This window comes from Rhinopithecus roxellana, chromosome 7 (genome assembly GCF_007565055.1).
Source record: "Rhinopithecus roxellana isolate Shanxi Qingling chromosome 7, ASM756505v1, whole genome shotgun sequence".
Taxonomy (NCBI): domain Eukaryota; kingdom Metazoa; phylum Chordata; class Mammalia; order Primates; family Cercopithecidae; genus Rhinopithecus; species Rhinopithecus roxellana.
In genome coordinates, this window is record NC_044555.1 from 51,273,514 (window position 1) to 51,417,692 (window position 144,179).

Consider the following 144,179-nt stretch of genomic DNA (forward strand, 5'->3'; position numbering starts at 1 on the left):
GCCTCCCAAAGTGCTGGGAATACAGGCATGAGTCACCACACCGGGCTTATTTATTTTTGACAGAGAGTTGTAGTGTTACCAGATGGGGGTGTCCTGTCCGGATTCTTGGCATTTTGAACAAATAATTGGAGAAAACGCACAAAGCAAGGAAAGAATGTAACAGCGAAAGCAGAGATTTATTGAAAATGAAAGCACACACCACAGGGTGGGAGTTGATGGAGCAAGCGGCTCAAAGGCCCGGTTACAGAATTTTCTGGGGTTTAAATACCCTTTAGATGTTTCCATTGGTTACTTGGTATATGCTCTATGTAAATGAAGAGGTAAAAGTGAAGTTACAAACTTATTTACTTGGTGTACACTCTACGCAAATGAAGAGGATGAAGTAAAATTACAAAGTCATTTACTTGGTGTGTGACCTATGCAAATGAAGAGGCTATTTCCTGTCATAGCTGAAGTATATCCCTTTGATTTAGTTCTAGGAAGTCCTTAGGTTCCCTGCTTCCAGGCCCTGTTCTCCTGCCTCAGTACGAGACCAGAATATGCCACAATAAAATATGCCTCTTTGACATAGGATTAATTTGAGTTTATTACTTTTAGAAACCACAGACCTAGAAGTTCTGAAAACATAATAGTTATCCTTTTGTAAAGGAAATTTAAAGGAAATTTCCATTTATAAGGATCTCTCTCTCTCTCTTTGCTCCAGGAAGAGAAGGATGACTAAATCACTAGACATTCATCAATGGAGAAGTCAATGACTTAAATATGCATAACAAGTCTTATTCTTCTTTACTGTACTTTTCCTGGGTATCTCACCGTAACTGGCCTTGCCTGCACCCTGATTTCTTTGTTTTAGTATTTGATAATATTTAAGCCAGAATTCAAAGCCACCTCTTTGAAATTTACTCATCTCTCTTGGTATCTTTTATGTATACATCAGGTATACATGTTAATAAACCTCCATTTGCTTTTCTCTTATTAATCAGTCTTTTACAGGGGTCCATCCCAATTAAGAACTATGAAGTTTAGAGAGAACATTGTTTTTCCTCCCCTACAGAGTTGTTGTATAGAAATACATATGAAAATATGTATAGATAAAAAGATATGGCATCATCTGTCACAGTCAAGAGGAACCTAAGGAGACATGATGACTAAATGTAATGTGGTATGCTGAATAACATCTTGGAACATAAAAAGGACATCATGTTAAAACTAAGGAAATCTGAATAAAGTGTGAAATTCAGTTAATAATGTCAGAGGCATTCGAACCAGAGTGACTCCATTTTTAATAGGTGCTGGTAAAATAAGGCTATGACTTACTGGGCCACACTCCCAGGAGGTTAGGCATGCATAGTCACAGGATGAGATAGGAAGTCGTTATGACATGTACACCATAACGACCTGTACAAGATACAGGTCATAACGACCCTGCTGATAAAACAGAATGCGGGGGCCAGGTACAGTGGTTCAAGCCTGTAATCCCAGTACTTCAGGAGGCCAAGTTGGGCTGATTGCTTGAGTTCAGTAGTTCGAGACCAGCCTGGGGAATGTAGCGAAACCCCATCTCTACTAAAAATGCAAAAATTAACAGGGCATGGTGGCATGAGCCACTTGGGTGGCTGAGGCAGGAGAATCGCTTGAACCCAGGAGGTGGAGGCTACAGTGAACCCAGATCACGTCACAGCACTTCAGCCTGGGCAACAAAGTGAGACCATGTCTCAAAAAAGCAAAACAAAAACAAAACAAAAATACAATGTGATAAAGAAGCTGTCTGAAACCCACCAAAACCAAGATGGTGATGAAAGTGACCTCTGGTGGTCCTCACTGCTCATTACATGCTAATTATAATGCATTAGCATGGTAAAAGACACTCTCATCAGCGCCATGACAGTTTACAAATGCCATGGCAATGTCCAGAAATTACCCTATATGGTTTTAAAAGGGGAGGGACCTTCATTTCCGGAAATTGCTCCCCCTTTCCCGAAACCTCATGAATAATCCACCCCTTATTTAGAGTATAAGCAAGAAATAACTATAGGTATACTCAGTCAAGTAGCCTGAGTTGCTGCTCTGCCTATCGAGTAGCCATTGTTTTGTTTCTTTACTTCTCTAATAAACTTGCTTTTACTCTACTCTGTGGACTCTCCCTGAATTCTTTCTTGCCTGAGGTCCAAGAACCCTCTCTTATGGGTCTGGATCGGGACCCTTTTTCCGGAAACAATAATATATGAATACAGACTCACTAATTGTTTAAAAAAAAAAAAGGTACCATACTAGTGTAATACAATAATAATATGAAAAACTGGGTCGGGGTATATGGGAATTCTTTATATTATCTTCTCAGTGTTTCTGTAAATCTAAAACTGTTCTAAAATAAAAGTTTATTTTTAAAAAGATATGATATATGGGATTAGTTGAAAATAATCCAGGTCAGAGAAAGCAGGGAAAATAAATTAAACAAGAGTGGCCGTGGATCAATTACCATTGAAGCTGGTGATGAATACAAGGAGGCTCATCACACTATTTTCTTTTTTTAAACAGTGTCTTGCTTTGTTGCCCAGGTTGGAGTGCAGTGGCGCCATCCAAGTTCACAGCAGCCTCAACCTCCTGGGCTCAGGCAATCCTCCTACCTCAGCTGGGACAACAGGCATGCTCCAACATGCCCACCTAATTTTTTAAAAAAGTATTTTGAGTAGTCAGGAGTAGTTGCTCAGGCTGGTCTCCAACTCCTGACCTCAAGTGATACTCCAGTCTTGGCCTCTGAAAGTGTTGGGATTACAGGTGTGAGCCATTGCCCCTGGCCTGTACTGTTTCTTTATTTGTGTATGTTAGACATTTTCTGCAATAAACATCAAAATAGATATATCCTAGATTTGCAAAAAAAGAAGAAATAGAAATTCTAGAACTAAAAAGTACAATAACTGAAAATAAGAATTCAATGAAGCTCTTCCTCTTCCACTTCCATTTCCTTTTCCCTTTCCTTCTCATCCTTCCCTTTCCCTTTCTACTTTCCCTTTTCTACTCTGCCCTTCCTTTCCCTCTATTTTTCTTTCTTTCTTTCTTTTTTCTATTTATTTATTTATTTATTTATTTGAGATGGAGTTTTGCTCTTGTTGCCCAGGCTGGAGTGCAACAGTGCAATCTTGGCTCACCACAACCTACGCCTCCTGGGTTCAAGCGTTTCTCCTGCCTCAGCCTCCTAAGTAGCTGGGATTACAGGTATGTGCCACCACACCCGGCTAATTTTGTATTTTTAGTAGAGATGGGGTTTCTCCATGTTGGTCAGGCTGGTCTCAAACGACCAACCTCAGGTGATCTGCCCACCTCGGCTTCCCAAAATGCTGGGATCACAGGTGTGAACCACTGTGCCCAGCCTTCCTTCCCTTTCTTACTTTTTCCATTTCTTCCTGAATAATTCAGCTCAGAAGACATTAAAAGTGGCAAAGAAAAGCAGATTTCTGAACTAGGGTTAAGGGAAGCTATGGTGGCCCAAAGCAGCGTGTTTCAGCCAAATCAGAGTGAGGAGGGTAGGCCAGGTGCAGTGGCTCACACCTGTAATCCCAGCACTTTGGGAGGCCAAGGAGGGTGAATCACTTGAGGTCAGGGGTTCAAGACCAGCCTGGCCAACATGGTGAAACCCCATCTTTACTAAAAATACAAAAATTAGCCAGGTGTGATGGTGGGTGCCTGTAATCCCAGGTACTCGGGAGGCTGAGGCAGATAGAATTACTTGAACCCGGGAGGCAGAGGTTGCAGTGAGCTGACATCGTGCCACTGCACTCCCATCTGGGTGACAGAGTGAGACTCCATTTCAAAAAGAAAAAAATATATAAGAGTGATGAGAGTGTTTATGTGGAAACAATTAATGACCTGTCACCTAGTGTCAGAGCCCATATGCGGTGATGAAATCATCCACATGTATTCCCTAGTTCTGCTCACTGGGACAGCTGACAATAGCAATACCTCCATAGCAACATGCACACTTAGCACCCAAATTTTGCTTTCTTTTATTAAAGATGAAATCTCGCTCTGTTGCCCAGGCTATAGTGTAGTGGCACAATCTAGGCTCATTGCAACCTCCACCTCCCGGGCTCAAGTGATTCTCCTGCCTCAGCCTCCTGAGTAGTTGGGATTACAGGCATGAGCCACTGTGCCCTGCCCCAAATTTTGCTTTCTAAATCTCATTCTCTACCCACTAGAAGCGGGGATGCTTGGAGAAATGACTGAGTCCTGGGCTGGGGCAGGGTAAATACAAAATGAGCCTGGAAGATCTTCTTATGCCAGAAAGCAAAGGAATGCTCAAAGAATGAAGGGATCTTGTCAAAAGGACATAGAATCAAGCTTCAAGGGACTCCCACTGGCCAAGTTTAGAACAACCTGAATATCAAAACAAATAATACTAGTTGAGAAGTATAAACTCATTGAATAAAATGGGAAAATATGAAGCCAAACTTATACTGAAAGAGTAAACTGAAAGTTTGATAAGTAATGGACTATTCACATAGGCTCGAAATACCTCCTAACAAACATACATATTAATTACAAAGGAAAAATAGTAATATTACAGCAGAACACCCTGCCAGACACCACCTTAATCAAGTCATTCAAGTCAGCATCATTTTTGTTGTTGTTGTTGTTGTTGTTTGAGATGGAGTTTCGCTTTTGTTTCCTGGGCTGAGTGTAGTGGCACAATCTTGGCTCACTGCAACCTCTGCCACCCGGGTTCAAGAGATTCTCCTGTCTCAGCCTCCTGAGCAGCTGCGATTACAGGCACACACCACTAGGCCTGGCTAATTTTTTGTATTTTTAGTAGAGATGGAGTTTCACCATGTTGGTCAGGCTGGTCTCAAACTCCTGACCTCAGGTGATCCGACTGCCTCGGCCTCCCAAAGTGCTGGGATTACAGGCATGAGCCACTGTGCCTGGCCTAAGTCAGCATCATTAATAAAGAAACAAATCAGGCTGGACATGGTGACTCACACCTGTAATCCCAGCACTTTGAGAGGCTGAAGTGGGAGGATCATTGAGACCAGAAATTTGAGACCAGCCTGGGCAACATGGAGAGACGCTGTCTCTAAAGATATATAACAAATTAGCTGGGAGTGGTGGTGCATATCTGTAGTCCCAGCTACTGGGACAGCTGAGGTGGGGGGATCATTTGAGCCCAGGAATCAGATGTTGCAGTGAGCCATGATTGTGCCACTGCACTCCAGCCTGAGTAACAGAGCAAGATCCTGTCTCACAATAATAATAATAATAATAATAATAATAATAATAATAATATAGAACAAATACAACTCATGTGACATCTCATAGGCTGCAATAAGAATGAAGCATCATTTCTGATAAACTTGCCAAAGATGCATAGTTTCCACCTAATCATGAAGATCCAAATTGTGGATTGATCCTGTAATCTTTAAAAGTGTTAAGATCATGAAAGCCAAGGCAAGACTGAGAAACTGTTCCACTCTGAAAGCAACTAAAAAGACAAATAATACAGCACATAATCCTGACCTGAATCACTTTGCTCTGACGAACAGTATTGGAAAACTGAAGAAACTTACATCAGGTCTGGGGATTAGATGGTAGTAATGTATCAACGATAATTTCCTGATTTTGATGGCTGTACAGTGGTTGTGTATGAGAATGTCTTTGTTTTTATGAAATACACACTAAAATATTCGGGGCTGATAGCATATCTTATTGGCAACTTAATCCCAAATAGGTCAGGAAAAAAAAAAAAAAAACAACTTTGTACTGCACTTTCAACATTTATGTAAGCATTAGGTGAATATGGTGATGTGTGCCAGTAGTCGCAGCTACTCGGAAAGCTGACGTGGGAGGATCCCTTGAGCCTAGGAGTCTGAGTCCAGTGGGCAATATTATAGCAAGACTTCATCTTAAAAAAAAGGAGAACCCCACTCCACATTTATATAAGCTTGAGATTGATATAAAATGTAGATAAAAAAAGAAAAGAGACTGCTTATGGTGGCTCACACCTGTAATCTCAGCACTTTGAGATGCCAAGGTGGGAGCATCACTTAAGACCAGGAGTATGAGACCAGCCTGGGCAACATAGTGAGATCCTATCTCTAAAAAAAATAATTTTTAAAAAGAATAGCTGGGCATGGTGATGCACATATGTAGCCGCAGCTCCTCGGGAGGCTAGGGTGGGAGGATGGCTTGAGCCCAGGAGGTTGAGGCTGCAGTAAACTGTGATCACGCCACTACACTCCAGCCTGGGTGACAGAGCAAGACAGTCTCAAAAAAATAACTAAATAAAATAAAATAAAATAAAATAAAATAAAATAAAAAGCAGCCCAGGCACTGTCATACCTGTAATTCCAGCACTTTGGGAGGCTGAGGCGGGTGGATCACCAGAGGTCAGGAGTTCGAGACCAGCCTGGCCAACATGGTGACATCCCATCTCTACTAAAAATACCAAATTAGCCAGGCATGGTGGCACGTGCCTGTAATCCTAGCTACTCAGGAGGCTGAGGCAGGAGAATTGCTTGAACTGGGGAAGTGGAGGTTGCAGTGAGCTGAGATCGACCATTTCACTCCAGCCTGGGCAAAAAGCAACACACTGTCTCAAAAAAAAAAAAAAAAAAAAAAAAAAAGGAAAAGAAGTAAATTCCGTGAACAGGGTAAGACATTAAGAAACTGATTAAGAACAGTGAACTGATTAAGAAATTAAGGAAAGAATCAGTAATCTGGTAGAGAGTGTAGAAGAAGCTATCCAGAAAGTGTCAGAGAATGTTCAAAGACAGAAGGGAAGGTAATAGACATAGCTAAATCAATGAGAAGGTCTAGTTTATGCTAAATTTGAGAGCAAATGAAAAAAATCGAGGGAGATTGGGAGAGAGAATAAAGAGATAATAGTTGAGGTCTCCCCAGAGCTGATGAATATATCAATCAACAGATTCAAGAGACCCAACAAATCCAAAACCGGAAAAACGTAAATTCTTGACGAGAGTCATAGTTAGAATGCAGAACATCATCAAAAGTTACCATTACAAGGCTGGGATCAGACCTGTAATGCCAGCACTTTGGGAAGCTGAGTTGGGAGGATCACTTGAAGCCAAGAGTTCAAGACCACACTGGTCAAACAGAACAAGACTCCCTCCACCCCATCCCCACCAAAACAAAACAAAACGAAAAGGATGGGCTTGGTGATGCATGTCTGTAGTCTTAGCAACTGGGGAGGCTGAGGCAGGTGGATTGTTAGAGTCCAGGAGTTAGAGGTTGCAGTGAGCTATGATTGTAGCACTGCAGTTCAGCCTGGGTGACATAGTGAGACCCTGTCTCTAAAACAAACAAGCAAAGAAACAAACAAAAATGAATGAAAAGATAAGTCACAGGCTGGGAGAAAATACTGTATATACAAAGCAACTATCTTACCAAGGACTAGTACCTAGAATGTATAAGGAAGTGCTCAACTCAATAATGAAAGGACAAACAACATAAATAAAAATGTACAAAATACTTAAACAGTCACCTAACAAAATGCAGATATATGAATGGTAGATACATGAATGTCCACATTAAAAGGTACACAATGTCATTAACCATCAAAAAGTGCAAATTAAAACTTCCAGAAAATACCACTGCATATCCACAAGAGTGGGTAAAATGAAAAAGTATGTCATGTCGTGGGGTGGGGGGAGGGGGAAGGGGTAGCATTAGGAGATATACCTAATGTAAATGACAAGTTAATGGGTGCAGCACACCAACATGGCACATGTTGTGCACATGTGCCCTAGAACTTAAAGTATAATAAAAATAAAAATTCAATTTAAAAAAGAATAAAAAAGAGTTAACTGAAAAAAAACTATTAGAATAATTCATAATCAATGAATTCAGCAAGGTCGTAGAATGCAGAGTTTTATTTTTTGTTTTTTGTTCTTTTGTTTGTTTGTTTTGGTTTTTGAGACAGTCTTGCTCTATTGCCAAGGATGGAGTGCAGTGCCATGATCTGGGTTCACTGTAACCTCTGCCTCCCAGGTTCAAGTGATTCTTGTGCCTCAGTCTCCCAACTAGCTGGGACTACAGATGCCCATCACCATGCTTGGCTAATTTTTGTACTTTTGGTAGAGAGGGGATTTCACTATGTTGGCCAGGCTGGTCTCAAACTCCTGACCTCAAGTGATCCACCCACCTAGGCCTCCCAAAATGCTGGGATTACAGGTGTGAGCCACTGAGCCCACCCTAGAATAGAAGGTTAATATATTTTTTAAAATAACTGTTTTATATTCTAGCAAATGGAAAGTAGAAAATGTTTAACAAATTCAAATACAGTAAATATGAAATGATAAGAAATACATATAACAAAAGTCATCTAAAATCTCTATAGTAGAAACTTAAAAATATTAGTAAGATAAATTAAAGATCTAAACACTCAGAAAGCTACACTATGTTCATGAATTGAAGGACAATATTGTTGCCTGGGCTTGGTGGCTCACGCCTGTAATCCCAGCACTTTGGGAGACTGAGGCAGGCAGATCACTTGAGGTCAGGAGCTGGAGATTAGCCTGGCCAACATGGCGAAAACCCATGTCTACTAAAAATACAGAAAAATCAGCCTGGCATGGTGGCACGTGCCTGTAGTTCCAGCTACTCAGGAGGCTGAGGCAGAAGGATCACTTGAACTCAGGAGGTGGAGGCTGCAGTGAGCTTGGAGGGCGCCAATGTACTCCAACCTGGGCAACAGAGTAAGACTTTGTCTCAAAAAAAAAAAAAATTGATTAAAAAAATAAATAAATGAAGGGAGAAACAAATCACTCAACAACAATAGTTGGATAGACCAGGCACAATGACTCACACCTGTAATCCCAACGTTGTGAGAGGCCAAGGCAGGAGGATCGCTTGAGCCCAAGAGTTCAAGATCAGCCTGGGCAACATAGTGAGATCCTGCCTCTATAAAACTAAAAAATTTAGCTGATGTGGTGGCACCTGCCTGTAGTCCCAGCTACTTGGAAGGCTGAGGTGGAAGGATAGCCTGAGCCTTTGAGGTCAAGACTGCAGAGAGCCATGATCATGCCACTGCACTTGAGTCTGAGCAGCACAGTGAGACTCAATTAAAAAAAAAATTGTTGGATACTTCAACACACTACTTTAAATAATGAGTAGAAAAACTAAGCACAAGATCAACAAGGAAATAGAAGATTTAAACCACATTATAAACTAATTATATTTAATAGACAGCTACAGAACCCACCAATCACGCTTCTTAACTGCATGTGGAACATTCTCTAGGATAAACCATATGCAATAAGCCTCACTTTAATATAAAGGTTTGAAATAATATAAATTATATTTTCTAAATATGGAATGAAATTAGAGCTGAATAACAGAAGAAACTTTGGGAAATTCAAAAATACATGGAAAGTAAACAACATACTCTTAAATAAACAATGCTTCAAAGAAAAATTCACAAGAGAAATAAGAAAATACTTGGACATGAAGAAAAGGTAGAAGTAACACCAAAATTTATCAGATGCAGCTAAAGAAGTACTGAGAGGGAAATTTATAGCTATAAATGCCTTCATTACAAAATAAAACTCTCAAATCAATAACCTAAACTTCAACCTTAAGACACTGGAAAAAGAAGAGCAAACTAAACCTTAAGGAAGCAGATAGAAGGAAAAATAGAGATTAGAGTGGAAATTAATTAAATATAATATGTAGAAATACAAAGAAAAATAGAGATAAACAATAACAGCAAAAATTGGTTCTTTAAAAATTAACAAAATTCACAAACCTCTAGTTAGACTGATCACAAAAAAGAAGGAAGAGTCAAATTCCTAAAATCAGAAATGAAAGAAGATACATTATTTCCAACCTGATAGAAATAAAATGGACTTGACTAGGCGTGGTGACTCACGCCTGTAATCCCAGCACATCAGGAGGCCAAGGCAGGCAGATCACCTGAGGTCAGAAGTTCAAGACCAGACTGACCAATGTGGTGATACCCCATCTGTACTAAAAATACAAAAATTACCCGGGTGTGGTGGCAGGCACCTGTAATCCCAGCTATTCAGGAGGCTGAGGCAGGAGAATCGCTTGAACCTGGGAGTTGGAGGTTGCAGTGAGTCGAGACCCTGCCATTGCACTCCAGCCTGGGTGACAACAGCGAAACTGTGACTCAGAAATAAATAAATAAATAAATAAATAAATAAATAAACAAACAAACAAATAAATAAAATGCATTAGAAGGGGATACTATAGACAATTCTATGCCAACAAATCAGATAAACTCAATGAAAAGAACATTTTTATGAAGACACAAACTATTGATACTGACACAAGAAGACATTAAAAACCTCAATAGGCATGTAACACTTAGGGGGATTGAAGAGGTAATTTTAAATTTTGCCACAAAGAAAATCATAGGCCCAAGCGGGGCATGGTGGCTCACACCTGTAATCCCAGCACTTTGGGAGGCCGAGGCAGGTGGATCATTTGAGGTCAGGAGTTCGAGACCAGCCTGACCAACTTGGTGAAACCCCATCTCTACTAAAACTACAGAAAATTAGCTTGGCATGGTGGTGACCGCCTGTAATCCCAGCTACTCAGGATGCTGAGGAAGGAGAATTGTTTGAACCTGGGAGGCGGAGGTTGCATGCAGTGAGCTGAGATTGCACCACCGCACTCCAGTCTGGGTTGGGGTAAAAAAACAAAATCATAGGCCCAGATGACTTCACTAGTAAATTTATTTTCATATAGTTAAAAACAAATTTTTTTGAGACAGAGTCTCACTCTGCTGCCCAGGCTGGAGTGCAGGGGTGCCATCTCAACTGACTGCAACCTCCGCCTCTCGGGTTCAAGCGATGCTGATGCCTCAGCCTCCCAAGTAGCTGGGATTACAGGCACCCACCACCATGCCCAACTAATTTTTGTATTTTTTGTAGAGATGGGATTTCTCCATGTTGACCAGGCTGGTCTCAAATTCCTGGCCTCAAGTAATCTCCCTGCCTTGGCCTCCCAAAGTGCTGAGATTACAGGCATGACCCACTGTGCTCAGCCTAAAAGATTATTATTTTTTTTGAAACAGAGTCTCACTCTATTACCCAGGCTGGAGTGCAGTGGCGCGATCTCGGCTCACTGCAACCTCCAACTCCCAGGTTCAAGTGATTCTCCTGCCTCAGCCTCCTGAGTAGTTGGGATTACAGGTGTGCACCACCACGCCCAGATAATTTTTTGTATTTTTAGCAGAGACAGAGTTTCACCATGTTGGCCAAGCTGGTCTCAAACTCCTGACCTCAGGCGATCTTCCCTCCTTGGCCTCCCAAAGTGCTTGGATTACAGAAGTGAGCCACCGTGCCTGGCCCAAAAGATTTTTTTAAAAGAATTAATATTTATTCTTTACATGTACTTTCGAATATTAGCATAGAAAGAATAACTTCACAATTCATTCTATGAAGACAGAATTACCAAGACATCAGACAAGAAAATCAAAGGAAAAAAAATTACAGACCAATGTGACTGATGAGTACAGACACAATAATCTTCAGCAAACTACTAGCAAAATAAATTCATTAACATATAAAATGGATTCTATAACATGGCTAAGTTGTATTTATTCAAGGAATCCAAGGTTGGCTTAATATCTAAAAATTATTATACTACATAAAACTCAATAGAATAAGGGACATAAACATGATCATCTCAATAGAAACAAAAAAACACATTTGACAAAATCCAACAAGCTTTCATGATAAAAACACTTAATAGATTAGGAATAGAAGGGAACTTACTCAACTTGGTAAAGCGCATCTGTGAAAATCCCACATATGTTTTACGTTTTACTTAAAAGAAAAAGACTGAATGCTTTCTCCCTACAATCAAGAACAAGACAAAAGTACTACTTCTATTCAATATTGTACTGAAGGTTCTAGCAAGGATAGCTGGATAAATAAAAGAAGCAGCCGGGCGCGGTGGCTCAAGCCTGTAATCCCAGCACTTTGGGAGGCCGAGACGGGTGGATCACGAGGTCAGGAGATCGAGACCATGCTGGCTAACACGGTGAAACCCCCGTCTCTACTAAAAAATACAAAAAAAAAAAAAAAAAAACTAGCCGGGCAAGGTTGCGGGCGCCTGTAATCCCAGCTACTCGGGAGGCTGAGGCAGGAGAATGGCGTGAACCTGGGAGGCTGAGTTTGCTGTGAGCTGAGATCCGGCCACTGCGCTCCAGCCTGGGCGACAGAGCCAGACTCCATCTCAAAAAAAAAAAAAAAAAAAAAAAGAAGCAAAAGGCATACAGAAATGAAAGGAAGAAATAAAACTATCTTTATTTGCCAAAGACATGATATTGTACATAAAAAATCTGGCCAGGCACAGTGGCTCATGCCTGTAATCCCAGCACTTTGGGAGGCTGAGGTGGGTGGATCACTTGAGGTCAGGAGTTCGAGACCAGCCTGACCAACATGGTGAAACTCTGTCTCTACTAAAATTCCAAAAAATAAATAAATAAAAATTAGCTGGGCGTGGTGGTGCACACCTGTAACCCCAGCACTTTGGGAGGCCAAGGTGGTCGGATCACCTGAGGTTGGGAGTTCAAGACCAGGCTGACCAACATGGAGAAACCCCGTCTCTACTAAAAATACAAAATTAGCAGGGCGTGGTGGTACATGCCTGTAATCCCAGATACTTGGGAGGCTGAGGCAGGAGAGTTGCTTGAACTGGGAGGTGGAGGTTGCAGTGAGCCAAGATGGCACCATTGCACTCCAGCCTGGGCAACAAGAGAGAAACTCCATCTCAAAAAAAAAAAAAAAAAGAAAAAAAAAAGTCTTAGTGAATCCATGTGGGCACAGTGGCACACACCTGTAGTCCTGGTGACTTGGAAGGCTGAGGCAGGAGGATCACATGAGGCAGGAGGATCACATGAGCCAAGGAATTCAAGGCTGGAGTGCACCATGATCACATCTGTGAATAGCCATTGTACTCCAGGCTGGGCAACATAGTGAGACCTCGTCTCTTACAAAAAAATAATCATAAGGAACTCACAAAAATCTGTTTTTCTTTAGAGATGGGGTCTCACTGTCATCCAGGCTGGAGTGCAGCGGCCACACTGGAGGGCAGTGGTGCGATCCCGGCTCGTTGCAGCCTCAAACTCCTGGGCTCAAGTAATCCTTCTAACTCAGCCTCTTGGGTAGCTGGGATTACAGAGGTGTGCCACCATGGCCAAATAATTTTTTAATTTTTTTGTAAGGATGTGGTCTCGCTTTGTTGCCCAGGCCAGCCTTGAACACTTCAAGTGATCCTTCCATTTTGGCCTATCAAAGTGCTGGGATTCCAGGTGTGAGCCACCACGACTGGCCTACAAAAAAACTATTAGAACTAAAAAAAAAAAAAAAAAAAAAAAAAAGCCAACCAGTTTGTAAGATACAAACTCAATATACAGAAAGCAGTTATTGGAAAGACTTAATTTCTTTTTTTTTCTTTTTTGAGATGGAGTCTCGCTCCATCACCAGGCTAGCGTGTAGTGGCGTTATCTTGTCTCACTGCAACCTCTGCCTCCTGGGTTCAAGCGATTCTCTTGCCTCAGCCTCCCGAGTAGCTGGAATTACAGCCATGCCTGGCTAATTTTTGTATTCTTAGTAGAGATGGGGTTTTGCCATGTTGGCCAGGCTGGCCTCGAACTCCTGACCTCAGGTGATCTTCCCGCCTTGGCCTCCCAAAGTGCTGGGATTACAGGCATGAGCCACTGCATCCGGCCCAAGATCTAATATTTTTAAGATAGCAATTCTCCTCAAATTCATCTACAGATGCAATGTAATCAGTACCAAAATCCCAGTCAGGGCTGGGGACGGTGGCTCACCCCTGTTATTTCAGCACTTTGGGAGGCCGCAGATGAGAGGATTGCTTGAGGCCAGGAGTTTGAGACCAGCCTGGGCAACAAAATGAGACCCCAATTTCTGCAAGAAATACACACACATAAAAAAAACAAAACAACAACAACAACAAAAAACCCAAAAAACAAAAAACAAAACTCAGTCAACTTTTTTTCCAGAAATTTATTTGCTGATTTTAAAATTCATATGAAAATTCAAGGGACCCAGAATAGCTAAACGACCTCAAGAAAGAGGAACAGAATGGAGTGGAGCTCAGAGCTGTGGAGGGGAATGAAGCTGAGCAGCTGGGTCAGCCTGGCCAAACCAGTGGAGCAGAGACATGGGTCAAGCGGTGGTGAACGTGTGCTTTTGACCCATTAGACACTTTTTTGATCATGGATGATGAACATATACCAGATTTTTCAAGTCTAAAGGATGAAACTACTTATTGGAAAGAAATGTCCTTGAAGTATAAACATAGCTTCCAGGAAGCTTGAGATGAGTTAGTTGAATTTCAGGAAGGAAGCAGGGATTTAGAAGCAGACTTGGCAGCACAATTAGCACAGCCTGAACAAAGAAATAGAAACTTGCAACCTTCTAGCCAAAGACTGAAATATGAAGTGGAGGCGTTAAAGGAGAAACCAGAACATCAACATGCACAGAGCTACAAGCAGGTCTCAATATTAGATGATTTAAGTCAGATGTGGGCCATTAAGGTGTAGTTGCTTAAGTATGTGAGGGAGCTGGAACAGGCCAACGATGACCTGGAGCAAGCAAAAAGGGCAATAATAGTTTCACTAAAAGACTTCGTTTTTTTGTTTGTTTGTATTTTTGGGTTTTTTTTGAGACAGAATCTTGCTCTGTTGCCCAGGCTGGAGTGCAGTGGTGAGATCTCTGCTCACTGCAACTTCCACCTCCGAGATTCACCATGCTGACAAGGCTGGTCTCGAACTCCTGACCTCAAGTAATCCACCTGCCTCAGCCTCCCAAAGTGCTGGGATTACAGGTGTGAGCCACTGCACCGGCCTTCTCTGGAAGACTAAGAACAAAGGCTAAATCAGGCCATTGAATGAAATGCATTTTTAGAAAGTGAACTTCATGAAAATGAATGTTATCGGTCTCTGTACAGAGGTTAAAAGATGAAGCAAGGTATTTAAGGGCAAGAACTAGCAGTTCAGGAAAGGAAATAACCAGAAAGTTGGCTCCTACTTCTCCAACTCTAGATGGTGAAAAGATAGATTCCGCTGTCCAAGGATGACTCTTTTTGCCAGCCACTCCTGTTGCAAAGGAAAAGAAAACAGTTTTCCTTCCCGAAAGCTACACTAAGTGGTTTTCATACCAGTCCACTAACTCCTTCTGCTGGGCTATCAGCATTAACCACCATGGGGGATCTCTTAGGAAAAGTAGGGACTTTACAATCCTAATTAGCAGCTTGCAGAAATTTTGCAAAGGACCAAACGTGAAAGTCCTATATTTCAGGAAATGTTAACAATGTGGTGCTGAATACCAATTGAACACCATTCTCCCAATCAGGTGAAGGGCAAGAAAAAATCACATTTCCGGCCAGGCATGGTAGCTCACACCTGTAATCCCAGCGGTTTGGGAGGCCGAGGCAGACAGATGACTTAAGGTCAGGAGCTCGAGACCAGCTTGGCCAACATGGTGAAACCCCATCTCTGCTATAATTACAAAAATTTGCTGGGCATGGTGGTGGGCACCTGTAATGCCAGCTACTCAAGAGGCTGAGGCACAAGAATCACTTGAACCCGGGAAGCGGAGGTTGCAGTGAGCCCAGATTGCACCACTGCACTCCAGCCTGGGTGACAGAATGAGACTCTATCTCAAAAACAAAAACAAAACAAAACAAAACAAAGGCCTCGTGCCTGTAATCCCAGCACTTTGGGAGGCCAAGGAAGTCAGATCACTTGAGGCCAGGAGTTCAAGACAAGCCTGGGCAACATGGTGAAATCCCATCTCTACTAAAAATACAGTAATGAGCCCGGCGTGGTGGCACATGCCTGTCGTCCCAGCTACTGGGGAGGCTGAGGCAGGAGAATCTCTTGAACCCAGGAGGTGGAGGTTGCAGTGAGCTGAGATCGTGCCACTGCACTCCAGCCTGGGCGACAGAATGAGACTGTCTCAAAAAAAAAAAAAAAAAAAAAAAAGAAAAGAAAAAATCACATTTCCTACGTTGTTCACAATGCAGTAAACAGCTTTAATCCAGCTCCTCCTTCTCCTGGTCCGCGCTCCTCATGCCTGTTGCCAGCACTGGGTATGCTGCCTTTCAGTGTGAATGCTTGGCCTCCAAGTGGGGGCTCTTGCCCTCCTCCAACAATCCAATACACCCATGCCTTACCCCTTGGTGCCGGGGCCCAGCCCCATGCCCCTCCAACTGCCTTCCCACGGCTGGCAGGGGGCAGGCTGCATACAGCAGTGGCCACTGGGCCCTGCCCAGTCCCAGGACTCTGCACAATATCGATGCTGGCTATTTTCTCTTCTTACCATAGTGAAGTTGGTTTCACATGATTGCGCTTGTGTGGGTCACAAGGTGATACATATGTGTATTACTTGGTCACTGGATGGAGAAGTACCCTTTCATCACACCTGCCTCATAGCCCCCACTCTGCTGTACTGATAGGATTTAGTTGTGTTTAGGACATTGCAAATCTTCTAGAAGTTCTCCACCAAATCAGGTCAATGTGTGCCTTCTTCCTGAGATCCCACTGAAGCATCGTCAGTGCTCATGATCATGTGTCCCCCAACTCCACCCCTCACTATTCGGGCCTGTTTCTGGCAAAGAGTCAGGAAGGTTATTAGGAAACATTTTCTGGACCTTCTGATTTTACTTAAGCAGTTACCATTCCATGGACTTGCCTCCCAAAGCAGCAAAATGCCTGTTGGAGCCCCAGATGGCAGGAGCCTCTGTGGCCTAGGCACACAGGCTAAGCCTCTGTGCTGTCTTCTTCTCCGTGTGCCTCAGACTTGTGGGGTGGAGGGCTGGCAGGCAACCTCTCACCAGCTTTCCAGTCCTTCAGGTCTATGACATCTTCAGACCTTTTTTCTCCTCTAAGGGCCAGCCCAGTTGGTTTTGGAAGAGTTGAATGGCCTGACTCCAGGGCTGGCTGGTGCCGGCTCCTGGGGGGGCAGACTCACCAAAAGTGGTTGTCTCTGGGCATCGCTTGATCATTCTCATGCTGCATTCAGTGTTTACCTTTGCTTTATTGGATTGGATTGGTGCAAAAGTAATTGCGGTTTTGCCATTACTTTTAATAAATGAAATGCATTTTTAGACAGTGAACTTCATGAAAAGGAATGTTGTTGGTATCTGTACAGCGTTTAAAAGATGAAGCAAGGGATTTAAGGGCAATTACTTTTGCACCAACCTAATGCGTAGGTTTGTAAACATGACTAAGATATTTGCACATAACTTATGTTTTGTAGATTTTATTTATCCAGAACTTATATGGCATATTAATGACTTATGATAGTATCCTACTCTGGGCAGCTGTGTAGGATCATAATACGGTTAAAAAAATACTTCCCCTCAGAAGAAGTCTTTTAGTGTAGATACAATAAATTTCATAGAAAAAAAGAGGAACAGAGTTGGAGAACCCACACTTTCTGATTTTAAAATTCACTACAAAAGTACAACAAACAAAACTGTGTTGTATTGGCAGAAGAATAGATATACAGATCAATGGAATTTAATTGAGAGTTCAGAAATAAACCTTTACTTTGATGGTCAATTGATTTCAACAAGGATACCAAAACAATTCGCGGGGGGAATGAGTAGTGTTTTCAACACATGATGTTGGAATAACTGAATATCCAGCTGCAAAAGTTGAACTTAGACCTTATATTATACCATATATGAAAGTTAACTCAAAATGGATAATAAATCTAAAAGTAAGTGCTAAAACTATAAAATTTTCAGAGGAAAATATAACTGCAAATCTTCATGACCTTAGGTTAGGTATGATACCAAAAGCACAAGCAACAAAAGATAACCAATAATAATTTATTCACCATGCATCCTTTGATGCATGAAATTAGAAATTTTCATGCATCAACAAATACTGCCATGTTTTCTATGTGTCTCTCAAAAGTTTATGTGTCAGAAACTTTTTTTTTTTTTTTTGAGACAGAATCTCACTCTGTCGCCCAGGCTGGATTGCAGTGGTGCCACTATGGCTCATTGGGCTCACCTGGAATTCCAGGTGTCAGCCACTGTGCCTAGCCTATGTGTTGGGAACTTAATCCTTCTTCCCTCATGAATGGATTAGTATCACTATCATGGGAGTGGGCTTGTTATCATGAGAGTGGCTTTGCTATAAAAGCAAGCTTTCTGTGGCCTCTTGCTCTTGTCCTCTAGCCATGTGATGCCCTCTGCCATGTTATGACACAGTAAGAAGGCCCTCACCAGATGCTGGTGCAATGCTCTTGGACTCCCTAGCCTCCAGAACCATGAACTAAATAAGCTTATTTTCTTTATAAATTACCCAGTCTGTGGCATTGTTATAGCAACAGAAAATGAACTAAGATAGATACCATAAAGAAGTTGAAAAAGCAACCCATAAAATGAGAGAAAATATTTGCAAAGTGTATTTCTGGCAAGAAACTTGTATCTATAATATATAAGGAACTCTTAAAAACTCAACAATAAAAAGACGAATAACTCAATTTAAAAAGCGGTGGAGGATTTGAATAGATATCTCTCCAAATAAGCTACATAAATTGTCATTAAGGAAATGAAAAGATGCTCAACACCATGTAATTGTGATATCTGTGACATTTGTGAAATGCAAATCAAATCCAAAATTATATATCACTTCACACCCACTAGGGGACAGCTATAATTAAAAATATATATAATAACAAATGTTGGTAAGGATGTGAAAAAAATTGAAGGCCTCATACATTGCTAGTGGAAATGTAAAATGGCATAGATATTTTGGTAAATGGCTTGAAAGTTCCTCAAAACGTTAAATACGGAGTAACCATAAGACCCAGCAATTTCACTCCTAGATACATACTCAAGAGCAATGAAAACTTATGTCCATGTACTACATGCAAACGTTCACAGCAGCATTACTGAAAAATGGAAATAACCAAATGTCCATGAATTGATGAATGGATAAGCAAAACATGGCATGTCTGTACAATGGAATATTATTCAGCTGTAAAAAGGAATTAAATACTACATTCATGCTACAGCATGGATGAAACTTGAAAACACTATGCTAAGTGAAAGAAGCCCACATATTGTATGATTCTGTTTATATAAAATGTGCAGAACAGGCAAACGTAGGTTAGTGGTTGCCCAGCGCTGGTGGTGGGCAATGGGGGATTTGAGGATGATGGCTAAGGGGTGCAGAGTTCTTGTCTGGGACAATGAAAGTGTTATAATATTGATTGTGGTGATAGATGCATATCTCTGTGAATATATCAAATATCATTCAATTGTACACTTGAAAGGAGTGAATCATAGGACATGTGAATTATATCTCAATAAAGCTGTTACAAAATCCCTGAAGTTTTATTTATTCACTTAGGTTTTCCAGGGAAGGCATCAGACTCAGAATTAATTTGTTTTTTGAGACAAGGTCTCATTCTGTTGCCTAGGCTAGAGTTCAATGGTTCAATTGTAGCTCACTGCAGCCTTAACCTCCTGGGTTCAAGTCATCCTCCCACCTCAGCTTCCTGAGTAGCTGGGACAGGTACGCACCACCATATTTGGCTAATTATTAAGTTTTTTGCAGAGACAGGTTCTTGCCATCCTGCCCAAACTGATCTCAAACTCCTGGCTCAAGCAATCTTCCCACCTTTGCCTCCCAATGTGCTGGGATTACAAGCGTGGGCCCCCACACTTGGCCCTGAAGTTTCTTTTTCTTTTTCTTTTCTTTTCTTTTTCTTCTTTTGAGACAGGGTCTCACTCTGTCGCCCGGGCTAGAGTTCAGTGGCGTGATCACAGCTTACTGCAGCTGTGAGGTGATCCTCCCACCTCAGCCTCTGGAGTAGCTGGGACCACAGTCAGCATGCCTGGCTAATTTTTTGTATTTTTTGTAGAGATGGAGTTTCACTGTGTTTCCCTGGCTGGTCTCAAACTCCTGAGCTCAAGCAATCCACCCGCCTTGGCCTCCCAAAGTGCAGGGATTATAGATGTGAGCCACCATGCCTGGCCCCACTGAAGTTTTAATAAAGCTATTTTCAGACATAAAACCACTGAAATAATTCATTTCCAGTAGACCCACACTGCAAAAAATACTTTTAAAATTTCTTCAAGTGGTAGACAAATGACACCAGTTGGAAACCTGGATCTATACACAGAATACACAGAAATGAAAAGCATTAGAAAGGGTAATTACAAGTGTGAGTAGAAAGACTTTTATTTCTTATTATTTAAATAAAATAACGTCTTAAATAAAATAATAACAAAAGACTTAATAATTAGCCAAATATGGTGGTGCGTACCTGTGGTCCCGGCTGCACAGGAGGCTGAGGTGGGAAAATGACTTGAAGGCTGCAGTGAGCTACAATTGCACCACTGAACTCTAGCCATGTTGCTGCTTTTTAAACTGACTGTTTAAAAAGCAGCAACATGGCTGGGTAAGGTGGCTTACCTGTAATTCAAGCACTTTGGAAGGCCTGAGGTGGGAGGATCACTTGAGCCTAGGAGTTGAGACAAGACTAGGCAGTATAATGAGGCCCTGTCTCTACAAAATACATATATATATATATATAATGTGTACTATGTATATTAGTACTATATATAATATATATAGTATATATAATATATATAATGTGTGTATATATACTATATATTGTATATATATACATACTATATATAGAGTGTGTGTGTGTGTGTGTGTGTGTGTGTGTGTGTATATATATATATATGCCTGACATTGTGGTACATGCCTATAGTCCCAGCTACTCGGGAGGCTGAGGTGGGAGGATTCTTTGAGCCCAAGAGGTTGAGGCTGAAGTGAGCCGAGATTGTACCACTTTACTCCAGCCTGGGTGACACTGTGAGATCCTGTTTCAAAAGAAGAAAAACAGCAACAATGTGTGACAGGGTTTATAACATATGTAGAAGTAAAATGTATGACAATAAGGGCACAAAGACCAGAAGGGAGAAATGGAAGCATCCTCATACTGGTAAATACAGGTCTCATACTGTAAATCTAACAGCATAAATCATTTGAAGGTAGACTGTGATATATTAAAACTATTTAACACAAACCCTAAAGCAATCACTATACCAACACAACAGAGAGTTACAGCCAATAAATTAACAAGAATAAAAAAATGGAATGATTGGGGCTGGACATGGTGGCTGATGCCTGTAATCCCAGCACTTTGGGAAGCTGCGGCTGGTGGATCACCTGAGGTCAGGAGTTCGAGACCAGCCTAGCCAACATGGCAAAACCCCATTTCTACTAAAAATACAAAAATTAGCAGGGCGTAGTGTTGGGTGCCTGTAGTCCCAGTTACTTGGAAGGCTGAGGTGGGAGGATTGCTTGAACCTGGGAGGTGGAGGTTGCAGTGCGCTGAGATCATGCCACTACACTCCAGCTTGGGTGACAGAGTGAGACTCCATTTCTAAAAACACAAACAAAAAATATGGAATGATAAGAATAATCAGAAAGTCAGAAAAAGAGATGAAGGGCGGCCAGGCGCGGTGGCTCAAGCCTGTAATCCCAGCACTTTGGGAGGCTGAGACGGGCGAATCACGAGGTCAGGAGATCGAGACCATCCTGGCTAACACCGTGAAACCCCGTTTTTACTAAAAAATACAAAAAAACTAGCCGGGCGAGGTGGCGGGCACCTGTAGTCCCAGCTACTCGGGAGGCTGAGGTAGGAGAATGGCGTGAACCCGGGAGGCGGAGATTGCAGTGAGCTGAGATCCGGCCACTGCACTCCAGCCCGGGTGACAGAGCGAGACTGTCTCAAAAAAAAAAATAATAATAATAAAATAAAAAGAAAAGAGATGAAGGGCAGCAGAATCAGATGGAACAAATATAAAACAAATAGCAAGATGGTATATGTAAATCTAATCATGTCAATACTCTTTTTAAATGTGAATAGTCTAAACATATCCATTAAAATACAAACATTAATTGGATAAAAAAGTAAGAATCCACTATATGCTGTCTATTAGGAACTCATTGTAAGTGTAAAGATCTAGCCTGGCACAGTGATGTGCCCCTGTGATTCTAGCTACTTGGGAGGCTGAGGAGGGAGGATTACTTGAGCCCAGGAACTCAAGACCAGCTTGGGCAACACAGCAAGATCCCATTTCAAAAAATGTCTATTATATGAAAAGTAACAGGATAGCAAAAGATATACTATGCAAACATGAATTATGCCGGATTTTCTACATTAATTTCAGAAAAAAAGTAGAGTTCAGAGCAAGGGATATTATTAGGAACAGAGATGTTACATAATAATAAAAGGGTGAGTTTGGTTCCTTCAAACTATGAGGCAAAACTGATAGATCTAAAAGAAGCAATAGAACAAAAATAAAAGGAGCAACAGATAAATCTACAGGTATAGTTGGAGACTTCAGCACTCCTCTCTCAGTAATTGATAGAACAAGTAGGCAGAAAATCTGTAAGAACATAGATAACATGAAGTACATTATCAACCAACTTGACCTAATTGGTAACACTCCACCCAACAACAGCAGAAGAGATATTCTTTCCAAGTGCACTTGAATCATTCACCAACACAGACTATATTCTAAGTCATAAAACAAAACTTAACAAATTTAAAAGAATATAAGCCACACAAAATATGTTCTCAAACCAGAAGGAAACTAAATAAGAAGTTGATAACAAAATGATACCTTGAAAAATTCCCAAATATTTGGAAACTAAACAGCATAGGGTTTTGTTTTGTTTTGGTTTTGGTTTTGTTTGTTTGTTTGTTTGTTTTTGAGACAAGATCTCATTCTGCTGCACAGGCTAGGGTGCAGTGGCACCGTCATAACTCACTGTAACCTTGAACTCCTGGGCTCAAGTGGTCCACCCACTTCAGCCTCCAGAGTAGCTGGGACTACAGGTGTGTGAAACCATGCCAGGCTAATTTTTAAATTTTTTGTAGAGATGGGGTTTCTCCATGTTACCCAGGCTGGCCTCGAACTTCTGGGCTCAAGTAATCCTCCTGCCTCGACCTCCCAAAGTACTGGGATTACAGGCAGGAACAACCGTGTCAGACTGGTTTCTGCATTTTTAAGGTCTGTAAAAACCCAAAACAAAAAGAAATAAAGAATAATGTGCAACAGAGACAATTGATCGTCTATATAACCTAAAACATTTACTAGCTAGCCTTTTACAGAAAATATTTGTCAACTTTTGAGTTAGAGGATTGCTTCTCTGACAGTTGTTTGTTTGTTTATTTTTGAAATGGAGTCTCACTCTGAAGCCCAGGCTGGAGTGCGTTGGCAGGATCTCGGCTCACTGCAACCTCTGCTTCCTGGGTTTAAGCGATTCTCATGCCTCAGCCTATGGAGTAGCTGGGATTATGGGCATGTGCCACCCCACCCGGCTAAGCTTTCTATTTTTAGTAGAGACGTGGTTTTGCTATTTCGGCCAGGCTGGTCTCGAACTCCTGACCTCAAGTGATTCGCCCGCCTCGGCCTCCCAAAGTGCTGGGATTACAGGAGTGAGTCATGGCGCCAGCCTGATTCTCTGACAGTTTTAAATGTATTTTTACATAGTCATTGTTCTGATGAGGTTTCCTAAATTCTCTTGGGTCAGTTTGAACACTTAAATTTTTCTAAGAAACAGTCTATCTCCTTGACGCTTTCAAGCTTATTTGCACAGATTTGTACATAGCACTCTCATGTAAATTAAAAATAAAAACCAATTTTCCATTATTATTCTTGGCCTAAATTTCAATTCCATCTTTACCACTAACCAAATTTCCGAGCAATTTGGAGCAAATAATTTACCTCTTTAGAGTCTCATTTTCTTGTGAAATGGAAATAAGAATAAAACCTACCTCATAGAAATTTTGTGAAGGTACAATAATGTATGTGAAATTAGTTTGTAAAATAGTAGAGTTCATGCAGATGTTAGTTAATATTTTTAATCTGCTAGGAGACTTAAATGCAGTCATTTCGTATATGCGAACTTTTCCTTTTACTCTTGAGATGTTATCCTTGAGTAGGAAGATATGGGATCAAACCTAGTGTATGAGTGACTTAGATAATACAGATGGTTGTGAGGAGCAATAACAGAGAATGTGCTTATGGATGCTAACATGTGGGTACATGTGTGGTCAATAGAAGGTCTCTTTGGACTGCTTTTATTTTCTCAGTGAATTAGGGGGCAAAGTTTTCATCTGAAATTCAGGATTGGAGAGGAGACATTGAAGTTTTGAGGAGAAAGAAGGTATGATATAATCTTTAGGTGAGTGGGCAAGTAAATGGACTTAAGAAATCTGTGTGATCACCAGGCAGCCTTAAAGGTCTATGAAGCTTTGTGGTCCCTTAAAGTGAGACCAGTCAGCTAAGTTGTATGTTTTGCTCTGATAACATTTAGCTGACGATGTAAACACCAAGTATATAGAGTGTTGGGTTTAACCAGGTCTGTACTCTTGCCAAATGAGTGCAATAAAAGCAAAAGATGGGTAAGGGAGTTGAGAATGTTGCAAAGAAATGATTGTGGTGATTGCCAGTTGAGTTTAAACTGAATAAGGAGAGAAAAGTGGACATTAGGGGGATGAAAGACAGTAAAACTGTGGCAAATCAGTGGATTGTAGGTCTCAGTAGGATTAAAGTGTAGGAGTAAGATGGTCTTGTCTCTTTCCCTGAGCTTTTATCGCTTGCTTTTTCTTAGACCTCATTTCACATACATTAAAGATTTGTGCTTTTCTGAGAATCCACACACAGACAGACGTAGGAAATAATTTGGAGGGCTGGACTGAAGAATTAACTATATTTTAAATTTGTGTAGGCCGGGAGCAGTGGCTCACACCTGTAATCCCAGCACTTTGGGAGGCCAAGGCAGGAGACTCACTTGAAGGCCTGAGTTTGAGGCTGCAGTGAGCCTCAAAAAATAAATAAATAAATACACACACACACACACACACACACACACACATATACACACATACATACATACATACATACATACATACATACATACATCTGCATCCAAGTAGTTCAGATATTAGAGAGTCATCTACTCATCCTAAGGGACTGCAGTGTGTTAGGAACTCAGTGGCCTCTCTGCCCTTGGTCATGTCCACTCACAGGAGTCTCTGTTCCCAATCTTATTAGAGAGGAAACTTTAAAATGATTCCTCGTGGTTCATCTTTCCTTCCTTTTTCTTTCCTTTTCCTTTTCTTTTTTATATCTTTCTCTTTCTCTCTCTCTTTTTTCTTTTCTTTCTTTCTTTTTTCTCTTTCTTTCTTTCTTGAGTTGCTCTGCTGCTCAGGCTGGAGGGCAGTGGACTCACTGCAGCCTCAACCTCCTGGGCTCAAGCAATCCTCCCGTCTCAGCCCCTCAAGTAGCTGGGACTACAGGCACCTGCCACCAGGCCCGGCTAATTTTTTTTTTGTAGATATGGGGTTTTGTCATGTTGCCCAGGTTGGTCTTGAACTCTTGGCTCAAGTGAACTGCCTGCCTCAGTCTCCCAAAGTGCTGGGATTGCAGGCATGAGCCACCGCACCTGTGGAATTTGTATGCTTATTCACTACATCAAAAACACCTCATGTGGTGTTTTTTATATTTAAGTTTACTTCAAACTTTAACATGGGAAGCATGGGAAGTATTGAGTTGCTGTTGCCTACTCCTAAGGGTATCCTTTCCTTTGCTATTCTTCCTCTTTCCTTGTTAGGCTCGTCCTTCTCAAGAAAGTGATGGGGGAGGGGTGGAAAGTATGAGTGTGTAGTACAATAGACACATTGCTCTTTGCACTGTGTGTCATTTTAATGGCAACCTAATTGCGTAGGTTCTGTTTGCTTTTCAGAAGTGCACTTTTTAGATGAACTCATTCAGAACAAACATTGACCATACATTCGTCCACAGTGGCCCTATGTTCACCTTTTTTTCAGTTACAAAAAGGGGAGGCATTGCTGCCAAGAAGCAAGGTAGTGAAGGGCCAGAAAAAAAAAGCAGAAGGAACAACAGAAAACAGTAGGGGAAGGAACATCTCCCATTGGCTAGCTACATACTAACATTCACCACTCAGTTTATCCAAGTTCCATCTCACGCCTCAGCTTCCCTCAGCCCCTTGGCCTGACTTTGTTGACAGAGTAGTTTTATGTCACCTTCCAACTGCCTGACCCCAACACTCTCCATCTCAATTCTCTATTCATGGGCCTTGCTCTCTCCAATCCATCACTGGCAGTGTGGGTTGATTTTGTCTTACTCGAAAACAAAAACATTCTGGCCAGGCGCAGTGGTTCACACCTGTAATCCCAGCCCTTTGGGAGGCCGAGGCAGGAGGATAACTTGAGATCAGGAGTTCAAGACCAGCCTGGCCAACAAGGTGAAACCCCGTCTCTGCTAAAAATACAAAAATTAGCCGGGTGTGGTGGCATGCGCCTGTAATTTCAGCTACTCGGTAGGCTGCCGCATGATAATCACCTGAACCTGGGAGGTGGCAGTTGCAATAAGCTGAGATAACACCACTGCACTCCAGTCTGGGCAACAGAGAGAGCCTCTGTCTCAAAAAACATACATACACAAAAACAAAAACCAAACAAAACACATTCTAACAGACACAGAACACTTATCTTCATATTTTTACATAACTATGTGTTCTCAATTTTTACAATGAATGTAATTTTTTTGTGTAAAATTTTAATGTTAGAAAAAGTAAAAGTTCTTGTCCTACCATCCTTGTGTGGTATCTGTCTGTCTGTCTCTCACACAGGTCACTCAAGTTAATGGGAAAGAAAGAACAGGGGGCCAAATTCTGAAGTTATAAATAATAGAAAATAAAAGATCTTCTGTCTCCAGTGAGGGAATAGATGAGAGTCTGGAAGGGCAAAGTCAGGTGGGGATGGGCAGCAGACATGTGTTTCTTTTCTTTTTTTTTTTTTTTTTAAATACTTATTTATTTATTTATTTATTTATTTATTTATTTATTTATTGAGACAGAGTCTTGCTCTGTTACCCAGGCTGGAGTGCAGTGGCTCGATCTTGGCTAATTGCAACCTCTGTCTCCTGAGTTTAAGCAATTCTCCTGCCTCAGCCTCCTGAGTAGCTGGGATTACAGGCACACACAAACATGTCTGGCTAATTTTTGTATTTTTAGTAGAGACGGGGTTTCCCCATGTTGGCCGGGTTGGTCTCGAAACCAACCCGGTTTCTCAGATGACCCGCCCACCTCGGCTCCCAAAGTGCTGGGATTACAGGCATGAGCCACCGCCCCTGGCCAAACATGTGTTTCTATTGTAAATATTAATAGCTAACATTTAACTCAGTCCTCAAAACTCTATTAGGCAGCTATTGTTATCTCCATTTTACCGATGATGAAACTGAGGCATGGAGAGATTTAGTAACTTGTCCAAAATGACACAATTTACTAATGATGGAGCTGAGTTTCAAACCCAGATAGTCTGGTTCCAGAGTTTGTGTGCTTATTCACTACATCAAGCTGCCTCTTTGAAAATGTAAATATAAAAAGTAAAGATAAAATGAAAGTAAAATTGCTTCCTTGACACTCCTACTACCACCACTATTTTTCAGATGACTGTTGCCTTGTGTTTAGAGTAGGCATCAAACACCTTTCAAGCCCTGCCTTGTATTCTTTCCACCTATAACTCCGTAGGCAGGTTCAACCTGACAGTACTTTGCCTACACTGTGCTTTATCTCATAGAAGTCCACAGGCTTCTTCTTGCCTGTGGGAACCTGTTCTAATATTCTGAAGCATGCACAAGTCTGGAGGTGAAAGGGAATTAACACTGCACATAGTGACTCCTGACCAATGGGATACAGGAGCTGTAGAGAGACTCCTACTCTTCTGTCCCTCCAGTGGACAACTCTGAACTGCATTCTACATGGCTCCTCAGTGGGATTGACCCCAGGTGCCCAGCTGGAAATATATTCTTTTAACCACTTTCCCTCCTTTTCTGCTTCAATCTTTCATGTTCCCCACTCCTGTTACATGGGATGACTTTCCAATATCAACACCAACATGAAAGTCCTTGTCTCAGGCTGTGCCTTCTGGAGGAAATCCAGGAATAGACAGACAACTGCAGCAATAAGATATATTTTACTTTATTTTTAGCATTTTACTTTCTCATATGATATATGCCCTTTTTTTTTTTTTTTTTTAATTGAGACAGCATCTCAGCATCTCAGCTCATTGAGATCCACCTCCCAGGTTCAAGCAATTCTCCTGTCTCAGTCTCCTGAGTAGCTGGGATTACAGGTGCCTGGCACCACACCTGTCTGATTTTTCTATTTTTATTAGAGACGTGATTTCACCATGTTGGCCAGGCCATGTTGGCCTGACCTCAAGTGATCCGCCCACCTCAGCCTCCCATAGTGCTAGGATTACAGGCGTGAGCCACCTCGCCTGGCCTGATATATCCTCCCCTGCTCCACCCCTCAACTTTTATTTTTATTTTATTTTATTTTTTTTGAGATGGAGTCTCACTCTGTCGCCTCAGGTTAGAGTGCAGTGGCACATTCTTGGCTCACCACAACCTCTGCCTCCCGAGTTCAAGTGATTCTCCTGCGTCAGTCTCCCAAGTAGCTGGGATTATAGGCCCCTGCCACCAAACCTGGCTCATTTATGCTTATTTTTTGTACTTTTACTAGAGACAGGATTTCTCTGTGTTGGCCAGGCAGGTCTCAAACTCCAGATCTCAAGTGATCCGCCCACCTTGGCCTCCCAAAGTGCTGAGATTACAGGTATAAGCCACTGTGCCTAGCTTATATCCCCATTTTTAATGAAGATATTCATATTGCTTTTTACAATATATGTGATGACTGTTTTTTTCTAATTTTTAATTTAATTTAATTTAATATATATATTTTTGAGACAGTCTGGCTCTTGTTGCCCAGGCTGGAGTGCAGTGCCATGATCTCAGCTCACTGCAATCTCTGCCTCCTGGGTCCAAATGATTCTCATGCCTCATCCTCCCAAGTAGCTGGGACTACAGGCATGCACCACCACACCCGGATAATTTTTGTATTTTTAGTAGAGATGGGGTTTCACCATGTTGGTCAGGCTGGTGTCAAACTCCTGGCCTCAAGTGATCTGCCCGCCTTGGCCTCCCAAATTGCTGGTATGAGTGAGCCACTATGCCTGTCCTGCTTTTCTTTTCTTTTTTTTTTTTTCTTTTCTTTTCTTCTTAGTTCACAGAACATGAAAAGGGCATCCTTAGCACTTGGACTTTTGTTCTCATCTTTTTCTTCTTTCGGTGGCAAGATGGTTGTTGCATTCTTGCATCTCCAGACATCACGTCTAAATTCAAGACAAGAAGATTGAGAGGAGTAAGCCATGCAAGCTGAGTGCGTGTCCTCTACTTAATAAAATAATTGCTTTCTCAGAAACCTGCCCACATAACTTCTGTTTTATTCTCATTAGCCAAAACTGGATCATATGGTCATTCCTGTGGGTAAAGCTGGGAAATTGGAGAACAGGATCGTCATGATTGATTTGAATCGATTGTGATTTATTGCCTGGGCCTGAACAAAAGTACAGGTCTGTTAAATAATAAGGGGGACATGGATACTGGTAGGGAAATTGAATTCTTATGTGTTCATTAGTCCTTCTGTTTGCATAAATAGTATTTTTATAAGCTGCTTTTCTTGTTTAATGTACCACACACATATATCTTAGTCCATTTAGTGTTGTTATAACAGAATACCTGAGACCGGGTAGATTATAAAGAAAAGAGGTTTATTTGGCTCATGATTCTGGTGACTGGAAAGTTCAAGATTGAGTTTCTGCATCAGATGAGGGCTTCAGGTTGCTTCAACTCACTGTGGAAAGCAGAAGGAAAGCCAGCATGTGTAAAGAGATCACATGACAAAAGAGAAAGCAAGGGTGGGGAGGTGACAGGCTCTTTTTAACAACCAGCTCTTGTGAGACTTAATAGAGTGAGAACTCAAGCGCCCCTGAGAGAGGGTATTAATCTATTCATGAGGAATCCACTGCAATGAACCAAACACCTCCTGCCAGGTCCTATCTCCCAACATTGCCACATTGGGGATTAAATTTCTTTCTTTTTTTTTTTAGAGACAGAGTTTCACTGTGTGGCTCATGTGGCTCAGGCCTATAATCCTAGCACTTTGGGAGGCTGAGGTGGATGGATTGCCTGAGGTCAGGAGTTGGAGACCAATATGAGCAACATGGCAAATCCCTGTCTCTACTAAAAATACAAAAAATTAGCCGGGTGTGGTGGCATGTGCCTGTAGTCCCAGCTACTCAGGAAGTTGGGGCAGGAGGATTTCTTGAACCTGGGAGTTTGAAGCTGCAGTGAGCAGAGATCGTGCCACTGCCTTCCAGCCTGGGTGACAGAGTGAGACTCTGTCACAAAAATACATAATAAAAAAAAAGAAAGCAAATGTTAACTGCTCTACTGAAAATGTTCATGGTTTGAAAGAGAGTAATTTATGTGGGCATACACAATTACAAATGTTGCTAGATATACTTGTAATTGAAAAAACAGGCCTGGCGTGGTGGCTCATGCCTGTAATCCCAGCACTTTGGGAGGTTGAGACAGGCAGATCACCTAAGGTCAGGAGTTCGAGACCAGCCTGGTCAACATGGTGAAACTCTGTTTCTACTAAAAATACAAAAATCAGCAGGGTGTGGTGGTGGGTGCCTGTAATCCCAGGTACTCAGAAGGCTGAGACAGGAGAATCGCTTGAGCCTGAGTGGCAGAAGTTGCAGTGGCTGAGATTGTACCATAGCACTCCAGTCTGGGCGACAGAGTGAGACTCCATCTCAATAAAAAAAAAGAAAAAAGAAAAAAGAAAAAATATTATGGCAATTCCTATTCTGTGAATTTGTTTATGTGTATCACATTATTTTACCTTCAGAGGTACTTTGGAGTTTTTGTGAATTGCCTAATGGCAAAATATAGGGCACTCTACTTCATCTCATAATTATCTCTTACCCTGTTTGTTAACAGGGAACGGATATGTGTACCGTGAAAAGGCACCCAGGGAACATGAATACTGACTGCATCCCCAATCGCTTTATAACTTGACCTCCTCCTAGCCCAGTGGCAACGCAATCTTTAGTCAGGGTGCTGATAAAGCCCAGGGATGAGGTACACGGTAGAGGAGTTAGGGAGATTGGTTAGGGAAATCTTCAGGGAAGTGGGAAAGCACTAGGGAATGGGGTAAGGGTAGGGAATTGGGTGGGCCAAGGCAGGAATGGAGAAGGGAAAGAGGTGGAGGTAAATAGAGAGGTTAGGGAAGGATCTGTCAGTACTTTTTGAGACTGAAGAAAAGCTATGGTTACACTAGGAAGGGTTAAGTGCACAGATAAGAGCTATATTTATACAGAGAAGTGCTATACTTTGGGAAAGGCAAGTGCCAAGAAAATAAAATGCTGAAAGTGGGAAACACATGTGGAGTTTGTAGGGATGTAGGATTGCTTGTGTATTGGAGACTGAGGTTTAAGCTAGTGTTAATGGGTGAGAGTATTCAGTGGGACCAATGGCCTCAGGGAGAATGGAGCTGGCCTTTGTCCCAAGACGAGGAAGAATCTAAGGACATTGCAGGTACTTCCAGAACAGTGCTAAATAACAGGGGGGGGGATAAAAAGTATTCTTGCCTTGTTCCTGGATTTAATGTGAATACCAGGTATATCATGATGTTGGTTTTCATTTGAGACAGATATTTTTTGTCACATTAAGTTGTCATATTTCATTTGCTAACAGTTTGTTTAAGGTGTTTGTGTGTATGTATGTATGTGCATGTGTACATATATATATATTTTTTAAAATTTTGTTTTGAGACAGGGTCTTGCTCTGTCACCCAGGCTGGTGTGCAGTGGCATGATTACAGCTTACTGCAGCCTTGCCTCCCTGGTTCAAGCAATCTTCCCACCTCAGCCTCCCAAGTAGCTGAGACCACAGGTGTGTGCCACCACTCTTGGCTAATTTTTAGTTTTTTTGAGAGATGGAGTCTTGCTCTGTCACCAGGCTGGAGTGCAGTGGCATGATCTCGGGTCACTGCAACCTCCGTCTCCTGGGTTCAAGCAATTCTCCTGCCTCAGCCTCCCGAGTAGCTGGGACTACAGGCACAACCCACCATGCCCAGCTAATTTTCATTTTTTAAAATTTTTTTGGCATTTGAGTAGAGACGGGTTTCACCATGTTGCCCAGGCTGGTCTTGTACTCCTGAGCTCAGGCAATTCGCCTGCCTCGGCCTCTCAAAGTGCTGAGATTACAGACATGAGCCACCACGCCCAGCCTCTCAGCAAGTTTTTATTTTTACTTTTTTGTAGAGACAGGGTCTCCCTGTGTTGCCCAGGCTAATCTCGAACTCTTGGTCTCAAGTGATACTCCTCTCTTGGATTCCCAAAGTGCTGGGATTACAGGTGTGAGCCTTAATCTAACCATGCCTGGCCTGTAGATATATATTTACAAGCAAGATGATATATAGTTTTCTTTTTAGTACTAAGTTTTTCAGGTGTGGTACCATGTTTATGCTAGGTCCCTAGAATAAATTTGTAAACTTTGCCTTTTCTTCTCTCTTGAACAATTTATACAGTGTAGGAATTATCTGCTCTGTGAAGGCTTGAATGAATAGCCTAGGAAACCATCTGGGTCCAGCACTTTGAGCGTGTGAGAAAAGGGGAGATATTTGGCAACTTTTAAAAAACTAATACATGTATACGTTTAAAATTTCAAACTGCTTCACATACAATGAATAGTCTTCACTTGCAAGTCAATCCACCCCTATTGCCAGTTTCTCTCCCCACAGGCAACCAGTTACCAGCTTTTTGTGTAGCCTTCTGGACACAGTCTGTGACTATTCAAGTACAATGTATGGATATCTATCCATTGCCCTTACATTTTTACCCAGTTGATAGCATATCATACAAACTGTCTGCATCTTGCTTTTTATATGTATGTATGCCTGTATTTATTTATTTTTGTGGAGATGGATTCTTGCTCTGTCACCCAGGCTGGAGTGTAGTGGTGTGATCTCAGCTCACTGCAATCTCCTCTTCCAGCATTCAAGAGATTCTCGTGCCTCAGCCTCTCGAGTAGCTGGGACTACAGGCACAGGCCACCATGCCAGAAATTTTTTTTTTTTTTTTTTTTTTTTTTTTTTTTGAGACGGAGTCTCGCTCTGCCGCCCAGGCTGGAGTACAGTGGCCGGATCTCAGCTCACTGCAAGCTCCGCCTCCCGGGTTTACACCATTCTCCTGCCTCAGCCTCCCGAGTAGCTGGGACTACAGGCGCCCGCCACCTCGCCTGGCTAGTTTTTTGTATTTTTTAGTAGAGACGGGGTTTCACCGTGTTCACCAGGATGGTCTCCATCTCCTGACCTCGTGATCCGCCCGTCTCGGCCTCCCAAAGTGCTGGGATTACAGGCTTGAGCCACCACGCCCGGCCGGAAAAATTTTTGTATTTTTAGTAGAGACGGGGTTTCGCCATGTTGCGGTCTTGAACTCCTGAGCTCAGGCAATCTGCCCACCTCGGTCTCCCAAAGTGCTGGGATTACAGGTGTGAGCCACCACACCCAGCCAGCTTTTAATATGTATTTTAAATTTTTCCTTTCAAAATTTCGTTTTAATGAAATTCCCCACTTGTTTTGAGTCAATTCTGACCATTTTTCTGTGAAATTATTTCCTTAATATTTCCTGGTTATTTTCATAGAGTTGTATGCTATATTGTCCTGAAACATAGATTAGCCAACAAAGTTCTCCATACCTACTGACTTAAATATTAATTCCACTTCTACCACTTACAAAGGTTCTGAGTAACTTTGGGCAAGTCATGCAAGTCCTGCTGTATTGTAAATATCCATGATCTGGCAAAGAGTAATGACTGTTAAGTGTATTAAAGAAACTCTGAGTTAGTCTGGTAATTTTTTGAGATACACTTAAAACTGAAAACATAGAATAATTCCTATTTTTGGGAGCTTATTCCTATGCCTCCCCTTCCTTCACAACCTTCCTTCCTGATTTTCTTTCTACAAAGCATATTGTCTCACACCCAACCAGTACCCTATTAGTTAAATGGGAAGAACAGGCATTGGTAGTCTGAAATAATGCCCAAGTAACCTGAGCACTGCCTGCCTCAATTGTTCTATGGTCTGTCCTCCTCTTTTTTTTTTTTTTCTTTTTTTTTTTTTTTTTGAGATGGAGTCTTGCTCTGTGGCCCACGCTGGAGTGCAGTGGCATGATCTCGGCTCACTGCAAGCTCCGCCTCCTGGGTTCAAGCCATTCTCCTGCCTCAGCCTCCAGAGTAACTGGGACTACAGGCGCCCGCCACCACGCCCGGCTAATTTTTTTATATTTTTAGTAGAGATGGGGTTTCACCGTGTTAGCCAGGATGGTCATGATCTCCTGACCTCATGATCCACCCTCCTTGGCCTCCCAAAGTGCTGGGATTACAGGTGTGAGCCACCGCGCCCGGCCGGCCTGTCCTCCTCTTAACCTGGCACCAAGGCTACCTTGAAATACGTGGCCAAGAGGGCCAATAGATGAGGTTAGAAGGGGTAGAAGCTAGGGGCTTGTGGCTGGGGAGAGATAGCTAATTTTGGAGGTTGGCAAGGAAATAGCAGACATTATCAATGGCCTCAGGGAAGTGGGATGGGACGTGGTGATTTGGTAATCATAGGGTGGGAGGATGAGGTGAGAGGCTGAGGCTGGAGTTGGGGCATTTGTAGATGATATTCCCTTGCAATTACAAAAAGATTTCATATCTACTGGCTTAAATTTTAATATCACTTCCACCAGTATTTGTGCAAGTACTAAAATTGTACTTGGTCCGAAGGGGAATTATCGTAAATAAAACAAAACAACAAACACCAAAAAAAAAAAAAAAAAAAACCTCCATTCGTTTGGAATTTCGTCCCTCCACATTCCACATTCTTCCTTCTTAAGTTTACTACTTGGATTGCCTAGTGTGTGTGTGTGTATATATATAATATAAAATATATATATACACACACACACACTAGGCAATCCAAGTAGTAAACTTGGATTATATTATATAATCCAATATAATATATATATTGTATATATATTATAAACATAACATAATATATATATTATAAACATAACATAATATATATATTATAAACATAACATAATATATATATTATAAACATAACATAATATATATATTATAAACATAATATATATATGTTTATATATATATATTATATAAAACATTTTTATTTCACACCCATCCCCTGCCTTGTTGGTCAAATGCTTAACACCACCAAAGGGCACTCAGGCGTCCTGGATGCTGATGCTGTCAACAATGGCTGCATGGTCTGACTACATTTTAGCCTGGGGCCAATGTAAACTGGGACCAGAAACACTGTGAAAGTCCAAAAGGATGAGATAAGGAAAAGAGGTTGGGACATGCAGATTATTTTTTGTTTAAGTTATTCTCACAATAGTTACTCTCTTTTAGACCCTGAACATTTTCAGTACTTGCGCCAAATAGTTTAGCAACTTTTGAAGTGGGATTAACAAGTTTGGTCAACTAAGCTTCTTGCCCGCCCACCCCCAGAGTGGGTGCCCGAGAAAAGTAATCCTGGTGGGTCGGTGTGGAGGCAGTAGAGAGGTTTATAAAAGTCAAGGAAATGGGAAGAGGATTGGGAGCAGGAGGAGAGGCGCAGAGTCAGCGGGGCAGGGGCGGCGGCGGAGGGAGCAGTAGGTTGGGGCTTGAACCTTTCATTCCGGGGCACGGAAACTTGAAGTCGCTCGGCGGCCAGGGAAGGGTAGGAAGAGGCAGGCTCTTTCCTAGAAGCGCTGTGATAGAGGGTCTGGCACTCCAAGCCAACTCCTGAGAGCGGGAAATGGGCCGGGGGGGGGGGGGGGGAGTCGGTGGGGTGGAGAGGGCGGCAGTGGTTGCGACAGCGAAGGAACGGTCTGAGAATCTGGCTTGTTAAAGGCGGAGCGTGTCTAGCGGGACCCGTGGCCCGGAAGAAGCGAGACAAGGCGACGCGGAGCTGTCCCCGACACCCCGTGGACTGAGGGAGAGCGAAGGGCCGGGGCCGCCGGCCATTACCAGGCGCCATTAGGTGACGCGGCCGCACGCGATGACGCGCTGACCGGCCGTGGCCTCCACGTCGCAGGTTCCGCAAAGACCTGTGGGAGCGACCCAGGAGAAGGAGGGCCAAGATGGCGGAAGCGGAGGAGTCTCCAGGAGACCCGGGGACAGCATCGCCCAGGCCCCTGGTGAGCTTGGGATCTGCGACAAAAGGGACCGAGGGTGAGGCAGAGTGCCCCCTAAAGAAGTCGGGGAACGGGCTCGTGGCCTGAGAGCTGGATCCCCTTCCGCCCGGCAGGCCCTTCCTGTACCCGACGCCAGAACCAGTCCCAACGCTGCACCTGTTCTTTGCGCTAACCATTTTGCCCATTGCCCTCCTGGTTCCTTCCAGGTCTTTTTGTGAAACTCTGATCTTTCCTTTCCCATCCTCCCAGGGCTCGTCATCGTCCCCTACATTGTGTTAAATGGCGAACTTTAGGTGATTTCTTATCGTTTCTTCTGCTGTCCCCTCATTTTTATCAAAACCTGTCACCAACCTTTGTTGAAGGAATAATGAGAGATTGCTTCCCATGGGACATTAACGTTTTATTGCTTATAACTTTAGTATTGACTTGTTCCGTGACCCCAGTAGGCCAGGTTTAACCCCTGCCATTCCTGTCGCAGCTCCTTGCCATTCTCTTCACCATACTTGTTCTCCTTTCTTATTTTTTACTTTTTTTTTTTTTTTTTTTTTTTTAAATCGAGACGGTTTTATTCTGTCAGCCAGACTGGAGGGCAGTGGCGTGGTCTCCGCTTACTGCAACCTCTGCCTCCCAGGCTCATGTGATCCTCCCACCTCAGCCTCCCTAGTAGCTAGGATCACAGGTGCATGCCACCACACCCGGCTAATTTTTTGTATTTTTTGTAGAGATGGGGTTTTGCCATGTTGCCCAGGCTGGTCTCGAACTCCTGGGCTCAAGCTATCCTCCTGCCTCGGCCTTCCAAAGTGTTGGGATTACAGGCCTGAGCCACTGTGCCCGGCCAACTTCAGCATACTCTCTTGCTCCTGTCTCTGCAAGGGATAGAATTTCCATTGCAAGCCCAAAGTGTGGACAAGTATTTTAAGAACACAGGCTTTGGAGTTAAACTTTACCTGGGATGGAATCCACCCACTCTGTGAGTCTGGGCAAGTCATTTTGTGGAGGGTGTTTCTTCATCTGTAAAATGGAGATAAAAATACCTGCCTCAAAAGAGTTTTTAGAAAGATCAAATGGCATAATTTATGTAACGTGTCTAATACTATCAGTACCATCAACTGAGGAGTATAATGAGGTCAACATTCTGCTCCTGTCCCTCTTCTCAATGTGTTTGGTTATATAGTAGTTGCTCGCTAAATGGTTCTTCCTTTTCCTCTTTCTTTTCTTTTTTTTTTTTTTTTTTTTTTTTCTTTTTCTTTTTTGAGACGGAGTTTTGCTCTTGTCACCCAGGCTGGAGTGCAATGGCACAATCTCTGCTCACTGCAACCTCCGCCTCTGGGATTTAAGCAATCCTCCTGTCTCAGCCTCCTGAGTAGCTGGGATTACAGGTGCCTGCCACTATATCCAGCTAATTTTTGTATTTTTAGTAGAGACGGGGTTTCACCATGTTGGCCAGGCTAGTCTTGAACTCCTGACCTCAGGTGATCTGCCTGCCTCAGCCTCCCAAAGTGCTGGGACACAGGTGTGAGCCACCGTGCCCAGCCCCCTTTCTTCTGTTTTGAATTAGCAACTTAACATAGTGAACTGAGCTGGGAGATCAGTGAACTTGATTCTAGTCCTAGCTCTGCTGCTTACTCTCTCCATTTGTTCACCTCTTCATTCACTCAACAAATATTTATTGAGCATCCACTACTATGTTCCAGGCACTCCTTTAGACACTGGGGATATGGCAATAAGAGTGAGTTGTGTTAAGTTCTGTTGTGACCTTGAGTAAAATCAGGCTGAACCCCAGTTTCCTCTTTTGGAAAATGGTGATAGGAACACATCACTGAATTAGCGAAGAGTACTAAATGAGATAATATACACATAGTGCCTACTATGACATTGTCATAGGTGCTTAGTAGTTTTTAGTTTCTCTCTTTCATTTAAACTTCTCCACCCCTCTTCTGTGAAGCTTTCCCCAGTTAACTTCAGTGGTTCTAATCACTCATTACTCAATATGCAATCTGCTTCCATTCAACAAATGTTTAGTGAACTCCCACAATGAGTAATGCACTGTGCTAGTTGCTGTAGGGAATGCAAAGGGCCTGCCTCTATAGTGCTACCAGTCTAAGTTGTAGGGATAAGACAAGTACACAATGCTAAAATAAGGCAGTATATAAGAGAAAGTTACACAAAGAATATTACAGAAATTTAAAGGAAAATGCTTTTATGTCCAGTTGGGGTGACCAAACTACACGGTGGAAGTTACATTTGAAAGGACTTCAAAGGATGGGTAGGATTTGAAATTGCAGTTGAGCATAAGAGCTATCAATAACTGAGCACCTGCTACATGCTAGGTATTGTGCTAGACATCCTCTGCGTATTTGCTAAACTTTACAGCAGTCATATCAGTTAGGTGGCTTTTAACTACATTTTATGTGCAGATGAGGATATGAGATGCAGGGAGGGTTGATGATTTCCCTAGGGTCTACATCCAGTTCGTGCCCATGCCTGAAATTTGAACCTAGATCTGACTCTGAAGCCCAGACTATATCCATTTGTGCTACACAGCCTCTTGTGAACAAAGGCACAGATGTTGGAAGGTGCTAATATATATATAGAACAACAGGTAGATCACTTTGGCTGAAGCACAGGGAATTATTAGGAGATAAGCCTTCAGATGTAAGCCTACTGAGTTAGGAAGGCAGTATGGAACAGTGGTGATTTGGAATGTGTACTCTGGAGTCAGTTTGCTTAGGTTTGATTCTAAGCACTGTCACTTAACTAGCATGATATTGGGGAAATTACCAAACCCCTCCTTGCTTCAGTTTCCCCATCTGTAAAATGGAGATATAACAATACTTAGTTCATAGGGTTGTTAGGTGGAATGAGTTAACACATTGGATAAATTAACACACTTAATAGAATGTCTGGCATATAATATTGCAATAAGTGTTATTTCTTATTATCGACTACTAACCTGGGATGCTTAATGGGCTACAAGGAGCCAGTGGAAATTTTTGAGGAGGAAAGAATTTGAAATCATGAATTGGACAACATAATAGAGGGTAAGTTACAGTGGGGGAATATCTGGAATCTAGAAGGCCAGTGAAGCTGTTGCAGTAGTTCTGGGAAGAAATGATAGGGATCTGGACAACAGCAGTGGCATGAGACAAGATGATTTCAGACAAGGCAGAATCCACGAGGATTTGTAGTATGTGAAGGAGGATTTGTCTTAGATCAGTATTTTGCAAACTTTAGTGTGCTAGCAGTCATCTGGGGAATCTTGTTAATTTGCAGGTTCTGATTCAGTTGGTTTGGGATAGGGCCCAAGATTTTGCATTTCTAACAGACACCCTGGTGATGCTGCTGCTGCTCCTGGTACCACATTTTGAAGAGTATGGTTGTACACACCCAAGAGTATAGTGACACTCTGAACAAAAATAGATAATATACAAGGAGGGTTAGCTGGATGAGGGCCTTAAAAGTTGATTAATTCAGTTTGGGACATGTTTAGTTTGCGATAATGGCGGGCCATTCAATAGATATCCAGCAGGCAATTGGACTTTAAAACCTGTACTTCAGGGCTCAGAAGAGGTCATGCCTAGAGATGTTGCTTTAGGAGTCATCTGCACAGGGTTACAAAGACAGAATCTTGGGTAATGCCTGTATTTAGCAGGCAGGAAGAAAAGGTAGGCTGTAATAATGGCTGCAGTCTGGGGTCTTTTTTTTTTTTTTTTTTTTTTTTTTTGAGACAGAGTTTTGCTCTTGTCACCCAGGGCTGGAGTGCAATGGTGCCACCTCGGCTCACTGCAACCTCTGCCTCCCAGGTTCAAGTGATTCTCCTGCCTCAGCCTCCCCCAGTAGCTGGGATCACAGGCATGCACCACCATGCCCAGAAAATTTTTGTATTTTTAGTAGAGATGGGGTTTCACCATGTTGGCCAGGCTGGTCTCAAACTACAATCTGGGATCTTTGGAAGATCTCAGGCTGTGAGGAAGCTGGTCCCAGGTGAAGGGCTGGCTGCAGACCATGCCACTGGCTATCCCTTCATCCACTCCTGGGAGCCAAGCCTCTTTGAGCTGATTCTTGCTTCATGCTTCCCCTTGTTGGTTCCTTTTTCCAGGATTTTGGTCAATAGTATAACCCATTTGCTCCCAGCTATTTTTTTTTAGGGTTGCAGTCCCTGCTTTTATTGTGTGTTTTTGGCCCTGCCTCTACCTGTTCCCCTTACTGGCCCAAGCCAGGCAGAGCAGTGTGCATGTGTGTTTCTGTGAGCACATCTATATATGTGCAAGAGCCTGCCTGCTGATGGGAAAGGGTGGGGCATGGATCCAAGTCGCCTTTCCTGCTGAGGGCTAGACAGAGAGCAGGGTCCATTAGCTGAGGCCCTGGAAGTCCTGTCTTTTATACATGGAGCTGGAGGGCCATAGTTCCTGACTCAGCTCATGGAACATTGTTGCTAATTCTTGAAGAGATAAAGGGGAGAGAGTAGGGGATCACATGACACCTCAGTGACTACGGTGACTTCTGATACCAATTACCTGGAGTTAGGCCAAACTGCACAGGTTAAAAGCACAGTCCTCTACAAGACTGCTCTTCAGACACCAGCCACAATTTTGGGGGTTCCCAGGACAATCCTCACTTCAGAGCAAGTAGCTACAAATTCAGGGGTTTCCACGTTCCCCTCAGACTTTTTTTTTTTTTTTTTTTTGGCACAATCTCAGCTCACTGCAGCCTCTGCCTCAGCTTCCCAAGTATCTGGGACTACAGGCACATGCCACCATGCCCGGCTAACTTTCGTATTTTTGGTACAGATGGGGTTTCACCATATTGACCAGGCTGGTCTCAAACTCCTGACCTAAAGTGATCCGCCAATCTTGGCCTCCCAAATTGCTGGGATTACAGGTGTGAGCCATGGCACCTGGCCCTCCCTTCAGGTTTCATAATTCACTAGAATGACTCATAGAACTCAGAGCAGTACTCTACTTAAAATTACAATTTTATTATAACAAAGGGATACAAATCCAAATGTGCAAAAGAGAAAGATACACAGGGCGAGGTCTGACAGAGTCCCAAACACAAAGATTCCTTGTCTTGTCCCTGTGGATTCAGGATATGTTACCCTCCTGGTTTGCTGGTGTGTGACAATATGCAGAGTATTGCCAATCAGGGAAGTTCACTCGTGTCTATAGTTTTTATTGGGGTTTCATTATGTAGGCATGATTAATTGGATCATTGCTCAGATAATGGAACTCAGTCTCCAGGGTCCCACCACTCCCCAAAGTTTGGGCTTATATGTTGTGACTTAAAGCCCCAAACCTCTAGTTATATGCGCGGTGTTTCTGACGTGGTTAGCCCCCATCCTGAGTCATCTCGAGAGCACAAACTACATAAGGGCCTACTATAACTTACCTGTTAGCATAAACTACCAGAGCCCCTGTGAATATCAAAAATACTCCTCTATCATTCAGGAAATTGAAGTTTAGAAGCTAACTCTCAAGAATAGGGGACAAAGGCCAGCTAAATTCTTTATTATACAATAGTGACAGAACTGGAATTGACTCCATGGGAATCTTGAACTTGAGCTAACATTTATCCAGCCCCTATTGTGTTCCTGTATTAATACATTTCTTCCTCACAATAACCCTGTGATGATGGTACCATTATCTCAATTTTACAGAGGAGGAAACTGAAGCACAGAGAGGCTAAGTAACCTGCTCAGTGTCACATGGATAGTACATGATGGAGCTGGGATTTGAACTCAGGCTATTTGGCCTGCACTCTTAATCAGTATTCTCCAAATACCATGTTGAGCATTGGGTATGTGCTAGGTGCTGTACAGGTGTTATTTTTATAGCAGTGTTGTTTCCATGTGAGATCCCTGTTTGACTTTAAAGCCTGTTTTTTTTCTACTGTACTACCCTGCTTCTCCTAGCAGTAGCAGGCAACAGGGAAACTGAAAACAGGCAATCCTGGCACTTGAAAGGGCAGTGTTATAGTAGTGAAGAGAAAATATGGCTTCAAAAAGTGTTGGTTTTGGCTGGGTGCGGTGACTCGTATCTGTAATCCCAGCACTTTGTGAGGTCGCGGCGGGCAGATCACTTGAGGTCAGGAGTTTGAGACCAGCCTGGCCAACATGGCAAAACCCTGTCTCTACTAAAAATACAAAAATTACCTGGACGTGGTGGTGTGTGCCTGTAATCCCAACTACTTGGGAGGCTGAGACAGGAGAATCTCTTGAACCCAGGAAACAAAGGTTGCAGTGAGCCGAGATCATGCCACTGTACTCCAGCCTGGGTGATAGGGCGAGACTTCGTCTCAAAACAAACAAAATGGGTTGGTTTACGCATTACATGCTGCAGAGTATTAAAAGAGAATGAGGATTGAATGAAGATCCTTGTATATCTTGATTACGTGAGGCTACTATCAGAGAGCACAATGTCAGTGAAGTGGTGAGAAGGCCAGTGCCAGATTACAGAGGATTAAATGGGAAAGTAAAAAGTGTGATCAAGCAAGAGAAGAAGGAGAGTAGTTTGAGAGAATAGCAGAAACAAGGGAGCAATATATTTTTAAATTTTATTACAGAAACTTTCAAATGTATAAATAAAATGAAAAGTAGTATAATGAACCTCATGTACCTATCAACATTCTGCTATTATTTTATTGGTCTCACCACATGTTTTTTCAGTCTTTTTATTTAAAACTAATTTTAGACATATAGAAAAGTGCAAAAATAGTAGAGAGAGTGCCTGTATTCCCTTCGCCCAGATTCCTCTAATGCTAACATTGTATATAAGCATAGTACACTGATCAGAACCAAGAAATTAACATTGGTAAAACACCATTACCCATAGACCATGTTTGAATTTTAGCAGGTTTTCCACTAATGGCTTTTTTTGTTCCAAGATCTTATCTAGGATCCTGCATTGCATTTAGTTGTTATTTTTCCTTCATTTCTTCCAATCTGTAATGATTCTTCAGTCTTTTCTTATTTTTCATAATCCTTTCTGAGTATTTTAAAGCAAAGCCCAGACATATCATCTTCATCTGTAAATACTTCACTACGTTTCTCTAACAGGTAAGGACTTTTTCTTTGTTATCATACATAACAAAACTATCTGTTCACCTCCCAATTTTCTAAAAACGTAAAGTCCTTTTTGGTGTTTGTTTAAATCGGGATCCAGGCTGGGCGCAGTGGCTCATGCCTGTAATCCCAACACTTTGGGAGGCTGAGGTGGACAGATCACTTGAGGCCAGGAGTTTGAGACCAGCCTGGCCAACATGGTGAAACCCTATCTCTACTAAAAATACAAAAAAAGAAGAAATAGCTTGCATGATAGTGTGCACCTGTAGTCCCAGCTACTAAGGCGGCTGAGGCAGGAGAATTGCTTGAACCCTGTAGGCGGAGGCTGCAGTGAGCTGAGATCACACCACTGCACTCCAGCCTAGGCAACAGAGTGAGACTCCATTTCAAAAAAAAAAAAAAAAAGGTAAATTGGATCCCCATATACACCTTCAACAATTATCTACTTACGATGAATCTTCTTTCTTCTACAGCCCTACCTACTTTCTTTATTATTTTGAGGCAAATTCCAGGCATCATTACATTAGTAAATATTTGGTATGTATCTCTAAAAGATAAGGATTCTGGCTGGGCACGGTGGCTCATACCTGTAATCCCAGCACTTTGGGAGGCCGAGATGGGCAGATTGCTTGAGCCCAGAGGTTCGAGATCAAGTTGGGCAACGTGACAAAACCCTGTCTCTACCAAAAATTTAAAAACTAGCCTGGTGTGGTGGCACCGCTTACAGTCCCAGCTACTTGAAAGGCTGAGATGGGACAATTGCTTAAGCCTGGGAGATTGAGGCTGCTGTAAGCTATGATCATGTTACTGCAGTCCAACCTGGATGACAGAGCAAGACCTTGTTTCGAATAAATAAATAAATAAATAAATAAATAAATAAATAAGGAATTTTTTTTCTGATTTTGTATTATTTTAGAGTTGTCATCTTGCTGTGTTGCCCAGACTGGAGTGCAGTGGCTGTTCACAGTCATGATCATAGCACCCGCAGCCTTCAACTTCTGGCCTCAAGGGACACTCACCTCAGTCTCCCAACTAGCTGGAACTATAGGTGTGTGCCACAGTTCCCAAATTAGAATTCTGCTTTTAGAGAGAACATAACCACAATAACAATGCATGTAAAAAATTAATAATTTCTTAATATATCTTATTAGGGTTCAAATTTCCAATTATCTCCTAAATTATATTTTTATAATTTAAAAATTGGCCCACTGCCTGTTTTTCTTAGTTTTCTGGGAACAGAGCTACACTTATTTATCTGTGTGTTATCTTTAGCTGCTTTCATGCTACAATGCAGAGTTCAGCAGTTGCAGCAGAAACCATATGGCTCTTAAAACCTGAAATATTTACTGTTTGACCCTTTATAGAAAGTTGGTGACCCCTGGTTTAGACAATTATCTTTTAGAATAATTAAAAATAGGAAGAAATGTCATATTTACCTTCATTTTAACCACTTTGGGAGATGATTTATTTATGTAAATTCAAGTTTCTTCTGATATTATATTCCTTCTTTCTGAAGAACTTCCTTTAGCATTTCTTGTAGAATATATTTTAGCTTTTGCTTGTCTGAAAAACGTTTTTACTTTGCCTTTATTTTTAATAGGTATTGCTGGGTTTAGAATTCTGTGTTAATAGTTTTATTCTTTTAGCCCTCCAGAAGTGTCCCTCCATTTTCTTTTGGTTTGCATAGTTTCTGGTGAGATGTCTTTCTTTCTTTCTTTGTTTATATTTTGTTAGAGATGCCTATTTTTTTTTTTTTTTTTTTTTGAGGTGGAGTCTTACCCTGTCACTTAGGCTGGAGTGCAGTAGCGTGATCTTGGCTCACTGCAACCTCCACCTGCCGAGTTCAAGTGATTCTCCTGTCTCGGCCTCCCAAGTAGCAGGGATTACAGGCACCTGCCACCATGCCCGGCTAATTTTTTTGTATTTTTAGTAGAGATGGGATTTCACCATGTTGGCCAGGCTGGTCTTGAACTCCTGACCTCAAGTGATCTGCCTACCTCAGCCTCCCAAAATGCTGAGATTGCAGGCGTGAGCCACCATGCCCGGCCTTTTATTATAATTCTTATCTTTGTTCCTATGAATGCAATGCCTTTCTCTTTGGCTACTTTCAAGATTTTCTCTTTATCTTTGGTTTTCAGTAGTTTGTGTCTAGGTTTGTGGATTTTTTTATTTTGTAGTTTGGTATTCATCTTGATTGGGGTTCTCTTAAGCTTGCATCTATCATTTGATATCTCGTTATTTTTGGAAAATTTTCAGCTATTCTTTTTTTTTTTTTTTTTTTTTTTTTGAGACAGAGTCTCACTCTGGAGTTCAGTGGCATGATCTTGGGCTCTGCAAGCCTTGAACTCCTGGGCTCAGGTGATCCTCCCACCATAGCCTCCCAAGTAACTGGGACTACAGGTGTGTGACACCACTCCTGGCTAATTTTTAAATATTTTTTTGTAGAGATGGGGTTTTACCATGTTGCCCAGGCTGGTCTGGGATTCCCGGGCTCAAGCAGTCTGTCTGCCTTGGCCTCCCAAAGTGCTAGGATTACAGGCGTCAGCCACTGCAGTTGGCCTATATCTCTTCAGAGCCATTATCTTTCTATTCTTCTGGGATTCCAATTATTTACATAATAAGACCATTTAATGTTTTCCCATAGTTCCTACATACTCTATTCTTTTTTCTTTTGTTCTTTTACTCTTCTCTTTTTGTTTTAGTTTGGATAATTTTGACTGACCTAGCTCTGAAATCTTTGGTATTGAGTTAACTGATAAGGCTGGCAAAGACATTCTTCATCTGTTACTATGTTCATGTATTTCTAGCATTGCCATCTGATTCTTACAGTTTCCATCTCTTTGCAGAAATTCATCACCATTCATGCATGTACCTTTTCTACTAGAGCCTTTTGCATATTAAACATAGTAATCTTAAATTTCTTTTCTGATAATTCTAACATCTTGGTCATCTCAGAGTCTGGTTTTGTTGATTGCTTTGTCTCATAGTGGGTTGTTTTTTCATGTGAGTATGGGGGAGATAATTTGTTATTGATATTGAATGCTGGACATCATGTATACACTGCCAGAAGTGGCACACCTCTGCTGCTGAATTGTCAGTCAGTAGGGGTTAAGTCAGTCTAGTCAGGAGTTGAGCTTCGTTTGTTCTTTTTTTGTTGTTGCTATGGGTACCTTCAGTGCATCACCAGCTTCAGATTCTTCTGCTGTTACCTTGTGTTTAGGGGTGGGGGTGCTATGTTGTCCCAGTGTTTTGTTTTTTGTTGTTGTTTTGTTTTGTTTTTTTTGAGACAGCGTCTCACTCTGTTACCCAGGCTGGAGTGCAATGGCGTGATCATAGCTTACTGCAGCCTTGACCTCCTGGGCTCAAGTGATCCTCCCACTTTAGCCTTCTCAGTAGCTGGGACCACAGTTGCACGCCACCATGGCCAACTAATTTTTTGAAAACATTTTTTTGTAGAGATGGGGGTCTCACTATATTACCCAGACTAGTCTCAAACTCCTGGCCTCAAGCAATTCTCCTACCTCAGCCTCCCAGTGTTGGGATTACAGGCATGAGCCACTGCACCCAGCCCCAATGTTTTTATTAATGTTCATGTTCTATACTCAGCTTCTGTCTTTGCCCTTGCATCTCATGGTGAGTCTCTTTCTAAGCTCTAGCCCTTCCTCCAGCAGTAGACTGCTGTTGTTTATTGCTCCATACTTGCTAGCCTGGTGATAGGGGCCAGGGAAAGGGGATTCTTTGCTGTCATAGTCTAGTCTCTGCCTTAGGCATACCATGTGTCCCTGGGTCTCCTGGGTGGCACTTTCTTAGTGATCCTGTCCCCGTCCTAGCTGAAGGAAACTCTTAACGGTCTGGGCCCAGGATGGTTTCTTGTCCATCCCTTAGTAGAGAGCTTTTCCTTTTCCCTTTCACCAGCTTCAGTGAGTTGTTGCCTGTGTTCTGAAAGCAACTTGTTTTTGTCCAAGTGGCTTTAAGGCTCTTTCTCTCTAGGGGCTTTTTTCTAGAGAAGAGCCTGCAAGAGAGTGTGAACTCCCCTTGCGTCTATTGCTTCTAGGGGTTCTGTACTCTTGTGCTAGTCCATACTTGGACTTTAGCAATTTATTCAAAATTTTAGTTAAATTCTCACCCATCTGTGTGGTGTGGTGTGCGGCATTGTCTTCTCTTCATGCTTTCCTACCGTTGAGCCAGTGCTGATGTCTCTTCGTGGAAGCACTTGGCGTTCTTTAGATTTCATCCACGCTACTTGGTCTCCCTACAAGTCAGGTCTCAGATGAATTCAGGGAAAGTTATGATAAAGTAAAGTATCTAGCCTTTTCTCATTGTTCTACTTGGGGAATGGTCTTTCCAGCTTCCTAGATCTTAGTCAGAAGTCAAATTACAGTGTTATATAGTCACTTGAAATAGGTGCTATCTTTGTGGTTGTGTGTTTATTTCAATACGTGGTAGTTTCATTGGTTTAATTTTTCTCTCAGTTTCAGGGATTGCTTCCTTCAAATTTTAATTTTGTTTCATAATTGTGTGAACTGTTTATATGATTGCAAGTCATTTATACGAACAACATGTATTGAAAAAAGCCTAGTTTCTCTCCCTGTCTGTTCTATCCTATTCCTTTCTTTCCTCTATAGGAAACCTTTAAAAAAAATCCTATGGCATGTTTCTTGTATTTAAGAAATATGAGTGTGGTTAAGAAATTTGTTTTATTTTATTTCATTTTATTTATTTATTTATTTATTTATTTATTTATTTATTTATGATGGGGTTTTGTTCTTGGTGCCCAGGCTGGAGTGCAATGGTGTGATCTCGGCTCACCGTAACCTTCACCTCCTGGGTTCAAGCGATTCTCCTGCCTCAGCCTCCCGAGTAGCTTGGATTACAGGCGTGCGCCACCACGCCCAGCTAATTTTGTATTTTTAGTAGAGATGGGATTTCTCCATGTTGGTCAGGCTGGTCTCAAATTCCCGACCTCAGGTGATCTGCCCACCTCGGCCTCCCAAAGTGCTGGGATTACAGGCATGAGCCACCGCACCCAACCCTTTACAAATTCTGTGAACATCCTCATTCTTTCTAAAATTTCAGTATACTGTCTTGTGTTTCCTCTATCTGCAACTGTTGCCCACTAAAAATTGTGCCTACTGGTCGAAAAACTGTATGAGAAGGCATTGCCTCTATTTTCTTAGGAATTTGTAGATTCGAGTTTCGGTTGTAATAAAATTTAGCAGATGAGTATGAATTTAAAATTTCACATTCTTTATTCACTTTGAAAATTGTATTTGCTCTGTGATTGCCAGGTAACCTGTAAAGAGTGTAATCAAAGTATATTTTGCTATTTCCCTTTTCCTCCCACTTGCCTTTATAGTTCATGTAATGCTCATTTTTAGCCAGCAGAGGCCACTAGAGCCTGCTAGGGAGCAGAAGTGCAACAGAAATGCAGCCATTCTAAGACAGTGATTGCTAAAAAGTCACTTTTTAATAACTTTACAATTATTATCTCAGTTTTTCTAGCTTGTGCCATGTGAAGATTTTATGCTAAATGTTGGTGGGCAAGAAGGTGTCTATGACATTTACTTTAGTTTTTTCATTATGTTTAATCTTTAAAGAAATAAATTTGAGAATTATTGTTAACTGCATCGTGTAATGTCTGTTGAGCTAACACCTACTTTCCTATGTAAAACCCTACGAAATACATGGTCCCAACTCTGTAGGAAATGATGATATATATGAGGAATGCTACAGTTTATTACAGGCTTACTTTTTTTCCCATGACTCCTCTCAGTTTGCAGGCCTTTCAGATATATCCATCTCACAAGACATCCCCGTAGAAGGAGAAATCACCATTCCTATGAAATCTCGCATCCGTGAGTTTGACAGCTCCACATTAAATGAATCTGTTCGCAATACAATCGTAAGTTACACTAGTTGAGAGAACGTCTGTTCAGTACCCTGGGACTAAGTAACTGATAGTACTTTGCAATATTTTCACTTGGTTCACTGGTTTTGAATATATTTTATATACTGAAGTTTAATATTTTATTCTAGAGAATAATTTGGTACAGCCTTTTTGGAGAGCAGTTTTGTTATAATGCATATTAAGAATCTTAAAACCGCAAGGTGCGGTGACTCGCGCCTGTAATCTCAGCCCTTTGGGAGGCAAAGGCAGGCGGATCACCTGAGTTCAGGAGTTCAAGACCAACCTGACCCACATGGTGAAACCCCATCTCTACTAAAAATACAAAAATTAGCCGGACATGGTGGTGCACGCCTATAATTCCAGCTGCTTGGGAGACTGAGGCAGGAGAATCGCTTGAACCCGGGAGGTGGAGGTTGCAGTGAGCGGAGATCACACCACTGTACTCTGGCCTGGGCGACAGAGCGAGACTCCATCCCCCAAAAAAAAAAAAAAAAAAAAATCTTAAAATGTCCAAATCTTTTTAAACCAATATATTATCATACTTCTCCAAATATAGTATAAGGAAAGTTTTAAAATGTAAAACAAAAATTTTCAACATAAAAGTATCAGTATACAAAGATATTTATTATAGCATTCTTTGTAATAGGGGAAAGCTAGAAATAAATGAACCATAGATGAGGTATTGGTTAGGTAAATTATGTTATGTCTTTGTGGTGGGATGCTAAACAACTATTAAAAATTATGTTTACAAAGTGTTTAATAATATGGATAAAATTCTAGGTGAAAAAACTAAAACAGAATTAGCTCAGTGGTACTTTGAGAGGTTGTATTTGTATTACTGAACCCTTCCTCCAGTTTCGTGATTTTTTTTTAATCTAGCTTCTAGGATTTGTTTACCAATTACATTGGGAATGTTAGAAATTTATTTCATATATTGCAAAGAATGTGGTAGCTAGAGAGCAGGCTAATTGACCCTTGGGACCTCATCTTCTATGAACTGAATGTCACATACTGTGTTTTGTAGAGTAGCTTTTTATAGTGCAATTGTTTTAGTTTCTTCAAGCAGCCTATTGGGAGGACTGTGTTTCTTTTTTATGGATTTGTTTTCAACATCAAAACAGAACAGATCAAAAAAGATGTGGAAAAGTGTTAAAAGTTGGCTTAAGGAGTTAATAGAAAAAGCATACCCTACCTCTCTGGTTTGTTTGTGTAGTGAAGGAGTTGAACTGGAATTATCTGCAAAATTCAATGAAGAGTTCACAGGAGATTGAAATAAAATAAATTTTAGCAAATTAAGTAAGGCTACTGACAACCTTGGTCATCACAATACAACAAGTTGTTTCTGTTTTTCAGATGCGTGATCTAAAAGCTGTTGGGAAAAAATTCATGCATGTTTTGTACCCAAGGAAAAGTAATACTCTTTTGAGAGATTGTAAGTATATGAGGTTTTTAAGGGTTTGCTTAATCTATCTCACCATGCCTTATCATAAGTACTTTATAAGGCAAAGGCTCTGTGGTAATAAAACTGACATCATTTTGTAGGATGAAAAAAATATGTAAATGAATATGTAAATCAAACTTCTGGCAGAAATTAAACATTTATTTTATTTTATTTTTATTTCTATTTTTTTTGAGACAGAGTCTCACTCTGACTCCCAAGCTGGAGTGCAGTGGTGTGATCTTGGCTCACTGCAACCTCCGCCCCCCCGGGTTCAAGTAATTTTCATGCCTCAGCCTCCTGAGTAGCTGGGATTAAAGGTGCCTGCCACCACGCCCAGCTAATTTTTTTGTATTTTTATTAGAGGTGGGTTTTACCATGTTGGCCAGGCTGGTCTCCAACTCCCGACCTCAGGTGATCCACCTGCCTCAGCCTCCTGAAGTGCTAGGATTACAGGCAGAAATTAAAAATTTAGATTGGAATCTCAGAGACTGAAAGATTTTGCTTATTATATTGCCCTCATCAATAAATATACCTCATCAATAAATATACAGTGGCCAGGCATGGTGGCTCATATGTGTAATACCAGCACTTGGGAGGCCGAAGCAGGAGGATTGTTTGAACTCAGGGGTTTGAGACCAGCCTGGGCAATATGGCAAGACCTCATTTCTACTAAAAATTAAAAAACTAGCCAAGCCTGATAGCGCATGGCTGTAGTCCTAGCTACTTGGGAGGCTGAGGTGGGAGGATTGCTTGAGCCCAGGAGATCAAGGCTATAGTGAGCCATGACTGCGCCACTGCACCCTAGCCTGGGTGATAGAGCGAGACCTGTCTCAAAATATATATATATATAAAATACATACATATTTTTTAAAATGCTCTAGTGGTTACTACAAAATGCATTCCTGGAGGCTGCTAATTTATAATATTTACATATATTACATAATATTCCTGGAAGCTGCTGACACATAAAGAATTAATGATCTCCAAGGGAAAGGCAAATGTTCAAATTTTTGTTTGTTAGTTTTTTGAGATGGAGTCTTGCTCTGTTGCCCAGGCTGGAGTGCAATGGGACAATCTCAGCTTACTGCAACCTCTGCCTCCAGGGTTCAAGCGATTCTTCTGCCTCAGCCTCTGGAATAGCTGGGATTACAGGTGCCCGCCACCACATCCAGCTAATTTTTGTATTGTTAGTAGAGACAGATTTTGCCATGTTGGCCAGGCTGGTCTGGAACTGCTGACCTGAAATGGTCCACCTGCCTTGGCCTCCCAGAGTGCTGGGATTACAGGTGAGAGCCATCACCCCTGGCCTAAATGTTAAATTAATATAATAGTAAATACCCATAAACATTTAACAGATTATTAGTACCTTTATTGACAGTTTCATTTTCAAGCCTATCATTTAGTCTGATGACTGCTTTCTTTATTAGAGTTCTGTCAAAACAGACAGCGTCTCACTCTGTTACCAAGGCTGAGATGCAATGGCGTAATCATAGCTCACTGCAGCCTCAAACTCCTGGGCTCAAGCAGTCCTTCTGCCACAGTCTCCTGAGTAGCTGGGACTGTAGGCATGTGCCACCACGCCTGGCTAGTTTTTAAATATTTTGTAGAGATGGGGGTCTCCCTATGTTGCCCAGGCTTGTCTCAAACTCCTGGCCTCAAGCAATCTGCCCACCTCAGCCTCCTAAAGTGCTGGGATTACAGGCAGGAGCCACTGTGCCCAGCCAATGTTTTATTTTTTCAACTTTTTTGTTAAAAACTAAGACAAACGCAAACACATTGGTCTAGGCCTTCACAGGATCAGAATTGGATCATCAGTACAATTGTCCTCCACCTCTGTATCTGTCCTATTGGAAGGTCTTCTGGGGCATGAACACGCATTAAACTGCCATCTTCGATGATAACAATGCTTTCTTCTGGAATATCTCCCGAAGGACCTGCCTGAGACTGTGTTATGGTTAACTTTTTTCTTTTTTTAGAGACATGATCTTGCTCTTTCACTCAGGCTGGAATGCAGTGGCATGATTATAGCTCACTATGGCCCCAAATTTCTAGGCTCAAGCCGTTCTCCCACCTCAGGCTCCCATGCCTGGAGCCTGTGCCACCATGCCCAGCTAATTTTTAAAAATTTTTTTGTCTGGGCACGGTGGTTCACGCTTCTAATCCCAGCACTTTGGCAGGCCATGGTGGGTGGAACACCTGAGGTCAGGAGTTCCAGGTCAGCCTGGCCAACATGGTGAAACCCTGTCTCTATTACAAATACAAAAATTAGCTGAGTGTGGTGGCAGGCGCCTGTAGTCCCAGCTAGTCGGGAGGCTGAGGCAGGAGAATCGCTTGAACCCGGGAGGTGGAGGTTGCAGTGAGCCAAGATTGCACCATTGTACTCCAGCCTGGGTGAAAAGAGGGAAACTCTCTCTCAAAACAAAGCAAACACAGAAAAAACAAACAGACAAGAAAACACATGTTTTTAGAGACAGGGTCTTGCTCTGTTACCCAGGCTGAACTTTTTAAGTAGAAGTATGCTTCAACGTAACAATGAAAAGTATAGCATAGTAAACACTTAAACCACAGTAGCATAGTCATTTTTTATCACTATCAAGTAGAATATTATGTAGTGTACATAATTGTGCTATATTTTTATATGACTGGCAACATAGTAGGTTTGTTTATACCAGCATCACCACAGACACGTGAGTGATGTGTTATACTAGATGTCACTAGGTGATAGGAATTTTTTAGCTCCATTATAATTTTATGGGACCACTGTCATTGACCAAAATGTCATTATGTGGCACATGACAGTACACTTGAATTCAGTTTTTAAGTTGAGCAATTAAAAAAAAAATTAATGAAATTAGCAGCAGTTTTATTAGAAGTGGTAGGATTATGGTTTTTTATGTCTTTTCCAAACTTTCCGCAATGGTGTCAAAATTACTTATATAATTAAAAAATAAATAATATTAAGTATATAAATTTGCGTACCTCTCTTGGGTAAGGTTATATACATGTGAGGTTAAAGTTAGATGTGGGATATGTGCCTTTTTGGAATGAATTGAGGAAGGTAATTGTGCTCTAAGCTGTGTGCTGCTGAACTGTTGGCATACAAATCACTCAGAAGCTTGTTTTGTTTGTTTTTTTTGAGACAGAGTCTTGCTCTGTCACCCAGGCTGGAGTGTAGTGAGTAGAGGTTGTGATCTTGGCTCACTGCAACCTCTGCCTCCTGGGTTTAAGCGATTCTCCTGCCTCAGCCTCCTGAGTAGCTGAGATTGCTGGTATGTGCCACCACAACTGGCTCATTTTTTTGTATTTTTAGTTAGAGACGGGGTTTCACCATGTTGGCCAGGCTCGTCTCAAACTCCTGACCTTAAGTGGTCTTCCCACCTCAGCTTCCCAAAGTGCTGGGATTACAGGCATGAGCTACCAAACCTGACCAAATCACTTGGTAGCTGTTTTTGTTTGTTTGTTTGTTTTGGAGACGGAGTCTTGCACTGTCACCCAGGCTGGAGTGCAGTGGCATGATCTTGGCTCACTGCAACCTCTGCCACCTGGGTTCAAGCAATTCCCATGCCTCAGCCTCCTGAGTAGCTGGGATTACAGGCACGTGTCATCATACCCAGTGAATATTTTGTATTTAATAGAGATGGGATTTTATCATGTTGCCCAGGCAGGTCTCAAACTCCTGAGCTCAGGCCATCTACCCGCCTCAGCCTCCCAAAGTGCTAGGATTACAGGCGTGAGCCATTGCACCCAGCCTGCAGCTTTTGATTGAGGACCATGTTTGCTAGACCTGATGTTGGCACAGCCTGCATAGCCTTTTGCAGTTTTCAGAAAGCTTTCATATGTTATTTGTTAAAGTTTAACCTTGTGAAATTCCCAATACTGGGCTGTTTTTTTACCTAGAAGAATAGCAACTCTATATTAATTCAGTATACTAATTATAAAAGGGAAGCAGTGCGACAGAGTGGCAACAACTTTGGTCTAAGAATCAAAAGACCAGGCCAGGTGTTGTGGCTCATGCCCGTAATCCCAGCACTTTGCGAGGCTGAGGCGGGTGGATCGCTTGAGGCCAGGAGTTTGAGACTAGCCTGGGCAACACGGCAAAACTCCATCTTTACAAAAAATACAAATTAGCTGGGTGTGGTGGCATGTGCCTGTAGTCCCAACTACTCAGGAGGCTGAGGTAGGAGGATCACCTGAGCCTGGGAGGTTAAGGCTGCAGTAAGCCATGATCCCACCACTGCACTCTAGCCTGGGCAACAGAGTGAGGCCCTGTCTCAAAAAAAAAAAAAAAGGAATCAGGCCAGGTGCAGTGGCTCACGGCTGTAACCCCAGCACTTTGGGAGGCCAAGGTAGGCGGATCACCTGAGGTCAGGAGTTCGAAACCATCCTAGCCAACATGGTGAAACCCTGTTTCTACTAAAAACACAAAAATTAGCCAAGTATGGTAGCGGGTGCCTGTAATTCCAGCTACTCGGGAGGCTGAGGCAGGAGAATCGCTTGAACCCAGGAGGCAGAGGATGCTATGAGCTGAGATTGTGCCATTGCACTCCAGTCTGGGCAACAAAAGCCAAACTCCATCTCAAAAAAAAAAAAAAAACAATCAGTAGCCCTAGGTTCTGGTCCCACCTCCACATATAAAACTAGGCAAGTCATTTCCTTCTCAGCTTCATTTTTTGTATTTGTGAACTGAGCATGATTATACTTGCCTTGTCTAATGCAGTCTCTGATGGATAAAGTGCCTTGGCTATAGTCTTTTTTCTTAGAGTATGGGGTAGGGAACCTAGGTCTTCTAATTGTTTGTCCATTGGTCTTTAATTATAGAATGCCAGTATGTGGCTTAGTAGATGGGGAGGAGGGAAGGGTGATTTGTGGGATATGAAGTAAACAAAACTTAAAGTCTATGTAAAGAAGTGCATTCAGGATTAGGGGACAGGGAGGGCAGGTAGTGGGAAAGGAGAGGTAGGAAGGCTTGGGCAGGCAAAGAGAGCCTTGATGTCTGAATTCCAGAAGGGAGAGAGGTAGATACTGGAATAAAGATAGAAAATATTACCTTTGCTTCTGTCTTTTCTTGTCTCATAGGGGATTTGTGGGGCCCTTTGATCCTTTGTGTGACACTCGCATTGTAAGTACTTGCATTTTCTTTCTTTGTCCTTTGAGCTAGACTAGACTTTTTGTGGATTTTCAAAATTGTGGGGGATTTTGATTGAATATTTCATTTAGGACTTGTATGACATGTTGGACATGTTGTACTCCTTAGGTATTTAAGCCTCTAAAGTCACTTTCCAAATCAATTTAAAAATGATGAAATTAAGCTCACCTTCCTTAACCAATGACATTTTAGTCTGTTTTACCCATGTCTATTCAACAAATATTTATTTACTTGTTTACTCTCTTGTTCCTCCCCATTATTAAACTAAGTGAATTAAGGTTTAAGCACCCTTTGTTTGCAAACGTAATTCTCTGTAATCTTACTAAAAATATGAATGAGAATGAGAATAAATCAGAAGTAGTAGAGTGAAAAGCAAGATCGTGTTTTAGAGCGTTGTACTCTTCCATACAGGTTGTATGTAAAGGAAGAGGACAGAGGAAGGAGAGAAAGGTTACACTAGAGAGAGGAATATAACCATTGATAGAGTGGGAAAAAATACTGCCCTGGAATTCAGTTCGGAGTTCACATTCTGACTCTACTGTCAGCTAGCTATGTGATTTTGGGCTACTAATAACCAATGCTTGTATAATTTTTCCCAGTTTGCATAAAACTTTTAAATACTTCCTCTTATTTTAGCCTCATAGCAAGAATTAAAATTATTTTCTTTTTGACAAATAAGCTCAGGTTCAAAAAGGTTGAGGATTTAACCAAGATCACATAATCAGTGGTAGACCTGAGATTCAACCTCACTACCTATTCTGTACCTCTAGGGTTCATTACACATCTCTTCCCACCTAGTCACTCTGGGTCTCCTCTTCCATATCTGTAAAGGGAAATGGTTGAGGGTCCTTTCCAGGCTTAACCCTTTGTGGGTCTAAATTCACTAAGTTTCTTGCTGACTTCTCTAATTTTTTAAATTTAAATTGAGCATATATTAATTTAGGTAATAGTGTTGAGTACTATTTCTTATGCTTTTAGTAACCATGTCAAGGGATGTAGCCTAATGCCTTGATGGAGGGGTTTATATTAGACATCCCGAGCATATATATATATTTTTTTACTTTTGAAAGATTAACCTTATAGGTTACATAGTTTAACCCCACTTAGTTGCAGAGAAAACTGGAGTCCCAGGACATCAAGTGACATATCTAGTGACAGAATTAGGATCAGTATCTGGGTCTCTTGCTTTCCAGGCTAGTTAATATTTTTTCCATCATACCATGCTGAAGCAATAGGGATTCCAGGCAACAAGTGATGAGTGCTGGCCATTCTTTGCATCTGGTTGTCAGGACTTGGAATGGAATATGCATAGCATAGAATACAAAAGCCTGTGCGTACTGCCAAGTAGCATAGCAGGGCAAGAAAGACTTACAGTGTGACTTCTCTATACTGTTTAATAAGAAGAGGTTGTGAGCTTACAATTATTATTTTTCTTGGTAATAACACCAAGTCCAAATATTCAAAACAGTTTACATCTGTAAAATTCTTAGACAAAGAAAGGATAGTTAAGTGGATGTTCAACTACTCAATTCCAAAGCAAAACCCTTTAGTAATAATCTGTATGTTTTGATTTTTTAAAAATCAACCACTAAAAAGGTTTATAGACCGTTTCCGTTTTTGTTTATTATTTTTATTTTGTTTTGAGGCAGTCTCACTCGGTTACCCAGGCTGAGTCGGTGGTGTGATTACAGCTCACTGTAGCCTCAACCTCCCAGGCTCAAGTGATTCTCCCAGCTCAGCCTTCCTAGTAGCTACGACTATAGGCGTGTACCACCATGACCAGCTAATTTTTTTATTTTTTGTAGAGACGGGGGTTTCGTCATGTTGCCCAGGCTGGTCTCGAACTCCTGGCCTCAAGCGATCTGCCTGCCTTGGCCTCCCAAAGTGCTGAGATTACAGGCTGAGCCACCATACCTGGCCTATTTCCATTTTTAAATATCTCAACTGAAACCTTAACCCAAGAATTGCAAATTCAGATGTGTCTAAAGGCTAGAGTAGTAACCTAAATGCATGTAGTAGTGATATGGTGACTGTAAGCCCTTTGCACTTATGTCAGCTACATTTAATTGTTGCTGTGTTAGAATGCAGGCTCAGTGTTAGAAAGTCTAATAGTTTTTTCAAGAAGATCTAGAAATTCATATTCTCATGTGAAATAAAATAATGTCAACTTAAATTCAGAATCATCTTAAATATTATATAAGCCCAAAACCTCATATCTGTGAGGTACATTTTGACCCTTCAGTTTATAACCACTGCTTAAAATAAAAGGTCTTCAGTAATTCAGCAAGGTCAAATGGAGCACCCCTTGTAGTCCTGAGGCATTTGGAATTTGCAGTAAGGGAGCCTTGCCAAATGCTTGTGTCATTTTCCTTTTAGTACAACCTACATATTACAGATCTTCAGGCGAGGTTATAGCACAGCAATCTGATTCAAAGTTTGAGAACCCATGCCTTAACTGTGTTGCCCTAAGTAAAAGATTAAGCAATTCTTATGCTGTTTCCTTTTCTCAGAATGCTGCAAAGAGACTCTGTAGATAGTGAAAAAGATGGAGGGCCCCAGTTTGCAGAGGTGTTTGTCATTGTCTGGTTTGGTGCAGTTACCATCACCCTCAACTCAAAACTTCTTGGAGGGAACATGTGAGTATTATTAAAATGCATTGTTTTCCCCCCTTGCCAGGTAGTATATCTTAGATTAAGGGAGACAGGCTAGTTAGATTTTTTTTTTTTTTTTTTTTTTTTTTTTGAGACAGGGTCTCAGTCTGTCACCTAGGCTGGAGTGTACTGGTGTGATCATGACTTACTGCAGCCTCTGTCTCCCAGGCTCAGCGTCCCAAGTAGCTGAAATCCTCCTGCCCCAGCATCCTGAGTAGCTGGGACACAGGCATGTGCTACTATGCCTGGCTAATTAAAAAAAAAATTTTTTTTGTAGAGATGGGGTCCCACTGTATTGCCTAGGCTGGTTTTGAACTCCTGGGTTCAAGTGATCCTCCCACCTTGGCCTCCCAAAATGCTGTGATTACAGGCATGAGTCACCATACCTGGCCTGATATTTTTTTTAAAAGAAAAATCGAACTAAATAAGGGCCAAAGAGACGTGTTCTTAAAACCACTACTACTGGACAGAGATAACCTTGTTGATTAAATTATCTTAAATTATCTGAGGTCCTTTAATAAGCTTCAGACACCCTTTTCAGGCCCTGAAATCATAGGCAGACTTTTTTGTGTAAGAAGAGTGTGTACGTTTTGGGGGGCAAGTGGTCCATAGCTTTCAACAAATTCTCAAGTATAATAGGTCTATAAACTAGAAAGGATTAAGAACCACCATCTTAGAGGTTCAGAGAAAGATATCTGTAGGAACTAGAGCAGATCATCTGGTGTTAGATGATTGACTTTTTTTTTTTTTTTTCTTTTGAGATGGAGTCTCACTCTATCGCCCAGGCTGGAGTGCAGTGGCCGGATCTCAGCTCACTGCAAGCTCCGCCTCCCGGGTTTACGCCATTCTCCTGTCTCAGCCTCCCGAGTAGCTGGGACTACAGGCGCCCGCCACCTCGCCCGGCTAGTTTTTTTGTATTTTTTTTTTTTAGTAGAGACGGGGTTTCACGGTGTTAGCCAGGATGGTCTCGATCTCCTGACCTCGTGATCCACCCGTCTCGGCCTCCCAAAGTGCTGGGATTACAGGCTTGAGCCACCGCACCCGGCCCTAGATGATTGACTTTTAAGGGATTTGAGAGGAAAGGAGGAAGAGTATAGGGAAAGAAAATTAAAGCATGTACTTAATTTTTTTTTTTTTTTTTTTTTTTTTTTGAGATGGAGTCTTGCTCTGTCACCCAGGCTGGAGTGCAGTGGCACGAGCTCAGCTCACTGCAACCTCCACCTCCCAGGTTCAAGCGATTTTCCTGCCTCAGCCTCCTGAGTAGCTGGGATTACAGGCACCCGCCACAATGCCCGGCTAATTTTTTTGCATTTTTAGTAGAGACGGGGTTTCACCATGTTGGCCAGGCTGGTCTCGAACTCCTGACCTCAGGTGATCCACCCACCTTGGCCTCCCAAAGTGTTGGTATTACAGGCGTAAGCCACCACACCCAGCCAAAAGCATGTACTTAATAATTAATGTTAGGATGTAGATGTTATGTACCAAGAAGGAGGAAACAGTCCATTATATAGAGAAATCTATGTAATAAGCTGTGTCATAACACCAATCAGCTGTATTTATGATCTTTATTAATGTATTTTGTTTTTAAGATCTTTTTTTCAGAGCCTCTGTGTACTGGGTTACTGTATACTTCCCTTGACAGTAGCAATGCTGATTTGCCGGCTGGTACTTTTGGCTGATCCAGGACCTGTAAACTTCATGGTTCGGCTTTTTGTGGTGATTGTGATGTTTGCCTGGTCTATAGTTGGTAAGTATGTACTTATTTCCACAATAACAGAACAAACAAAAACATGATTTAAAGATGAAGACCAGATGAGGAGCAGTATAAGTCCAAAGTTAGATGTGAGTGATACGATTCTTGGCAGTATCATCCATAGAACCCTCTTCCCTGAGTAGGCAGTGATGGGGCTGCTGTCTATCTTATCTGAGTTGGATATCTGGACTTATAAGGTATGGAGAGTCACATCTTTTTTCTTTCTAAAAAAAAAAAAAAAGGTTGGGAGAGTGGATTACACTACATTTAGCCCAGTCCTGGTATATAAAAGGCATTAGGTGACTTGTGAAATGACTGGGATCTTTCCCTGACAAAGTAATTAAAATAAAAATAATACCATTTATGGATTGCTTATCAAAGGCCAAGCACTGTTTAAGAAATACTATTGTTAGTCCCATCTTATAGATGAAGAACAGTTACAGAGAAGTTGAGCAGCTTGCCCTAGGTTGCATTACTAGTGAGTAAGAGAGTCAAATTGCAAACCAGGCAGTCATGAACCTTTAAGAACTATACTATACCACCTTCCAGTGTAGATTGTAAGCATCATTATATAGCACTTTTCTGCTTCAGTAGAACATTTTGCTAAACACTAGGAAGGGCCTATAGCAATGATAATGAATGCTATGTACTCATTGTTTTTACATTCCTAAAGTTCTCTTAAGATTCCAGCTTAAATTTAGAAGTGTTCACTAGCTTCTGCTTTAATGGATAGACAGACTGCTTAATATTTTTAAGTGTAGTAACATCTCATTGCTCTGGAACATGGTTGAAAGCTAACAATAATCCAACAAAGGTCTGAGAGAGCCAGAACTGATATTCCAAAGACTGTATATTAAGCTTGGGTGCTTTTCCCATGGGGAAATCATTCTCTCACTGAGAATCTCATAATTACCATACATGTAATTATACTTACTTAGTTATCCAGTATCCAGGCTCACAGGTGATCACAAAGTAGAATCATAGGAGAGAGCAACTTTAATTCAGCAAACATTAATCACAAACTATGTGTCAGGCATAATTTTAGGCATGGTCTTTGTCCTTGGAGTTCAAAATCTAACAGAGCAGCCCGACATGAAAGCACTTAAAGGCAATAGGTGTTCTAGGTGGGAGATGGAGATTTATACATGGTAACATGATTATTCAGGAAAGATTTCCCAGAGGTGTGATGATGATGATGATGATTAGTATTTGAGATGGAGTCTCACTCTGTCGCCCAGGCTGGAGTGCAGTGGCACTATCTCGGCTCACTGTAACCTCCACCTCCTGGGTTCAAGCAGTTCTCCTGCCTCAGCCTCCCGAGTAGCTGGGATTACAGCTATGTGCCACCACACCTGATTAATTTTTGTATTTTTAGTAGAGATGGGGTTTCACCATGTTGGCCAGGCTGTTCTCAAACTCCTGACTTCAGGTGATCCACCCGCCTTGGCCTCTCAAAGTACTGGGATTACAGACATGAGACACCGTACCCGGCTGATTATTTTATTATTTTCATTTCTTTATTTGGCTTATATATATATATATGTTGTTATATTATTATTATACTTTAAATTCTGGGACACGTGCAGAACGTGCAGGTTTGTTACATAGGTATACATGTGCCATGGTGGTTTGCTGCACCCATCAACCCATCATCTACATTTGGTATTTCTCCTAATGCTACCCCTCCCCTAGCCCCCCAACCCCCAACAGGCCCTGGTGTGTGACGTACCCCCCCTCCCTGTGTCTATATGTTCTCATTGTTCAACCCCCACTTATGAATGAGAACATGTGGTGTTTGGTTTTCTGTTCATGTGGTAGTTGGCTGAGAATGATGGTTTCCAGCTTCATACATGTCCCTGCAAAAGACATGAACTCATCCTTTTATATGGGTGCATAATATTCCATGGTGTACATGTGCCATATTTTCTTTATCCAGTCTATCATTCATGGGCATTTGGGTTGGTTCCAAGTCTTTGCTATTGTGAACAGTACAGCAATAAACGTAGGTGTGCATGTATCTGTATAGTATCACCCAGTAATGGGATTGCTGGGTCAAATGGTATTTCTGGTTCTAGATCCTTGAGGAATCGCCACGCCATCTTCCACAATGCTTGAACTAATTTACAGTCCCACTAACAGTGTAAAAATGTTCCTGTTTCTTCACATCGTCTCCAGCATCTGTTGTTTCCTGAGTTTTTAATGATTGCCATTCTAACTGGCGTGAGATGGTATCTCATTGTGGTTTTGATTTGCATTTCTCTCATGAGCAGTGATGATGAGCTTTCATGTTTGTTGATCACATAAATGTCTTCTTTTGAGAAGTATCTGTTCATATCCTTTGCCCACTTTTTGATGGGGTTGTTTGATTTTTGTCTTACAAATTTGTTTAAGTTCTTTGTAGGTTCTGGATATTAGCCCTTTGTCAGATGGGTAGATTGCAAAAATTTTTTTCCATTCTGTAGGTTGCCTGTTCACTCTGATAATAGTTTCTTTTGCTGTGCAGAAGCTCTTTAGTTTAATTAGACCCAATTTGTCAATTTTGGCTTTTGTTGCCGTTGCTTTTGGTGTTTTAGTCATGAAGTCTTTGCCTGTACTTGTGTCCTGAATGGTACTATCTAGGTTTTCTTGTAGGGTTTTTATGGTTTTAGGTTTTACATTTAAGTCTTTAATCCATCTCGAGTTAATTTTTGTATAAGGTATAAGGAAAGGGTCCAGTTATCCTCTCCCCATTGCTTGTTTTTATCAGGCTTGTCAAAGATCAGATGGTTTTGGATGGGCGGCATTATTTGTGATGCCTCTGTTCTGTTCCATTGGTCTATATATCTGTTTTGGTACCAGTACTATGCTGTTTTGGTTACTACAGCCTTGTAGTATAGTTGGAGGTCAGATAGAGTGATGCCTCCAGCTTTGTTCTTTTTGCTTAGGATTGTCTTGGCTATATGGACACTTTTTTGGTTCCATATGAAATTTAAAGTAGTTTTTTCTACTTCTATGAAGAAAGTCAATGGTAGCTTGACGGGGATAGGATTGAAACTGTAAACTACTTTGGGCAGTATGGCCATTTTCATGATATTGATTATTCCCAACCATGAGCAAGGAAAGTTTTTCCATTTGTTTGTGTTCTGTCTTATTTCCTTGAGCAGTGGTTTGTAGTTCTCCTTGAAGAGGTCCTTCATATCCCTTTTAAGTTGTATTCCTAGGTATTTTATTCTCATTGTAGCAATTGTGAATGGGAGTTCACTCATGATTTGGCTCTCTGTCTATGATTGGTATATAGGAAGGCTTGTAATTTTTTCACATTGATTTTGTATCCTGAGACTTTGCTGAAGTTGCTTATCAGCTTAAGGAGATTATGGGCTGAGATGATGGGGTTTTCTAAACACACAATCATGTCATCTGCAAACAGAGACAATTTGACTTCCTCATTTCCTAATTGAATACCCTTTATTTCTTTCTCTTGCCTGATCGCCCTGGCCAGAGCTTCCAACCCTACGTTGAATAGGAGTGGTGAGAGAGGGCATCCTTGTCTTGTGCTGGTTTTCAAAAGGGATGCTTCCAGCTTTTGCCCATTCAGTATGATATTGGCTATGGGTTTGTCATAAATAGCTCTTATTATTTTGAGATATGTTCCATCAATACCTAGTTTATTGAGAGTTTTTAGCATGAAGGGGTGTTGAATTTTGTCAAAGGCCTTTTCTGCATCTATTGAGATAATCATGTGGTTTTTGTCATTGATTCTGTTTATATGATGAATTACGTTTATTGATTTGCGTATGTTGAACCAGCCTTGCATCCCAGGAATGAAGCCGAGTTGATCTTGGTAGATAAGGTTTTTGATGTGCTGCAGGATTCGGTTTGCAAGTATTTTATTGAGGATTTTCACATCGATGTTCATCAAGGATATTGGCCTGAAATTTTCTTTTTTTGTTGTGTCTCTGCCAGGCTTTGATATCAGGATGATGCTGGCCTCATAAAATGAGTTAGGGAGGATTCCCTCTTTTTCTAATGATTGGAATAGTTTCAGAAGGAATGGTACCAGCTTCTCTTTGTACCTCTGGTAGAATTCAACTGTGAATCCATCTGGTCCTGGGCTTTTTTTGGTTGGTAGGCTATTAATTACTGCCTCAATTTCAAAACTTGTTATTGGTCTATTCAGGGATTTGATGTCTTCCTGGTTTAGTCTTGGGAGGGAGTATGTGTCCAGGAATTTATCCATTTCTTCTAGATTTTCTAGTTTATTTGTGTAGAGGTGTTTATAATATTCTCTGATGGTAGTTTGTATTTCTGTGGGATTAGTGTTATCTCCCATTTATCAGTTTTTATTGTGTCTATTTGATTCTTCTCTCTTTTCTTCTTTATTAGTCTGGCTAGTGGTCTATTTTGTTAATCTTTCCAAAAAAACAGTTCCTGTATTCACTGATTTTTTTGAAGGGTTTTTCGTGTCTCTATCTTCTTCAGTTCTGCTCTGATCTTAGTTATTTCTTGTCTTCTGTTAGTTTTTTAATGTGTTTGCTCTTGCTTCTCTAGTTCTTTTAATTGTGATCTTAGGGTGTCAGTTTTAGATCTTTCCTGCTTTGTCCTATGGGCATTTAGTGCTATAAATTTCCCTCTAAACACTGCTTTAGCTGTGTCCCAGAGATTCTGGTATGTCTTTGTTCTCATTGATTTCAAAAAACTTGTTTATTTCTGCCTTAACTTCATTGTTTACCCAGTAGTCATTCAAGAGCAGGTCATTCAGTTTCCATGTAGTTGTGTGGTTTTGAGTGAGTTTCTTAATCCTGAGTTCTAATTTGATTGCACTGTGGTCTGAGAGACTATGATTTCCAGTCTTTTCATTCTGTTGTTATGATTTCCATTCTTTTGCATTTGTTGAGGAGTATTTTACTTCCAATTATGTGGTCAGTTTTAGAATAAGTGTGATGTGGTGCTGAGAAAAATGTATATTCTGTTGGTTTGGGGTGGAGTGATTGTTGATTTGGGGTGCATATTGGGTTGATTTGGGGTGTGTATTGTTGATTTGGGGTAGAGATTCTGTTGATTTGGGATAGATGCATGTTAGGTCCATTTGGTCCAGAGCTGAGTTCAAGTCCTGAATATCCTTGTTAATTTTCTGTCTAATATTCACAGTGGGTTGTTAAAGTCTCCCACTATTATTATGTGGGAGTATAAGTCTCTTTGTAGGTCTGTTTTTTTTTTTTTTTTTTTTTTGGTTTTAATGTCAATTTTATTTATTTTTGTTTTGTTTTGTTTTTTATTGTACTTTAAGTTCTAGGGTACATGTGCACAACGTGCAGGTTTGTTACATATGTATACATGTGCCATGTTGTGCTGCATCCATTAACTCATCATTTACGTTAGGCATATCTCTTAATGCTATCCCTCCCCCCTCCCCCCACCTCACAACAGGCTCCGGTGTGTGATGTTCCCCTTCCTATGTCCAAGTGTTCTCATTGTTCAGTTCCCACCTATGAGTGAGAACGTGTGGTGTTTGGTTTTTTTTGTCCTTGAGATAGTTTGCTGAGAATGATGGTTTCCAGCTTCATCCATGTCCCTACAAAGGGTCTTTTGTAGGGCTCACCCTTTTTTATGGCTGCAAAGTATTCCATGGTGTATATGTGCCACATTTTCTTCATCCAGTCTATCATTGATGGACATTTGGGTTGGTTCCAAGTCTTGGCTATTGTGAATAGTGCCACAGTAAACATACTTGTGCATGTGTCTTTATAGCAGCATGATTTATAATCCTTTGGGTATATACCCAGTAATGGGATGGCTGGGTCAAATGGTATTTCTAGTTCTAGATCCTGGAGGGATTGCCACACTGTCTTCCACAATGGTTGAACTAGTTTGCAGTCCCACCAACAGTGTAAAAGCGTTCCTATTTCTCCACATCCTCTCCAGCATCTGTTGTTTCCTGACTTTTTAATGATTGCCATTCTAATTGGTATGAGATGGTATCTCATTATGGTTTTGATTTGCATTTCTCTGATGGCCAGTGATGATGAGCAGTTTTTCAAGTGTCTCTTGACTGCAAAATGTCTTATTTTGAGAAGTGTCTATTCATATCGTTAGCCCACTTTTTGATGGGGTGTTTTTTCCTTGTAAATTTGTTTGAGTTCTTTGTAGATTCTGGATATTAGCCCTTTGTCAGATGAGTAGATGGCAAACATTTTCTCCCATTCTATAGGTTGCCTGCTTGATGTGATGGTAGTTTCTTTTGCTGTGCAGAAGCTCTTTAGTTTAATTAGATCCCATTTGTCAATTTTGGCTTTTGTTGCCATTGCTTTTGGTGTTTTACACATGAAGTCCTTACCCATGCCTATGTCCTGAATGGTATTGTCTAGGTTTTCTTCTAGGGTTTTTATGGTTTTAGGTCTAACATTTAAGTCTTTAATCCATCTTGAGTTAATTTTTGTATAAGATATGAGGAAGGGATCCAGTTTCAGCTTTCTATATATGGCTAGCCAGTTTTCCCAGCACCCTTTATTAAATAGGGAATCCTTTCCCCATTTCTTGTTTTTGTCAGGTTTGTCAAAGATCAGATGGTTGGAGATGTGTGGTATTATTTCTGAGGGCTCTGTTCTGTGCCATTGGTCTATATCTCTGTTTTGGTACCAGTACCATGCTGTTTTGTTTACTGTAGCATTGTAGTATAGTTTGAAGTCAGGTAGTGTGATGCCTCCAGCTTTGTTCTTTTGGCTTAGGATTGTCTTGGCAATGCGGGCTCTTTTTTGGTTCCATATGAACTTTAGAGTGTTTTTTTCCAATTCTGTGAAGAAAATCATTGGTAGCTTGGTGGGGATGGCATTGAATCTCTAAATTACCTTGGGCAGTATGGCCATTTTCACGATATTGATTCTTCCTATCCATGAGCATGGAATGTTCTTCTATTTGTTTGTGTCCTCTTTTATTTCATTGAGCAGTGGTTTGTAGTTCTCCTTGAAGAGGTTCTTAACATCCCTTGTAAGTTGGATTCCTAGGTATTTTATTCTCTTTGTGAGCAGTTGTGAATGGGAGTTCACTCATGATTTTGTTCTCTGTTTGTCTGTTATTGGTGTATAAGAATGCTTGTGATTTTTGCACATTAATTTTGTATCCTGAGACTTTGCTGAAGTTGCTTATCAGCTTAAGGAGATTTTGGGCTGAGATGATGGGGTTTTCTAAATATACAATCATGTCATCTGCAGACAGGGACAATTTGACTTCCTCTTTTCCTAATTGAATACCCTTTATTTCTTTCTCCTGCCTGATTGCCCTTGTCAGTCCTTCCAACACTATGTTGAATAGGAATGGTGAGAGAGGGCATCCTTGTCTTGTGCCAGTTTTCAAAGCGAATGCTTCCAGTTTTTGCCCATTTAGTATGATATTGACTGTGGGTTTGTCATAAATAGCTCTTATTATTTTGAGATACGTTCCATCAATACCTAGTTTATTGAGAGTTTTTAGCATGAAGGGCTGTTGCATTTTGTCGAAAGCCTTTTCTGCATCTATTGAGATAATCATGTGGTGTTTGTCTTTGGTTCTGTTTATGTGCTGGATTGTGTATATTGATTTGCATATGTTGAACCAGCCTTGCATCCCAGGGATGAAGCCTACTTGATCATGATAAACTTTTTGATGTGCTGCTGGATTTGGTTTGCCAGTATTTTATTGAGGATTTTTGCATCAATGTTCATCAGGGATATTGGTCTAAAATTCTCTTTTTTTGTTGTCTCTCTGCCAGGCTTTGATATCAGGATGATGCTGGCCTCATAAAATGAGTTAAGGAGGGTTCCCTCTTTTTCTATTGATTGGAATAGTTTCAGAAGGAATGGTACCAGCTCCTCCTTGTACCTCTGGTGGAATTCGGCTGTGAATCCATCTGGTCCTGGTCTTTTTTTTGGTTGGTAGGCTACTAATTATTGCCTTAATTTCAGAGCCTGCTATTGGTCTATTCAGGGATTCAACTTCTTCCTGGTTTAGTCTTGGGAGGGAGTATATGTACAAGAATGTATCCATTTCTTCTAGATTTTCTAGTTGATTTGCGTAGAGGTGTTTATAGTATTCTCTGATGGTAGTTTGTAGTTCTGTGGGGTCGGTGGTGATATTCCCTTTATCATTTTTTATTGTGTCTATTTGATTCTTCTCTCTTCTTTATTAGTCTTGCTATCAGTCTGTCAAATCTGTTGATCTTTTCAAAAAACCAGCTCCTGGATTCATTGATTTTTTTGAAGGTTTTTTTTTGTATCTCTGTCTCCTTCAGTTCTGCTCTGATCTTGGTTATTTCTTGCCTTCTGCTAGATTTTGAATGTGTTTGCTCTTGCTTCTCTAGTTCTTTTAATTGTGATGTTAGGGTGTCAATTTTAGATATTTCCTGCTTTCTCTTGTGGGCGTTTAGTGCTATACATTTCCCTCTACACATTGCTTTAAATGTGTCCCAGAGATTCTGGTATGTTGTGTCTTTGTTCTCATTGGTTTCAAAGAACATCTTTATTTCTGCCTTCATTTAGTTATGTACCCATTAGTCATTCAGGAGCAGGTTTTTCAGTTTCCAAGTAGTTGTTCGGTTTTGAGTGAGTTTCTTAATTGAGTTCTAGTTTGATTGCACTGTGGTCTGAGAGACAGTTTGTTATAATTTCTGTTCTTTTACATTTGCTAAGGAGTGCTTTACTTCCAACTATGTGTTCAATTTTGGAATAAGTGTGATGTGGTGCTGAGAAGAATGTATATTCTGTTGATTTGGGGTGGAGAGTTCTGTAGATGTCTGTTAGGTCCGCTTGCTGAAGAGCTGAGTTCAATTCCTGAATATCCTTGTTTACTTTCTGTCTCATTGATCTGTCTAATGTTGACAGTGGGGTGTTAAAGTCTCCCGTTATTATTGTGTGGTGTCTAAGTCTCTTTGTAGGTCTCTAAGGACTTGCATTATTAATCTGGGTGCTCCTGTATTGAGTGCATATATATTTAGCATAGTTAGCTCTTCTTGTTGAATTGATCCCTTTACCATTATGTAATGGCCTTCTTTGTTTCTTTTGATCTTTGTTGGTTTAAAGTCTGTTTTATCGGAGACTAGGATTGCAACCCCTGCTTTTTTTTTTTTTTTTTTTTTTTTTTAAGCTTTCCATTTGTTTGGTAAATATTCCTCCATCACTTTATTTTGAGCCTATATGTGTCTTTGCCTGTGATATGGGTCTCCTGAATACAGCACACCGATGGGTCTTGACTCTTTATCCAATTTGCCAGTCTGTGTCTTTTAATTGGGGCATTTAACCCATTTACATTTAAGGTTAATATTGTTATGTGTGAATTTGATGCTGTCATTATGATGCTACCTGGTTATTTTGCCCATTAGTTGATGTCGTTTCTTCATAGTGTCAATAGTCTTTACAATTTGATATGTTTTTGCAGTGACTGATACCGGTTGTTCCTTTCCATGTTTAGTGCTTCCTTCAGGAGCTCTTGTAAGGCAGGTCTGGTGGTGACAAAATCTCAGAATTTGCTTGTCTGTAAAGGATTTTATTTGTCCTTCACTTGTGAAGCTTAGTTTTGCTGGATATGAAATTCTGGGTTGAAAATTCTTTTCTTTAAGAATATTGAATATTGGCCCCCACTCTCTTCTTATAGGGTTTCTGCCGAAAGATCCGCTGTTAGTCTGATGGACTTCCCTTTGTGAGTAACCTGACCTTTCTCTCTGGCTGCCCTTAACATTTTTTCCTTCATTTCAACCTTGCTGAATGTGACAGTTATGTGTCTTGGGGTTGCTCTTCTCGAGGAGTATCTTTGTGGTGTTCTCTGTTTCCTGAATTTGAATGTTGGCCTGCCTTGCTAGGTTGGGGAAGTTCTCCTGGATAATATCCTGAAGAGTGTTTTCCAAGTTGGTTACATTCTCCCCATCACTTTCAGGTACACCAATCAAAGGTAGGTTTGGTCTTTTCACATAGTCCCATATTTCTTGGAGGCTTTGTTCATTCTTCTTCATTCTTTTTTCTCTAATCTTGTCTTCCCGCTTTATTTCATTGAGTTGATCTTCAGTATCTGATGTTTTTTCTTCTGCCTGATTGATTCAGTTATTGACACTTGCGTATGCTTCACGTAGTTCTCCTACTGTGTTTTTGAGCTCCATCAGGTCATTTATGTTCTCTAAACTGGTTATTCTAGTTAGCAATTTCTGTAATCTTTTTTCAAGGTTCTTAGCTTCCTTGCATGGCGTTAGAACATGCTCCTTTAGCTCAGAGGAGTTTGTTATTACCCACCTTCTGAAGTCTACTTCTGTCAGTTTGTCAAACTCATTCTCCATCCAGTTTTGTTCCCTTGCTGGCAAGGAGTTGTGATCCTTTGGAGGAGAAGAGACATTCTGGTTTTTTGGAATTTTTGGTCTTTTTGTGGTGGTTCTTCCTCATCATCGTGGATTTATCTACCTTTGGTCTTTGATGTTGGTGACCTTTGGGTGAGGTTTCTGTGTGGACGTCCTTTTTTTTGATGTTGATGCTATTCCTTTCTGTTTGTTAGTTTTCCTTCTAACAGTCAGGCCCCTCTGCTGCAGGTCCGCTTGAGTTTACTGGAGGTCCACTCCAGACCCTGTTTGCCTGGGTATCACCAGCAGAGGCTGCAGAACAGCCAAGATTGCTGCCTGCTCCTTCCTCTGGAAGCTTCGTCCCAGAGGGGCACCTGCCAGATGCCAGCCAGAGCTCTCCTCTGTGAGGTTTTTGTGGACCCCTTCTGGGAGGTGTCTCCCAGTCAGGAGGCATGGGGGTCAGGGACCCACTTGAGGAAGCAGTCTGTCCTTTAGCAGAGTTCAAGCACTGTGCTAGGAGATCCACTGCTGTCTTCAGAGCTGGCAGGCAGGAATGTTTAAGTCGCTGAAGCTGTGCTTACAGCTGCCCCATCCCCCAGGTGCTCTGTCCCAGGAAGATGGGAGTTTTATCTATAAGCCCCTGACTGGGGCTGCTGCCTTTCTTTCAGAGATGCTCTGTCCCAGGAAGATGGAAGTTTTATCTATAAGCCCCTGATTGGGGCTGCTGCCTTTCTTTCAGAGATGCCCTGCCCAGAGAGGCAGTCTGGCTACAGCAGCTTTGCTGAACTGTGGTGGGCTCTGGCCGGTTCAAACTTCCCTGTGGCTTTCTTCACACTATGAGGGGAAAATCGCCTACTTAAGCCTCAGTAATGGTGGTCGCCCCTCCTCCCACCAAGCACTAGCGTCCTAGGTCCACTTCAGACTGCTGTGCTGGCAGTGAGAATTTCAAGCCAGTGGATCTTAGCTTGCTGGGCTCTGTGGGGGTGGGATCCATTGAGCTAGACCACTTGGCTCCCTGGCTTCAGCTCCCTTTCCAAGGGAGTGAATGCTTCTCTCTCGCTGGTGTTCCAGACGCCACTGGGGTATGAAAAGAAACTCCTGCAGCTAGCTTCGTGTCTGCCCAAATGGCCGCCCAGTTTTGTGCTTGAAATTTAGGGCCCTGGTGGGCACCCGAGGGAGTCTCCTGATGTGCAGGTTGTGAAGACAGTGGGGAAAGTGTAGTATCTGGGCTGAAATGCACCGTTCCTCATGGCACAGTCCCTCATGGCTTCCCTTGGCTAGGGTAGGGAGTTCCCCGACCCCTTGTGCTTCCCAGGTGAGGCAACGCCCCACCCTGCTTCAGCTCACCCTACGTGGGCTGCACCCACTGTCTAACCAGTCCCAGTGAGATGAGCCGGGTACCTCTGTTGGAAATGCACAAATCACTGCCTTCTGCGTTTATCTCACTGGGAGCCACAGACCAGAGCTGTTCCTATTTGGCCATCTTGCCAGCCACCTCCTATTGTTTTTTTTTTTTTTTTTTTAAAGAGATGGGGTTTCACTCTGTCATTCAGTCTGGAGTGGAGTGGTGCAACCGTAACATACTGCAGCCTTGAACTCCTGGCTTCAATCAGTTCTCCCACCTCAGCCTCCCAAGTAGCTGAGATTACAGGCATAAGCCACAGCACCCATTGAGAGGAATGATTCTTTATTTTGTTTTTTTGTTTTGTTTTGTTTTTTGAGACTGGACCTTGCTCTGTCACCCAGGCTGGAGTGCAGTGGCACCATCTTGGCTCATTGCAACCTCCGCCTCTCGAGTTCAAGCAATTCTCCTGCCTCAGCCTCCTGAGTAGCTGGGATTACAGGTGCCCGCCCCCACACCTGGCAAATTTTTGTATTTTTATTAGAGATGGTGTTTCACCATGTTGGCCAAGCTGGTCTCGAACTCCTGACCTCTGGTGATCCACCTGCCTTGGCCTCCCAAAGTGCTGGAATTACAGGCATGAGCCACTGCACCTGGTCAGAAGGGTGATGCTTGATTAGTAAAATGATGAGTAGGTTTTTCTTAGATGGACAAGAGAGGGATGGCATTTAAAAGAGCTGATAATTTCAGAAGAACAGTTAGCTCAAAAAGCACAGCAGCACGAGGCCATTTACCATAGGAGCAAATGACCTTACACATCTTTGTGCGCCTTTTCAGTATAGTTCAATAACTTTTCCAGAAAAGGGTAAAAAACTCCTTTTATAAAGATTTCCATCCAAAATGGTTTAGTACTTGAAATAAGAAGCCCTTGGCTCTCTGAAAAACTATGTTGCAGAATGCCTTTATCTCTGAGGATCACCAGTATACTCAACTTTTAGTGTAATTCTGTGTTCCAAATGATGCCAAGTTCATGAATGTTTAGTAAATGTTAGTAGTTGTGACAATATTACTGTATTAAACATTCCTTTTTGTTTTGTCTTGTTTTGTTTAGCCTCCACAGCTTTCCTTGCTGATAGCCAGCCTCCAAACCGCAGAGCCCTAGCTGTTTATCCTGTTTTCCTGTTTTACTTTGTCATCAGTTGGATGATTCTCACCTTTACTCCTCAGTAAATCAGGAATGGGAAATTAAAAACCAGTGAATTGAAAGCACATCTGAAAGATGCAATTCACCATGGAGCTTTGTCTCTGGCCCTATTTTGTCTAATTTTGGAGGTATTTGGTAACTGAGTAGGTGAGAAGATTAAAAGGGAGCCATATAGCAGTGTCACCACTTATATGAGGAACTGATGTTTGAAAGGCTGTTCTTTTCTCTCTTAATGTCATTTCTTTAAAAATACATGTGCATACTACACACAGTATATAATACCTCCTTAAGGCATCATGGAGTCACCGTGGTCCATTTGAGTGACAACCAGTGACTTGGGAAGCACATGGATACATCTTACAAGTTGAATAGAGTTGATAACTATTTTCAGTTTTGAGAATACCAGTTCAGGTGCAGCTCTTAAACACATTGCCTTATGACTATTAGAATATGCCTCTCTTTTCATAAATAAAAATAAATTGTCTATATCCATTTTCTTTTATTTTTCTCTCTTAAGCTTAAAAAGGCAATGAGAGAGGTTAGGAGGGGGTTCATACATGGAGAATGAGAAAACATGCATTAACCAATATTCAGATTTTGATCAGAGGAAATTCTACACTTGTTGCTAAAAGGAAAAAACAGCGAAGGGCCTCTAAAGAATCAGCCTCTTTGGTCCCTTTGTGCAGTCACCTTTTTGCCATGTTTAACAGCATCTAGGTTGGCACTCTAGTCTTAATCTTGCGCCTTAGCTTTGAATATGCAGTCTAAAATGTTAGTAGTCAACATGTAATTTTCCTTTGACTGAAATTGTGAATGTTCCAATGCTGGAACTTATCCAAAAAGAAGACCTCAGAAACTGAGATTGGTAGATCTCTAGTGCATATTACCATGTGGGCACCTTCTCTTAGGGTGGAATGAGGCAGTTTGGATGCAGTATAGTTAAAAGGAGCTCTTTAATATTCTCTATAGTCTGGCCTCTTAACTAGAAAGTAAAGCTAAATCAGAAGTCTGCATTTAACCATGTGAACAGGGAGGGATTTAGTGTTCTGATGACTGATTAATAGGACAGCTAGATACTTAGAGCATGACGTGGGATGGGATGAGTTTACAGCTGCTGCCTTTACATAGTGGGCTTAGCAGTTTTCTCATTAGATGTGTTTTTTGGGTTGGGGAATAACAATTTATTGTCTTGATTTTAGACTTTATCAAGCTAATTAGCTCCCCTTTAAACAAGTACATTTTGCACATGTGCACCTACTTGTACTCTCAGATATTTATGCACACAAGTGTGAACGTTTTTCAGGGAGCAGAGCATCTGGGACAGGCTGATTCTGATCTAAACAGGGCTCCTTTAAGGCAATATGAACTGTTGCCTTCTATAAATTGCACATTGAGGAATTCTAATAGACAAAGATTACGTGTCAGGCAGAAAACACTCGTTGTAAATATACTATTAGTTGATAAACATAGGACTTTCTTATTCCCCAATTTTTCTTTATCATATAATTTAAATATTTATTCATTTTGTATTTAAAGACTACCTACACATAGATATATTATTCCAAAATCCTATTTTCTCCATCCCCACATTAACCAAGTGAACACAGGGCCAAATGGGTTCTTAGAATGATAATAACAAAGCATTGCAAAGTGGGTCCCCTTGGTTCCAGCCTTGTCCAGAGTTTTTGGTTATATATTTCTATTTATTACAATTTACCTTTTAAATTGTAAAATAAACCTTTGTGTGGACAGAGCCAATGTTTCAATCTTGAATTAGTAAAGAAAATACTTTGGAACTGATCCTCATTTTGAAATTGGTTCTAAATTATCATCCATTTCCAATGTCTGAAATTCTCTTACTTCCCGCTAAAACTCTCTCTCTACCCAAGTTGTTTTGTAATATGTCTGAATGACTATAATGTAAAATTAAAGAAGTAACCATGCTTCTCAAGGGGGAATTAAAAGTGTTTATTGAATTTTACTCGGGCTAATTGTTTGGTCAGAAATTCCTAAGGCCACAACTTTGGGGGGGTTCGTGTAGATGTACATGGTGGGTGGGTTATACATATCGGGACTTAAGACAGCTTGTTCTAGGTATTTATCTTTGCTTTTGGGTGACTTAGGGAATGATTTTACTTGATTTAACCCTTTTTCTGTTTGCCCTGAGAATACTCGCCAGTGGCGCTTGTAGTTGTAGCATTTACCCCAAGATAACTTTGCCACGAAATATTTCGCTTTTATTATTTTCACATCATTTCACATTGACTTTGCAAACAGAAGACATTGTTCTATTTATAGCATTCTTTTTTTTTTTTTTTTTTAGTAGCGGTATTTCTATTTACAAAATATAACAATTCTTGATCACTGAAAATGTCAAATCCTAGAAAACGTAGCATGCCTATACATGATATTAACATCATTCTCGAACAGTTGTTGGCTGAAGATTCATTGGATGAATCCAATTTTTTTGAAATAGACAGTTCTGATGTTCTGTTTGGAAATAACTCAGTTTTTATATTTTTTTCACTTTGAAAATCAGATTTGCTTCAGCCTCAAAGAGCATGTTTATGTAAATTAGTGCTGGCAGTTTTTTTTTTTCTAAACAAGAAAAGGGTTAAATGAAGGTTGATAAAATGGATGTTCAATTGTCTTTCTGAAAGTGAGTGGCTTGAAGGGATGAATAAATGTTTTCTTAATATATTCAAAAAAGTACATTGCTTTCTGTGATGGAAGTTAAGACCCAAATGTCTGGAAGTTGTAACCCTCAACGCAGCTTTTCCTGATTTGCTGCAAAGGCACATAGCTGATTATAGAAGTGAAGACAGCAAGGACAGGGGACTCCAACAAAGGAAACCCTGTTGCAGGAATTGGGAACTTTCATGCTTCAGATGAAATTCAGGCATGTGAGCATCACTGCAGAATGTGGCGCATCATTGCCATCATGAGTAATCACTTGCTGCTCCTACTTCTGAGACCAAGACTCTGTTGGCATATTCTTTAGCAATAGGATAGGTAAAGACTGGATTTAATAGCTGTTCAGAGTATAAAAACTCAATTGATGCCAACATATTTGAATGTGTGGTGTAGTCTTAAAAGTCAACCGTTAATCATTTAGTCTTTTGCCTCTGAAGAGATTTATTACATGAGTTGATTTTGATCTTTTCATTGTGGTGGGGTTTTCCTGTTGTTGGGCAAGGTGAGGTCACAGGACATGGGACTAGTAAGCATTTTACTGTTTACTATATTTGCCTTTTTATAAACAGTATCTCCCAAAATGTGATTAGAAGGCTAGCAAGCCTGTATTTGGACATTTAATTGTGTACTTTATATAATGTAACTACTAACAGTATTTGGACTGCCTGTTCATTCCTGGAGACAAAAGTGAAAATCTGTCAGTTCAAGTTCTTGGGTAACATCAAGTCATTAGAATTTATCTAAAGCTTGTCATAATTTGATAAGATATCCATTGCATGCAGCTGTTTTAGCTCAGTGCAAAACACTGAAATTGTGATTCTTAGACTGTTTCTGAGACATTTGGATGGAAATAAATGTATAAATGTTAATTGATGTATATAAATTAGAAACACTTTTCTAGATTCTGTAGACTTTTATTAAAAATAGAGAATTTCTTGGGGTTTACTCAGGCCACAGAATGGCCAAATAATAATAATGACAATGATATTACTAATAATAATAGCTAACCTTTATTTGGCACTTACTGTGTGCCAGGTACTATTCTATTTTTTTAAGAATTTTTAAAATAACAGCTTTATTGAGATACACTTTACCATGAAATTCACCTTTTTTTTTTTATTTTTATTTTTGTGAGACAGGGACTCACCCTGTCACCCAGGCTGGAGTGCAGTGGAGCAATCATGGCACATTGTAGCCTCGACCTCCCTGGGCTCAAGCAATCCTCCCACCTCAGTGTCCTGAGTAGTTGATACTACAGGCATGAGTCACTACACCTAATTGGCTAATTTTTGTAGTTTTTGTAGAGATAGGGTTTTGCCATGTTGCCAGGGCTGGTCTTGAATTCCTGGACTCAGGCAATCCGCCTGCTTTGGCCTCCCAAAACACTGGGATTACAGGCGTGAGCCACCATGCCTGGCTGAAATTCACCTTTTAAGATGTATAATTCAGTGGTTTTTAGTATATTCACACACAAAATTGCACAACTATCACTACCATCTAATTTTAGATCATTTCGTAACTTCGCCACGAAACCCCAGGTCTGTCGGCAGTCAGTTCCATTCTCCCTTCATCCCAGCCCCTGGCAACCACCAATCTGCTTTCTGTCTCTATTGATTTGGCCAGACACTATTCTTCCGTGCTTCCCATGCATCTCCTGTAATCCCAGTGCTACAATTCTCATTTTATGTGGAAAATTGAGGCACTGAGAGGTTAAGTAAATTGTCCACGGTCACACAGTAATTTGATTTACAACAGTAATAACACATTAGATGAGAACATAGGACACAATTTTGAATTCCATTTTTATGTACCTGAAATGAATATACCCCTCCCCCAAGGTATTTGTCCTATTGTTAGCATTTGTACCCTAGGTACAAATATAGGTATTTTCCCTATTGTGTTATGTACGTGAAATGAATACATCCCTCCCCCAAGGCATTTTCCCTATTGTTAGCCTTTGTACCCTAGAACTGACTGGATGTAGATAACATTTGTTTTCAGAGTGATGGAACACTGTATCAGCAGCATCTGAGAACATAAGAACAGTTGGACATTGGAAGGAGTTAGGTTTGTTGCCCTTATCCCTCCTTGAACCTCTTTTCTCTCCCGCTTCCACGACCACCACACACATATACCCCTTTTTCTCAGTCTTAAGAATCAATTTCTGCCTCTTTTTAATTCTCCCAGAAGGACGGTTAATGCATCACAGTTTAACTTGTCTATTCAGGTATTAATAGTCAAGGGATGCATCTGGTTGCTTATAGTACCAGTTATATTCCTAGGACCTTAGAGAGCGGTAGTTTGAGAATAGAATGCCTTTCTATTTGGGTTAAACTACGTGGGAGGAAAAAGTAACAGAGTAAAGGCTTTGCCTTAATGAAGTCAAGTGTTCTGCCTGGTGGGAAGTGGCCACACGCTGCGCTGGGCTGCCCTGCTCTTGTTTACTCTGTTCTCTCAGAGCCTTTGTACCTTGCCATCACTGCTGGTAATTTCTTGGTCCTTTTCGATACTCCATTTTAATCTTGATTTTTTTCTATAAATAATAAATCTATGAAAAATCTGTAAAAAGATTTGTGACTATTAAATGTGCAAATAAAAACACTGGAAAAAGAGAATTTGTGTGTGCCTATTCTTGTACTGAAGGCACAGAGATTTGCTACATCTGATTTCAGATATATTGCCATCCGACAATATTGAATGCTTTGTAAATTGGGCAGGGAGCAAGTAAGAAAGGGAAATCACATTGAGCAAATGCTGTATACCATGCCAGGCACTTTATTAGTTGCTTTACAAACAGTATCTCCTCTGATGACAGCAGCCTTTTGAGATCAGAGGCATTATCATTAAAGTTGGATCTGGCTGGGTTTCGAGGCTCATACCTGTAATCCCAGTGCTTTGGGAGCCTGAGGAGGCAGGATCTCTTGAGCCTAGGAGTTCAAGACCAGCCTGGGCAACATAGGGAGACTCCGTTTCTTTAAAAAAACAAAAAAAACAAAAATTAGCCAGACTCGGTGGTGTGTGCCTGTAGTCCCAGCTACTCAGGAGGCTGAAGTGGGAAGATTGCTTGAGCTCAGGAGTTCGAGGATGCTGTGAGGTACGATGGTGCCACTCCAGCCTGGGTGGCAGGCTGAGACCCTGTGTCAAGATAAATAAATAAATAAAAATTTAAAACAGTTGAGAGATCTGGGAATCAGGTTAAATTGCCCAGAGTCACATAGTGAATGGTACAACCAGAATTCAAACACAGGTTTTAAGACTGCAAAGCCTGTTTTTGGGGGGTTTTTTTTTGGGGGGGGGGGCAAGGGTTTTCTATATTGGTTCTTTGCCAAATTAAAACCATACTTACGCACTTAAATGAAGCTAAGCTAGGCCAAGCAGGCAATTTAGGTGCTTGGTAAATAAAAACTGGGTTTTCAGCTTTCTGCTGGGGACTATACCTGTTCCCGCTCTTGACTTATAAACTACTTGGATAAACAAAATTCCGCATTGCCCTACACACATAATAGTTGAAAAATGTCATGGCTTTTATTTTTGGTACCAAATAAAATAGCAGAGTGATCAGTAAAAACAAGAAGTCTGTGAAGTATTGAGAGAATTTGTATCATCCAAGAGTAGAAGAGGAAGGGCATTCCCAATGGTAGAGAATACTTATGAGCAAAGATAAGAGGGAACAAGCAGGTCTGTCTGTACAGCTGTTCACTTGCACATGTGAGAGTGTGGCGCCTTGTTCTATACATAATCACAATGCATTGTGACACTTCATTTTCCTAGCTGCCTTTATTTTATGTCATTGCGAAGTAGATAAAGCTGATTATCTTATAGCTAAAGAAATAGGCTCAGAGAAGTATGTCCTGGGTTACAAAGTCAGTCTCAAGGATGCAATTGGTTGTTCCTCATGTTAATACAATCTTTCATTTTCTAATGAGAATGCAAAAGTTGAAGTGAATTCAACTGAATTGGGAAATGGAAGAAATTAGTTGGCTGAGACCAAATTATTGAGAGTAGGTATTGAAAACCAGGGAATTGTGAAGTTAGGTCTTACTGTGGTGGGAAATAGGGTGACTTCAAGGGGAATATCTTGATGAAAGTGACCTCAAAGGAATAAATGGGGACATAGTGGGAAATTGGATTGGGAGGAGGGTAGAGGGAAGAGAAGAGTGTGAATATATTTCTAAGCTGTAGGTCTGAAGTCGGGAAGAATGGTGGGCTAACAGTTGTGGAGGCACTGACTTTGGCTGTCACAGTGGTGATATTCTACAAACCATTGAAAATTGGCGCCTGGAGGGTAGTATTATAGAAGTCATTGCTATAAATGTAAATTTGAGCTTACAGATGTGATGAATGTTGAGAGAACACTGTCCAGGCACAGTCTTGATGACAACCACAGTACTGGGTGATAGGCCTATGAAAAGGAGCCAGAAAGATGAGGAGGAGGAAGTTACGAAGCTAACACTTACCTGCCATGGATTTTCACATTGCTGTCTTCATCTAACACTAACCCTGTGAGATCATTCCCTCCATTTTTCAGAAGAAGAAGAAGTTTGGATTCAATACCTTGCCCACAGTAAGTGGCAGAGGTAGAATGTGAACATAGGTCTGTATGAACTCCAAAGCCTTGGTGCTTTCTGCTCTGCTGTCACCACCATGCCCGATTAATTTTTGTATTTTTCTGTAGACACGGAGTTTCGCCATGTTGCCCATGCCAGTCTTGAACTCCTGAGCTCAAGCGATCCACCCACCTCAGCCTCCCAAAGTGCTGGGATTACAGGCATGAGACACCATACAGCCAAATATTTTATTTATTTATTTAAATAAAAACATGGAAGTGTTGATGAATGTGTGTGTCATCCTTCTGCAGGGACCATGCTAATGTTCTCCGCATTGTTCCGATTTTAGTATATATGCTGCCTAAGAAAGCACTCCAAAAGTATTGATAGGTAGGAGATGGAGGTTCCTAGTCTTTGTTCCTTATTTGTAGATTCAGATCAGGCACAGAACATTAGAGATTAGAAGAACGTTAGCGATAATTGGTTCAGTTTGCTCATTTTACCAATGAAAATACTGAGGCTCAGAGAGGGAAAGTCATTTATCCAACGTTGTTGGAAGGAACCAGACTAAAACTTAGTTTTTTTCATTTCTGGTTCGCTGCTCTTTCTACTACGTGAGAGTACAGTAGCTAAAAGGATGATAACCTAATGCAGGTTAAACAAATAAAACACACATCCACAATTCTTTTTTTTCTTCTTTTTTTTTTTTTGAGATGGAGTCTTGGTCTGTCGCCCAGGCTGGCGTGCAGTGGCATGATCTCATTGCAACCTCTGCCTCCCAGGTTCAAGTTCTTCTCCTGCCTCAGCCTCCCCAGTTGCTGGGATTACAGGCGTGAGCCACCGCGCCCAGCCCACAACTTTTTTTTTCCGTCAGTGGATATGTGCATATTTAACAGTGAAAAAGGAAGGAGCTCATGAGAAAAAGTGATATGCTCTAAGGAAAAGAGTTTATTGAAGGAGCAACACCCTAAAGAAGGTGAAAAGGGCTGGGATTCAGAATATAGTTGGTAGATGTAGCTTTAGAGAAAGGAGAGAAACCTCTTGTGAGGTGGAAGAGAAGAATAAGTGGCTAGAGGCATGGATGATGAAATGTTCACACATTCAATAAGCTATTGAACATTCTACTACTACACTAGATAGGATTCAAAAATGGCTAAGACGCTGGTCTCTGCTATCAGTACTAGCTGCCAACAGGATGCAGCTTTGATAGTTCCAACTACATGGCATGGTGAGAAGGAAGGAGTAATCAAGCCAAAGAAAGAATGGGAAATTCATGGGCAATAATGGTAGCCATGGCCCTGGGTAATATGTTGAATGGCTGGAGCAGGCAGGAGTGGAAGAAAGATTGAAAATTGAGATCAGGAACTCAGCTAATGTAGTCCAGGCAGGCATCCAGAGAAATCCAAGGAGAAATACAATCCAGGGTAGTGGGGCTGGTGCTATAGCTTCAGAACCAAGAGTGGGAATGTGTTCCCTTCCAGCCACCATCCAGATGCCAACCTGCTCTCATCCAGACTTCTCGAAAAAGCTTGTCTACATTCATGTTCACTTACCAACCAACTGCAGTCTGGCTTCATGCCCATGTCATGAACATTCTCAGAGTGGCTGCTCTCACTAAAATTGCTAAGCCCTTACCTTACTCTACTGCACTGATGCTGTTGTTAACTCCTATTCCTCCTGGAAACATTTTTCTTTCTTGTGTTCCATGACAGCTAACTCCCTTGATTGTCAAAATAGTCTATTTCTTCTTAAAGAATCCCTCTTCTTCCACCTGCCCCTTGAAACTGAGTGTTTTCTCTGCCTTCTGCTCTTTTCAATCTACAGATTCTCCCTAGATATCAAAATTCACTCTCATAATTTCAACTACCATTCAAACTATTCAAGCTATTGTTTTTTTTTTCTTCCCAGCATGCATTTTCATTTTCTTTCTAGTTCCTTTGGAGAATTCCTCCCTTACTAGACTGACCTAGACTGAGTCATGTTACCTCCTTTCCTTGATCACAGTGATTAAGTAATGAATACTTAAGCCAAGTTGGGCCAATCAAAGGCCTTTCTAGGTCTAGGCCTTTTCTGCTAGACCTAAGAAGCCAGACTGTCTTCCTTTTGTATTATGACTTGTAAAGATGCAAGCCTGGGGTGGTCAGTGGCCAACTTTTTCATCACAATAGCAGAAGAGAATGAGTGTATCACAAGAAGAGAAGCTGGCACTGAAGGAAGCTTCATGAGGTTTAAGCCTGAGTCCAGCTGTGCCTGAAGGCAGTGAACTCCATCCTCAGATGGATCAGCCAGTAAATCAGCTTGAGGAGTTCTGATAACTCTGGAATCTCCAGTTTATGACTCTGACATATGATTTCTAGAATGATACAGAAATAATTGCTGGACAGTCACTTGAATGTCCCATTGCTTTTTAAACTCATCACGTCTCAACTAGACTGGGCAGGTCCCCCAAACCCTGCTCCTCCTATGTTCGTTATTTTGGAGAACCACTACTATACCTAGTTACCCAAGTCAGTAATCTGAGAATTGCCCTTAACTCCCCCTTCAGTTTCTTATATCCATTCAGTCACCAATCCTGCTAATTTTACCCAATAAACATTTCTCAACTCCATATCTTACTCCCTGTCCCCACTGCCACGGTTTGGTTCAGGTTCTTATCTTTTCCTTTTTGGCCTGTAGAAACAACTAGCTAAGTAATCTGCTTCCATGTTGCCCTGCTCAAATCCATTTCTCATACTGTTGTCAGAGTGACATACATTAAGTGTATATTTGACCCTATCTCTCTTCAGTTTAAATTGCCCTACTGCCTTCGTGTCCAGAGTTGGTTCCTTCCAGTGGGTTTGTGGTCTCGTTGACTTCAAGAATGAAGCTGCAGACCTTCTTGCTGAGTATTACAGCTCTTAAAGGTGGCACGGACCCAAACAGTGAGCAGCAGCAAGATTTACTGTGAAGAAAAAAAGAACAAAGTTTCCACAGCATGGAAGGGGACCTGAACAGGTTGCCACTGCTGGCTGGAGTGGCCAGCTTTTATTCCCTTATTTGTCCCTGCCCATGTCTTGCTGATTGGTCCATTTTACAGAGTGCTGATTGGTCCATTTTACAAACCTCTAGCTAGCTACAGAGTGCTGATTGGTGCGTTTTTACAGAGCACTGATTGGTGCATTTTACAAACCTCTTGTAATACAGAAAAGTTCTCCAAGTCCCCACTCGACCCAGGAAGTCCAGCTGGCTTCACCTCTCATCTTCACATCTTCTTTGGGACAAAACTGAAGCCTTTTATGCCATTGATTGCAAGACCTTCTGTCATCTGGCCCTAGCTTTCCACTCTTCCAGCCTTGAATTCTGTACTCCTGCAACAAGGAACTACTTGTTCCCAAGCACTTGCTGTGCTACTTCTCACCTCCCTGCTGTCCCTCTAAAGTGCCCTCCACACCCCACTTTTACTGTAAAAGTCATCCGGGCCTCACCTCATCCAGCAGGCCAATTGCCCTCCTCCCTTTTTACCTCCTCTGCTATTTCACCTGGCTTAGGTATTCTCTTCTGTGCCATCATAATACCATTCATTCATACATTTAACAAATATTTACTGAGTGCCTATTAATAGTGAACAAGACAGAGTCCCCACTTTCACGGAGCTGACATTTTCTTGCATTCTCTTGTGGTTAAGTTCACATGTGTCATTGTACTTAACTACACTATGTTAAATTATACTCACCTGTTAACTTGTCCATATCTCCTACTAGATCATGAGATATAAAATGACAGGAATCATGCCTAATTTACCTCTTTGTCCTCAAAATCTAGCCCAAAACTTGGTACATAGTAGGCACAGTATTTGTTCAGTTAATTAGACTCAGAAGTGTCATTCTAGAAGACTAGCATAGTATTCTGTTTTGTTTTGCTATAACGGAATACCTGAGGCTGGGTAATTTATAAAGAAAAGAGGTTTATTTAGCTCACAGTTCTGCAGGCTGTACAAGCATGACACCAGCATCTGCTCAGCTTCTGGTGAGACCTCAGGAATCTTACTCATAGAGGAAGGTGTGTCACATGGTGAGAGATGGAGCAAAAGAAAAGGAGAGAGGAACTAGGATCTTTTTTTTTTCCTGTTTTTTTGAAATGGAGTCTCACTCTGCCACCTAGGCTGGAGTGCAGTGGTGCCATCTCAGCTCACTGCTACCTCCACCTCCTGGGTTCAAGTGATTCTGCCACCTCAGCCTCCCCAGAAGCTGGGACTACAGGCACGTGCCATCACGCCTGGCTAATTTTTGTATTTTTAGTAGAAACAGGGTTTTGCCATGTTGGCCAGGCTGGTCTTGAACTTCTGACCTCAGGTGATCCACTCCCACCCTCTCCTCGGCCTCCGAAAGTGCTGGGATTATAGGCATGAGCCACCACACCCAGCCTTCTTTTTTTTTTTTTTTTGAGACAGAGTCTCACTTGCTGTGTCGCCCAGGCTGAGCGCAAAGGTGCAATCATGGCTCACAGCAGCCTTAACTTCCCAGGCTCAAGCAATCCTCCCACCTCAGCCTCCGAAGTAGCTGGGACTACAGGCATATGCCTCCATGCCTGGCTAATTAAAAAAAAAAGTTGTTGAGATGGGGGTTCCACTACATTGCCCAGGCTGGTCTGGAACTCCTGGACGTAAGTGATCCTCCTGCCTCCAGCTCCCAAAGCGTTGGGATTACAGGCATGGGCTATTGTGCCTGGTTGCCAGGCTTTTTTTTTTCTTTCTTTCTTTTAACAGCCAGGTCTCATGTGAACTAATAGAACAAGAACTCACTCATTATCGAGAGGAAGACACCAAGCCATTCATAAGGGATCTGCCCCCATGACCGAAAAACCTCCCACCAAGCCCCACCTCCAAAGTTTGGGGTCACATTTCAACATGAGATTTGGAGGGGACAAACATCCAAATTATATCAACTGGGTAGAAGGGATAGTGGAAGTTTGATCTCTGGGGAATAGGGGAAGGTAGACAGGTAAAGAGATACATTTAACTACAATGTGGAAAACACTTTAAAGAGGTATGGCCAAAGGCTGTGAGAGCCCAAGGATGGAGCATTTTTATCTAATGTGTTGAGGTGAAGATGATAGGCCATGAAGCCATTCACTCTGTATGTTGGCACTCTTCTCTGGGAAAGGGGAAGCCTGCTCCTCTGCTGACAAGGGAGAAACCATGTTCTAGATATTTAGTGTATGCTTTCACTGAGTCCTTCATATGAGCCCTGCAAGATATATATTATTAGCACCATTTTACAAATGAGGAAGCAGAGACTCAGAGGTGAAATGACTTACCCAAGGCCACACATCTGGTAAGTGGCAGGGCTGGGACTTGAACTCAGTCTGGTTCTAGAGAATGCATTCAATTAGAATTAGCTGAATATAGGCTGCCTGTAACAGAAGAATCCAAAATAAGCGTGGCTTAAATAAAATAGAGGCTTATTTCTCTCTCGTATACAAAAGTCTAAAGGTGGGAGGTTCAGTGCCGGTATGGTGGTTTTCTGGTCATTTGGGACTTAAGAAGCTCCAAATTCCTGGTCCCACTATCCTCATTATTAGTTTCCTTCCTGATGGTCCAAGATGGCTGCGAGAAGCCAATTCATTATACCTACCTGCCAGGCAGCAGTTAGAAGTAGGGGAGGACAAAAGGGGTGTTATTTTCTGGCCAACTTAGCTCCCCTTAAGCTACTTCTTAGAAGTTAAACACAGCACTTCTACTTACATGTCATTGCTAGGGAGCTTAGTCGCATGGACATGTCTAGCTGTCGGGGAGGGAGGGAAGGGGGCTGAGAAATGTACTCTTTTAGCTCTATGCATTGCTATCCCAAATAAACTTGGAGTATTGCTATTAAAGAAGGGAGACTTGATATTGAGTACAGCAAGCATTCTGTCATAATTCTTTGTTTGAATAAATTTAAGGATAATTTACATACAGTGAGTACTCATGTTTAAATGTACAGGCTAATCAGTTTTGATAACTATTAAAAGTCATGTAAGATGTTGAATACTTTCACCACCATATTCATGATATTGAATATTTTTGTTTCTAAAAAGTCTTTTGTGTCCCTTTGTAATCACTCTCTTCTAATCCCTGGCCTCAGGTATTTAGTTATCTACTTTCTGTCACTTTAGATCAGTTTTTCCTGTTTTAGAATTTCATGTGGTCTTTTGTGTCTGATTTATTTCACTCTGCATATTCTTGCGGCCAATCCTTGTGTGTATCACTAGTCTGTTCCTTTTTATTGCCGAGTAGCATCTCATTATATGAATCATTCTCCTGTTAATGGATGTTTCATCTGTGTTCTAAAATTCATCCCACATTCTCACCAAAGTCACGCTTCCCATGAGCTGCTCCCTGCAGTGACTAAGTGGGATAGGCATACTGACAGGCCCATTCATGGGATAACGGGGCTACTCTGATGGGTGATTTCGGTTTTAAGGACTCTTCAATCGCCTTGCTACACTTTTGTTTCAGAACCGCACTGCAATCTGAGATGCTTCCATCCAACTTTTCTTCTTCCCTCTCTTCTTCACTAGGAATCAGACCTACATGGTGGTCTGATGGCTCTCCCAATCTCCCTTAGCTCCCCACTCATCTTCTCTCACAAGATTTTCCTTAATACATTTCTTGCATATTAAAGCCAATCTTGACATCTACTTTTCAGAGGACACAGACTAACACAGATTATTTCCAGTGTTGTTACAGAAATGAGCACGGATCTGCCCACCTGGGGCAGCAAAGCCAAACATTGAGATTTGCACCAAGAGAAAGTGAGGCATTTATTACAGGGAGCCAAGCAAGGGGAATTGTGCAGCTCATGCTTAAGACTCAAACTCCCAGTGGCTTGCATGTAACGGTTTTTAAAGGTGGGAAGGCAGAGGTTACAGGAAAAGTCATAAATCAATACGTGGAGACTATACATCGGTTTGGCCTAAAAAGGTGGGACATTGGCCGGGCGCGGTGGCTCAAGCCTGTAATCCCAGCACTTTGGGAGGCCGAGACGGGCGGATCACGAGGTCAGGAGATCGAGACCATCCTGGCTAACACGGTGAAACCCCGTCTCTACTAAAAATACAAAAAATTAGCCGGGCGAAGTGGCGGGCACCTGTAGTCCCAGCTACTCCGGAGGCTGAGGCAGGAGAATGGTGTAAACTCGGGAGGCGGAGCTTGCAGTGAGCTGAGATCCGGCCACTGCACTCCAGCCCGGGCGACAGAGCAAGACTCCATCTCAAAAAAAAAAAAAAAAAAAAAAAAAAATGGTGGGACATGTAACATAGATCATAGGTAGATTCAAAGATTTTCTTCTTTTTTTTTTTTAAATTGAGACAGAGTCTTGCTCTGTCACCCAGGCTGGAGTGCAATGGCGTGATCTTGGCTCACTGCAACTACCACTTCCCAGGTTCAAGCAATTCTCCTGTCTCAGCCTCCCGAGTAGCTGGGACTACAGGCGTGTGCCACCATGCCCAGCTAATTTTTGTATTTTTAGTAGAGACGGGGTTTCACCATGTCATCCAGGCTGGTCTTGAACTCCTGGCCTCGGCCTCCTGAAGTGCTGGGATAACAGGCAGGAGTCAATGCGTCCAGCCCAAAGATTTTCTGATTTGTGATTGGTCAAGCTTTTCTTAGCAGAAAAGATAACATTTTCCATTTGTTGGGGGTTCAGGTTTCTGAAAAACAACTCAGGGACATATGTTAAGATGTTATCGTTAGTTTCTATAGGGAACCAAACATTTTGTGGCTCTAACTTCCTTGGCTATTGTTTTAAGCTATTATTACCTTCTTGTTTAACAGGTTGCTTATTTATTTTTCAAGGCTAGCCAGGTGCCTGGAATTTCACTTGAAGGAGCACAAGGTTTTACTTTATTTTCATTCTTGGGGAACCCAGCAGGCCCACAAGAGGGGTCCCTGCTCTGTCTCTGTTTGGCTATCATGAATAATGCAGCTATGAAAATTCTTGTTCAAGACTTTTTGTGGGCTATGCTTTCATTTCTCTTGGGTAGATACCTAGGAAGGGAACTGCTGAGTCACATGGTAAGTGTATATTAAACTTCTTAAAAATTTGCCAAATAGTCTTCCCAAGTAGTTATACCCATTTACACTCCTACCAGCAGTGTTTGAGAGATCCATTGCTCTACGTCATCACCAATACTTGATATTTATAATTTTATAAACTTAGGCTGGGTATGGTGGCTCATGCCTATAGTCCTAGCACTTTGGGAGGCTGAGGCAGGAGGATCACTTGAGCCCAGGAGTTCAAGGCTGGCCCAGCAACATAGTGAAGAATAAGCTTGTGTATGAATGACTGTTAAGTAAATGGAGATATAAGTGAACAAGCATAAAATTACTCTCAAAGTAAAAGTAAATGAAATCATGTATTCAGATTTTTTTTTTGACAAGGTCTTGCTCTGTCACCCAGGCTGGAGTTTAGTGGCACGATCTTGGCTCACTTCAGCCTTGACCTCCCAGGCTGGAGCCATCCTCCCACCTCAGTTTCCCAAGTAGCTGGGACAACTGTCATGTACCACTATGCCCGGCTATTTAAAAAAAATTGTTTTTTTGTAGAGACAAAGTGTTACTTACCTTACTCAGACTGGTCTTGAACTTCTGAGCTCAAGCAGTCCTCTTGCTTCAGCCTCCCAAAGTGCTGGGATTACAGTTGTGAGCCACTGCACCCGGCTAGCTTGTTCTTAGTAAACATTTGTCAAATTGGGTTAAAATGCAGCTGCCTTAGAAAACAGTTTGGTAGTTCCTCAAAAACTTAAACATAGAATTACCATGTAACCCAGCAATTCCACTCCTAGGTAGGACCAAAAGAATTGAAAACAGGTACTCAAACAAATACTCATACACAAATGTTCAAAGCTACTCAAAAGTACTGGTTCACACTACTCAAAAGCGGGGAACAACTCAAATGCCCATCAACAGATGAATGGATAAACAAATTGTGCTATATACATGCAAATGGAATGCTACTTAGCCATAAAAAGGAATAAAGTACTGATACATGCTACCATGTGGATGAACCTCAAAACATTATGTGTAGTGAAAGAAGCCAGAAACAAAAGGTAATATATTGTAATATTCCATTTGTATGAACTATCGAGAATGGGCAATTCTAAAGCTGTCTAAGAAGTGAAGAGCTAGTAATGTTTTATAGGAAATAGGTCCCTAATGGGACCTGAATATGGAGACCTGCCCTGCTCTGCCATGTCCCATTTTTTTGAAGCTTCCATCTGGATCCATGCAGAAATGCTGGAAAAATAAGCAACAAATGGTCTGCAGATGAGGTGATAGCAAAACAACAACAAAAAAATCCACAGTGTTTGATCTGTATTTGTTAATTTAGTATATTTAGGGAAGGTAGTTGGGGATTAAATGGAACTAATAATTATTCAGTGTCAACTATGTGTCAGGCACTGGGCTAAACATTATACATTTATAATATCTTTAATTTATACAACATTTATAAACAGAAACTCAACTAGCTTAAGAAAAAAAAGTACTCATTTAACCGGGAAGTCCGAAGGGCTGGGTTAGCTTCAGGCACAACTGGATCCACGTGCTCAAACAATGTCACGGAGATTTGTGTGTTGGCCAGGCATAGTGGCTCATGCCTGTAATCCCAGTATTTTGGAAGGCCAAGGCAGGAGGACCACTTGAGCCCAGGAGTTCAAGACCAGCCTAGGCAACATGGTGAAACCCCATCTTTACAAAAAGTAAAAAAATTAGCTGGGCGTAGTGGTACTTGGGAGGCTGAGGCAGGAGGATCACTTGAGCCTGGGAGGTCCAGGCTGCAGTGAGCTGTGATTGCACCACGCACTCCAACCTGGATGACACAGAAAGACCCTGTCTTTAAAAAAAAAAAAAAAAAAAAGACTTGTGTGTCTGTGTGTCTTCTCCTCTTTTGTCAGCTGGTGTTGCAAATATAGCCCCCAGCTACTCACAATATACATGGTCCTTAGAACTCTAATTATACTATCTGAAGCACAGGACTTTCTCTCTCACAGCAACAATCCTCTTCAAAGGTCTCTGATGAATCCTGCCTGGGAAATGTGTACTTCCTTGGCTCACTACATCCAAGGGAACTGGAGCAATCAGATTGCTCGTTTTGGGTTGAGTGCCCCTCTCTGTGGTGGTGGAGATGAACTCCTACCGACTGATCACTGGTAGGAATCACACAGCGGAGGAGGGGCGGGTCCAAAAAGGAAGAGATGTGAAGCATAATTTCATTGTCAAGTGGGCATTATCATCCCATTTCACAGAGAAAGAAACTGAGGTAAAATGCCTTGCTCTACATTACAGACCTAGAAGATTAGAGATCTGTGGGTTGGAAGAAGCGGCATGAAAAGCGGACAAAGGTTTGGATTGCGGATCAGACAGACTGGGTTTCACCTGGCCTTGACCATTGACTATATACATATGCAATTATGGGAGAGTCAGTCCCACTTAGTGTCATATTCCCCATATGTGAAATGGGAATAATGTCCCTAATTCTGAATTCATTGTGAGGATTAAGCGAAATATGTATGTGAAAGCACTTTGTAATAAAGTACTATGTAAATTTAGGATGTATTATTTTCTCTAGTATATTTGACAATGGGAACAGATATTTTACTTTATGTGAGTTATCAGTTTCATTTTCTAAATTCACATAGAGTTAAAATGACTTTTTCTTTTTTTGAGACCAAATCTCACTCTGTCATCCAGGCTGGAGTGCCATCTTGGCTCACTGCAACCTTCGCCTCCTAGGTTCAAGCGATTTTCCTCTCTTACCGTCCCAAGTAGCTGGGATTACAGGTGTGCACCACCATGCCCGGCTATTTTTTTTTTTTTTTTAATTTTTAGTAGAGACAGGGTTTCGTCATGTTGGCGAGGCTGGTCTCAAACTCCTGTTCTCAAGTGATCTGCCTGCCTCGGCCTCCCAAAGTGCTGGGATTACAGGCATGAGCCACCATGTCAGGCCTAAAATTGACTTTTGACAGGGCGTACAGTTCTATGAGTTTTAACAAAGAAATAAGTTTGTTTAATCAGGATACAAAACACTTCCATTCACCAAAAAAAATCTCTGTAGTGCTATCCGTTTATAGTCACATCTTCTCCCTACCCACTAAACACTGGCAACCGCTGGTTCTGAACCACTATGGTTTGTCTTTTAGGGAATAGTATATAAAGGGAATTACGTAGTATGTAACCTTTTGAGACTGACTCCTACCACTTAGTATTTAAGATTCATCTATGTTGTTGGATGTGGCTGGAGGCCATTGTCCTAAGTGAATTAATGCAGAAACAGAAAAGCAAATATGGCATGTTTTCACTTATAAGTGGGAACTAAATATTGCATACATATCGACATAAAGATGGCAATAAAAGACCCTGGGGACTATTATAGAGCGGAGGTAGGGAGTGGGGAAAGGATTGAAAAAATAACTATTGTGTACTATGTTCACTATTTGGCTGATGGGTCCAATTGAAGCCCAAACTTCAGCATCACGCAATATATCTATGTAACAAACCTGCATGTGTACCTCCAATTCTAAAATTTTTAAAGAAAGATTCATCCATGTTTTTGTGTGAATGTATAGCTCATTCCTTTTTGTTGGTGATTACCATCTCATTGTATGAATCTACCATGTTTGTTTAACCAGTCACCAGTTGAAGGACATTTGTGTTGTTTCCTGTTCTGTGCTATTACAAATAGAATTGCTATGAATATTCCTGTTGAGTCTTGTGTGAATATATTTTCCCTAGGGTAATTACCTAGGAGTGGGATTGCTGAGTCACATTGTAAATGTGCAGTTTACTTTCTAAGAAACTGCCAAACTGTTTTCCAAAATGGCCATAAAATTTTGTGTTCTGACCAGCAATGTGGGAGAATTCTAGTTGCTTTGCATCCTCAGCAGCACTCTGTATTGTCAGTATTTTAAAATTTCAGCTATTCTAATAAGTGTGGCATCTCATTGTTACCTTGATTTACATTTCACTAATGGCTAGTGATGTTTAACATCTTTTCATGTGCTCATTTGCCATCCATATATCTTCTTCTGTGAAATATCTTTTCATGTCTAGCCCATTTCCTAATTGGATTGCTTGTACATTTTCTGTTCAGTTTTGACAGTTCTTTATATGTTCTGCACAAAAGTCAATTGTCTGATGTGTAATTTACAAATATTATCTCCCAGCCTCTAGCTTGTCTTTTTACCCTTTCAACAATATCTCTTGCAGAGTAAAGATTTTTAGTTTTGATGAAATCCAGATCATCAATTTTTATCTATTATGCTTTTTGTGTAATGTCTAAGAACTATTTGCATAACCACAGGTCATGGATATTTTCTATACTTTTTCTGGTGAAAGTTGTATAGTTTTGTGTTTTATATTTAGATCAGTGGTTGTTAACCAGGTGCAATTTTGCCTGGGTCAGGAAGGATTTAGATGTATGGTACACTTTGAATTAATTCTGTGTCAGGAAGGATTTAGATGTATGGTACACTTTGAATTAATTCTGTGTACGGTGTCAGTTTTAGGTTAAGTTTCATTCTTTTGCATGTGAAGGTCCAGTTGTTCCAATACATTTGTTGAAAGGACTGCTTTTTTCTCTGTAGAATTTGTCTTTATAACTTTATCAAAAATTAATTGGCCATATATGTTATGTTATCTACTTCTAGACTCAATTTGGTTCCATTGATTTATGTGTCTATACTTTTGCTAATACAACCTAATCTTCATGACTGTAACCCTGAAATTGGGAAGCGTGACCATGACCAGGTGTAATTTATCCCAAGAGTGCAAAGTTGGTTCAACATCCAAAAATCTATATAATACACCATCAAAAATCTATATAATACACCATTTTAATAGAATAAAAGTCAAAAAGCACATGATCGTTTAAATAGATACAGAAGGAGGATTTAAAAATATCCAACATTCCTTCACCCAACAAATGGAAGGAATGTCCTCAACCGGATAAAGGGCATCTACAAAAAATCAACAACCAACATCTTACTAAATGACAGAAGATTGAATGCTTTCCCCCTGTGATCAGGAACCAGACAAAGACGTCTGCCATTGCCATTTGTATTCAACGTTGTGCTGAAGGTCCTATCCAGGACAATTGGGCAAGAAAAAGAAAAAAAAAAAAAAGGATCCAAATTGGAAAGGAAGTAAACAATAACAATCAACAAAAATCTGTTGTATTAATAAAAATCTGTCCCTGCTAACAAATGAGTTCAGATTGATGGTGGCATTTAGTTCCTTTGTATCTTTGACGATATTCCGCTGACTAGTGTTATCTTTCACTGAGAAGAGTGTTGATGGCTCCAACTATAATTATAGTGCCTTCTATTTTTCACTTCAGATCTGTGCATTATTGTTTCATGTATTTTGAAACCAAGATTTTAGGTGCATATAGATTTAAGATTGTTATGACTTCTTGGTGAATGGATCCTTTCTTCATTATGAAATGTCTCTCTTTTTTCTTTGTAACGTTCTTTGCTCTGAAGTGTACCTTGTCTAATATTAATATAACTACTCCAGCTTTATTTATTTATTTATTTATTTATTTATTTATTTATTTATTTATTTTTGAGACGGAGTCTCGCTCTGTCGCCCAGGCTGGAGTGCAGTGGCCCGATCTCAGCTCATTGCAAGCTCCGCCTCCCGGGTTTACGCCATTCTCCTGCCTCAGCCTCCGGAGTAGCTGGGACTACAGGCGCCCACCACCTCGCCTGGCTAGTTTTTTGTGTTTTTTTTTTAGTAGAGACGGGGTTTCACCGTGTTAGCCAGGATGGTCTCGATCTCCTGACCTCGTGATCCGCCCGTCTCGGCCTCCCAAAGTGCTGGGATTACAGGCTTGAGCCACCGCGCCCGGCCTCCAGCTTTATTTTGATTAGTATTATATGGTATATCTATTTACTTTTAAAATTCCTATATCATTATATTCAAACTGAGTTTCTTTTAGCAAGCATTTACTTGGGTCACGTTATTATTTTTATCTGTTCTGATGCTCTCCATCTTTTAATTGGTGTGTTTAGTATATTTACATCTGATGTAGTTATTGACTTGTTTGGGTTTAGGACTAGTATTTATTTCTTTCTTCCTTTGTTTTTCATGACTCTTTTTCCTTTCTGCCTTCTTTTGAATATTTTTAGCATTCCATATTAATTTTACCATATCTATTTGCATTTTTAGCAATTGCTTGAGTGATTACAATATACAAACCTAACTTTTAACAGTGTATTTTTCAATAATATTTTACCACTTTAAGTGGAATCTAGAAACTTCATAATCTCATAGATTCCTTTTCCTTTCCTCATTTATGCTGTAGTTGCCACAGGTACATAAACTGAAAACTCCGTCATCAGGCTGGACATAGTGGCTCACGCCTATAATCGCAGTTCTTTGGGAGGCCAAGGTGGGAGGATCACTTGAGCCTGGGGAGGTCGAGGCTGCCATGAGCTGTGATCATACCACTGCACTCCAGCCTGGGCAACAGTAGGAGACCCTGTCTCAAAACAAACAAGCAAACAAACCTCCACCATCAGATAATGGTATAATTTTCTTTTCAAGTATGGACCGTATTTTAAAGCACTCAATACAAGAATGATCTATTATTTCTACCCAGCTATTTGCCACCTATGTTGCTCTTCCTTCATTTTCGGTGGTCCAAGTTTCTTTCTAGTATAATTTCACTTCTGTGTAAAAATTTTCCTTAATAATTATTTTAGAGCATATCTGCTGGCAGTGAATTCTTAGGGTTTTTTAAATCCAACAATGTTTTTATTGCAATTTTACTCCTGAAGAATATTTCCATCAGATATAGAATTCTAGAACAATAGTTATTTACTGTTGTTCCACTTCCTTCTTGCCTCCCTAGTTTCTGATAAGAAATCCAGTCATTCTAATCATTATACCCCTCTAAGTAATGCACTGGTTTTGTCTGGTTACTTTTAAGATTTTTTTTCTTTCTTGTAGTGTTCACCAGTTTGATTATTATGTGTCTGGGTATGTATTTCTTTTTTAAAATTTTTATTTCTTAATTTTTTTTTTTTTTTGAGACAGGGTCTCACTCTGTTGCCCAGGCTGGAATATAGTGGTTTGAACATGGCTCACTGCAACCTTCACCTCCTGGGCTCAAGTGATCCTCTCACCTCAGCCTACCAAGTAGCTGGGATTACAGGCATGTGCCACCATACCTGGCTAGTTTTTGTGTTTTTTGTAGAGATGGGGTTTCACCGTGTTACCCAGGCTGGTCTCGAACTCCTGGGCTTAAGAGATCTTCCCACCTCATCCTCCCAAAATGCTGGAATTACAAGTGTGAGCCACTGCGCCCAGCCTGGGCATAGATTTCTCTGTGGTTATTCTGCTTGGGGGTTGATGAACCTCTTGAACTTATAGCTTTACGTCTTTCATCAAATTTAGGAAGTTTTCAGCTATTATTTTTCAAAATTATTTTCTGCATTTCCCTTTTTCTTTTTTCCTTCTCAGATTCTGAGGAATGTTAGGCCATTTGGTATTATCCTACAGTTCCTCGAGGCTCTGTTAGTTTTTTTCCAATGTTTTCTCTCTGTGGTTTAGATTGCATCAGTATTGCTTGTTTTGCCATCTGCCTCAGGTTCCAATATGGCTCAGCACAGCACTATTGCTAATCCTGTCTTTATTTAATTTTGATACATTACTCATTACTCATCATGAAGTTTTTGTTTTAATTTTGATTTTTAAAAATTATGGAATTAAAATATTTGTCTTGATTACTGAGTGTTTTGGTACTCCCCCACCCCTACTTAAGTTTTGTGCCTGAGGTGATCGCCTCACCTGTATCTCCTTAGCTTTGGTCCTATTGGATAATTTGTATTGATCTATATGATCTTCAAGCTCACTGATTCTTTCCTGTTATCTCCATGCTGCTATTGAGCTCATTCAGTAACTTCTAAATTCTGATTATTTTATTTTTCAGTTTTAATAATTTCCATTTGGTTTTTCTTGGTAGCTCCTATTTCCTTGCTGAAATTTTGATCTTTCAGTTTGTTTCTAGGTATTAGCACTTACTTATTAAAAAGGAGTTTTATATGAGCTGCTTTAAATTCTTTGTCAGATGTTTCTAATATCTGTGTCTTCTCAGTGTTGACATCTGTTGACTCTTTTCCCTTGTAAGTTGAGATTTTTCTGGTTCTTCATATGACAAATAATTTTCAAATATATTCTGAATATTGTCAATATTATCTCATGAGACCCTGGGTCCTGTTTAAACCCTAAGGAGAATGTTGATAGTTTTGGTTTTAGCCAGCTATTGACTAAGTTAAGTTCTGACCCGCCTTCTATGGGTTGCAGTTTCAGTGTCCATTCAGTTTGCAAAGGCTTTGCAATGCTATTCAGATCTGCCCAACTGTGTGGTGGTGTTCTGTTCTTTCCTTCCTTCTCAACATCTGTATATGTGATTTTGGATGAGATCCATGCATATGCAGCTTGAGGTGTAAACCCAGCAGTTCATAAACAGCTTTAAAGATCACTTTTCTGAATTCCTCCCTCTTCATAATCTTCCTGATACTTTCTACTTTTCTGGAGCTCTCCTTTTTGATCCTCCAGCCAGAAAGCTGGGACTTAAGGAACTCTACATTGGCATGTACTTCCTGCAACTGTGCCCACATTTGGGCAACTCCCTGAAGACCCCAACTTCCTTAGACTCATGCTTACTTTGCCTTGGGAATCTTTATGACTATTCTACTTGAAGATGATGTTATAAGTGAAGAGAAGTGACAAATGCAAGGTTTTCATAGGCCTGAGCACTCAGAGAAAGCCTTATGGTGTACTTGAAAATAGCTTTGCGGTTTTTTTCCTCTTCTTAAGCCAAGATATCCTCGATTCAAATGAAATATGTATTGTATAGAAGCTCACTATGTCAACTAGATAAAAGAGGGAGAGCAGCTCTGTATAAGGTGAAATCGAGCACCTTCCAATGCCTCATTAAGCCCTCGGACTATATGAAGCTCATTAAAAATCCCTGGCATCAAGCCAGGTTTTGGAAACATACATGACTATTGGTACCATTTTGAGTAAGTCACTTCACTTCTCTGCGCTTCCTCGTCTGTAAAGTGTATCTAATTATACTTATCCCACATATCTACTGTGAAGATCAAATGTGCTTTCATGAGTTAAGCATCTAGAAAATAACAGGTGCTTACTAAATGATAGTCTTTGCTCTTTCAAAGCCATACATTCTCAAGATACATTGATAATACTACTGCTAGTCAGGCTGAGCATAGATATATTATGTCTTTACTCAAACTTCTCTTGGATCTTCAAGACAGAAACTTTCATCTTGTGTTGTTTAAAGCATTCTAGTGTTAGACAAACCTGAGTTTGAATCCAGACTTTTCTGCCAGTAGCTCTGTGATCATGTAGTTCTTTCTTCCTTGTTCTGAGCCACAGATTTTATACTGTAAAGTGGATATGATAAAAGTGTTTACCTCAAAGGATTTTGTGAGTTTTAACTAAGCTAATGCACTTAAAGCACTTAACATGGTGACTGACATATGCTAAAAATCGGCATAAAGATGTGGTATTTTCTGGGTGAGATGACAGATGACCTTATGCTGCATGATTCTCAGAAGATCCAGGTTGTCTTGTATCCTTGCCTCTCTTCTGGCCATCTCTAGCAATACCTGGGTTGAAAGCTCTGCTAATCCATGAGAACTATTGTGCATATCAGTCAGGTCACTTAATTTCTCTGAGCCTTCCTTTTTTCCTGCTCAGGTTAGAGAACTCGGCTTGCCTGTCCTAGCCATGACATCCTGGGATAAAAGGAGGAGTGTGATGATGTAAAAATATGTCCACAGGCCGGACGTGGTAGCTCACGCCTGTAATCCCAGCACTTTGGGAAGCCAAGGCAGGTGGATCATGAGGTCAGGAGTTCAAGACCAGACTGACCAACATGGCGAAACCCCGTCTCTACTAAAAATGCAAAAATTAGCTGTATGTGGTGGCATGTGGCTGTAATCCCAGCTACTCAGGAGGTTGAGGCAGGAGAATTGCTTGAACCCAGGAGGCGGAGGATGCAATGAGCCAAGATCACGTCACTGCATTCCACCCTGGGCAACAGAGCAAGACTCTGTTGTAAATAAATACATAAATAAATAAAATAAAATAAAATAAAATAAAATAAAATAAATGTGTCTACAAACTTTTTGACACTCCTCCCTTCCAAAGGCAGGAACCTAAATCCCACTCCCCTGAGGATTTGCTCCTAATGAATAGCATGAAGCAGTGTGCAATTTCAGAGATTTCAGAGACTAGGTCAGAAAAGGCAGTGTGGCTTCTTCTGAGCTTTCTCTTATGGATCAGTAACTCTGGAAGAAGTTAGCTGCCATGTCATGCAGACACCTAAGGAGAGGCCTGTGTGGTAAGGAACTGAGGCCTCCAGCCAACAGTCATGAGACTGAGCCATCCTGGAAGAAAATCCTCTATCATCATTCAAGCCTTCAGATGATAGTAGACTTGCTTATATCTTTTTTTTTTTTTTTTTTTTTTTTTTTTTTTTTTTTGAGACAGAGTCTTGCTCTGTCACCCAGGTTAGAGTGCAGTGGCATGATTTCAGGTTACCGCAGACTCCACCTCCCAGGTTCAAGAGATCCTCCCACTTCATCCTCCTGAGTAGCTGGGACCACAGCTATGCACTACCACTTCCAGCTAATTTTGTATTTTTAGTAGAGATGGAGTTTCACCATGTTGGCCAGGCTCATCTTGAGCTCCTGGCCTCAAGTGATCCACCCACCTTGGCCTCCCAAAGTGCTGAAATTACAGGTGTGAGCCACCACACCTGGCCTAGACTTGCTTATATCAATGCAACCATATGACAGAACCTGTATTAGTCCATTCACACACAGCTAGGTAATTTATAAAGATAAATAAAATAAATTTCCCAAGACTGGGTAATTTATAAAGAAAAGAGGTTTAATTGACTCACAATTCCTACATGGCTAGGGAGACCTCAGGAAACTTTCAATCATGGCAGAAGGGGAAGCAGGAATGTCTTACATGGCAGCAGGCAAGAGAGAGGATGTGAAGGAGAAACTGTCAAACCATCGGATCTTGTGAGAACTCACTCACTATTATGAGAACAGCAAGGCAGAAAGCACCCTTACAATTAAATTGCCTTCCACCAGTTCCCTCCTTTGACACGTGAGGATTATGGGGATTACAGTTTGAGATGAGATTTGGGTGGGGACACAGAGCCAAACCATATCATTCTGCTCTGGCCCCTCCCAAATATCACGTTCTTTTTACATTTCAAAACCAGTCATGCCTTTCCAACAGTTCCCCCAAAGTCTTAACTCATTCCAACGTTAACCCAAAAATCCAAGTCCAAAGTCTCATCTGAGACAAGGCAAGTTCCTTCTGCCTAGGAGCCTGTAAAATAAAAAGCAAGTTAGTCACTTCCAAGATACAATGGGGTTACAGGCATTGGATAAATGCTCCCATTCCAAATAGGAGAAATGAGCCAAAACAAAGGGGCTACAGGCCCTGTGCAAGTCCAAAATTCAGAAGGGCAGTCGTTAATCTTTTTTTGTTGTTGTTGTTGTTGGAAGACTGAGTCTCACTCTGTTGCCCACTATGGAGTACAGTGGCATGATCTCAGCTCACTGCAACCTCTGCCTCCCAGGTTCAAGTGATTCTCTAGCCTCAGCCTTCCAAGTAGCTGGGATTATAGGTGCACACCACCAAGCCTGGCTAATTATTGTATTTTTTGTAGAGACAGGGTTTCACCATATTGGCCAGGCTGGTCTCGAACTCCTGACCTCAAGGGATCTGCCTACCTGAGTCTCCCAAAGTTCTGGGATTACAGGCATGAGCCACCTTGCTGGCCAGCAGTCATTAAATCTTAAAGCTCCAAAATTAATCTAATTTGACTCCATGTCTCACATTCGGGGCACGCTGATGCAAGACGTGGGCTCCCATGGCCTTGGACAGCTCCTTCATGGGCTGACATTGAGTACCTGTGGCTTTTTCAGGTGCATCATGCAAGCTGTTGGTGGATCTGCCATTCTGGGGTCTGGAGGATGGTGGCCCTCTTCTCACAGCTCCACTAGGCATTGCCCCAGTGGGGACTGTGTGTCGGGTCTCCAACCCCACATTTCCCTTCAGCACTGAGCTGGCAGAGGGTCCTCATGCTGCAGACTTCTGTGTGGACATCCAGGCATTTCCACACATCCTCTGAAATCAAGGTGGATGTTGCCAAACCTCAATTCTTGACTTCTGTGTATCCACAGGCCCAACACCACGTGGAAGCCACCAAGAGTTGGGGTTTACACCCTCTGAAGCAATGGCCCAACCTGTACCTTGGCATCTTTTAGCCATGGCTAGAGCTGGAGTGACTAAGATGCAGGACACCAAGTCCTGAGGCTCCACACAGCAGTGGGTCTCTGGGCCTGGCCCACAGAACCATTTATCCCTCCTAGGCTTCTGGGCCTGTGATGGGAGAGGCTGCCATGAAGGTCTCTGACATGCCCTGAAGACATTTTTCCCAATGTCTTGGCCATTAACATTCAGCTTCTTGTTGTTTATGCACATTTCTGCAGCCAGCTTGAATTATCCTCAGAAAAAGTTTTTATTATTAATATTATACTTTAAGTTCTAGGGTACATGTGCACAATGTGCAGGTTTGATACATAGGTATACATGTGCCATGTTAGTGTGCTGCACCCATCAACTCATCATTTACATTAGGTATTTCTCCTAATGCGATCTCTCCCCCAGCCCCCCACCCCATGACAGGCCCTGGTGTGTGATGTTCCCCACCCTGTGTCCAAGTGATCTCATTGTTCACTTCCCACCTATGAGTGAGAACATGCAGTGTTTGGTTTTCTGTCCTTGTGATAGTTTGCTGAGAATGACGGTTTCCAGCTTCATCCATGTCCCTGCAAAAGACATGAACTCATCCTTTTTTATGGCTGCATAGTATTCCATGGTATATATGTGCCACATTTTCTTAATCCATTCTATCATTGATGGACACTTCGGTTGGTTCCAAGTCTTTGCTATTGTGAATAGTGCCGCAATAAACATACGTGTGCATGTGTCTTTATAGTAGTATGATTTATAATCCTTTAGGTATATACTCAGTAATGGGATAGCTGGGTCAAATGGTATTTCTAGTTCTAGTCCTTGAGGAATCGCCACACTGCCTTCCACAATGGTTGAACTAATTTACACTCCCGCCAACAGTGTAAAAGCGTTCCTATTTCTCCACATCCTCTCCAGCATCTGTTGTTTCCTGAATTTTTAATGATTGCCATTGTAACTGGCATGAGACGGTATCTCATTTATCTCATTGTGGTTTTGATTTGCATTTCTCTGATGACCAGTGATGATTAGCATTTTTTCATGTGTCTGTTGGCTACATAGATGTCTTCTTTTGAGAAGTATCTGGTCATATCCTTTGCCCACCTTTTGATGGGGTTGTTTGTTTTTTTCTTGTAATTCTGAGTTATCTGTAGATTCTACATATTAGCCCTTTGTCAGATGAGTAGATTGTAAAAATTTTCTCCCATTCTGTAGGTTGCCTCTTCACTCTGATGGTAGTTTCTTTTGCTATGCAGAAGCTCCTTAGTTTAATTAGATCCCATTTGTCAATTTTCACTTTTGTTGCCATTGCTTTGGTGTTTTAGTCATGAAGTCCTTGCCCATGCCTATGTCCTGAGTGGTATTGCCTAGGTTTTCTTCTAGGGTTTTCATGGTTTCAGATCTAACATTTAAGTCTTTGATCCATCTTGAATTAATTTTCGTATAAGGTGTAAGGAAGGGATCCAGTTTCAGTTTTCTACATATGGCTAGCCAGTTTTCCCAGCACCATTTATTAAATAGGGAATCCTTTTCCCATTTCTTGTTTTTGTCAGGTTTGTCAAAAATCAGATGGTTGTAGATGTGTGATGTTATTTGTTAGGCCTCTGTTCTGTTCCATTGGTCTATATATCTGTGTTGGCACCAGTACCATGCTGTTTTGGTTACTGTAGCCTTGTAGTATAGTTTGAAGTCAGGTAACATGATGCCTCCAGCTTTGTTCTTTTGGCGTAGGATTGTCTTGGCAATGTGGGCTCTTTTTTGGTTCCATATGAACTTTAAAGTAGTTTTTCCCAGTTCTGTGAAAAAAGTCATTGGTAGCTAGATGGGGATTGCATTAAATCTATAAATTACTTTGGGCAGTATGGCCATTTTCTTTCTTTCTTTTTTTTTTTTTTTTTTTGAGACGGAGTCTTGCTCTGTCACCCAGGCTGGAGTGCAGTGGCCGGATCTCAGCTCACTGCAAGCTCCGCCTCCGGGTTCACGCCATTCTCCTGCCTCAGCCTCCGAAGTAGCTGGGACTACAGGCGCCTGCCACCTCGCCCGGCTAGTTTTTTGTATTTTTAGTAGAGACGGGGTTTCACCGTGTTAGCCAGGATGGTCTCGATCTCCTGACCTCGTGATCCACCCGTCTCGGCCTCCCAAAGTGCTGGGATTACAGGCTTGAGCCACCGCGCCCGGCCAGTATGGCCATTTTCAAGATATTCATTCTTCCCATCCATGAGCATGGAATATTCTTCCATTTCTTTGTGTTCTGTTTTTTTTCATTGAGCATTGGTTTGTAGTTCTCCTTCAAGAGGTTCTTCACATTCCTTGCAATTGGATTCCTAGGTATTTTTTTCTCTTTGTAGCAATTGTGAATGGGAGTTCACTCACGATTTGGCTCTCCATTTGTCTGTTAATGGCGTATAGGAATGCTTGTGATTTTTGCACATTGATTTTGTATCCTGAGACTTTGCTGAAGTTGCTTATCAGCTTAAGGAGATTGTGGACTGAGACAATGGAGTTTTCTAAATATACAATCATGTCATCTGCAAATAGGGACAATTTGACTTCCACTTTTCCTAATCGAATTTTGTTGGAGGCCTTTTCTGCATCTATTGAGATAATCATGTGGTTTTTGTCATTGGTTCTGTTTATATGCTGGATTACGTTTATTGATTTGCGAATGTTGAACCAACCTTGAATCCCAGGGATGAAGCCAACTTGATCGTGGTGGATAAGCTTTTTGATGTGCTGCTGCATTCGGTTTGCCAGCATTTTATTGAGGATTTTCGCATCAATGTTCATCAGCGATATTGGTCTAAAATTCTCTTTTTTTGTTGTGTCTCTGCCAGGCTTTGGAATCAGGATGATGTTGGCCTCATAAAATGAGTTAGGGAGGATTCCCTCTTTTTCTAATGATTGGAATAGTTTCAGAAGGAATGGTACCAACTCCTCTTTGTACCTCTAGTAGAATTCAGCTGTGAATCTGTCTGGTCCTGGACTTTTTTTGGTTGGTAGGCTATTAATTATTGCCTCAATTTCAGAGCCTGTTATTGGTCTATTCAGAGATTCAACTTCTTCCTGGTTTAGTCTTGAGAGGGTGTATATGTCCCGGAATTTATCCATTTCTTCTAGATTTCCTAGTTTATTTGCATAGAGGTGTTTATATTATTGACTGATGGTAGTTTATATTTCTGTGGGATCAGTGGTGATATCCCCTTTATTATTTTTTGTTGCATCTATTTGATAATTCTCTCTTTTCTTCTTTATTAGTCTTGCTATCAGTCTATCAATTCTGTTGATCTTTTCAAAAAACCAGCCCCTGGATTCATTGATTTTTTTGAAGAGTTTTTTTGTGTCTCTATCTCTTTCAGTTCTGCTCTGATCTTGGTTATTTCTTGCCTTCTGCTAGCTTTTGAATTTCTTTGTTCTTGCTTCTCTAGTTCTTTTAATTGTGATGCTATGGTGTCAGTTTCAGATCTTTCCTGCTTTCTCTTGTGGGCATTTAGTGCTATAAATTTCCCTCTGCACACTGCTTTACATGTGTCCCAGAGATTCTGGTATGTTGTGTCTTTGTTCTCTTTGGTTTCAAAGAACATCTTTATTTCTGCCTTCATTTCGTTATTTACCCAGTAGTCATTCAGGAGCAAGTTGTTCAGTTTCCATGTATTTGTGGAGTTTTGAGTGAGTTTTTAAATCCTGAGTTCTAATTTGATTGCACTGTGGTCTGAGAGACAGTTTGTTGTGATTTCTCTCCTTTTACATTTGCTGAGGAGTGCTTTACTTCCAATTACGTGGTCAATTTTAGAATAAGTGTAATGTGTTGCTGAGAAGAATGCATATTCTGTTGATTTGGGGTGGAGAATTCTGTAGATGTCTATTAGATCTGCTTGTTGCAGAGCTTAGTTTGAGTCCTGGATATCGTTGTTAACCTTCTGTCTCATTCATCTGTCTAATATTGACAGTGGGGTGTTAAAGTCTCCTATTATTATTGTGTGGGAGTCTAAGTCTCTTTGCAGGTCTCTAAGGAGTTGCTTTATGAATCTGGTTGCTCCTGTATTGGGTGCATATATATTTACAATAGTTAGCTCTTCCGGTTGAATTGATCCCTTTATCATTATGTAATGGCCTTCTTTGTCTCTTTTGATCTTTGTTGGTTTAAACTCTGTTTTATCAGAGACTAGGATTGCAACCCCTGCTTTTTTTTTTTTTTTTTTTTTTTTTTTTTTTTTTTTTTTTTTTTTTTTTTTTTTTTTTTGCTCTCCATTTGCTTGGTAGATCTTCCTCCATCCCTTTATTTGGAGCCTATGTATGTCTTTGCACATGAGATGGGTCTCCTGAATACAGCACACTGATGGGTCTTGATTCTTTATCCAATTTGCCAGTCTGTGTCTTTTAATTGGGGCATTTAGTCCATTTACATTTAAGGTTAATATTTTTATGTGTGAATTTGATCCTGTTATTATGATACTAGCTGGTTATTTTGCCCATTAATTGATGCAGTTTCTTCATAGCATTGATGGTCTTTACAATTTCGCGTGTTTTTGCTGTGGCTGGTACAGGTTGTTCCTTTCCATGTTTAGTGCTTCCTTCAGGAGCTCTTGTAAGGCAGGCCTGCTGGTGACAAAATCTCTTAGCATTTGCTTGTCTGTAAAGGATTTTATTTCTCCTTCACTTATGAAGCTTTGTTTGGCTGGATATGAAATTCTGGGTTGAAAATTCTTTTGTTTAAGAATGTCCAATATTGGCCCCCACTCTTTTCTGGCTTGTAGGGTTTCTGCCAAGAGATCCGCTGTTAGTCTGATGGGTTTCCTTTTGTGGGTAACCTGACCTTTCTCTCTGACTGCCCTTAACACTTTTTCCTTCATTTCAACCTTGGTGAATGTGACAATTACGTGTCTTGGGGTTGCTCTTCTCGAGGAGTCTCTTTGTGGTGTTCTCTGTGTTTCCTGAATTTGAATTTTGGCCTGCCTTGCTAGGTTGGGGAAGTTCTCCTGGATAATGTCCTGAAGTATGTTTTCCAACTTGGTTACATTCTCCCCATCACTTTCAGGTACACCAATCAAACGTGAATTTGGTCTTTTCACATAGTTCCATATTTCTTGGAGGCTTCGTTTGTTTCTTTTTACTCTTTTTTCTCTAACCTTGTCTTCTCACTTTATTTCATTAATTTGATCTTCCATCACTGATACCTTTTCTTCCCCTTGATCGAATTGGCTACTGAAGCTTGTGCATGCATCACGAAGTTCTCATGCCATGGTTTTCAACTCCATCAAGTCATTTAAGGTCTTCTCTACACTGTTTACTGTAGTTAGCCATTCATCTAATCTGTTTTCAAGGTTTTTAGCTTCCTTGCGATGGGTTCAAACATCCTCCTTTAGCTCAGAGAAGTTTGTTATTACCGACCTTCTGAAGCCTACGTCTGTCAGCTCATCAAAGTCATTCTCCATCCAGCTTTGTTCCATTGCTGGTGAGGAGCTGCAATCCTTTGGAGGAGAAGAGGTGCTCTGATGTTTAGAATTTTCAGCTTTTCTGCTCTGGTTTCTCCCCATCTTTGTGGTTTTATCTACCTTTGGTCTTTGATGTTGGTGACCTACAGATGGGGTTTTGGTGTAGATGACCTTTTTGTTGATGTTGATTCTATTCCTTTCTGTTTGTTAGTTTTCCTTCTAACAGTCAGGTCCCTCAGCTGCAGGTCTGTTGGAGTTTGCTGCAGGCCCACTCCAGACACTCTTTGCCTGGGTATCACCAGCGGAGGCTGCAGACAGCAAATGTTGCTGCCTGATCCTTCCTCTTGAAGCTTCATCCCAGAGGGGCAGCCACCTATATGAGGTGTCTGTCGGCCCCTACTGGTAGGTGTCTTCCAGTTAGGCTACACAGGGGTCAGGGACCCACTTGAGGAGGCAGTCTGTCCATTCGCAGAGCTCAAATGCCATGCTGGGAGAACCACTGCTCTTTTCAGAGCTGTCAGACAGGGCCGTTTAAGTCTGCAGAAGTTGTCTGCTACCTTTTATTCAGCTATGCTCTGCCCACAGAGCTGGAGTCTAGAGGCAGTGGACCTTGTTGAGCTGCGTGGGCTCTGCCCAGTTTGAGCTTCCCGGCCACTTTGTTTACCTACTCAAGCCTCAACAATTGCAGATGTCTCTCTCCCAGCCAGGCTGCCACCTCGCAGTTCAATCTCAGACTGCTGCACTAACAGTGAGCAAGGCTCCGTGGACATGGGACCTGCCGAACCAGGCACAGGAGAGAACCCCCTTGTCTGCGGGTTGCTAAGACCTTAGGAAAAGTACAATATTTGGGCAGGAGTGTCCCGTTTTTCTAGGTAGTCTGTCATGGCTTCCTTTGGCTAGGAAAGGGAAATCCCCTGACCCCGTGCACTTCCCGGGTGAGGCAATACCCCACCCTGCTTCATTTCACCCTCCGTGTGCTGCACCCACTGTCCAACCAGTCCCAATGAGATGAACCAGGCACCTCAGTTGGAAATGCAGAAATCACCCATCTTCTGCTTCAATCACTCTGGGAGCTGCAGACCGGAGCTGTTCCTATTTGGCCATCTTGCAATGCCCTCCAGGTTTTTCTTTTCTATTGCATTGTCAGGCTGCAAATTTTCCAAATGTTTTTGCTCTGCTTCCCTTTTAAACATAAGTTCCAATTTCAGATCATCTCTCTCAAGTTCAAAGTTCCACAGATCTCTAGGGCAGGGACAAAATGCCACCAGTCTCTGCTAAAGCATAGAAAATGTGACTTTTGCTCTAGTTCCTATTAAGTTCCTCATCTCCATCTGAGACCACCTCAGCCTGGACTTCATTGTCCACATCACTATCAGCATTTTGGTCAAAGCATCCAACAAGTCTCTAGGAAGTTCCAAACTTCCCAGCGTCTTTCTGTCTTCTTCTGAGCCCTCCAAACTGTTACAACCTCTGCCCTTACCCAGTTCCAAAGTCACTTCCACATTTTCAAGTTATCTTGATAGCAATACCCCACTCTCTGTGGTACCAATTTTCCTGTATTAGTCCATCCTCACAATGCTATAAAGAACTGCCCAAGACTGGGTAATTTGTTTTTTTTTATGTTTTAGTTCTTTTATTTTTGTTAAATCTACATATACCACTACAGTTTCATCTAGGCTCTCACCATCTGTGTTTTGAATGATTGCAACAGCCTCCTAAATGGTCGCCCTTCCTGTAGTTTTATTTTTCTCAAATTCACGCTAACAGCTATCAGGATAATATAGCTAAAATGCAAATCAGATCTTTTGGTTAACATTCTTTATGTCCTTAGGTTCCTCATAGCCTTTGATGAAGTCCAGGTTCTTTACTATGTCATGCAAGGCCATCCACTTGAGGACTGAGGTCTGATTTTTTTTATCTTGCCCAAATTCCTATCTACAAATATAGGAGTCATGCCCTACAAATCACAAATTCTCATCTGATGGGTTTTATTTAACCTTATATATCATGACTTACTTTCCAATATGACTCTGGCATAACATTACATGACAAAGAAGGAAGTCAAAATATTCTACTTTGCCATATTTTGAAATGGTCCTTTGTGGGGGGAAATGTGCATTTGTAAAGAATCTCTATGAACATAGCTAGATCTTTTTCTTCCAGCCCCTCCCAATCCTGAAGAGATTAAGTAAGAGGCCAGTGCCTTTTAAAGGTCCAAATAGGAAACATTTGTCATCTACTGTCTCTATGGGCAGCCACTATAAGACCACAAAAGAACCTTGGTCTCCACAATCTTTTATCTTAGCCAGAACATTTCCTTTCTATTGATCCCAGGTCTTTAGACAAACTCAACCAATTGTCAATCTGAAAACGTTTAAATTTACCTATAGCCTAGAAGCCCCTGCTTTGAGTTGTTCCACCTTTCTGAACCACACCTTTCTTTTCTTTGTGTTTTTGGAGACAGAGTCTCGCTCTGTCCCACAGGCTGGAGTCCAGTGGTGTGATCTCGGCTCACTGCAACCTCCGCCTCCCGGGTTCAAGTGATTATCCTGCCTCAGTCTCCTAAGTAGCTGGGATTACAGGCACCCTCCATCTCACCTGGCTAATTTTTATATTTTTACTAGAGACGGGGTTTCACCATGTTGGCCAGGTTGGTCTCAAACTCCTTTCCTCAGGTGATCCACCCGCCTCGGCCTCCCAAAGTGCTTGGATTACAGGCATGAGCCACCGCATCTGGCCCAAACCAATGTATTTCTTAAATGTATTTGATTGGTGTCTCATGCCTCCCTAAAATGTATGAAACCAAACTGCACCCCAACCACCTTGGGCACATGTTCTCAGGACCTCCTGAGAGCTGTATCACAAGCCATTGTAGCTCATATTTGGCGCAGAATAAATCTCTTCAAATATTTTAGAGTTTGACTCTTTTCATTGACACACTACAATAGCATGCAAACTTTTTTGATGACTAAAATACTTTGAACACTCACTCTTGATATCTATTTTTAATCCATTATATATGTTCACATATAATAAACATAAACAAAAATATAATTTTTACAACATACAGTATAAAATTAAATATAAACAGTTATATTTTCTTCCCCATATATTTTTTTTTTATTTTCAATAGGTTTTTGGGGAACAGGTGGTATTTGGTTACATGAGTACATTTTTTGGTGGTGATTTCTGAAATTTTGGAGCACCCATCACTTGAGCAGAGTACACGATACCCAATATATAGTCTTTTCTGCCTCATCTCCCTCACCCTTTTCCCCCGAATCCCCAAAGTCCATTGAATCATTCTTATGCCTTTGTGTCATCACAGCTTAGCTCTTCCTATAAGTGAGAACATATGATGTTTGGTTTTCCATTCCTGAGTTACTTCACTTTGAATATTGGTCTCCAATTTCATCCAGATTGCTGCAAATGCCATTATTTTGTTCCTTTTTATGGTTGAGTAGTATGCTAGTATTCCATGGGGTGTGTGTGTGTGTGTGTGTGTGTGTGTGTGTGTGTGTGTGTATCACATTTTCTTTATCCACTTGTTGATTGATGGGCATTCAGGCTGGTTCTATATTTCTGCAACTGTGAATAGTGATGCTATAATCATGCATGTGCAGGTATCTTTTTCATATGATGATTTCTTTTCCTCTGGGTAGATACCCAGTAGTGGGATTGCTGGATCAAATCATACATAGATCTACTTTTAGTTCTTTAAGAATCTCCACACTGTTTTTTATAGTGTTTGTACTAGTTTACATTCCCACCAGCAGTGTAAAAGTGTTCCCTTTTCACCACATCCATGCCAACATCTATTATTTTATTATTTTTTGATTATGGCCATTCTTGCAGGAGTGAGGTGGTATGGCATTGTGGTTTTGATTTGCATTTCCCTGATATTTAGTGATGTTGAGCATTTTTTCATGTTTTTTGGCCATTTGTATATCTTCTTTTGAGAATTGCCTGTTCATATCCTTAGCCCACTTTTTGATGGAATTTTTTGTTTTGTTCTTGCTGGTTTGTTTGACTTCCTTGTAGATTCTGGATATTAGTCCTTTGTTGTATGTTTAGATTGTGAAGATTTTCTCCCATTCTGTGGGTTGTCTGTTTGCTCTGCTAATTATTTCTTTTGCTGTGCAGAAGCTTTTTATTTTAATTAAGTCCCATCTATTTATCTTTGTTTTTGTTGCATTTGCTTTTGAGTTCTTGGTCATGAAGTCTTTGTCTAGGCCTATGTCTAGAAGGGTTTTCCCAATGTTATTGTATTAGTCTGTTCTCACACTGCTAATAAAGACATACTTAAGACTGGGTAATTTCTAAAGGAAAGAGGTTTAATGGACTCACATTTCCACATAGCTGGGAAGGCTTCACAATCATGGTGGAAGGCAAAGGAGAAGCCAAGGCATGTCTTACATGGCAGCAGGCAAGAGAGAATGAGAAACAAGTGAAAGGGGTTTCCCCTTATAAAACCATCAGATCTCATGAGACTTATTCACTACCACAAGAACAGTATTCAATTATCTCCCACTGGGCCCCTCCCACAATATGTGGGAATTATGGGAGCTACAATTCAAGTTGAGATATGGTGGCAACACAGCCAAACCATATCATTCTGCCCCTGGGCCCAGCCCACAAAACCATATTTTCCTCCTAGGCCTCCAGGCCTGTGATGGGAGGGGCTGCTGTGAAGACCTCTGACATGCTCTGGAGACATTTTCCCCATTGTCTTGGTTATTAACATTTGGCTCCTTGTTACTTATGCACATTTCTGCAGCCAGATTGAATTTCTCCTCAGAAAGTGGGATTTTCTTTTCTATTGCATTGTCATGCTGCAAAATTTCCAAACTTTATGCTCTGCTTCCCTTATAAAACTGATTGTCTTTCATAGCACTCAAGTCACTTCTTGAATGGTTTGCTGCTTAGAAATTTCTTCTGCCAGATATTCTAAATCATTTTTCTCAAGTTCAAAGTTCCACAAATCTCTAGGGCAGGGGCAAAATGCCACCAGTCTCTTTGCTAAAACATAACAAGAGTCATATTTACTCCAGTTCCCAACAAGTTCCTTATCTCCATCTGAGACCAACTCAGCCTGGATTTCATTGTCCATATCATTATCAGCATTTTGGTCAAAGCCATTCAATAAGTCCGTAGGAAGTTCCAAACTTTTCCACATTTTCCTGTCTTCTTCTGAGCCCTCTGAACTGTTCCAACCTCTGCCTGTTACCCAGTTCAAAAGTCTCTTCCACATTTTTGGGTGTCTTTACGGCAGCACCGTAGTCTACCAGTACCAATTTACTGTATTAGTCCATTTTCATGCCGCTGATAAAGACATACCCCAGACTGGGTAATTTATATAGAAAAAGTGTTTTAATGAACTCACAGTTCCAGGTGGCTGGGGCGGCCTCACCATCATGGTGAAAAGCGAAAGACACATATCACATGGTAGCAGGCTAGAGAGAATGACAGCCAAGCAAAAGTGGTTTCCCCTTATGAAACCATCAGATCTTGTGAGACTTATTCACTACCATGAGAACAGTATGGGGTAAACTGCCCCAATGATTCAATTATCTCCAACCAGGTCTGTGATGGTTAATACTGAGTGTCAACTTGATTGGATTGAAGGGTCCCAAATACTAATCCTGGGTGTGTCTGTGAGGGTGTTGCCAAAAGAGATTAACATTTGAGTCAGTGGACTGCAGAAGGCAGACCCACCCTTAATCTGGTGGACACCGTCTAATCAGCCTCTAGCCAATATAAAGCAGGCATGAAAATGTGAAAAGGTGAGACTGGCCTAGCCTCCCAACCTACATCTGTCTCCTGTGTGCTGGATGCTTCCTGCCCTCAAACATAGGACTCAAAGTTCTTCAGTTTTGGGACTCAGACTGGCTCTCCTTGCTCCTCAGCTTGCAGACAGCCTATTGTGGGACCTTGTCATTGTGTGAGTTAATACTTAATAAACTCCTATGTGTATATGTGTGTGTGTGTGTGTGTATATATCTCCAATTAATTCTTTCCCTCTAGAGAACCCTAATACAAGGTCCCTCCCACAACATGTGGGAATCATGGGAACTACAATTCAAGATGAGATATGGGTGGGGGCACAGCCAAACCATATCAGTTATCTTCTAGAATTTTTATGGTTTCAGGTCTTAGATTCAAGACCTTTGATCTAAGGTCTTCAATTGGTTTGATTGAAGTCTTTGATCCGTCTTCAGTTGGTTTTTGTTTAGGGTGAGAAATGAGGATTCAGAAACTGGGTAATTTATAAAGAAAATAGGTTTAATTGACTCACAGTTCCACATGGTTTGGGAGGTCTCAGGTAACTTACAATCGTGGCAGAAGAGGAAGCAGGCATGTCTTACATGGTGGCAGGCGAGAGAGAGCATGGGAAGGAAGAACTGTCAAACACTTATAAAACCATCATATCTATCATATCTCGTGAGAAATCACTATCATGAGAATAGTATAGGGGAAATTGCCACCATGATCCAGTCACCTCCTACCAGGTCCCTTCCTTGACACATGGGGATTACAATTCAAGATGAGATTTGGGTGGGGACACAAACCATATCAGACCCTGAGCCTACATTTTCAAATAAGCCCTACTCTGAAATTCCTGACAGACAGAAACTATGAGATAATATACGTTGTTTTAAGCCACTGAGTTTTGGAGTAACTTTTTATGCAGTAACATAACTAGTACAGATTTGGCTATCTGGAAGCGGGGTGCTATCAAGAGATCGAGACCATCCTGGCCAAGATAGTGAAGCCCCGTCTCTACTAAAAATACAAAAATTAGCTGGGCATGGTGATGCACGCCTGTAGTCCCAGCTACTTGGGAGGCTGAGGTAGGAGAATCGCTTGAATCTGGGAGGCAGAGGTTGCAATGAGCCAAGGTTGAGCCACTGCACTCCAACCTGGTGACAGAGTGAGACTCCGTCTCAAAAGAAAAAAAAAAGGGATCTAAAAATGTGGGAGTGGCTTGGGAATTAGGCAGTTTTGCAAAAGCTGGAAGGACTTTGAAGAGAGTATCCATAAAAGGCTGAAATTTCTTGAATAGACTTTTTGGAGAAGTCTGAGCTTTGAGGAGGCTACCAGTGTGGGGTTAAATAGGAGTAAGGAATATGTTATAGGAAAGTGAAGGAAGAGGGATCTTTGCTACGTAGTGGCAGAAAGTTTAGCTCCACTGTCACCTGAAATTATTTGGAAAGTAGAAAATGTACCAAATGAACTGGATGACCTAGCTAAAGTAACTTCCAGTGAAAACATTGAAGGCGCTGCCTGGTTGCTTCTTGTTACTTATCGTAAAATGTGAAAGGACAGAGATATGCTTAAGGAAGAAATGTTAAACAAAAAGAAGTGCTGATTTTGGAGATTCCTAGATCCTCCAAGGGTAAATAATGCCAAAATTAAGAAATAGCCATGGAACAAAGGTAAAATCCAGGGTGCTCTCTGGAAAGCATGGTCTAAAAAATAAAACTGGAAGTATGACTGTAAAATCCTTTGTTAAAGCCTCAGAAAGATCCAAGGTCATGCCTCAAAGAGCTGTTCAGTCAAGCCACAGAGCTTTGAAGAAGCTTAAGGGCACTGTCCCTCAGTAGTCACAGCAGATGTCCAATGTTAGGAAGGACTTATCACAAAGATATTTTTGGACAAAGCTTTGGTGTAATGGGGAAAACCTTGATAAGAATCAGAGAACACTCACAAAGTTTTAAAGAGAATTGTATTTATGGAAACACTTCCAGCCTGAACTGAAAGGGACAGAGACAATACAAAATGACAACAGATCTTTGGATCTCCAAAATTCTACCAGCAGGAAGAAAGTTGAGAAAATCATGCACCTGGAAACACAGAGTATTTTTTGTGAAAAGGAAAGATGACCCAGAGGATGGAACCAAGAGCCCGGCGGGGAGAGCCAAGAGGTGCAGAGAATTATTCCCAGACTGAGTCCTAATCAAGGAACTTGCAACATATCCTTAGGTATATTTCAGAATTGTTTATGGAACAGCGACTCCTTTGTGCCTGTTTTCCCCTTTCCTTGTATAGTAACATCTGTAGAGGTTATTCTACACATTCCCACCATTGTATATTGGCTGTATCTGTGGCCGATATCTTTCTTTTTGGTTCACAGGTCCTCAGGTTGAGAGGAACTGTACTCCAGAAGCTATACTTCAAGAAGTACATCTGAGGAGCCTTACGTGCACCCGGACCTGGACCTGGAACTGGACCTGGACCTGATCTCAGTGATGAAAATCTAGACTTCAAACTGATAGTGTAATGGGATGAGACTTTTAGGAGCCTTGGGAGGAGTGAGTGTACTTTGCATGTAGGAGGAATATTAATAGTTGGTGGAAACAGGGAGAACTGCAGTAGCTGTCAAATTTATCCACAAATTTTTTGCTATACCTTCCATTCAAAGGAAGACCCTATTTCCCCTCCTCTTGAGGGTGAGCTGCTTTTAATGTCTTGTTTCTAATGAATAGGATAAAGATATTCATTAGTGACTCGCTTCTAACAAATAGAATAAAGCAGAAGTGATTGTGACATTTCAGAGACTAGATCATAAAAAAGATAGTGCAGCTTCCTCTGTGCTCCCTCTCTAGTGGAGCACCCACTCTGGGGTTAAGTTAGTTGTCATGTCCTGATGGCATTCAAGTAACCTATGGAGAGGCCCACATTGTGAGGGGCTGAGGTCTCCTGCCAGCAACCACATGACTGAGCCATCAGTGAAGTGGATCCTTCAGTTCCATGCAAGCCATCAGATGACTGCAGACAGTGGCAGATTTGATAGATGAGACTTCTTTCTAGGCAGGCTGGCCACCCTTTTCTTGAAAGATCCTGTGTGGTTTCCGGTAGCTCTCTGTGTGTGGGCAGGGAGGGAATGGCCAAACTTCTGCTGTCCTGGGCAGAGCACACCAACATATCTACTTTCTATCTTTTCCAGGGGAAGGGTGGATTAACTAGCACAGGTCCTGTTTTAGAATGATGGCACCAAGCAAGGAAATTCTAGGAGGAGTTTTCAAGCTCCTCCTAGTGTGTGTGGGAGCCACCTAGTACATCTCATGACTCAGGACTTACATGAGTTGCTTCTAAGGCTAATAATGAGCTTGCAAGGTTAGAAGGGCTGTGTCTCCCTAAAGTCTGCTTTTAGACACACATGCACCAGCATTGTGCCTGTCCTAGGATAGGTTGTGTGCTTTGTGTTGGGTACCCTGCTATCACTGCTGAGAAATTTCTCAGTCCACTGGGAGAAGAAAATTGTTCATTTCCACGCTCACACTTCCTCTGCTCTCTCTGTCCTGATTGGTTAACCACGGTACTGGGGTGAGAAAGCTGCGACTAGTGGGGTTGCTAGAGCTAGTCTGCATTGACTTAGAAGAGCTGATTGTGAAATTTTCAGAAATTTTGCTTGCCAATTATTAGTCACAGCCATTATTAAAAACTAATGTATACGGCATGAAGCATATATGGCAAAATGTTAATGAATCTAACTAGTGTGTATATGGGTATTCAATGTGCTATTTTTTTCCTATTTTCTGTATGTTTAAAAGTATATATTTATTTTTTAAAATTAAAAAGACAGCACTGAAACAAAAAAAATTAATGTACATGAACTTACTACTAAATACATTACATTAAAACATAGATAGCAAATACTCAAAACTAATCACTTCCTAGTTATTTTACTACATTCTTATCTACACTTTTTTTCTTTTTTTTGAGACAAAGTCTTTTTCTGTTGCCCAGGCTGGAGCGCATTGGTACGATCTCGGCTCGCTGCAGCCTCTGCCTCCTGGGTTCAAACAATTCTCCTGCTTCAGCCTCCCGAGTAGCTGGGATTACAGGCACGTGCCACCACACCTGGCTAATTTTTGTATTTTTAGTAGAGATGGGGTTTCGCCATGTTGACTAGGCTGGTATTGAACTCCTGACCTCAGGTGACCCGCCCACCTCGGCCTCCCAAAGTGCTGGGATTACAGGTCTTATCTACACTCTTGAAGTTATTTTGTCCATTCTGTATGTATGGTAGAAATACTGAATATACATATAATGGTATGTTACTGTACCTCTCTGCTCAACTCTGCATTCATTAATACAACATTGATAGCTTGAAATCAGCCATTGTGGGAGTATTTGCACCATGGAAATCAGCAAATGCTACAGGTCAGACTTTTTTTTTCTCAGGAGAGCTGGTTGTTAAGCATTTACCAGTACATCACTGGCTGGGACCCAAATGCTGATACAGACAAGGGTGGACTTCATGGCATCTCACAACTTTTTAACCTGAATCTTGTTTCAAGAGACTCAGCTAGGTGATCTGCAAACTACAGCAAGTCTAAATGGATGAGATTAACATTCTCCTGCTGGAAGGACTCTGTGAAACCCTGCCTGCCCTTGCAGGTCAGGATAGGGACCATACAGAGCCATGGGTGCTGCCCATCATTCATGCATTCATGACTCAGAAGAACCCTGTCATGTACTTCACCTAGGGCAGTTTGGAGGTCAGGTCAGTGGCTGTCCAGTCTGCCTCACCAGGCAAATAGGCATTCTAGAAAGAATTGTCTGAGAGGGATGGAGAGCAGCTGCTCCATACAGTAACCACAACAACACCATTAATCTCACCCTAGGGTCTTGAGCCTTTGCAAAGAAAGGTACCATTTCAAAGGCAGAATCTTAAGTTTCAGGGGGTATCTCAATCTGAACTTGTGTGTGGGGCCATCTAGCACTCAAATTTTCCTGTTGGCACTCTCATTATTTATGAAAAAGAAAACAAGTAGGACTTTGATTCAGTGGCAGGATGGGATCACTACCTACTCCTGCTCAATTGCATCCAGTTGTACAGTTCTAACAGATCCAGGAACTCACAGAATCTGAACTCAGTAGGTTATTTAGCTTTGTATGCAAGAGGACTAGTGAAAGACAGCATTTCAAGCTGGACTGGGACAGTACATATATTTGGGGCTGTCCTGTTGCAGGGAGCACTAGATGATGATCAAAGGCTCAGGCTTCCCTTCTATGGTGTAGAGTTGTTGCTGGAAAGAGGCTTCCCAGCCAGGAACTACCACTTCCAAGCTCCATCGCACCTGTAGGCAGGATCATTTGACCAGTTCTTACCAGTACAACATGTAAACATGACGTGTATCATTTTAGGGCCAAAGTGATTGAGTAACGGGTGTGTGATTCTTCACACTTTCATGTGCTGCTGAAACACTAGGGTGACCTTAAAGCCACAAGATGGCAGAGCCATAAGATGGAAATAGCTGGATCCTTGAGTCACTTGGAGGAGAGTCACAGTCACTCTAACAGACTGATGAGAGAAACTTATATTGTGCTAAACCACCAAGATGTAGTTGTTTGTTATAGCAATTAGTGTTATTTTGATAATACATGTTCTCTGGACTGTGCAATGCTCCAAGTAAATTCTAAGGCCATGTTATGATTATCCTCCTCAACCTCCTGAACCAAGGAGTGGTTGTCTATCTCATTCTCTAAGATATTCTGTTTCATTTAGAATGAGCCCTTGATCTGAGTAATCCTGGTACCAACCAAAGACTAAGGGAAATTAGATACTGCCCCTCCCACCTTAGGAAATTATTCATTTGGTGATATTTTGAATCATATGCTCCATTTCAGGCTGCCAGGGAGCACACCTGTGCCAGCACAGCCTTAAGAGGGTCCCCAGCAAAGGCACAATGAACCCAGGTGCCTAGGCCTTACTGCCACCCTGGAAGACAGCCTGACAATCAATCTGCTTGTTGAGGCTTTTGGTGGGGCTGTATCTGGCCCAGTGTTCTAAGGGACAAAAAAAAAAAAAAAAAAAAAAAAAAAATGCAGAACCAAGGATAGACCAGGGAAATCTCTGGGGTACAGTTACCCAAGACTTTGTAATACACTGTTATCCTTCCCTTCTCAGGGCCACAATGCCACATTTGCTGACAGGTAGATGTCCTGACTAATGTAGTCCACTTTCTACGCTGTCATTTCAGTTATATTACCTGCTGCCCCATTGCCTGATGCCTACAGGAGCTGCTCCAGTTCATTGACTTGCACTGCCATGCTCTGTTGAATCAAAACCCCACCTATTTTGTGCCTTTCCCAGGGTCTCCAACTACCATTTGACCCATCTACTGCTTACCTCCGTCACATAAACGGTTACAGCAGCTAGCATTATTTTGATTGATACATGTTCACACATGAAGTGTGTTGAACCAGGCCCTCAAATAGTAGCCCTGACATTCTGCCTGCTGCACCAGCAAGACTCTTGAGCCCTCTGCTCCTTGATAGCCAAGTTTGATGTCTTACACAGTTCTACCAGGAACCCCTAGCCATTTCAATAATGAAAGACACTGTTTCTACTACTTTCCTGTACCACCCAGTACTTGCAGATCAGTGTCTTTGAGAACTGCAGGCTGCCTGATACCTTGCAGGATGCACCTCTAAAAACAAATAGTCATTGCTGAGATGTGGAGGGCAGAGAGCTGCTGTTGGCATGGAACCTGATGTGGTTTTCCTCCTGTTCCATGTTCTGCTCACCTTCCCCAAAGCAACCCTGATGCATATGAGAGGACCTGTTCCTGGCCCCATTCCAGATCTCTGAAACCGTTAGCCACCCTCACTGCTGCCTGAGCGCCACCACAGGAAGATGTAAGGGTTTCTCCAGCTCCTGGTAGGCAGTTGGCTCCCTGCTCTCACACCATCACCCACTTCACCACTAACAACCACCGAGAGACCAGTCCAAAGAGGGAGGCTGGAATAAGAATTGATCATTCATTTAGTCGGCAAATATGTGACAGATGCTGTGCTAGGTTCCAGGGATATAACAGTGAACAAAACCAAGTCCTTCTCTCATGTAGCTGATGGTCCGGTGATGGAATACATCCAATAAACACATCACTAAATAAATTACATTCAATGGGCACAAGGGAGGACATTTTGCTAAGTGAAATAAGCCAGTCACGAAAAGACAAACAGCATGTGATGCTACTTATAAGAGGTATCCATAATAGTCAAACTCATAGAAGCAGAAAATAGAATGGTGCTTGCCAGGGTTTGGGGTGAGGGGGTAATATGGGAGTTGCTGTTCAATGAGTATGAAGTTTCAGTTATGAAAGATGAATAAGTTTTAGAGATCTGCTGTACAACCTAGTACCAATGGTTAACAATATGGTATTGTGCACTTCAAAATTTGTTTAGGGTAGATCTCATGGTAAGCATTCTTAATACATACACACACATATAACACACACACACACACAAAAAAAAAAAAAAAAAACAAAGGGACACAAGGAAACTTTGGGAGGTGTTGGATATGTCTATTACCTTGTTTGTAGTGATGGTATTGTGGGTGTTTGCATATGTGCAAACTCATCAAATTGTACACATGAAATGTTAGGTTGGTGCAATTCTTTGTATATTGATTATGCTTTAATAAAGCTGTTTTAAAAATAAAGCAGAGTAAGGGGATGGAGAATGACTGGAAGAGGGGTTGCTATTTTAGATAGAGTGGGCAGGGAAGTCTTCTCGGAGATGCTGACATTTGAATGAAGTCCTGAATGCAGTGAGGTAGCAACGCATGGGGCAAGAATGTTTCAAGAGAGGGGACAGCATGTGCTAAATGGCCTGAGATATGAATGAGCATGGTATGTTTGAGAAACAGGAAGAAGGCAGAGTTACCAGAGCCACCTTCTATTTAAATGACTCAGAACTAGTTACCCCTCATGCCTTACACTCCCACTTATCTGTTGCCACAAGAAAGAAGTTCAAGCCTCCCGTTATCACCTGGACCATTCATTATCTTCGCTTAGCTTAGTACATCTCCTAATCGATCCTTCCTTCTCCCCGCTTGTATCAATAACCTCACTTTTGTTTCTTAGGCCTAAGAGAAGCAATCAGAAGAGAAGTAGCTCATCTTCCCACAATCAGATCTGTCACTTTACCAGCATCTATCCTCATCCCCTCCACTGTTCCTCTTGATACAAAGGATACACTGACTATGCCCCAGCACTTACACCCTCCTGCCAATTCAAGGACATTACTCCCATAAAAAAACAAACAAACGAACAACAATTGCGAAGAAAATGCAATCATAAGCATTTTCTTGTCTGCTGGATCAGTCCCATCAGTTTAGCAATGTTTGTCTATACCCCATGCCCACCACCAACTACTCCCAAATTCTCTGTTAACCTCTTTGGTGAAGCTCTGCAAAGAATTGGCTGTACCTTCTGGCTCCACTTCCTCATTTCTCATTCTTTTTTTTTTTTTTTTTTTTTTTTTTTTTTTTTTTTGGAGACGGAGCGCTTTGTTGCCAAGGCTGGAGTATAGTGGCGCCATCTCGGCTCACTGCAAGCTCCACCTCCCGGGTTCACACCATTCTCCTGCCTCAGCCTCCTGAGTAGCTGGGACTACAGGTGCCCGCCACCACATCCAGCTAATTTTTTGTATTTTTAGTAGAGACGGGGTTTCACCATGTTAGCCAGGATGGTCTCGATCCCCTGACCTCATGATCCACCCGCCTCGGCCTCCCAAAGTCCTGGGATTACAGGTGTGAGCCACCGCACCCGGCCTCTCATTCTTTTTTTCAACCCTTTCCTCTCAAGTTTTTATTAAGGTTCCCAAGACTAACATCTTGCTAAATCTCATGAACTTGGAAACGTTTGACATAGTTCATTTGACTTTGTTCTCTTTGAGACACTTTTTTTTTTTTTTTTTTTTTTTTTTTTGAGACAGCCTCACTCTGTCGCCCAGGCTGGAATGCAGTGGCGCAATCTCAGCTCACAGCAACCTCTGCCTCCTGGGTTCAAGAGATTCTCCTGCCTCAGCCTCCTGAGTAGCTGGGACTACAGGTGCACACCATGCCCAACTAATTTTTGTATTTTTAGTAGAGACGGGGTTTCACCATGTTGGCCAGGCTGGTCTTGAACTCCTGACCTCGGGTGATCCTCCCGCCTTGGCCTTCCAAAGTGCTGGAATTACCTGCATGAACCACCATGCCCAGCCTTTGGAACACTTTTTTGGCTTGGCTTCTGGAAAACCACAGTCTCCTGGTTGCCCTCCCTTCTTACTGCCCACTCTTTCTCAGTCTCTTTGATTGCTCCAACTCCTCTTCCTCAACTCAAAATGTTAAGAGTGACTCAGAGTTTAGTCCTCAGAACTCTTCTGTTTATACTTACTTCCTGGATGAGCTCATTCAATCTCATGGCTTTAAATAACATCTATATACTCCAAAGTTATATCTCTAGCCCTGACCCCCTCCACTAAGCTCCAGATTTGTATATCTGACTATACATATGACATCTCCATTTGGATATCTAGTAGATGTCTCAAACTGTTTCAAAAAATAGCCCCTATTTCTCCTACCTTAAAACTGCTCCTTCCCCAGCCTATCCCAATGGTCAGTGATACCACTATTTATCCAGTTTCTCAGATGAGAGGCATCTTTGAATTTTCTCTTTCCCCCAAACCCCAGATCCAATGCATCAGCAGCACCTATCAGCTCTACCTCTCACCATCTCCACTGCTATTTCCCTAGTACAAGCCACTGTCACCTTTCACCAGGAAGACTGCAGTAGTTCCTTAACTGGGATCCCTGATTTCACTCCTAGCCCCATAAGGATTTTTCACACATCAGCCAGAGTGGTCTTCCAAAATTTTTGAACTTTACTATGTCACTCTTCTAGTTAGAACCCTTCATGTGATGGCTTCTTAACATTGTATTTAAATTAAAATCCAAATTTTCCCATGGCCCACAAAGCCCTATGTAATCTGGCCTCGGCCTACTTCTCCAACTCTTTCTCCTGTCTCTTACCTTGGTCAGTCAGCTTTGTCTGGTTTTCCTTGAAAGAACCAAGCTCATTCCTGCCTCAGGGCCTTTGTACTTGGTGTTTCTTCTGCATGAAACAATCTTCCCTAAGATGTTCCTATGACTTCACTTAATTTGGGTCTCTGATCAAACACCACTTTTTCAGAGGAGTCTTCTCTAATCACTAAATCTGAAGTAGCTGCCCTGCCATCAATCTCAATCCCCTTGTCCTGTTTTATTTTTCTTCACAGAACTCACCATATATAACTTCATGTATTTGTTAATTTGCCTACTTGTTTTGTCCCTCTTCTCCAATGGAATTTAAGCTCCTGAGGGCAGAGATACCATCTGGCTTGTTAACAACTATATTGCTAACACCTGGAGCAGTGCTGACACACAGAAGGTACTCATTTGTTGAATGGCTGAATAAATTCCACTGTTTTCTGCCTTCATCCCTCAGTCTGCACACATCCACCTATCTTTCACCATTCCTCACTAGGCCCAGTCCACCTAGACCCCTGCACACACCACACCCTCAGGAATTGAAAGCCTAAGTATATGGTTACAGGAGATTCTGGACTTCCAGGCCCATCCAATGGACTCCAGCAGGAGGTTTATGGGCCAGAGGGATACTCATAAGAGCCCAAGTCTTCCCTTAAGTACCTCTCAGAAGCCTTGCAAACTCCCATGGAGCCAATCCAGCTGCAGCCTCAGCTTGCCTAGCAAAAGCCTGAGGCTAGAGGAATGAGTGTATTTAAGTGAACTTTGCTTATTTTCTATACTACATCTCATTCCAGAAGGGATTTGAGCTGAGTGGCTTACTTAAACACTGGGTTCAAGTCTGTAATTTCAGCACTTTGGGAGGCCGAGGCAGAAGGATTGCTTGAGCCCAAGAGTTCAAAATCAGCCTGAGCAACATAGTGAGACCCTGTCTTTACAATAAAAATAAAAATTAGAAAATCAGCCGGTATGGTGCCCATGCCTGTAGTAGTCCCAGCTACTTGGGAGGCTGAAGCAGGAGGATCACTTGAGCCCAGGATGTCGAGACTGCAGTAAGCTATGATCACATCACTGCACTCCAGCCTGGAGGAACAGAGCGAGACTCTGTCAAAAAACAAACAAACAAACCCCTCTCATATCTATTCTAACAACACATCCTATGCAACACATAAAAGGGGCACATTAGCACATATTCACCACTGACAGTGTTAGCTCTGCACCATACTCCTCAATTTGCTCATAGTTGATATCATCCCATTCCTCACCTTTCTGGCTTTCCAATGCTTTCATTTTTGTCCTTGTCTAGTCCTTGTCTACATTTCAGACTTATTTTTTTTTTCCTGGCAATGACACTGACTCTTCTATGTTTGTGATTATCCGCTTTAGCTGCACCACCTCTGGCCACTGTGGGTTTTTTGTTTTTTGTAGAGACGGGGTCTCACCATGTTGCCTAGGCTGATCTTGAATTCCTTGCCTCGAGTGATACTCCCACCTGGGCCTTCCAAAGGGCTGAGATTATGGGTGTGAGCCACTGCACCTGGCCCTTCTCAGGACATTTTGGAAAATGCCTCCGCTGGACTCACTCTGACTCCAAATAAGGTAATATATGGTCAACCCATAGCCTTGGGGAAATTTGGGGACCCCTTTTCTCTCAGACTTGAAAGAAATCTCCACCATTTCCAGATCCATGAATATATGGGAAAGAAAGTCTTACTGGCTGCAGGAGAGGAGTAAAACAGTTCACAGACACCTTGATGTTTACTGGTAACTGCGTGAATAGAGTTAGAAGGAAATGGGATGATGGTTAGTTTCAACTCCTAGATCAGGAGTTTGAGATCTCAGGCTGTGAAGATCCCAGCCAGAGTTCTCCTACTTCACAACATGTACTGGCATTACAGTGGCCCCAAGACTACACTTATTGGGAGAATGGGATGAAACCTGATGATTCCTTTTTCTTCTCTTGGGTTTTCTGTTTTGATGATGCTCTCTCTCCAATTATAGTATTTGCTCTTAAATAGCTATGGGGAACTGTGAACTTCAGTTTCCTTGTTTGTAAAATATAAATTATAATCTCTATTTCTGAGAGTTGTGAGGAGTAAATGAGAATACATGTAAAGTACTGAGAACTTTGCCGAGGAAATAGTAGCTCATTAAAGTATCTCTCATCTCTTCTAGTTGACCTGCAGTCAACCTCTGTTTCAGCCTTTTACTATAGGTTCTTGGGGCTTACACACAATTCTCAAACTCAAAGGAAACTCTGACATTACTATGTCCCTTGACAATAAACAACAGGGACAGAGGTTGGCGACAGTGATTCATAGATTTGGTCCCTTCCAATTTGAAGAAAAGTGGAAACTTCGGTCCTCAATCCTGCACTGTCATGCTTTTTAAGGGCTGATGTCTTGTGAACCATGCTCAAAGCAGAGATACAAGGCAAGGATGAGAGACAAAGTGAGAAACAGAGAGAAAAAATAAGAAGAGATCACCTACTGGCTAGGCCAGCCAACCTCATGGGGATTAGGCCAGACCAATCACAATGCAAGAATCAGCTGGCATCTCACTGGAAAGAGAGTAGGAGAGCATACACAGGTGTGACAGAAGCAGCATGAACAACAAAGGGACACAAGAATAAAGTAATTAAATATGTTTAAAAGCATGATATCATATAATGAAAATAGTTAGTCACCATTAAAGAATTCCAATGTAACCAACTTATCATTTTGAAAACTGGAAACTAAATGTAAAGATACAAGCATTTATCCTGTTTTTCCTAATATAGAAAGGCTGATCAAATAATAAATGTGGGGAAATTTCTTCTTATTCTAGCTAAGAAATGAATAATTAATGACAGAATTAGAATATAACCATTCTAATGTAATCCCTAATTATTAGTGAATTTAATATTAAGTATTATTAGTTTATAACATCACAAGACACTAGACATTATGTATGCCTCCTGTTGAAGAACCTAACACTACCAAAAAAGTATTCTTGACAAAATATGAGCTAGAATCTAATCAAGCTTTTATATCAGCTATCAATTTACGAGAAATATAGAGTAAGAGAAATATTTTAAATGACACCACAGGGAGGCCTTCAGCAAAACTCTGGATGTGGGAAACTCTACTGGAAAACTGACTCAATTTCTTCAACAAATAGACTTTAAAGAATGGGAAGAGAGAGATGGAAGGGGAAATCTATGAATTAAAAGAGACTAGATGTTATTGAATTGCAGTGTGTGGACTTTATCTTGATCCAGTTTCAAACAAACTATATATATATGAATGAGACATTTTGAAAATTTGAACACTGGCAAGATAGTTGATGATATTAAAATTGTTCATTATTTTTGAGACAGGGTCTCACTCTGTCACCCAGGCTGGAGTGCAGTGGCATGATCATGGCTCACTGCATCCTCAACTTCCCAGGCTCAAGTGATCTTCCCACCTCAGCCTCCTGAGTAGCTGGAACCACAGGTGTGCACCACCATGCCCAGATAATTTTTTGATTAGCCACGATGTTGCCCAGGCTGGTCTTGACTCCTGACCGCAAGAAGTCCTCCGACCCGGGCTCCCAAAGTGCTGCTGCGATTACAGATGTGAGACACTGCACCTAGCCAAATTGTCCATTTTTGAGATATGATAATGGTATTATGATTTTAAAATCTTAAAGTATGTTAGTCTGTTCTCACACTGCTATAAAGAAATACCTGAGACTGAGTAATTTCTAAAGAAAAGAGGTTTAATTGGCTCACGGTTCTACAGGCCATACAGTAGGCATGGTGGCATCATCTTCTGGAGAGGCCTCAGGGAACCTACAATCACGGCAGAAGGCAAAATGGGAGCAGGCAATTCACATAGGGAGCAGGAGGAAGAGGGGGGTGGAAGTGCTACACACATTTAAACAACCAGATCTCATGAGAACTCACTCACTATTGTGAGGAGAGTATCAAGAGGGAAGTCTCCCCTCATGATCCAATCACCTTCCACCAGGCCCCACCTCCAACACTGAGGATTACAATTCGACATGAGATTTGGGTGGGGACACAGATCCAAACCATATCATAAAGTATGAATGGAATTCTATGATGTTTGGAATTTGCTTTAAAGTAATCCAGAGTAGAGGATGGGGGCATAGAACATGGTCAAGAAAATTGGGCATGAGTTGATCATTGTTAAAGCTGGGTAATCGTTACATGGAGATTCATTACACAATTATGTATTCTGTTTATGTTTAAAACTTTCCATAATACAAAATTCAAAGAGTTAGGACAGTTTACTTTGGGAAGTGAGAGCTCTCACTAACATCATGAGTTGCCTTGGTTAGCATCCTGATATGGTTTTGCTGTGTTCCCACCCAAATCTCATCTTGAATTGTAGCTTCCATAATCCCCATGTGTCGTGGGAGGTAATTGAATCATGAGGGTGGTTACCCTCATGCTGTTCTAGTGGTAGTGAGTGAGTTCTCACAAGATTTGGTGGTTTTATGCGGGGCTTCCTCCCGCCTTCACCCTCTTTCTTCTCTCTCCTGCCACCCTGTGAAGAAGGATATGTTGGCTTCTCCTTCTGCCATTATCGTAAGTTTCTTGAGGCCTCCCAGCCAGGCAGAACTGTGAGTCAGTTAAATCTCGTTTCTTAATAAATTACCCAATCTCAGGTATGTCCTTATAGCAGTGTGAGAATGGACTAACGCACACTCAGACGTAATTATGGGGTGAGGAAAGTGGGATGAATTTACTAATTTCTATATGACTCTGGTACTTGAATGAGCAGCCCTGGTAGGGTTGATGGTACCATATGACTATTTCTGGCCAAAGATTTATGAATGGAAGTGGCATCTATTACTTTTAAGCGAGAGAACTGAGAACCTATAAGACTCTCTTTCCTTCTTTCATGGCAACGAGCATCATTTGAAATAATGGGGCCGGACACAGTGGCTTACGCCTGTAATCCCAGCACTTTGCAAGGCCGAGGTGGGCAGATAACTTGAGGTCAGGAGTTCGAGACCAGCCTAGCCAACATGGTGAAACCCCATCTCTACTAAAAACACAAAAGTTAGCCAGGTGTGGTGGCAGGTGCCTGTAGTCCCAGCTACTCGGGAGGCTGAGGCAGGAAAATTGCTTGAACCTGGGAGGTGGAGGTTTCAGTGAGCTGAGATCATACCACTGCACTCCAACCTGGGCAACAGAGTGAGACTCCATCTCCACAAAAAGCTAAGCTTAGGAAGAATAGCAAACAAAAAGAACAAATAGCAGGTCTCAAATGAGAAAGCTAAACAAATGGGGAGAGAAAGAGAGAATGAGAACTCAAGAACAAAGAGTGTAGCTTTTATGACATTCAAATTTATACACTCAGAGATTCAGGTATATAGTAAATTGATAAAGCAAGAACAGAATGCTGCAACAAAAGAGTAATCATGGATAAGAAAGACTTCTTAGAAATTAAAAAATAATTGCATAAACATTTATTGTTTTATGCTTTAAATGTATTACCTACATTATAAATTTATAATACGAAGTCAAGGAACATGAAGCAAAACCAGAAAAAGCTAAAAAATAAGAGAAAAGTTGAGACAAGGAGAATCAGTCCAACTTTGGTTTAGTAGTTGTTCTTAAAAAGATGGCAGATAAAATGGAAATGAGGCAATAACTTTTTAAAGAAAGAAATTTCTCAGAAGTGAAGAAAGACATGACTATTTAAATTGAAAGGGCTCTTCAATTCAGAATAAGTTAAATAAAAACAAGATCAACACTTACTCCTGAAAGAAAATTATAGGCCCAGATAATTTTGAGTTCTATCAAATATTTAAGAAACATAATATAAAGGATAACACCAGAGAAGGTGAAGCAAGATGGTGGAACAGAAGGCTACATCATTTATTCCCCTCACTGAAACAACTTTTGACAACTATCTGCACACAGAAAAGCACTATCATAAAAACCAACAATCAGGTGAGCACTCACAGTACCTGGTTTTAACTACATATTGTGGAAAGTGGCATTGAGGAGAGCAGGAAAAACAGTCTTAAGTCACTGACACTACCCCTCCCTCATCCCCTGGCAGTAGAGAGAGAATCTGTGCACTTGTGGGAGGAAGAGCACAGTGACTTGGGGACTTTACATTGAACTTAGTGCTGCCCTGTCACAGCAGAGAATAAAACCGTGCTGGGCTCAGCCAGCAACCATGCATGGAGGGAGCATTTGGAACCTGCCCTAATCAGAGGGGAATCACCGAATCCAGTGGTGGAAACTTGAGTTTCTCCAAAGCCTTGCAACTGCAGACTGAAGTGCTCTGGGGTCCTATGTAAACTTGAATGGCAGTCTAGGGCACAAGGACTGCAATTCCTAATGATAGGCTGGGCTTAGAGCCAGTGAACTAGGGTGGCACATGACCTAGAGAGACAACACCCAAGTATCTAAAGGAGTGCTTATGCCCCTCCTCCCCCAACCACAGGCAGTGCAGCTTGTAGCAACGAAAGTGACTCCTTCCTTTTGCTTAAGGATAGGAGAGTGAAGAGTAAAAATGACTTTGTCTTGCATCTTGGATACCAGCTCAGCTACAGTAGGATAGGGCACCGGACAGAGTCATGAGGCACCCATTCCAGGTCCTAGCTCCCGGACGAAAATTCTAGTCACACCGTAGACCAAAAGAAATCCCACTGCCTTAAACAGAAGGATCCAGTCCTGGCATGTTTAATCACCTGCTGACTAAAGAGCTCTCGGGCCCTGAATAACCAGCAGTGATAACCAGGCAGTACTCCATGGGCCTTGAGCTCTGAGATGTGCTGGCTTCTGGGGTGATTCAGCACATTCCCAGCTGTGGTGGCTACCATGAAAGACTACTTCTGTTTGAGAAAAGCAGAGGGAAAAATAAAGGTGACTTTACCTTGCACCCTAGGTACTAACTTGGCCACAGTGGGGTCGAGGAACAAGCAGGCTCTTGGGGATCCTGAGTCCAGGCCTAGGACTTAGACAGCATTTCTGAACTTGCCCTGGACAAGAGGAGAGCCCACTGCCATAAAAGGTGAATCCCAGACTTGGCAGCATTCACCGCAAGCTTATAGAAGAGCCCTTGGGCTCTAAGCAAATATCGGTGGTGGCCTGGCAGAATCACCCATGGAGCAGCGGTGGTGGTGGCCATGGGAAGAGACTCCTCTGCTGGTGGAAAGGGGAAGAAAGAGCAGGAAGGACTTTGTATTGTGGCTTGAGTGCCAGCTTAGTTGCAGTAGAATAGAACATCAGGTAAATTGCTAAGGTTTTTGACTCTGATCCCTGGCTCCCAGACAGTATCTCTGGACATACCTGGGGTCTGGGGGGATCTCATCACCTGAAAGGGAAGGGCCTTGGGCAAGGCCCAGTGCTGTGCTGGCTTCAGGTCTGACCCAGTGCAGTCTCAGTGGTGGTGGCCACAGGAGTGCTTGCATCACCACTCCCCCAGTTCCAGGTGGCTCAGCACAGAGAAAGAGAGAGAGAGAGATACTCCCTTTGTTTGAGAGAAAGTAAGGGAAAAACCAAGAGTCTCTGGCCAGTAATCCAGAGAATTCTTCCAGATCAAATTCAAGACCACCAAGGCGGTACCTCTATGAGTCTGCAAAAGCTACAGTGCTATTGGGCTTGGGGCCCAAGTCCCTTTGAATACCTGGAAAGCCTTTCCAAGAAAGCCAGGCACAAACAATGCCAGACTGTGAAGAGTACAATAAATACCTAGCTCTTCAATACCCAGACATCAGTGAATATCTACAAGCATCAACACCATCCAGGAAAACATGACCTCACCAAATAAACTAAGGAACAAGGAACCAATCCTGGAGAAACAGAGATACGTGACCTTTCAGACAGAAAATTCAAATTAGCTGTTTTGAGGAAACTCAAAGAAATTCATGACAACACAGGGAAGGAATTCAGAATTCTATCAGATAAATTTAACCAAGAGGTTGAAATAATTATAAGAATCAAGGAGAAATTCTAGAGTTGAAAAACACAATTGATATGCTGAAGAATGCATCAGAATCTCTTAATAGCAGAATTGATCAAGCAGAAGAATTAGCAAGATTTCTGCTTACAAATGTATCTAAAAAGTAAATAATAATAAAGAATTAGTGAGCTTGAAGACAGGCTATTTGAAAATACACAGTCAGAGGAGACAAAAGAAAAAAGAATAAAAGACAAGAAAGGATGCCTGCAAGGTCTAGAAAGTAGCATCAAAGGGGCAAATCTAAGAGTTATAGGCCTTAAGAAGGAGGTAGAGAAAGAAATAGGAATCGAAAGTTTACTCAACAGGACAATAACAGAGAACTTCCCAAACCTAGAAAGAGATATTAATATTTAAGTACAAAAAGGTTATAGAACACCAAGCAGATTTAACCCAAAGAAGACTATCTCAAGGCATTTAATTATCAAATTCCCAAACATCAAGGATAAAGAAAGGATCATAAAAGCAGCAAGAGAAAGGAAACAAATAATGTGCAATGAAGCTCCAATACATCTGGCAGCAGACTTTTGAGTGGACACCTTACAGATCAGGAGAGAGTGGCATGACATATTTAAAGTGCTGAAGGAAAGAAAAACTTTTACCCTAGAATAGTATATCTGGCAAACATATGCCTTAAGCATGAAGAAGGAATAAAGACTTTCCCATACAAAAAAAATCTGAGAAATTTCATCAACACCAGACCTGTCCCACAATAAATCCTAAAGGGAGTACTTCAATCTGAAAGAAAAGGATGCTCATGAGCAAGAAGAAATCATCTGAAAGTACATAACTTATTGGTAATACTAAGCACACAAAATAACACAGAAGAGCGTAACACTATAATTGTGGTGTGTAAACTACACAACTTAAGTGGGAAGACTAAACAATGAAACAATCAGAAATAATAACTACAACATTTTTTAAAGAAGTAGACAGTATAAGTCCAGGTGTGGTGGCTCACGCCTGTAATCCCAGCACTTTGGAAGGCCAAGGCAGGCAGATCATGAGGTTAGAAGTTCAAGACCAGCCTGGCCAACATGGTGAAACCCTGTCTCTCCTAAAAATACAAAAATTAGCTGGGCATGGTGGCACATGCCTATAATCCCAGTTACTGGGGAGGCTGAGGCAAAAGAATCGCTTGAACCCAAGAGGCAAAGGTTGCAGTGAACCAAGATCATGCCACTGCACTTGAGCCTGGTTGATAGAGCAAGACTGTGTCTCAAAAAAACAAACAAACAAACAAACAAAAAAAAAAAAAAAGAAAAAAAAACAGTACAATAATACATAGAAACAACAAAAAGTTTAAAAGTGGGGGAACAAAGAGTTTTTATTAGTTTTCCTTTTGCACGTTTTTTAGGCAATCAGTGTTAATTTGTCATCAGTTTAAAACAATGTTTTTTAAGTAGTGTTTGCAAGCCTCAGGGTAATGTCAAATTGAAAAACATACAATGGATACACAAAAAATAAAAAGCAAAAGAAATTAAAGCACACCAACAGAGAAAATCACCTTCACTAAAAGGAAAACAGTAAGGAAAGAAAGAAGGAAGAGAAAACAACAAAACAACCACAAAACAAACAAGAAAATGGCAGGAGTAAGTGCTTATTTATCAATAATAACATCGAATGAATGGAAATGAACTAAACTATTCAATCAAAAGACATAGAGTGGCCAAATGGATGAAAAAAAGATCCAATGGCCTGCTGTCTACAAGAAACACAGATCACCTATAAAGACACACATAGACTGAAAATAAAAGGATGGAAAAAGACAGCCCATGCCGAAGGAAACCAAAAAGGTGCAGAAGTAGCTATACTTACATCAGAAAATAGATTTCAAGACAAGAATTGTAAGAAGAAACAAAGAAGATCATTATGTAATGATAAAGGGGTTGATTCAACAAGATGATATAATGATGGTGTATATATTACACAATGATCTTCTTTGTTTCTTCTTACAATTCTTGTCTTGAAATCTATTTTGTCTGATATAAGGGTAGCTACTTCTGCAACCTTTTGGTTTTCTTTGGCATGGAATATATCTTTCCATCCCTTTATTTTATTTTATATATATATATCTCCAAAGCTGGAACACACAGCTATATAAAGCAAATATTATTAGAGCTAAGGAGACAGGCCTGAGTACAAAAATAGCTGGAGACTTCAACACCATATTTTCAGCATTGGACAGCTCTTCCAGACAGATAATCAACAAAGAAACACCAGAAAATCTGCACTATGCAACAAATGGGCCTAATAGATATTTACAGAGCATTTCATCCATGGCTGCAGAATACACATTCTTTTCCTCAACACATGGATCATTTTCAAGAATAGACCATATGTTAGGTCACAAGTCTTAACATATTCAAAAAATTGAAATAACATCAAGCGTCTTCTCTGACCACAATGGAATAAAACTAGAAATCAATAACAAGAGGAATTTTGGAAACTACACAAATACGTGGAAATTAAACAATATGCTCCTGAGTGACCAGTGGGTCAATAAAGAAATTAAGAAGAATATTGAAAAATTTCTTGAAACAAATGACAACAGAAAGACAACATACCAAAACCTATGGCATACAGCAAAAGCCATACTAAGAGGGAAATGTATAGTTGCAAGCACCTACATCATAAAAGAAAAACTTCAAATAAATAACCTAATAATGCATCTTAAAAAACTAGAAAAGCAAGAGCAAGACAAACCCAAAATTAGTAGAAGAAAAGAAATAATAGCCAAGCGTGGTGGCTCACGCCTGTAATCCCAGCACTTTGGGAGGCCGAGGCGGATGGATCACAAGGTCAGGAGATCGAGACCATCCTGGCTAACATGGTGAAACCCCGTCTCTACTAAAAATACAAAAAATAGCCAGGTGTGTTGATGGGCGCCTGTAGTCCCAGCTACTCAGGGGGCTGAGGCAGGAGAATGGTGTGAACCCGGGAGACGGAGCTTGCAGTGAGCCGAGATCGCGCCACTGCACTCCAGCCTGGGAGACAGCGAGACTCTGTCTCGCAAAAAAAAAAAAAAAAAAAAAAAAAAAAAAGAAATAATAAAGATCAACACTTTTACACTGGTCTTTATTATTTCTATTTTTTTTTTTTTTTTTTTTTGCGAGACAGAGTCTCGCAGTCTCCCAGGCTGGAGTGCAGTGGCGCGATCTCGGCTCACTGCAAGCTCCGTCTCCCGGGTTCACACCATTCTCCTGCCTCAGCCCACTGTTGGTGGGATTGTAAACTAGTTCAACCATTATGGAAAACAGTATGGCAATTCCTCAAGGATCTAGAACTAGATGTACCATATGACCCAGCCATCCCACTACTGGGTATATACCCAAAGGATTATAAATTATTCTACTACAAAGACACATGCACACGTCTGTTTATTGCAGCACTATTCACAATAGCAAAGACTTGGAATCAACCCAAATGTCCATCTGTGACAGACTGGATTAAGAAAATGTGGCACATATACACCATGGAATACTATGCAGCCATAAAAAAGGATGAGTCTGCATCCTTTGTAGGGACATGGATGCAGCTGGAAACCATCATTCTTAGCAAACTATCACAAGAACAGAAAACCAAACACCGCATGTTCTCACTCATAGGTGGGAACTGAACAATGAGATCACTTGGACTCGGGAAGGGGAACATCACACACCGGGGCCTATCATGGGGAGGGGGGAGGGGGGAGGGATTGCATTGGGAGTTATGCCTGATATAAATGATGAATTGATGGGTGCTGACGAGTGGATGGGTGCAGCACACCAACATGGCACAAGTATACATATGTAACAAACCTACATGTTGTGCACATGTACCCTAGAACTTAAAGTATAATTTTAAAAAATTAAAAAATAAATAAATAAATAAATAAATAAATAAATAATAAAAAATAATAAAGATCAGAGCAGAAATAAATGAATTTGAAAGGAATAAAACAATACAAAAGCTCATGAAACAAAAGTTGTTTTTTTTGAAAAGATAAACAAAATTGGCAAATTTTAGCCAGACTTAGAAAAAAAGAGGGAAGACAAAAATAAATGAAATCAGAGATGAAAAAGGAGACATTGAAGCTGATACTGCAGAAATTCAAGGGATTATTAGTGGCTGCTATGGGTAACTACATGCCAACAAATTGGAAAATCTAAAAGAAATGGACAAATTCCTACACACATACAACCTACAAAGATTGAACCAGGAAGAAATCCCAAACCTGAACAAATCAATAACAAGTAACAAGATCAAAGCAGAAATAAAATGTCTCCCAGTAAAGAAAAGCCAGGACCTGTCAGCTTCACTGCTGAATTCTACCAAATATTCAAAGAACTAATACCAATCCTACCTAAAGTATTATAAGAAATAGAGGAGGAGAGAATACTTCCAAACTCATCCTCCAAGGCCAGTATTACCCTGATACCAAAACCAAATACACATCAAAAAAGGAACACTACAAGCCAATGTTTCCTATGAATATTGATGCAAAAATCCTCAAGAAAATAGTAGCAAGTTGAATTCAACAATACATTAAAAAGATCATTCATCATGACCAAGTGGGATTTATCCCTGGAATTCAAGGATGATTCAACATATGCAGATCAATCAATATGATACATTATATCAACAAAATGAAGAGGAAAAACCGTATGATCATTTCAATTGATGCTGAAAAGCATTTGATAAAATTTAACACTCCTTCATGATAAAAATACTCAGAAAACTGGGAGTGGAAAGAACATACCTCAACATAATAAAAGCCATGTATGACAGACTAACATATGACACATAATATGATACTGAATGGGGAGAAATGGAAAGCCTTTCCTGTAAGATCTGGAACATGACAAGGATGCCCACTTTCACCACTGTTACTCAACATGATGGTACTGGAAGTCTTAGCTAGAGCAGTCAATCAAAAGAAGGAATGAAAGTGCATCTGAATTGGAAAGAAAATCATCTGAATAACTCAAATGATTTGTTTGCAGATGATATGATCTTATATTTGAAAAAACTGAAAGACTCAACAAGAAAACTATTAAAACTGATAAACAAACTTCACAAAGTTGCAAGATACAAAATCAACATGCAGAAATCAGTAGCATTTCTTTTCTTCTTTCTTTCTTTCTTCCTCTTTCTCTCTCTCTCTCTCTCTCTCTCTCTCTCTCTCTCTCTCTCTATCTCTATCTCTATCTCTCTCTCTTATGATCATGACTCACTGCAACCTCTGCCTCCCAGGTTCAAGAGATTCTCATGCCTCAACCTCACAAGTAGCTGGGACTACAGGCATGGACCACCGCACCCAGCTAATTTTTGTATTTTTAGTAGAGACCAAGTTTCTCTGTGTTTGGCCAGGATGGTCTCGAACTCCTGGCCTCAAATGACCCACCTGTCTCGGCCTTCCAAACTGCTGGGATTACAGGCATAAGCCACCGTGCTTGGCCTAAAATTCAGCAGCATTTCTATATGACAGCAGTGAACAATCTGAAAAGAAATTTAAAAAATTAATCCCATTTACAATAGCCACAATAAAATAAAATATATAGGAATAACTTAACCAAAGAAGTAAAATATCTACAATGAAAACTGTAAAACACAAATGAAAGAAATTGAATAAGTCACCAAAAAATGGAAAGATATTCTATTTTTGTGGATTGGAAGAATCAATATTGTTAAAATCTCCCTACTACCCAAAGCAATCTACAGATTCAATGCAATCCCTGTTAAAATGCCAATGATATTCTTCACAGACATGCAAAAAACAATCGCAAAAATTTATGTGGAACCACAAAAGACACATATAGCCAAAGCTATCCTGAGCAAGAAGAATAGAATTGGAGGAACCTGACTTCAAATTATACTACAGAGCTATAAGTAACCCAAACAGCATAGTACTGGCATTAAAAAAGACACACAGACCAATGGAACAGAATAAAGAACCCAGAAACAAATCCACACACCTACAGCGAGCTCATTTTTGACAAAAGTCCCAAGAACATACATTGGGGAAAAGAAAATCTCTTCAATAAATGGTGCTGGGAAAACTGGATATCCATTTGCAGAAGAATGAAATTAGACTCCTACCTCTCACCATATATAAAAATCAAATCAAAATGGATTAAAGACCTCAAAACATAAAACTACTAGAGGAAAACATTGGGGAAACTCTTCACAACATTGGTCTGGACAAGAATTTGTTGAGTAATACCCCATAAGCACAGGCAACCGAAGCAAAAATGGAAAAATGGGGTCACAACAAGTTAAAAACTTCTGCACAGCCAAGGAAACAATCAATAAAGTGGAGAGACAACCCACAGAACGGGAGAAAATATTTGCAAACTATGTATCTGATAAGGGATTAATAAACAGAATATAGACGTGTTCAAGCAATTCTATAGGAAAAAAACCTAATAATACGATTAAAAACTGGGCAAAAGATTTGGATAGACATTTTTCAAAAGAAGACCTACAAATGGCAAACAGACATATATAAAGGTGCTCTACATCATTGATTATCAAGGAAATGCAAATCAAAACTATTTGTTGCAGCAGTGTTAACAATAACCAACATTTGGAAGCAACCTAAGTGTTCATTAACAGATGAATGAAGAAAGAAAATGTGCTACTTATACACAATGGAGTACCATTCAGTCCTAAAATGAATGACATCTAGTCATTTGCAACAACATTGATGGAACTGGAGGTTATTATGCTAAGTGAAATAAGCACAGCACAGAAAGAGAAACATTGCATATTCTCACTTATTTGTGAGATCTAAAAATCAAAACAATTGAACTCATGGACATAGAGAGTAGAGGGATGGTTACCAGAGGCTGGGGAGGGTGGTGAGGGGTTTTGGGGGAGGTGGGAATGGTTAATGGGTAAAAAATTAAAGTAGTTAGAATGAATAAGACCTAGTATTTGATAGCACAGCAGGTGACTACAGTCAATAATAATTTAATTGTACATTTTAAAATAAGTATAAGACTATAATTGGATTGTGTATAACACAAAGGATAAATGCTTGAGGTGATGGATACACCATTTTTATGATGTGATTATTACACATTGCATGTCTGCACCGAAATATCTCAAATACACCATAAATATATACACCCACTATCCACCCACAAAAATTAAAAAATAAAAAAATTTTAAAAAGAAAAAAAGAAAGAATAACACCAAATTTACACAAACCCAGCTTTCCTGGATCTCCAGCTTACAGATAACTGATTGTAGAATTTCTCAACCTCCATAACTGTGTGAGCCAATTCCTTATAATAAATCTCATTATATATCCCAGTGCCTGTGTTTCTTTGGAGAACTCGGACTAATATATATGCTAAGAAATTAGATAAATTTCTAGAAACACATAAACTACCAAAAATGAGTCAAAAAGAAGTAGGAAATTTGAACAGACTTATAACAAGCATAGAGACTGTGTTAGTAATTAAAAAAAAAATCAAATTTCTAACTCATTGTAGGAGGCCAGTATTATCTCTATAAAAAAGTCAGACAAGAGCAATCACCAGAAGAGTGCTACAGACCAATATTCTTTGAATATTGGTGCAAAAATACTTGATGAAATTTTTAGCCAACTGAATACAACAGCATGTTAAAAGCACTATATGCCAAAATGAATTAATAAGCATATAAAAAGAAATAAACAGCAAGACCAAGTGAAGTTCATACCAGAAATGCAAGGCTGATTCAACATATAAGCATGAATCAATGCAATACACCATATTAATAGAATAAGGGAGAAAACCCACATGACCATCTCAATAGACACTGAAAAAGCATTTGATTAAATCCAACAGCCATTCATGATACAAACTCTCAACAAACTAGGAATAGAATATAAGTTTGCCGCCCAGATACGAGTATCTGCAAAAAAAACAACAAAACAAAACAAAAAAGCATAGCTAACATGATACCTAATAGTAAAAGCCTGAGTACTTACTTACCCCCATGTTCAGGAACTAGTTGAGGATGTCCACTTTCATCACTCCTGTTCAACTTCTATTCAACACTGTAATGGAGATTTCCTAGACAAGAAAAAGAAGTAAATAGCATCCAGATTGGAAAGAAAGAGGTAAACCTATCTCTATTTGCAGATGGCATAATCTTACACAGAAAATTCATAAAGGATACACACACACACACACACACACACACACACACCTATAACAGCTAACAACTAAGTTCAGCAAAGTTGCAAATACTAAATCAATATAAAAATTAGTTGCATTTCTATACACTAGCAATGAACAATCAAAATGAAATTTAGCAAACAATTCCAGAGGAAGTGACATTAGGAAGAGAGTGGAAAAGGAAGCCCTAGACTGTCCTTTCTTGCACAGAGACATCAATTCAACAACAATTATTTATGAGAAATACAGAAACCATTTAAGAAGCTCCTGCACCCCACGTGAGCATGACATCAGCTGCATCAAAGTCAGTTAGGATATCTGGGGCACTCGCTCACCCTGTTCTTTCGCCTCTCTCAGCATGGAATAATCAGGAGAGAACTCCCAGCTTCTGGCTTCCCTATGGAGGGGGAAACAGAAGGCTGAATCATACATCCAATGTTCAGACAAAGTTGATGGTTAACATTAGCATGCACCCCCTCACCATGTTCTCTCCCCCTGGTGCAGAGTGGAACCAGTGGGAGAAAACTTCCAATTCCTGGCTTCTCCATGGAAAGATAAAGAGTTGGTGGGTGTGTCAAACATTCCAGCTTTTTCAGGGGCTGTATGAGGAACTGGTTTCTATCTTGCCTGTCTCAGAATGCTGACTGAATGCAAAATATTCTAGACACCTGGGGGCATGTGAGAACAAAAGAGAGGAGGGTGTCTGGCTGCTACTCTAAAGGACCCATGGTACAGCAGACAGAGGCCGATTCAACTCAGTGGCCTTTCCTTCATGGGTACATGGAAAAGTGAGTGGAGTGGTGCATGTGTTTAATGTTCAAGATTTTCAGGAGTCTGGCTGAGGGACTGGTTACTGTCTCACCAACTCAGAGCACTGACATAATCCAGCATACATGTTTCTAGAAACATGGGGACGACTGAGAATAAAAAAGAATTGGATGCTTTGTGGCAGCTCCAGAGAATCTGCAGTACCACACACAGACACTAGGGGAAGCAAAAGATTATGAGTCCCTAAAAAATAAACCAGAATATTCCTCAGGTTGGTAATTTACATACACAAATTCAGAGAAGATATATCCGCAGAAAATATTTGAGAGACCTGCAGAATCTCTGGCCAGATTGATTGATGAAGGTCTTTTTCCATACAAAGAGTGTAAAGACCAGTAGAGATAGCTATATTTTTTCAAATGCACAGAAAACAGCACCAATTTATAAGCCACACAACAAAACAGGGTAATATAACCCAATTAAAGGAACAAAATAAATCTCCAGAAACCAGCTCTAAAGATATTAAGATAGCTTCCTTTCCAACTTAGACCCAGCAGAATGGCTCCCGCAAAGAAGGATGAGGACAAGAAAAAGAGCCATTCTGCCATCAACAAGGTGGTGACCCAAGAGTATACTATCAACATTCACAAGCGCATCCATGCAGTGGGCTTCAAGAAGCGTTACCCTCGGGCACTCAAAGAAATTCGGAAATTTGCCATGAAGGAGATGGGAATTCCAGATGTGCGTATGGATACCAGGCTCAACAAAGCTGTCTGGGCCAGAGGAATAAGGAATGTCCCATACCCTACCCATGTGCAGTTGTCCAGAAAACATAATAAGGATGAAGATTCACCAAATAAGCTCTACACTTTGGTTACCTATGTACCTGTTACCACTTTCGAAAATCTACAGACAGTCAATGCGGATGAAAACTAAATCACTGATCATCAAAAACATCAAATAAAGTTATAAAATTGAAAAAAAGGAAATTAAGATAAATGAACAACCTGACAAAGAATTCAAAACAGCTGTTACAAAGATGCTCAGTCAACTCAGGAAAACTGTGCATAAACAAAATGAAAATATCAACAAAAAATAGAACATATAAAAAAAGAACAAAACAGATTTTTTTTTTTTTTTGCTGCTGAATAATATAATAACTGAATTGAAAAATTCACTAGAGAATTTCAACAGGAGGCTTGACCAAGCAGAAGAATCAATGGACTCACAGACAAGTCCTTTGACATTATCCAGTCAGAGGAAGAAAGAAAAAAAAAAAAAAAAAAAAAAAGAGGCCAAGAATGGTGGCTCACACCTGTAATCCCAGTACTTTGGGAGGCTGAGGCTGACTTTTCAATTATGAAAAGTCAAAGATAAGACAGTTTTCCAAGCAGCAAGTGCAAAAAACCATCACTTGAGCTCAGGAGTTTGAGACCAGCCTGGGCAACATGGTAAAACCCTGTACAAAAATTGTGTACTTTTTGTACAAAAAGAAAATTAGCTGAGTTTGGTGGCACATGCCTGTAGTCCCAGCTACTTGGGGGGCTGAAGTAGGAGGATTGCTTAAGCCCAGGAGGTTGAGGCTGCAGTGAGCCATGTTCATGCCACTGCACTCCAGCTTGGGTGACAACGTGAGACCCTGTCTCAAGAAAAAAAGAAAAAGAAAAGAAAAAGAGTGAAGAACAAAGCTGAAGAGACTCATGAGACACCATCAAGCAGACCAATATACACATAATAGGAATTGTAGAAGGAGAAGAGAGAGAAAGGTGGAGAAAGCCTGTTTGAAGATATAACAGACAAAAACTTCCAAAATTTGGGAAAGAAAATGGACCTCCATAGTCAAGGATCCCAAAGAACTCCAACTAGGATGAAACCAACGGAGTCCACAAGACAAATTACGATTGAATTATGAAAAGTCAAAGATAAGAGAGTTTTCCAAGCAGCAAGTGCAAAGTGACTCATCATATACAAGGGAGTCCTTGTGAAACCATCAGTAAATTTTTCAGCATAAACCTAGTAGGCCAGAAGAAAGTGGGATGTATTTTCAAAGTGCTGAAAGAAAAATACTGCCAACAAAATACATTTGGCATAGCTGTCTTTCAAACATGAAGGAGAAGGAAATACTTTCCCAGATAAACAAAAAACGGAGGGAGCTCATTACCACTAGATTTGCCTTAGAAGAAATGCTAAAGGGAATCCTTCAAGGTGAAATGAAAGGATAGTAAATAGCAAGGTGAAACCATATGAAAGTATAAAGATCTCTAGTAAAGGTAAATATTTAGACAAATACAGATTACTGTGATATATTTTGTATATATTTATACAAAATATAAAAAGATGTAATTTGTGACATTAACATCAGAAAGTGTGGGGGGGATAAGTAAAAAGGTACAGCTTTTATATGCAACTGAACTTAAGATGTTATCAGTTGAAAATATATTGTTACAACTATAAGATATCTTAGGTATCCCATGATAACCACAAAGAAAGTAACTATAGAAGATACAGAAAAGTAAATGAGAAAGGAATCAAAGCATGTAACTACAAAAAGTCAACAAAACACAAAGGAAGACAGAAAGAGAAGAAAAGAGAGTCAAAACACTCCATAAGACAGACCAGGCACAGCAGTCATGCCTGTAATCCCCGCACTTTTTGGGAGGCTGAGGCAGGAGGATCACTTGAGGACGGGAGTTTCAGATCAGCCCGAACAACACAGCAAGACTCCATCTTTTGGCCGGGCGCGGTGGCTCAAGCCTGTAATCCCAGCACTTTGGGAGGCCGAGACGGGTGGACCACGAGGTCAGGAGATCGAGACCTTCCTGGCTAACACGGTGAAACCCCGTCTCTACTAAAAAAATACAAAAAAACTAGCCGGGCGATGTGGCAGGCGCCTGTAGTCCCAGTTACTCGGGAGGCTGAGGCAGGAGAATGGCGTAAACCCGGGAGGCGGAGCTTGCAGTGAGCTGAGATCCGGCCACTGCACTCCAGCCCGGGCTACAGAGCCAGACTCCGTCTCAAAAAAAAAAAAAAAAAAAAAAAAAATGTCTCCATCTTTTAAAAAGTTTTTTAAAAAAATAGTTGGGATGGTGGTGTGCACCTATATTCCCAGCTGCTCAGGAGACTGAGGCAAGAGGATTGCTTGAGCTCAGAAGTTCGAGGCTGCAGTGAGCTATAATTGTGCCACAGAACTCCAGCCTGCGTGACAGAAAAATACCCTATCACATAAAACAAAAAAACAAACAAACAAATAAAAAACCCTTAAGACAGAAAAAAAGAATGAAATGGCAATAGTAAGTCCTTTCCTATTAGTAATTACATTAAATGTAAATAAATTAAACTCTCCAATCAAAAGACATAGAGTGGCTGAATGGATTTTTAAAAACAAGATCCAACTGTGCTGTCTACTAGGGACTCATTTTAGATTGAAGTACACGAATATGTTGAAAGCAAACGATGGAGAATATATTCCACGAAAATAATAAACAAAAGAGAGCAATGGAGGTCATATTTATGTCAGACAAAACAGATTTTAAGTAAAAAACTATCACAAGAGACAAAAAGGACAATATAATGATAAAAGGTCAGTTTTCCAGGAAGATAATAATTATAACTATGTATGCACTGAACATCAGAGCACCTAAATATATGGAGCAAACATTGACAGAACTAAAGGAAGAAATAGATGCCAATGTAATAATAGTAGGAGATTTTAATAATCCACTTTTAATAAAGGATAGAACACCCAGACAAATGATAAATAAACAGAGGATTTGAACAACACTGTAAATCAAATGGCTCTAACAGAGACATACAGAACATTTACTCAGCAACAACAGAATACACATTCTTTCAAGTGCACATGAGACATTCTCTAGGACAGACCACATGCTTGGTCACAAAATATGCCTTAACAAACTTAAGAAGATTGAAGTTATATCAAGCATCTTCTCTTACCATAATGGAATAAAACTAGAAATCAATAGCAAGGCCAGGCATGGGGGCTCATGACTGTAATCACAACACTTTGGGAGGCAGAGGCAGGAGGATTGCTTGAGCCCAGGAATTTGAGCCCAGTCTGGGTAACATAAAGATACCCTGTCTCTACAAAAAAAAATTAGAACGTTAGCAAGGACAGTGGTGCATGCCTGTAGTCCCAGCTACTCAGGAGGCTAAAGCGGGAGGATCACTTCAGCCCAGTAGGTTGAGACTGCAGTGAGCTATGATCATGCCACTCCAGCCAGGGCAACACAGTGAGATATTGTCTCATAATAATAATAATAACAACTAGCAGAAGGAAAACTGGAAAATTTACACCTATATGGAAATTAAACAACACAGTTGAAAAACCAATGGGTCAAAGAAGAAATCAAAAGGGAAATTAGAAAATATCTTGAGACAAATGAAAATGAAAACACAGCATGCCAAAACTTATGGGATGCAGCAAAAGCAGGATGAAAAGGGTAAATGTCTTTGTTAACAAAGATGAAAGATCTTTGATTAAAAACCTATATTTACATCTCAAGGAATTAGAGAAAAAAGAACAAACTAAGCCCAAAATTGTAGAAGAAAGGAAATAATAAAGATTAGAGTAGAAATAAATGAAACAGAGGCTAGAAGAACAATAGAAAAGACCAATGGAACTAAGAATTGTTTTTTGAAAAGAAATGAAATTTTTTTTTTTTTTATTATACTTTAAGTTCTAGGGTACATGTGCATAACGTGCACGTTTGTTACATATGTATACTTATGCCATGTTGGTGTGCTGCACCCATCAACTCGTCAGCACCCATCAATTCATCATTTATATCATGTATAACTCCCCAATGCAATCCCTCCCTCCTCCCCCCTCCCCCCTCCCCATGATAGGCCCCAGTGCGTGATGTTCCCCTTCCCGAGTCCAAGTGATCTCATTGTTCAGTTCCCACCTATGAGTGAGATTGACAAACCCCTAGCTAGATTAAGAAAAAAAGAGGCCAGGTGCGGTGGCTCACGCCTGTAATCCCAGCACTTTGGGAGGCCAAGGTGGGCGGATTGCCTGAACTCAGGAGTTCGAGACCAGCCTGGGCAACATGGTGAAACCCCGTGCCTACTAAAATAAAAAAAAAAATTACCTGACGTAGTGGCGCGCACCCCTGTAATTCCAGCTACTCTGGAGGCTGAGGTAGGAGAACTGCAAAAACCTGGGAGGTGGAGGTTGCATTGAGCCGAGATCACACCACTGCTCTCCAGACTGGGTGACAGTGTGAGATTCCATCTCAAAAAAAAAAAAAAAAAAAAAAAAAAAAGACCTAAAAAAATAAAATTAGAAATGAAAGAGGAGACATTACAACTGATGTCATAGAAATAAAAAGAATCATAAAAGACTACTATGAGACATTATATGCCAACAAATTGGGTAATCTGAAAGAAACAGATAAAGTTCCAGAAACATGCAACCTATTAAGAAAGAATCATGAAGAAATAGAATCTGAACAGACCTATAACTAGTAAGGAAATTGAATCAGTAACTAAAAACTTTTTAACAAAGAAA

The 144,179-nt window shown here is 41.1% G+C and overlaps 1 protein-coding gene, 1 non-coding gene and 2 pseudogenes across 5 annotated transcripts; 3 read left to right on the forward strand and 1 right to left on the reverse strand.

The window, feature by feature from the left end:
• Positions 1-14,224: 14,224 nt before the first annotated feature.
• LOC104672925 lies at positions 14,225-15,343 on the forward strand (annotated as a pseudogene).
• Positions 15,344-35,711: 20,368 nt separating this feature from the next.
• YIPF6 (Yip1 domain family member 6) lies at positions 35,712-78,258 on the forward strand. 4 transcript variants are annotated; one of them, XM_010376790.2, is made up of 7 exons: positions 35,712-36,182; positions 49,013-49,141; positions 50,501-50,579; positions 55,665-55,707; positions 58,245-58,370; positions 59,975-60,132; positions 72,862-78,258. In XM_010376790.2, exons 1-7 carry the CDS (start codon positions 36,126-36,128, stop codon positions 72,978-72,980), a joined length of 711 nt encoding a protein of 236 aa, XP_010375092.1. In that variant the 5' UTR covers positions 35,712-36,125; the 3' UTR covers positions 72,981-78,258. The 4 variants fall into 4 exon arrangements, with proteins under 4 accessions (XP_010375092.1, XP_030789969.1, XP_010375093.1 ...); XM_030934109.1 differs by having other exon boundaries at positions 36,109-36,216; XM_010376791.2 differs by lacking the exon at positions 35,712-36,182 and adding an exon at positions 43,168-43,233.
• A 2,203-nt stretch (positions 78,259-80,461) lies between these two features.
• On the reverse strand, positions 80,462-80,568 carry LOC115898837. The gene has a single exon (XR_004058502.1). It is a non-coding gene; the product is annotated as a U6 spliceosomal RNA (small nuclear RNA).
• A 58,618-nt stretch (positions 80,569-139,186) lies between these two features.
• LOC104672923 lies at positions 139,187-139,585 on the forward strand (annotated as a pseudogene).
• Positions 139,586-144,179: the final 4,594 nt, after the last annotated feature.

What these genes read in the sequence shown, in the direction of transcription:
- YIPF6 (XM_010376790.2), top strand. Translation starts at nt 36,126, where the DNA reads ATGGCGGAAGCGGAGGAGTCTCCAGGAGACCCGGGGACAGCATCGCCC. An exon ending in AATCTGTTCGCAATACAATC is followed by an intron (nt 49,142 to 50,500) that starts GTAAGTTACACT and finishes TCTGTTTTTCAG; the next exon opens with ATGCGTGATCTAAAAGCTGT. An exon ending in TAATACTCTTTTGAGAGATT is followed by an intron (nt 50,580 to 55,664) that starts GTAAGTATATGA and finishes CTTGTCTCATAG; the next exon opens with GGGATTTGTGGGGCCCTTTG.